Source organism: Adiantum capillus-veneris, chromosome 2 (genome assembly GCF_014529385.1).
Source record: "Adiantum capillus-veneris isolate H3 chromosome 2, ASM1452938v2, whole genome shotgun sequence".
In the NCBI taxonomy this organism is placed as follows: domain Eukaryota; kingdom Viridiplantae; phylum Streptophyta; class Polypodiopsida; order Polypodiales; family Pteridaceae; genus Adiantum; species Adiantum capillus-veneris.
In genome coordinates, this window is record NC_140932.1 from 20,273,547 (window position 1) to 20,417,725 (window position 144,179).

The window sequence follows — 144,179 nt, forward strand, 5'->3', positions numbered from 1 at the left end:
TTTTCTGCAGCCTGGTGTTGTGCTCAGCCTCAACTCTTCTCTTCTTTTGTCTCAATCTTTCTTCCTCATCCTTTCTCTCCTCTCCTCTTTTCTCTTGGGTACTCCTGGTAACCCTTTCCAGTGTGCGTCCTCCAATGGTGTTGATGGAAGGAGGCACTCTCCTTTTTGGTCTTTCATCAAGTTGTTGCCTTAGAATAAGCCAGTCATTCTGATGAGGGGCAGGCGACAACTGATCTCTTGCTCCTATTTCATGATAGATCAGCCTCGTAAGCACTTCTCCTCCTACAATGTAACTGGGGTTGTCTTCCCGTATTCTTGTCACCTCTTCAAACAAATATGGAGCATGATCTATGTAACATTCATATTTTGCTTATATAACCCAAGTCATTGTCGTCGACAGAACTCCATGTGGTGTAGTATATCTGTTTGGTCTTTTGCTATAACTCAACAGGCACTCACTATAGATCTGAGTGATTACCACCACCTTTTGGTTTGCTATGTCCTTGAAGGAAGGCAGTTTTGATTTTCTCAGATAGACCACCAGATTCTTCCTCCTTTCCCTCATGTTTAGCCCATTATCTGACACCTTCAAGGCTTCCTTGATAATCTCCTTGGTGATTTGAATCTCCATCATCTCATTGTCAAGTCTTGACACTCTGCAAGTTCCGTCTTCTTGTTTGAATTTATTGGTGCACCCTTTTGAAATCTATTCCCACCGGTGGTAGGGACACAAATTCCCATAACCCTACTTTCTTCAGCCATGATCTTTGTGGGGACCTCTTCAAGTAGTTCTCTGCTTCTTTTGGGATCATGATTGTGGCCACTACATTGCCCTTGTCATCCACATAGGATCCCTGATAGATTTGGAAAGCTGTTGCTTGTTGTTCATCTATTGGGATCCATGTGGCTACTGGCTTCAAAGAGTTGATAGATTTTGTCAGAAGTGTAAGAGTAGAGAACCTATATAACTTGATTATCTTGGAAAGGATTGTTTGTGCATATGCAAAATGCTATGTTATGATTGGATTCATGTGCTATGTTTTGTATGACAACTTTGATACAAAAGTAAGGCCACCTATATTACATACTCTATGAGACGGGTCGATGACATGGGGCTATGTTGGATCGGGGGTGCCACTTAGATCTTCTTTTTTGTTAAGCTCACCTTTACGAATATTGCATTGTGGGTTGAATTGACCTACATGGCTAGAGTGTGGAGACCTTGCCTTGGCTTAGCTTAAACACCCAACGTGGCACCAAAGAGGCATGGCACTTAAACTGATATGGGTGTGTTGATTTCCTACCACTTGTTGGTATTTGGAATGCTTTCATAGCTGAGGCTCATGGAGGGAGGCAAAACAGTCTCCTTCGCAGTGTGTCATGAGATGGAGGTGTTCTGGCTTGCTCCTAACGAAGTGAGATTCTCTTTGTCTATAGTAGGAGTGGGCGGATGGGTGGACCGGTTGATCCCACATAGGGTCTGATGCATTTACAAGCCATTTTTGGTTTAAAGGTTATCATGCACTCTTTTTTTTATAACATAAATTCAAGGAATCATTGTTTCATTTAGTTGGGGGATTGAGAGACTCTCTTATGTCCCTTTTCTCTATTTTGCCCTCCAATACTCTATTTTCACCCTCATACATTCACCCTCCACTTGTTCATTTTTCTGAGTATGATTTCACTCATAGACATTCAAAGATAGCACTAGTTACTAGGTACCTCTGGCTACAATCTGGTTCATGGTTTAAACTCCATCTAAGTCGGGTGTGAGAATTTCCTCCTCTATGCTATTGCTTTCGCACTAATGTATATTGAAACTGTCATGTTGATGAAAAGTGTAAATTATATTTTTCTTGCATAGACCCGTGGAGAGGGGAACTCTTAATGTCACCTATGCAAGTTGCTCTTGTATCGTTGTGAAGAGATCCATGTGATGCTCACAATCCCACACAAGTCCCACCAACCACACAATTACAATTTACATTATAGATTTCACCTATCACATAGAGAGTAGCCCCCCTTGAAACTGTGATGGCATAAAAATTCTCTTCTTCAATAGCACTGTCAAGTTCTCTCCATTAAGAAAAATCCACATCGGAAGGTCGACAAGGTACGAAGCACACACGCTCTCTTTGGGCTAGCATGAGATACAATTGTGTTAAGGTCTTAGTGCTTGTAGATCATGATTTTAATCCTATCCTTTGACCATTGCGTAAAGATCCTTTGTGTAAGGGTAAGGGTCCTATGGTGGCTATGAGGGAAAGGCATGCCTCATGTCATACATGTATGCTAGGTGGGGTTCTATAAGAGAGCAGAAATGGAAGGTTACTAGCATGCCTGAACCCCCGTGTTCTTACATTAGTACTAGAGCTTAGGCATGGTCACTAGTATAGCATGTTTGCATACATGCAAGGAAAAAAAATGAGGCTCTGGCCATGGTGAAGGAGCAAGGGAAGAAACCGGGGGGGACATGCGTGGGGAGCCGCCCTTACATGCACTTGGAGGCAGGGGAGCACCGACATGAGGATTACAACAAGTGAGCTTGTCGTGTTCGCAAGAGGATGAGGAGGAAAACACGCTCTTGCAATTTTTGCAGACGACCACAAACGGCACCATCATCAAATTCCTCTCTCGCTTGTCATTTGCTCTTTGCACACCATAGAGTAGAGCTTGATTTCATATTGATTCAAAGTTGTGGACGCCCAAAAATTGAGTGATTAAGAGGCTCTTCCCATGCAGAAAACCCTTGTTTGATTCTCGAGGCATACAATGCCAATGTTTGCCAGCACCAAGGCTTGTAGCCTTTGAAGCTTGGATAATCAACGTGTTTTGAAACTTGCAAGAAATCATAAATAATATGGAACTTGAAGGTTTTGCATCGGAATTGGATTTTCGTCACATAGCAGCAATTTGTAAATCAACAGTTTGCTAATAGGCGATGTTCAATTAACGGCTTGTTAGCATGCAAATTTGAGTGAAAATTGCTACCTTGTGAAGCTCAATTAACGCATTGGTGGCTTCAACTCATACCAAAGGGGGTTACATTGCCGATTCATGCAACACATGTAATCGCTTGAGCATTGAAACTCTAGAAGAGGACTTCTACGATGCTTCTGTCTCTACATACTCTATTCAAGATTTAGCTAGACTAAAGGCAAACAAGGATCTCTCAAGGAGGGTAGATGGATTAAGCAAGCAATTATGACCTGCTGGATATAAAAGGAGACCCGGAGACCACACAAGGTGGTCTCTCGTATTGGGCTGAAGGGCTCCACAATTGAGAAGATACACAAGACCAAGGCATGTTTTATGATGCTTCAACCTATGTCTAAATCAAAGAAGGTGACTTCTTTCAAATTTTTATTAGTTACTCGATGATAGTTGATGCATGCAAGCAAGATAGTCTGACATGCAAGGCATGCAATATGGGTGAATGACCTGAATCCACAAGCAAGGGCTGGATTCCAACATAATATTGTCTTCCTCCGCAACACGGTTGTTACTACATCCAAAGAAGTTGCATGTATGGCAACACATAGTTCCAAATCTCTCACAAGGAGGGGAACATGGACCGGTAGGGCAAGTCAAGTCTGACGAAACACGACACTGTATACGGTGTGTGAGGCCATACATAACCATTTGGGACAAGGCCTATTTGGAGGAATTAACTCATCACAAGATGGGTTTTATGTCCGCTTCTGCTACGACGTACGACATTCAACAAGATTTTGATTAAGATTTGCAAAGCACGCAAAAGTGACAAGGTACAAAAATAAGACAATTTAAAAATGTAGTTATGCACATTTTGGTAGTCTTTACCTATTGTTCTTTTCAACATGTGTATTACGATGTCTCGCTTATCAAGTGTTTATGCTATGAGCACCTCATATGTTTCTTCTCCTCAGTCAATATGACTAGAAGTTTACAAAGATTTTTATCAAGTGGAAGGTTGAACCTAATGAAGGTTCCACTTGCGAGAACATTAGGTGATTAAGTAATGAATTCCCACTTTTTTGTTTTCGAGGACGAAAACTATTCTCCAAAAGAAAGTAGTGTAAGGATGAGGGTCCTATAGTGGCTATGAGAGCAAGTTCTGCCACATGTCAGGCATGTATGCTAGGTGGGGCTCTATAACAGAGCAAGGTGGGGGCTTACTAGCATGCCTGAACCCCAATGTTCTTATACTTTGTTGCTTGAAAAACCAAGAAGAGTAACCTTGGGCCATTGTGCATAGGATGACCAAACTTGTGTGTGTGTGTGTGTGTGTGTGTGTGTGTGTGTGTGTGTGTGTGAGAGACAGAGAGAGAGAGAGAGAGAGAGAGAGAGAGAGAGAGAGAGAGAGAGAGAGAGAGAGATTGAATAGGCCCTTAATGTTAACTAAGTACCCATTGAACAATGAAAATTTGTGAGATTCAAGATCGCCTTAGAAATACGTTTTTGTCATGGTTTAAGGCTATGTGTCAATTTCTCATGAGAGAAAAGGATATGCAAGGATCCTCCTTATGAAATGGCTCACATACATGAAGCAAAGAGCTTGTTGTTGTGGCATCAAAAAATGATGATCCAAAAGGGAGATTCTTCTTGCAACGTCAATATCGGGTCGGTAGGATTCTCTATGTAGATAACTAGTGAAGATCCTCTATGGACACATGCTACTAATGGTACGGAGATGTGAAATGTGAACAAAAAATTAGTGGCCGATGCTTTTTCATTTTTTTGGGTCTACATCCGCAACAATTGTATCATGGCATCCCAGCTCATTGGAGAAACCTGGGTGATTGATAAGAGTTGGGTCACTCTATGTGTGACTCGAGAGTGGGGGGAGTGTAATCTTCGCATTTGACAAGACCTAAAGGGTGGATGGGATTTTAAATACCAATACTAACCCTAGGCCCTATTGCCGCTTTGAAAAGCTAAGATTATGCTGAGCTCCTCTTCTCCTAGTTTCAAGGATTTATTATCTAATAAAAAAAGTAGCGCTTCATATCTTTATTGTCTAGTCTCACAAATTTATTACAGTAATCTTGATGGTGGGTCCAAGTGCTTGAGTCCATTAACGTGACTAGAATTGGTGCAACTCAATAACTCTTAGGCTTGTGTGTCACACTAAGACACCCGCCCAATTGTTAGACTTGGAAGCTATGGTGGGTGTGGTAGCGACAAGGATCCATGGCAGCTTGGGGGATGTGCAAAGCAAAAGATAAACGAGAGAGAGAGAGAGAGAGAGAGAGAGAGAGAGAGAGAGAGAGAGAGAGAGAGAGAGAGAGCAAAACTATTGTATTGATTCAAAGCATTACATATATAAATAGCTTTTAGGCTCATATTAGCCATGCAAATTCCATGCAGAACTAGAGGTATACTATATGCTATAGAGGAGAGTTCCCACGGGTACCAACAAGCTTGGGCTTGTAAACCCAACCATCCCCCCATCAAGCCCAAACTAGGCCAACCAATCTCAAAACACTTCAAGTTTTTGGTGTACTAGTCAACCGTGAGTTTTAGGTTCTCTCACAACCAAGGGTTTTAGGTATACCCATAACTTGGTGCTATGATAACGAACCCCCCCCCCCCCCCCCCCCCCCCCCCCCCTCAAACACATAGGGTATAGGTCAAATAGCTACCAATATATAGAGTTTTTGGTTTACTTCCAAACCTCGATTTTGGTTTACCCAATAACCTCATGAGAAGTGGTTTACAAATAGTATTTTATTCAAATAGATTTTTAGAAGGTCTCACCACTTATGTGCGGCAGTGTCTATAACCTGTACAAAGTTTTGACATGGCAAAAACTGACAATTGATAAGCTAAAACAAGGGTTTTGATAGAAAATATAGATTGTCTTGACAAAGAGACAAAACTTAAACAAAACTATGACACTGATTTTTTTTGTGAAGTCTTGCACCACAATCTCGAAGCAGATCTTCATGTTCTGCATCACTTGCCTCATTGCTAGCTGTATCCGAGCCACTAAACTGATATATTTGGCATACACGTCCAAGAGAGAAAAACAAAATGTGAAACTTTGGAGAGTTTCCAAAGGTAGCAACAAGCACAATCTAATAGAAGATTTGCAAGATTGCCCTTTTCATGAAGAGAAAACTAATTAGCAAATCAAAGGAAAAATTCACCCTTTTGTCTTTGATGAATAGCGATCGAATGGCTTTAATCGACTTCAAGTCAACCTTTTAAGATGTTGCCAAAAAATGCCACAACCATGCAACACCACCATGCAATGTTTTGGAGCGATGTTGTGCAAAGCTTACCGATCGTAACCCTTTTGCTGAAACCACCTTTATCTTGAGCGTTTCAAACGCCAGGACAAAATCACCGACAAGCCTTGCTTAATAGGCATGGTTTTAGGACGTACCGTGCAAGGAGCTTACCACCTCTAGCGACATTTCAAAATGCTGTTGCACAGGTAATTGCTGCCTACAACAACTGCCCACAAGCGCTACGCTTTGTTGCATTTCGAAATGCACCCACCTAAGGGCATTTTGAGAGGCTGACTCTGCACGGGTTTGCCTGCATCAATGGAAACACCTTTTGATATGCTATAGTTTTTGCCTAGGAATACACGACCCGATTGCGCTCTGATACCACTTGTTAGACTTGGAAGCTATGGTGGGTTGTAGCGACAAGGATCTATGGCAGTTTGGGGACATGTAGAGCAAAGAGAGAGAGAGAGAGAGAGAGAGAGAGAGAGAGAGAGAGAGAGAGAGAGAGAGAGAGAGAGAGAGAGAGAGAGAGAGAGAGGTCGACACAAAGAAAGCAACGCTATTGTATTGATTCAAAGCCTTATATATATATATAGCTTTTAGGCTCATATTAGCCATGCAGAGGTGTACTGTGTGCTATAGGAGAGAGTTCCCACAGGTACCAGTAAGCTTGGGCTTGTAAACCCAACACCAATGAGATTTTAGATTGTGGCCACCCAAATGGTGCCACATTGGGTCATAAGTTAAAAGTCATCCTTCAACTTCCAACGAAGTAACGTTGGCCACATGGTAAGATCTCCAGCTCTTACGCTGGCAGTCAAATTCAAGCCCCATCCCACGGCATCTTGCAAATGGCCTCCATGCTTGAAAAGTTGACTTGGGGGCATGCGTGCGAGGTCCTGGTTTGCTTTCGGTAGAGCGAATTGCTGCCCGGAACCTCAGCATGGCCAGCCCCTGCCCGCCGTAGTGTGACACCCGCTTAAGAGTTGTCACGTGGGAAATGACGCTCGTGCGTGTGATACCAGCCTTAAGTGGAGAAAGAAGAGCTCACACATACTGGTGGTGTCACAGACAAAATGCCATGAGGTCAGGCGAATGTGTCACCGGCCACACCGGCCATAGTCGGTGAGGTGACGCGGGGGCGACTGGTTGGGCAGGTGGCGAAGAAGTCCTGACTCCTTCTTCCTTGTAAAGCAGGCTGTGGGCCGCTCTCTGTGGAGGACCCTCTCGCAATCACTAATTCAAAATTCAAAGCTCTCTCTCTCTCTCTCTCTCTCTCTCTCTCTCTCTCTCTCTCTCTGTCTGCCGTCAGAATTCAAGAAAGCTTTCTATTGTTACCTGCGATCTCCATCTCTACTGAAGAAGGTAATCAACAGCTTTCCTTTGTCGATGCTTGAGCTTCTCTTATAAAATTTTCAATTGGGATGGCTACCCGCAAGTCTTATGCTAATGCGAAGCGCAAGTTGTATTAGAGGCGATCTCCTTCTGCGGTAGGTTGAATCCGCGAAGTTTGCAGTTTGGACACGGCGAAAATCTGTAAAATCGGAGTTGAGCGATTAGTCCGGAGTTTGTCGAAGCATTTTAAGGGCCTTTAAATTTCGACTTCCGTCATTGTTTCTTTTCTGTGCTCTTGACCACCCTACTACTCGATTGTGCTTCAGAGGATGTAAGTTAGACAACTCCCTTTCGTAGGTGTCTGTGCTCTAGGAATGGGCTGCATTACTTACATATACGAGGTTTACCGCATGTTTTGTCACTTGTTGTTTCACATATGCGCTAGTGTAAGCAGAAGCAGGCATCTTAACTGGCTTTTCATTAAAATGTGCAGTTCCAATCACCTTGTCCTAAGGATTGTATGGAGGCTCTAAATCATAAGCAGGCAAGGAACTGAATGGGTACAATTGGGTTTGCCAAAGGGGCTCAGAGACTATGAAAGTATGGAGCCTAGCCTTGCCTGGAATATTCATCTTATGATAAGGGGTTCTGGGCTTGTCCTAAGTTATTGCACCATGTGTGTGTACTGCTTATTCGTGTTGAAGGGCATGACACGCTTTAAATAGCAATAAATCCATGCGCCTTGCCAACATCATTTCACAAGACACAACTTGGCTTGTGTGCCATGTGGTTGATTTTGTCCTGTGTTTTATTGTTCGGAAGCTCTTTCATACTTCTAGGCAGTACTTGATGTAGTCTTCTTGTTTTAATACAGCACCTGCAATGTTGTGATTAAACTTTGTGCAGGTTTACATCGGTGATTCTGGTCCCTAATTTCCCAAAGAAGAACAAGGAAACGGTCGAAGTACTCATAAGTTACTGGCATTGCCTTCAGGCAGAGAAAGGGCTTTGGAAAAAAGGCAAATGGCTTCAGTCAGGGTAGAACCTTGCATGACTGGTGGGATTGCAAGTAGCAGCATGTTCCATGCAGGAAGTAGTGGTGTAGATCACCTTCCAAAGGAGATGCTGGACATGAAGTTGCATGATGATAGAGCTGATGACGCTGAGGATGAGAAGGTATGAATTGTACATTTAAGAATTAAATTTTCATAAGGTGTGTAACTTCGTTTACAGCTACCTTCTTTTTGTAATATCATCGCCATTTTTTACATTTTCAGAGCTTGAGACCAACTCTTGTTGATGGGAATGGTGCTCAAACTGGCCATGTTATTGTTACAACTGTGACCGGTCCAAATGGGCAATCGAAACAGGTAATTGGTGCAGGTCATCTTTGAAATTTTCAACATTGTTGTGTCTTCGTCCTTTTCTTGGTTGCTGCATTCTCCTGTTTCCTTCACTTTGTTGACAGCAACACAATAGGCGCTAACTTCTAGGTTTTTGATGTAAGGATTGTTTGGATAGAAAAGGTGGCAATCTTTTCTCACAAACAAGAAGGAATTTGGTATTGATGTCCTGCTTGATGGAATTTTTCCAATGTGCAAGATATTTCTGGTGACGTTTGAATGATATTTGTCAAGCAAGAATTCGTTTGACAAATATGACTCAACTGCCAAAAAAATGCAGATTGGCAAAAGTTTATTGAGTTATTTGTGAAATACATTGCCACCATTGAGGGTGCATAGCTGTTAAACCTTTGCTGACTGCACAGTTGTTAGCTTTTGTTGGTAATTGGTAGGACTTTTGATATCGCTGTTGGCATATATGCATTTCAGACACTTATGTCTGCCACCAAAGAACTCCTTGCAGTCTCTTGCTTGGATTTTAGTATTGTAATTGCCCTTTGTTAATTTAGGCTGTATGTATCTAGGCATGGGTATTTATCTCCATGAAAAGTGCGTACTTGCTAAATGTGTCTTGTCTGCAGACTATTAGCTATACGGCTGAGAGGGTTGTTGGAACAGGGTCTTTTGGCGTTGTGTTCCAAGTAAGTATGTCCTTTGTCCTTTTTGTTCCTCTTGTGTCACAGCTTTTGAAATAGTGCCAGCAAAATTTCTGTATTAAATGATGGTCTTATTGACATATGTGACCCTTTTGCAGGCAAAATGTGTAGAGACGGGTGAAATTGTCGCCATCAAGAAAGTCCTACAAGACAAACGTTACAAAAACCGTGAACTGCAAATAATGCAGATGCTTGACCATCCGAATATTGTGAATCTCAGGCATTGCTTTTATTCAAATACCGATAAGGATGAGCTCTATCTCAACTTAGTCTTAGAATATGTACCTGAGACTGTGTATCGGGTTGCAAAGCATTACAGTCGGGCTAATCAACGCATGCCCCTGATATATGTCAAGCTATACACTTATCAGGTATTCAAACACTTAGACAAAGACAGACTTTGCATCCCTTTTTTTGTCGCCTTAAGTCATTTCTCTTACTGTCGACTAATGTAACTTAAGTTAGACCCACAGTTTTACTTCTATTGTTCTTAGACTTAGCTGTTCAATGGCGTGTTGGAAATTCTTTAATTCTAAGTCAGATGAAGTTAGAAAACTACATTTGTTAATTCTTGCCTAACAGATACTCTTGTAAGTTTTGTTTCTTTTAAATTCCTATGGGTCAGAGGTATTCAGGTTATCCAATCCTCTAATATGGACCTTCATTGGCCATGTTGTAGCGAAGGTTTCTGGTTGAGGGCAGTTCAACTGCTGTTTCAGATTCTGCTTGTTTGTATGCAGATATGTCGAGCTTTAGCTTACATTCATGGTGGTCATGGCATTTGCCACCGGGACATAAAACCCCAGAATCTTTTGGTGAGCTTATGGTTCAATGACTTGAGCCGGCAATAGATGCATCTCGAAATTCTATTTTTTTTGGCTAATTCGGAGCATTCTTTACACATAGGTCAATCCACATACTCATCAGCTAAAATTGTGCGACTTTGGAAGTGCCAAGAAGCTGGTAAGCTTGTATTGCCTTCGAACAAGGGAACTTCAGTATTTTAATTGATTCATGCTGCGCCTTTTTTGAGAGACATGTTATAATCACGTTCAAAATCCTTTGCTTGAGTCTGCTCAACAGAATGGATCATGCAACAATTTATTATCTGCTTTTTGATGGTTCATTCAGGGAAATACCAATTTAGATATCTATTTACAAGGACTCTCTTCCCCTAGTTGTATTCCTTTGAGCTAAGGGGTGACCTGGTTACATGGTGCTTTCTTGGCCAAATATGTGAGGAATCTTAGTAAGATTCCTAATTTTCGTACTTAATCTTATGATTAAGTCTTTGGATTATGCAGAATTAAGACTTAAGAAACTGGAGACTATTTTTATTGAAAGATGTGTTACACCATGCCTGTGTCGTGTGAAAGATGAAAATACAAATGGATGGACAAGTTCCATCGTGGAGAGATGGGTCTTTTTAGTGAATAGACATGTTTATTGGCTAATTGCTGCATCCGTTTTGTATTAAGTTGCAACCATTTTCTAGGGAGCTGCATACTTTGAGCAAAGAGACAAGTCCCATAAAAAAGGCGCATCCTTCAGCTGGTGTCTCCAGTTAGCAGGCAACTATAATTATTATTCAGTCCAAATAGTGGCAAAAGAATTTAAAGGCAAAAGGATGCATTTTTTTGATTGGTCAAGAACCTCGCACTTCGACTAGTGAGGGTGTTATAGCAAAAAATGGTAGCATTGCCGGAGCATTGTTTTTTGTAGTTCTTTTCAAGAGATTGTGGCACAATTATAATACATTTTGGTCATAAAATTTACATCCCTTTGTTCATTCTATCATTGGACTTTGTAAGACTTGGGCTTGTTTTTCCCTTCTATCATGAGCTTTGGATCATCTTATAAAGAAAGCTAATGTACCTAAAGACTCAAGTTGCATCAAGTGACTGAGGTTTTGTTTCTTTCCTGCGTACTCCTATTTGATGGGTGGTTTGGTTGCATGACAGCGGGCTGTGCGTCAAGGATGCCCCTTGGCCTTTGGTTGGCCGGTTGTATTCTTATTAATTGGCACAAGTCATTCAATTTTCTGGTTGGAGTAGAGGAAGAGTGTCCGTTGAGTGCAGGAACATTTCACTCTGTCGGGGCGAGGGCAGACATGTAGATATTTGGGTTTTCATGTTTGCATTTATGTTTTCTCGAGGAGCAGTTGGAGCCGGTCTTGTAATCTATTAGGAGAAGCTTTTGCCATTGATCCTTCATGCAATTGAGCTTTGGCTGCGAGAGCTTTGATTAGAAATCAAGTAGTGATGATCCAATGCCTCTTCGTAGTAGATGGAATTCTCCAAGGAGATTGGGGAGAGTGTCACATGCAACAGATGCAATGGTGACAAGATCTAGACTTCACACTTCCACAAATCTTTACTTCTTTTCTTGCTTATTGTGTGTTACCTAGCACGAATAATGGTTCCTTTTATCTCCTTGTAGAGAGAGAATGAGAGAGGTGGAGATGTGGATGGAGAGAGAGGGAGAGGAGGAGAATGCCACCCGATGGGGTCTCAACCAACCCTCTCAACGGCTCCCCACACCGTTGCCGATGTGGTATTTGTTTTTGATTGCGCAAATGGAATATGCACACGTGCATTACTTCAAATGCAGACTCTATTGACTCAAATGGGGAGTGTCGCCGTGGTAACTCTTCAAGATGAAGCACCTTCGGGCTGATTTGATGCACCTTTGGATCCGTCTCGATGAGGGGTTGCTGATGACCACCAAGGGGTAGATCTGGGGCTGATTTGCACCCTCGATGTGAGGGGAAACAAGGGCTGAAAGCTAGCTGCAAAAAAGCAACCGATCTATCATGTGAAGCAGGGAAAATGCAAATGATGATGAAGCCGACGATGAACATCAATGGGAGCACTCGATGCGCCGAGAGAATGGCCGAGGAGAGGCTCAATGGGTTGCCGAAGTACCGGGTTGCAACAAGGAAGGCTGGCGGTGACAAATTCGGGTCCGTTCGGGCGAGGGACATGGCTGAAATCTGAAAACGCAGGGTGATCTGCAAGATTTTGAGCAAAAACATTGGGCAATTGCTAGCGCTAGCTCAACTGATGAAAAACGCTGGCTAATGGGTTTTCTTTATAGGACTTTTGGCCAGGTCGGTAAAAATGTTACAGGCTTGGACACTCCAAGTGAGAAATCAATAGTAACACACGAACAGAAATTGCTAAATTACTGAGAGAGAACGGCACGACGGAGTTCCGCGCCCAGATGCACTGGCCCCAAAGACTTGAGCCCCTTTTGGTATTTCTTTATTATTATGTCGCAATGGTATAACTCTCGAGGGTCCTCTGGTCTCAGACTTTGTGTCGAGATGTTGTGCATAGTGAGGTCCCAAGGGTCCTTATAAATAGTACAAGGGATGCCCAAAAGCATGAAACCCCAAAAGCACTTTCTCCCAAAAGCTAGCGCTAAAATCTGCCCAAAACAACAAGCGTTTTTTGCAAAACTCCGTACAGCCTGCCACGTGGGTATAGTACTGCCACTCATCGTCCATATTGCTTGCCATGTTAGCATGTCAGCACGTTTTACGAAAATCAGTCTCAACTTCAAGCTTTTGGTTTTTAGGATCTCGGTCGGTGCTCCATAAGTTCTTTTAGTTGGTTGGCTCAGTGTCTCTTCCAGTTGGGCATGCCACATCATCACTTTGTGACATTCCCCCCTCTTGAAAGAATTGTAATCGCCCTCGGTTACACCTGAAAAAACAGCCAAAGGATAGAAACTGCCCATGGGACATATCTAAAGGCCCTTGGCCTTAGAAAGTAGTATATGAAAAGCATTTGGTCTAAAAGCACGTGGACTCTCAAAAGCTAGCGCTAGAAGGCTGTCCGTACAGCATGCTACCATGAGGCAGCTTCCAGTGCAAGATGTGGAGAGTTCGTACAGTTGCTGCCATGTCACCAACAGTCAGGGCAAAACGCGGAGAATCCGTATAGGGTGCCTCGTCCTCCTACTTTCGCGTGGACTGCTACTTTATTTTAGTGTCTTTGGGTACTTGGGCCCCATCGGACAGGGTCCCATAAGTTGGTTGTCACGTGACACAGCCAACCCTATGTGTCTGTGGACAAGCTACACCATAACAGGGTTTCTGTCAAGTCCAGTCGGTTTAGATTAGAAGTGATCTGGCACTTTTGTGAATCTATTCGTAGACCGTGCATGCCCAGTCACTTAGTGTAGATGCGTATCCTCTGGTTGCACACAGCATAAGCATAAGCATTTCCATCAGATTCCATCAGAGTCAGTTTGGGGATTTTTCAAGTGACTTTATCCTATTTTTCCCTATTTTTAACATTTTTCACTTATTTATTAAGTGACTTTTGTTGGGAACTCAGTAGGGCAAATTGGGTAAGTTAATATAAAAGCAAACCCAAGTTAGCACAATAGGGCAGATGAGCAAGGAGCACAGCAGGCTTTTCCAAGCAACAGGTACTCCCTCCCTCTCTCAACAAGACCTCCCCAAGCCATCCCTTGGTGAGCCATCCCCATCCAAGCATAGCGCCATACCTCTTCCCCCCTTGGCGTTTTCCCCACCTGTAGCCATCGCCAAGTCTGCACCATTGGCGTTTTTCCCCAGCCTTGCTTGATCGCAACCAACCCTTGCATCTAGCGTTAGCAGATCAACCTCACATGCATCAAGAACTTCAGCGATTTCATCATTGAAGCCAGCATTGAAAACGCAGCCTCAACACAGCCTTAAGCCAGCGTTTTGGTAGTGTTTCTCAGCCTATGTCGCAGCATTCCCTTAGCGTTTTCAGCCACTGATTTGCAGCAGCAAAAACGCAGCCTGAACATGTTACAAGTTAAGCGTTTTCATCATCAGCATGAGCCTCGACAAACCAGTCATTTTCAGCCCCCCAAAGTGGTACAGATTCTCAGCCATTAACCCTTTGTGGACAGCAGATAGAAGAGAAACAAATTCAGCCCTAAAGTCATCATCGTCGTCATCGATATAGTCCCCGTTTGCATCAGTCCATGAATCATCATTGTACACCTTTGTGCAATCAAAAGTAGACCACTCTCGCCGACGAGAGTGGGGCCTTCGGAGGAGGGTTTTACAACCTCTCGGGTGTCGTATCTTCTCTCTCCTTCTCTGAGTCTCATACACTTGCACGCACAATATCCACTCACTTTGTTCCTGATCATAGCACTCTCCATAAAGATGGAAGGCTCTCTCCTTCCCTAAGAACTAAAAGGAACCTTGAGCAAATTTAGATCACTAATCTTGAGAAAATACAACATTCATTCCGCTGCACCTTACATTGGTAGTAACTCTTTTATCAGTTGACCCACTCGGCGAGGATCTTTAAGTTGGTAAGACTTCTTTTGTTGTCACGTGCACATGGCTCTGTGTGCCATGTGGACATGCTTCATCGACTTCTTTTGTTGTCACGTGCACACGTCTAGAATCCTAGGAGGATTAGTACTGGCATTTTTGTGAGCCTGTTCGCATGACTTGCATTAGATAGGTTTCCAATTTTGGAAGCCTCTTGCATAAATGGTTTGTACACGCGTTTTGACAGATGTTATTACACTATGATGGGCATTTGGCATGACAAGCATGTAGTTCTAGGTTAGAGGAATCGAACAAGCCATTTCCCGCATTGATCAGATTTCGGGGTGGCGACAATTCACCTATAAACTACTCCCCCTGACGTAACTTTTTAATAAATCATTTCAATGATTTATTTGTTGGGTGTGGTGGACGGATTGCCCTACCTAAGCCTAAATAAACTCATAAGCCCAAGTCCTCACCTATAAAGGGAACATGAAGGCAAAAGTTTTCATCAGTTCAATCTAGCGCTATAGTGGAGTGCAGAGCAGAGCATGGTGTTTTGCAAGATTCAGCCCTAGCATTTTCAGCCAGCAGCAGCGTTTTGGTATTTCCTCGCCAGATCAGCGCTGCAGTTTCCCAGCAGATCAGCCAGTGTTTTCAGATTTCAGCCCATCTCTCTTGCCGGAAAGCGGCTCGGATCCGGCTTCGCGTTTTTTTCGGTTGCGGTCCGGTACTTCGGCAGCCCATCAAGCCTCCCCTCGGCCATTCCTTCGCCGGCATCGAGTTCCCCATTGATGCCTATCATCGCCGTCATCGAGATCCGTATTTTCAGCCCTCCCCTACGTTAGAGATCTGCTACGTTTTACGTCGTAGATCGGCGTTTTTTCAGCCAGCTTTCAGCCCTTCATTCCTCTTACATCAGGAGTGCAATTCAGCCCCAGATCTTCCCCTTTGTGGCCATCCGCAATCCCACATCGAGAAGGATCCAAAGTTGCATCACTTCAACCCTCAAGGTGCCTCGTCTTGAGGAGTTACCTCGGCGACAGTCATTGTTCGAGTTAGTAGAGTTTGCACTTGAGGTATTGCATGTGTGTACATTCCATTTATGCAATCTAAAGCAAATACCACATTGACAACAGTGTGGGAGGCCCTTCAGAGGGTTGGTTGGGACCCCATCGGGTCTCTCTCTCTCTCTCTCTCTCTCTGCACACACACTCAATCTTCAGGGAAAGGTAAAAGGAACAATTGTTCAAGCTAAAAGGAATCACTCACGCAAGGAAAGAAAGCAAAGGATTTTTGGAAGTGTAAAACCTAGATCTTCACCATTTCAATTCCGCTGCACTTGACTTTGGCATCAGAGCTTTGAAGATTTGCACTAATCTGCTAATTCTCAAAAGTTGTTTTCTCTCGTGTTTTTGGTTGTGTTGGGAGTCCGTTTGGTGTATACTCCTCCCACTCTTGGAACGGCAGGCCTACCATTGCGTGTAGGATTGTGTACCTTGAGCGTCGGAAAATAGCAACCAATTGTTTATCGGGTGTTGCATGTGGGGTGTGCCAACGAGGGGGTAGATAGTCTCCCGAAGATTAGTGTGCGACCTTCCTTGAACCAAGAGCAAAAATTCTTGCATTGTCAAGACTCGTAGCGCTATGGAGAGCAAGTTCCACCTACGGATCCTCCCATGAGCCTCTTTCCTACCCCTCCCTCTTTGCTAGCAAATTCCATGGATTTTGTGATGCGGATGATGATGATGTGGCAAGACGAAGCACGTTGTCAGGAGCTTGCAGACACAGAGGAGGCACGTGGCCTAGAGTGTGTGGAGGCATGTTGACTAGAGCATGCGAAAGCAGCCGATTGAGAGGAATGCCGATTGGCGGCTCAAGCCGAGGCTTGTAGGTTGGAAAGGGTAGCTATGCGTGATCTTTTCACATCTCTGGCTATCCAATCCGATACCCCACCTTTGGAGCTGGACTATGAGAAGCTTGCCAAGACCATTGCGGAGGCGACCAATGCTACACGTACGGCCCATGAACCAATTCCGGAGAAGATTACGTTTAGTAAGTAAGACAGTCGTACTGGATTTATTGAAGTCTTACATTTCTGATCAAAAGACTCAATGGGAAATTTTTTTGCCCTTGGTGGAATTTGCCTACAATAACACGATCCACTCTTCGATGGGGAAGGCGCCATTTTAGATCATTGAAGGTGCTCCGAAGGTTCCACCCTTCCTTAGCACGAAAGATAAGATTTTTGAAGCCGACCAATACATGAGGGACTTCGACACTGCTTTTGCCAAGGTCCGAGAGGCTTTAGCGAAATCTTAGGAAAGACACAAGAAAACAGCATATTGACACCGTCGCGATTTGGAAATTAAAGGAAGACGATTGGGTGCTCTTACGTTTTGAGAAGGCACGCCTACGAAAGAAAAAAAGGAAAAGAGCGGCTTTTTCCTTTCTATATAAAAGAAAAGATAAATGATGTCTCCATTAGACTGAAGTTGTCTGATACTTGGAAGATTCACAATGCATTTCATGTGAGTCTATTGAAGCCTTTTAAAGGTGATGTGCCCGATGATGGGGAGACAGATGAGCAACCCGAAGTGGAGGAAAGTGAGGAGATACTCATTCCAAAACAGATATTGGCATACCAAGACAAAAAGATAAAAGGTAAAGTCATTAGGCGGTTCTTGGTTTGTCTCAAGAACTATCTTGCATTGGATGCGAAGTGGATGGAGGAGGAGGACCTAGCAGTTACTCCTCAGATGTTGGAACTTTGATAGAACCCCGATTTCAGCATGGGTGAATCTAGTGCAGCGGGTTTGCACAAGAGGGGAGTCACTCCGCTCTTTTGTCAACGGATTACCCCGATTTTGAATAGAGTCACTGATGTCCCCCTTTGGGTTTCAGGGATAGTGATGGGTTGACAGTATTCTGCTGTATGACTTTATGAACCGGAATTCCTGAAAATGAATATGATTAATTGTACTTGACTTGTTTGAGTGCTGGAACTGAAAGACGAAATGAGTGCAACATTTTGGTCTCATAAATCTCTATAGACATGATTGCATTAAGGGTTAGTTAATGGGGCATTCGTGAGGTCCCACTGGATCTAGATGCGATTACTAAATACGTTGCCAATTAATCAAGGTTTGAGATTTAGAATGAATTTGTATGTGATTTGTCATGTGATGTCCTGTGATGTAACTGTCGATTTGTACAAGTGCTAGATGTGTTGTGTCTAGTGCGTCGGTACTAAGAGTCAGTGTCTACTAAGACATGTTATGGCCTTCGTCTGTTTTGCAGGCGTAATGGAGGGAGATTACAATTCTTTAAAGAGGGGGGTAGGTATGTCACAAACTGGTGAGGTGGTTTGCCTCCGCACACACACAACCCCTGAAACGCAGACAGGTTGACGCGGGAGCAAGCCAGCGAAAAAAGCGTTGTTAAACGTGTTGACATGTTGACGTGGCAGGCCGTACGGATCACCGCAATTTCCGTTGACATGCTAGTGTGGCAGCGTACGGCTTTCCGGAAATTACGCTGGCTGATTTTGGCAGCTTTTGGATTACAGTTTCTTTTTAGTTTGAGATTTTGGGGCTCTGCTTTTGGGCATCCCTTGTAAGAATAAATAAGTTTGTTGGGCCCTCATTACTCGGAGCATTTGGACGCAGAGTCTGAGTGTGAGTGTGCACAGACTCCTTTGTATTTTGCACACAGATTAATATAAAAAGACATACCAAAAGGGGTACCAATCTTTGGGGCCAATACCTTTGGGCATGGAACTACGCCAGGGCGTGTCGTCTTTTGTGAACTGTTTTAAAGTGAATCTCTACTGTGTCGTGGTAGAATCTAGACTTGTGGTGTCCAAGTTTGTTACAGGAGCCAAGTGCTTTTGAGTTTGGAAGCTTTTCATGTACTACTTTTCCATGGCCAAGGGCCTTTAAATAAGACCCCAAGGCCTCTCTTGGCTCACATGTGTTGACAGTAACACGGTTCACTCTTCGACGGGAAAGACGCCATTTGAAGTAATCGAAGGTGCTAACAAGGTCCCTCCATTTCTAAGCACCAAGGACAAGATTTTTGAAGCGGATCAGTACATGAGGGTTTTGGACACTGCTTTTGCCAAGGTTCACGAGGCTCTAAAGAAGTCTCAAGCACGGCCCAAGAAGTCAGGAGATAGACATAGATGCGACTTGAAGCTGAAGGAAGATGATTGGGCGCTCTTACGTTTTGAGAAGGCACGCCTAAGGAAACGGAAGGGAAAGGAGGGTCTTTTTGCAAAGCTTAGCATGAGGTATTATGGCCCTTTCCAGATTCAAGAAAAGATAAATGATGTATGCTTTAGACTCAAGTTACCAGACACTGGGAAGATTCACAATGCTTTTCATGCGAGTCTCTTGAAATCTTTTAAGGATGAGGCGCCAATTGACAGGGAGCCTAATGAGCAACCTAAAGTGGAAGAAGAGAAGATACTCGTTCCGGAACAGATTTTAGCCTATAAAGAAAGGAAAGTAAAAGGTAAAGTGATTCGGTGGTTCTTAGTGAAATTCAAGAACTATTCGGCATTGGATGTGAAGTAGATGGAGGAGGAGGACCTAGCAGATACTCTTCATATTTTGGAACTTTACGTTGAGGCTTTCGGCTTAGCTGCGTCTATTCCGAAAGATCCCGTGGATCAACAGGGTTGAATATGGTGCAGACAGGACTACACGAGAGGGGAGTCACTCCGCTCCTTTGTCATAGATTACCTGGAAGGAATAAAGTCACTGATTTCCCTTTGGATTTCAGGGATATTGTTGTGCTGACAGTATTTTGTGTATGACTTTATGAATAAGGAAATCGAAAATGGGAATTTCCAAACTGGAATCTGATTGATGTGTACTCTCTCATGTGATTTTGTTTGAGTGTAGGATTGAAATACGAAGTGATTGCAACATTTCGGTCTTGAGAATCTATAGATATGATCGCAATAAGAATTAGCTAATCTGACATCTGAGAGGTCCGATGTGGATCTAGATGCGATTGCTAAATACGTTGCCAAGAATGATGGTCTCAGATTTGGAATCAATTTTTATGTGATTGATATGATTTGAATGTGCATTGATTGAGTCGTCTTTCTGCAAGTGCTAGGTTTGTGTTGTCTAGTGTGTCGGTACTTAGAGTTAGTGTATCACAAATTGATGACGTGGCATGGCCAACTACTGTTCCAACTTTATGGGCACCCCGTCGACGGGGCCCCAAGGGACACCTAGAAGAAGGAAATATAAAAAGCAAAGGCGTTGCAGGAATCTTCGCGATTCACGTTGTTGACTGTACGGATGTAAGGTGCAGCGGAAGTGAATGCCGAACTTTGCTCAAGATGAGTGCTCCAAATTGTGCTCAAGGGATCCTTTTACTTATGGAAGGGAGAGCCTTCCGTTCCTTTAGTGAGAGAGTGCAAATGATCACAAACAAAGTGAACGACATTGTGAATGAAGGTGTTGAGAGAGAGAGAGAGAGAGAGAGAGAGAGAGAGAGAGAAGAATACGACATCGGACAGTTCTCAAATCCTCCTCCAAGGGCCCCCCTCTCTATCGCGAGAGGTCTATGCTATTGATTGCACAAATCTGGTACAATGGTCTAGATGCAATGGACTTGTTGACGATGTCGACGACAATGATGATGACGACGAGACGGGGTGAAATCTGAAAACGCTAGGGGTTGATATCTGCTAACTGCTGAATTTTGACACTGTGTCGGCGATGGTGACAATGTGACGCAGATGCTGAAATCTGCGGACAGCGGGCTGAATCTGAAAACGCTGGTTGATCTGATGGTGTGGCGAGGATCTGCTGCGGGTAGGTGAGGTCTGCGAGGTTAGGGGCTGGTTCTGCGGTGTCTAAGTGCTGAAAACTGAAATCGCTGATGCTAGGGCTGATTTGACGCCGGAATCTACAAAACGCTAGAGCAATCTGCAATCTGCAAAAAACACCAGGCTGAACCTGGTGCTGCTGAAAACGCTAGGCCTGATTTGCTGATGAAAAACGCCAGAGGGTCTTGTTGGCTGAAAACGCTAGGGTCTCTTGCCAGTCTTGCTGGAAGGTGCACTGCAAGTTGTGGGAACTTTTGTTGCCTCTTTTGCCAGATAGTGCTAGCGCTAGGTTTCTCAGTTTCCCAACAAAGTCACTTATTAATAATAAGTGAAAAATGAATAAAATAGGAAAATGGGTTTTGTGCACTGTAAAATGCTCATGATGGGTACTGACTGTCATGCTGATGATCATGCTGTGTGCAACCAGAGAGAGGTTATGCAACTACTCTAAGTGCCTGGACATGCACGGCCTGCGCACAGGCTCACAAAGGTGTCAGAACACTTCCTAAGCTGACTTGAACCTTGAACCTGAAGTAGCTTGTTGACATGCACATAGGGTTAGATGTGCACGTGACATCCCCTCCATTTCAAAGTGAGGTACTGGTACCGATTTGTATGGCGTCGAGGAAGTGCGCCAACAACTCTTGGAACCCTGCGAAGAACTCTTCGCCGGCCCACTCTGTTGCGTGGGTCGTGCGATACTTGAACTTCATGAAGGTCTGCAACGCTTGCTTCCTTGGGCCGTGCCGAAAGCGACACAAAGTGATATGTGGCTGCTTCAATGCTCCAACTTCGGCTATGGATGTAGGTCCACTTTCTTCAAGAATCTCCGAGGAGGAAAATTCTTGAAACCACTAAGCACTTCCAACACAAAATCATGAACATACCCATTCCATGTAGAGTGACTGGAAAAGTACTATGCTTCCTAAATGACCGTGCATGCAATTGAGAGGAACCAAGTGACGAAGTGCCAAACAATTCACCAAACACACAGAAAGAAGTGAGATCGAATCTTGACTTTTCAACCTAAACCTATCAACTGTGACAAATCACAATGGAAATGCTGATGTTTGATGGACAATCTTTCTTGTGCTTTTTCTGAGACCGTGTCATGCCAAGGAAGAGACATGTAAAAGCGATTGACAAAACGGACAATCGGAAAACAACGTGAATTCCTCGAGTGCAAATCGTGTTTCTTTTCGAGAGTGATCCGCATACATCTGTGCTCATTCATGAGTGAATCATGTGCATCGTACAATACGGCATGCCTGTGGAAAGGGAACACATAAAGACGGTGACGAAATACAAGAAACCGTCACAAACGAAATACTAGAACAATGCGTGCTGACTAATCATGCGAACACACAATACTTCCTGAGTGGGTTCTTTGGACCTCAACTCGAGAGGCAAGATCGGTTCCGCGTGACTGACTTACCGTCATACTTACTGAACGTCAACTTCCTAGTGACGGGGTTATTGGAGTCCGAATCTCTGCTTGTGCTACTTGATGAATTACCAACATCTTTGACCGGCTCTGGTTTCGAGGTGAGTACCTATAGGACCAACTCTTGCATGCGTTGGTCTCTCTGCGCCTCATGCTCACGCTCCAAGGCCGCTCGTCTTTCTTCGGCCGCCAAGCGCGCTTGCTCGTGCTCACGCTCCAAGGCTAACCGTTTTTCTTCGCGCTCGCGATCCAATTCTGCCTTTTTTTCCTCGACCGCCAAGCGCGCTTGATCACGCTCACAATCCAAGGTTGCCTTTCTTTCCTCGGCCGCCAAGCGCGCTTGATCACGCTCGCGATCCAAGGTGGCGCGTTGCGTCTCTTGCTGTAGGATCATGTCCATCATCGTCTTGACCAAAGCTTCCATAGGATTTGGTGCAAACCATGGCGTAGATGGGGAAGAGGGAGGTCGGAAAAACTACCTGGTGGGGAAAATTTTTCTTCACGACCTCCATGCTCATCACCTTACGCAAAATATCCATTTCGCTTCGGGTGATGACCATACGCTGAGATCTTGGGTACTTCAGTCCACGAGGAACTTGGGGTTCTTGTGGTTCTTGAGTCCTCGAGGTTCTTGAGTTCTTGAGGTTCTTGAGTTCTTGAGGTTCTGGAGTTCTTGAGGTTCTTGATGTCATGATTGTGACTATGTTGCAGTATTACATCTACTCCTAATTGCAGATTCGTGAAGTGCCATGCCAAGGAGGACCCCTGCGCTTGGATGGTCACGACCCTTCGCTCAAGAGACGTGCCTCTTAGCCAAAAGCCACACTCCTTCGACGATTGGTCACACCCCTTCGCTCTACGGGTGCGACTCTTCGCCCAATGGTTGCAGCTCTTCGCCGAAAGGATGTGTCTTTACGTCTAAAGTCATGTCTCTTCACCAGGAGGCACGTCTTTTCATTTGTGTCTCTTCGTCTTCTATACAAGTAGCCTATTGTACTCAGTTTCAAGCAGTCATTCAATCAATCAAACACAAAGTCTTCCGAGTCTTGTTTTTGAGTTCAATTCAAGTTTCTTAAGTTTTAATCATGAGAGTCTTAATCATGAGTTTAAGTACTTAATTAATTAAGGATTAGTACCTAGAATCCTTACAGTGGTATTAGAGCAAAATTTTTCCTGGGACCCAAAGGTGGTGAGCCTCTCACCCTCGCCGCTACCCTCTCCCCCCCTTCCCGGAGTTTCATGGAGGAAGCAGAAAGGCGAATCTTATAGGCGATGTGTAATTGACACATGTAATCCCTACCCGCACCCTCACCCTCACCGGACGAATCACACATCCTCGGCATATAGGAGAGCTCTTGCTTACCCGGGCTGATATGAGGTGGAAAATGATGGAATCTGTCACGTGACACATCCAACCCTATTTGTCCGTGGACAAGCTACAACATTACCAAGGTTCAGTTCCGTCAAGTCAGTCTAGAATAGGAAGTGATATGGCACTTTTGTGAGTCTGTTCGCAGACCGTGCATGCCCAGACACGTAGAGTAGATGCATATCCTCGGGTTGTACACAGCATGATCATCATCATTCCCATCAAAATCCATCAGAATCCATTAGGGAAATTTTCTAGTGCATTAAACCTATTTTCCCTATTTTTGACATTTTTCACTTATTTATTAAGTGACTTTTGTTGGGAACTAGGTAGGGCAATTTTGCTAAGATAATATATAAGCAGAAGAGGCAGCAGGAGCACCTTGCTCAACATGCAACTTCTCAGGAAGACCAACCCCCACGACAACTCTAGGAGGACGACGACGGAGAGCAACAGGCACCCAGTGCAGCAGCAGGCCCTTTGGAGCACCTTCTCAAGCAAGATTCCCCCGTAGAACCACAGCGTTTTCCAGCCTTGAAGACTCAGCGTTTTCAGCATTAGAACCCCCAACACCCTAGCGTTTTGAAGGCCATCACTTCAGCGTTGAAGCTCAGCAAAGCCAGCGTTTTCAGCCCCATAAACCTGGCGTTTTTCAAAATTTCAGGGCCAGCAAGCCAGCGTTTTCAGGACCAGCAAGCCAGCATTTTAGGACCACAAGCAAGCGTTTTCAAGATCAGCAGACCTGCGTTTTTCAGCCATATAAAACCAGCGTTTTCCATCAGCAAGCCAACGTTTTTGACAGCAATAAGAAGCAGCGTTTTCAGCATTCAAAACCACAACAATAGATAGAAGTTCGTTGTCGTCATCACCCTCGACTTCGAAGCGTTCAGTTTCAGCCATAGTCTCGTCCTCGTCGGCACCACCGTCGGCCTCGACATAGCACCACTTAGATTTGCATCAGCATCTTGTACCAGATTGTGCAATCAATAGTAGACAACTCTCGCCATCGAGAGTGGGGCACTTGGAGGAGGGTTTTACAACATCCCTGGTGTCGTATTCTCTTCTCTCTCTATCTCTCAGTCTCAGCACCTTCACTCACAGTGTCCATTCACTTTGCTTGTGTCCATTGCCTCTCTCATTAAAGAACGGAAAGCTCTCCCTTCCATAAGTAAAAGGAACCTTGAGCACAGTTCGGAGCACTCATCTTGAGCAAAATTCAACATTCACTTCCGCTGCACCTTATAGAATCCCTCGTGCATAGTTGTTGGTCGTGCGCCCTCGCCGGTTGCCCCCGCGCCCCTCTTTAAGTGCCAACGTACTTCTTGCTGAAAGGGTGTGTGACCCTTGGTGCAACTCCCTACTCTCAGGTGATCGCATCCCCTCTTCTACGCTGCTGCAATCAGCCAAACAGCACGCTAGAGTTGTTCTTTTTCACGCTGGTGCCTCTTGAGTTTGCTCGATGGTGTCTTTTACACATTTCACACAAGGGATGGCCACTTTTAAAAACTGAAGACCAAATTTTTTTAAAGGGCCACTTTGGGCACCCACTTGAACATTTTAAAAAAGCTCACAAATTCGGCCAGCGTACAAACCCATGAATCGAGCCAGCGCTTGCATAAAAAGAAGGCAGCGTAAGGAAAATTCAACACCCCTTGCTGATCCAAATTTGATCACCCTAGTACCTAGAATCCTCACACTTGAGGTCTTTCTTTAGCTTGCAATCTGTGTTAGAGAAGGCTTTTCTCTTACCGAGCTCTACTCTTCCCTGCAAGCGCACCCCTTGGCGGCCTTACGCTTGCTTTTTCCCACCTCACGTCGATTGGCCGGCTGCTAAGTGCACGGTCCGCTCTCAATGAGTGAAAAGAGGAACAATGGGAGGCCGGACAAGCCCTTCTTTCTTGGGTTACCCGTCACTCTTCAAAAACACGATTAGGAATCGACATGCCCGGGTTACGTGCGACCGCAACAAGCAAAAAAATTCTTGTGGTTCTTTCCTTGAGTGATATTGTCACGTGACATATCCAACTCTATGTGTCCGTGGACAAGCTACAGCATGACCAGGGTTCAGTTCAGTCCAGTCAGTCTAGATTTAAAAGTGATCTGGCACTTTTTGTGAGTCTATTCGTAGACCGTGCATGCCCAATCACTTAGTGTAGATGCATATCCTCTGGTTGCACACAGCATGATCATCAGTATTCCCATCAGAATCCATCAGATTCCATCAAGGGAATTTTCCAGTGCATTTAGCCTATTTTCCCTATTTTTGACATTTTTCACTTATTAATTTAAGTGACTTTCCAACAAAAGTAGGTAGGGCAATTTTGCTCAGTTTGTATAAAAGCAAACCCAAGTTAGCACTCAATGGCAGAAGAGGCAGCAGGAGCTCCACTGCTCAACAGGCACCTTATCAGCAAGAACCATCAAGAACACCCTAGCCCTGGCGATTTCTCTCTCATTGCATTGGCGTTTTTGATCCTAGCCTCATCGCCACTACTTCAGCACCTAGCGTTTTTAGCATCGCCAGCAGAGTCTCTTACCTAGCGTTTTGAGAGCAGATCAGGCTGCGTTTTTGGTACCAGATCAGGCTGCGTTTTTGGCATCAAACAGGCAGCGTTTTCAGCTTTGAAGAGCATCCGATCCGGCCGTGTTTTCAGACCTAAGCACAATAGCAAATCAGCCTTTTTCAGCACAGCAAGATCAGCGTTTTCAGCAGCCCCAAATCAGCCCGAGATTTTCAGCAATAGCGTTTGTGGACAGCAGTTAGAAAGTTGCAGATTTCAGCCCTTAGGTCGTCGTCGCCATCCCCGTCGTCGTCATCGACATAGCCTAGACTTGCATCAGTCACTTGCATTCATTTGTACCAGATTGTGCAATCATAAGTAGACCACTCTCGCCGACGAGAGTGGGGCCTTCGGAGTGTTGGGGTATAAAGCCCAATGTGGTCGCCCAGGTAAGTGGGCGGGCCGCCAGGTATGTACACATATTCTTTTGTAAAAACCTAATAAGAACTCACTATGCTCTACACATTACAAGAGAGCGAGTTCACCATATCGTCGTGCTCTTCTTCTCGCACTCTCTCTCGCGTCACACTTCCGCTCGTACTCCTTCAACTGGTATCAGAGCTCAGATCGAGGCTCGGGGCAGCATTGTAGGAAGCTAGAGTCACCTGCCCAGATTGGAGTGAGATTCGACAGGCGAAGACAAAGTTCTGCGCATGCCATTTTCAACTACGTGGTCTAGGCGGGTGCGGATCAGACTCTGCAAATTTGGAGTTTCGGCCTACGACTGCAGGTGCTGAGGATATCGGCACTCCTAGAGTGCTGATTTGTGGCTGTCCATACATCGAAGGACGGCTCACAGTCCTTGGAGGCGTGTCACATACGACACGGACGTATGTACACAGACTGTAGGCGACATCCACTAGTTCATCAGGTAGCTTGTGTTTGCTGCTTGATATTCCAGATTTCATCGTGACATTGCAGGTACTTCCACATGGGATGTATTGTCAGAGATGATGTATGTCTGTTGAGGGTTTGCTGGCTGTGAGTCACGCAGCAAACAACCGCCGCAGCGGTTACAGCATACAGTGGGAAATTTGTGGATGTATGACTTTGTGGGAAGTCTATGTATTGTCAGATTTACTGCAGCCTTTGTTGAGGGTCGAGTGAGGTTTTATTGAGCTGGGGGATTCTCGAATGTTGAGATCCTTTCGGTGATACAGGTCTTGGAGCGATCCCTCGAGCACCCTTAGATAGGCAGCTAGGATGTATTGACTGTGAGTTAGATAGTTGGGATTGCATCTTTGCTTTACTGCCGTTGAGCCATTGTCGCACGCAGTCTATGCTTACAGGACAGTGACAGGACAATGAGAGACTGTACAGGTCCAGGACAGGTTTACCCACAGCTTACAGTGTTAGAGAGAGAGTGGTTTTTTGAGCTGTTTTTTGGTCTGTTTTTTGAGTACACAAGAGCCATTTTACAAAGAAGACTCTGTCGAAATTTTTGCAGAATCCGAAGCTTTCTTGGTTCATTTGACAGGTTGATATTGGTTCAGAGGTCAGTTTATAGGGAAAACTCTGCCGTTTCCCAAGAAAGTAAACTACTGTGAAGCGTAGCTATGGCTGGATCACAGGACACTGCTCTTTACAATATCAAGAAGCTGGATGGAACCAATTTCCCATTGTGGAAGAAGCAGATTTGGCACGTGTTGGTACAAAAGAAGTAGATAAAACCTATAAAGCTCAAGGGGATAAAACCAGAAGATATGGACGAAGATGAATGGAGCAAAATGGATGAATTGGCACTTTCTACCATTATACTGATTTTGGCAGAAAGCGTTTACTTCAATGTAGCAGACGAGATGTCGGCTTATGAAGCATGGACAAAGTGAGTGATCTTTATGAGAAGTAGAGTGCAGCTTCACAGGTATACTGGCTTAAGAAGCTTGTTGACTTGAAGATGAAAGAAGGGACACCTATGTCCAATCATCTGAATGAATTCAACACCATCTACAGTCAGTTGTCAGCTCAAGGTGTCAAGTTTGATGAACCTGTTAGAGCTATGTTCCTGTTGATCACATTGCCGGAAAGTTGGGACACTTTTCGCACAGCTTTGAGTAATTCTGTACCTCCAGATGGTTTGACCATAGCAGGTGTAGAAGGCAATATGCTTACTGAAGAAACCAACAGAAAGACAATGGACAAAGGCAAAGGAACAGCCTTAGTTGTCAGGGGAAGGACCAAAGAAAAGTACAAAGGTGGAAAGAGGATTCAGTCTCGTAGCAAGTCCCGTAGTGCTAAAGGCAAGAGTGACATAGAATGCTACCATTGTGGCAAGAAGGGTCACATGAAAAGAGACATGAAAAGAGACTGCAGAGAATGGGAAGCAAAAAAAGGCAAAGAGAAAGCTGAAGACCATGGTGAGAAGAACAAGTCCTCAGTGAAGATTCAAGAAATAAATGTGACAAACACTGTTGCAGAGGATGACAGTCTAGTGTCAAGAGACATCTACTTCTTGAAGAATACAATGGACTCAGCTCTTCTTACAGCATCTGATGGACATGCACTGAGTGACTGGATTATAGACTCAGGGGCATCACTTCATGTGTCTCCAAACAAGGAGTGGTTTACCTCTTATGTGACCACTGAAGATCATGTTCGGCTAGGCAATGGGCAGACATGTGAGATCTTAGGTGTTGGAGATGTTCAATTGAAGTTTCAGAATGGCTCCTCTTTCACGCTGAAGAATGTGAGACATGTTCCTGCAATTACAAAGAGCTTGATCAACATAGGTTTACTTGATGATGCTGGCTACGTCACCACTTTTGGACAGAACATGTGGAAGATATCCAAGGGTTCTATGACAGTAGCACATGGAGTAAAGTCTGGAGGACTTTACATGATTTATGTATCAAATGTCTCTAAAAATGTAATCAATGTAACCGAGCAGCCCAACGTTTCTTTGTGGCATAGCCGGTTAGGACATATGTCCAAGAAGGGAATGGAAATCTGGTCTCGTTCTGGTTATTTGCCTGGCTTTTCATTTAATGATTTTGAATTCTGTGAACATTGTCTGTATGGTAAGCAAACACAGCAGCCACATAACCATAGAAGCAATAGAAGAGATACACAATTGGCACTTGTTCATAGTGATTTGTGTGGACCTATGCCTAACCTATCTCTAGGGGGAGCTTCTTACTTTATGACATTTATAGATGATTACTCGAGGAAAGTATGGGTTTACTTTCTCAAGCACAAGGATGAAGCGTTTAGTGTTTTCAAAACGTTTGTGACACTTGTGGAGAATCAAAGTGGCAAGAAGCTTAAATGCTTACGCAATGACAATGGTGGAGAGTATGTTTCAAAGGCCTTTCAAGACTTTTGTGAATCAAAAGGTATAAAACGTGAACTTACTGCTCCTTACAATCCTCCTCAAAATGGTGTTGCTGAGAGGATGAATAGGACCATACAAGAGAAGGTAAGAAGTATGTTGTCTAATGCACAACTGCCAAATGGGTTTTGGGTTGCAGCTGTATCAACAACTGTTCATCTTATAAATAGATCTCCTAGCAAGGTTTTGCAGAAGGATTCAGTGGCAGAGATGGTATGGTCAGGCAAGGTGTCCTCATACAAGCATCTCAGAGTCTGGGTGTGAGGCATATACTCACGTTCCAAAGGAATTTAGGAACAAACTTGAGCCAAAGAGTAGAAAGTGCATCTTTCTAGGCTATGGTAATTCTGGTGAGATGGGATACAGACTTTGGGATCCCGAATCCAGAAAGGTTATCCGCAGCAATGATGTTCACTTTAATGAAGCCAAGTATCATTGTAAACCAGAGAGGGTTGAGGAGATTAGAAGAGTTGTCTTCCAAGAAGATAGAACCTGCATGTGCAAGAGAAAATGTTAGGGCTCAAGAGGAGCAAGGACAGGATAGAGTGGAACCACAGGTTGTGGCTGAGCCTGAGCCTGAGCCACCTATTTTGCGTAAATCTGGACGTATCACGCGACCTCCTGATCTGTTTGTTCCATCTATGAACTATGTCATGTTGACTGATTGCAATGAGCCTTCATGTTACAAGGAAGGAGTGCAAATGAAGGACTCCGGGAATTGGCAATTGGTCATGCAGTCAGAGATGATAACTCTGCATAAAAACCAGACATGGAAGCTAGTTAAATTACCACAGGACAAAAAGGCTCTACCTTGTAAATGGGTTTACAGGTATAAGATCACCGCTCATGATAGTCAGCCAAAGTACAAAGCAAGGCTTGTTGCCAAGGGCTTTAAGCAAGACCAAGGCATTGACTTTGATGAAGTCTTCTCTCCGGTGGTCAAGATGACTACATTGAGATGCTTTCTTGCATTGGTTGCCGTATTAGATTTGGTGTTGCACCAAATGGATGTCAAGACAGCGTTCTTGCATGGTGATTTAGATGTGGAAATTTACATGCAGCAGCCAGAAGGGTTTGTTGAGAAAGGCAAGGAAGATTTGGTATGCCAGTTGTTAAAGAGTCTTTATGGCTTAAAACAATCACCGAGGGCATGGTACCATAAGTTCCACAAGTTTATGCTTTCTCAAGGCTACAAACGTAGTGAGTTCGATCGCTGTCTATATACAAAGAAGGCTAAGGATTGCAGTTGGCTGATCCTTATTTTGTATGTGGATGACATGTTGATTGCTGGCAAGCACTTGGAAGAAATTTCAGCTTTGAAGTCAAAGATGGCAAAATCGTTTGACATGAAAGACATGGGTGAGGCAAGTCATATACTTGGTATGCGCATTGAGAGAGACAGATCAAAGAAGTTGATTTGGTTATCTCAAACAGAGTATATTGACAAGGTTTTGCAACCTTTCAATATGGAGAAGGGAAAGACATTGAGTGTTCCATTGCCACCATATGTGAAACTTAGCAAACAAGATTGTCTTGTGTCTGAGGAAGAACAGGCTGAAATGGATAAGATTCCATATGCGTCTGTAGTGGGTAGTTTGATGTATGCAATGATTGCTACTCGCCCAAACATTGCATTTGCAGTGGGAGTAGTAAGTCGATACATGTCAAACCCAGGCAAGAAACATTGGGAGGCAGTGAAAGGAATATTGAGATACCTGAAAGCTACAAAGAGTATGCGTATATGCTATGGGAGTCAGGAGCTAAGTGTAAAGGGTTTTACACACTCAGATTATGCAGGTGACTTAGACAACCGAAGGTCTACGTCAGGGTATGTCTTTACATTGGCTGGCGGAGCAGTATCATGGCGTTCTAGATTACAAGATTGTGTTACTCAGTCTACTACAGAGGCTGAATATGTTGCAGCATCAGAGGCGTGCAAAGAATCAATTTGGCTTAATCGACTAGTAACAGATTTGGGAATCAAAGAAGAGATGCCTGTGTTATATTGTGATAGTCAGAGTGCTATACAATTGGCTCGCAATCCAGTTTATCACTCAAAGATAAAGCATGTGGATGTGAAGTATCATTTCATCAGGGAAATGCTCGAGGATAAGCAAATTCAGCTTGTCAAAGTTCACACCACAGAAAATCTTGATGATCTACTTACAAAAGGACTTCCCTCTGAGAGCTTTGCGCATTTTCGCAAGCAGTTAGGTGTAGGGTAGTACATCACTTCTCTACATCTCTTGTATATTAGCTTGTATAGTAGCTTCTCTCACACTTAAAGTACCATATTGGACTTTAATTGGGAGGTTGTTGGGGTATAAAGCCCAATGTGGTCGCTTAGGTAAGTGGGCGGGCCGCCAGGTATGTACACATATTCTTTTGTAAAAACCTAATAAGAACTCACTATGCTCTACACATTACAACAGAGCGAGTTCACCATATCGTCGTGCTCTTCTTCTCGCACTCTCTCTCGCGTCACACTTCCGCTCGTACTCCTTCACGAAGGAGGGTTTTACAACGTCTCTAGTGTCGTATCTCTCTTCTCTCTATCTCTCAATCTCATACACTTGCACGCACAGTGTCCACTCACTTTGTTTGTGATCATATCACTCTCTCATTAAGAATGGAAGGCTCTACCTTCCATAAGAACAAAAGGAACCTTGAGCACAGTTCGGAGCACTCATCTTGAGCAAAGAGCAAACATTCATTCCGCTGCACCTAACAGATATAGAACACTGCCAAAGCTTTGATACCAACGTAAGGTGCAGCGGAAGTGAATGTTGAACTTTGCTCAAGATGAGTGCTTTGAATTGTGCTCAAGGGTTCCTTTTACAAGGGTTCCTTTTACTTACGGAAGGTCTCCCTTCCGTTCCTTAAGTGAGAGAGTGCAAATGATCACAAACAAAGTGAATGACATTGTGAATGAAGGTGCTGAGAGAGAGAGAGAGAGAGAGAGAGAGAAGAATACGACACCAGACGATTCTCAAACCCTCCTCCAAGGGTCCCCCTCTCTATGGCGAGAGAGGTCTAGGCTATTGATTGCACAAATCTGGAACAATGGTCTAACGCAATCGACTTGCCGACGATGTCGACGACAAGACGGGGTGAAATCTGAAAACGCTAGGGGCTGAAATCTGCAATTGTGCTAATTGCTGAATTCTGACACTGTGGCGGTGAGGACGGCGATCGCAACGACGCGACGACGATGCACTGAAAACGCATATGCTGAAATCTGCGGACAGCGCGCTGAATCTGAAAACGCTGGTTGATCTGACGGTGCGGCGAGGATCTGTTGCGGGTAGGTGAGATCTTCGAGGTTAGGGGTTGGTTTTGCGGTGTCTAAGTGCCAAAAACTGAAAACGCTGATGCTAGGGCTGATTAGACACCGGGAATCTGCAAAACGCTAGAGCAATCTGCAATCTGCACAAACGCTAGGCTAAATCTGGTGCTGTTGAAAACGCTAGGCCCGATCTGCTGATGAAAAACGCCAGAGGGCTGGCTAAAAACGCTAGGGTCTCCTGCCGGTCTTGCTGAGAAGGTGCATTGCAAGTTGTGGGAACTTCTACTGCCTCTTCTGCCAGATAGTGCTAGCGCTAGGTTTCTTATATATTAACTTAGTAGAATTGCCCTACCCAGTTTCCCAACACAATCACTTATTAATAATAAGTGAAAAATTGATAAAATAGAGAAAATGGTTTTTGTGCACTGTAAAATGCTCATGATGGGTACTGATTGTCATGCTGCGTGCAACCAGAGGATAGCAACTACTCTAAGTGCCTGGACATGCACGGCTTGTGCACAGGCTCACAAAGGTGCCAAAACACTTCCTAAGCTGACCTGAACCTTGGACCTGAAGTAGCTTGTCCACATGCACATAGGGTTAGATGTGCACGTGACAACGGAATTTTCGGAAATGCGTTGTAGTGTTGACGTGGCTGATTGTACATAATTTCGGAATAAGCGTTGTGTTGACATGGCAATCTGTACAGATTTTCGTAAAAAGCGCTGCCAGCTTCTAGGACCTTATGCTTTTGAGTTTGAAGCTTTTGGGAAACTACTAAATAAGACCCTAGGCTCTCTCTCTGGCTCATTTCAGAGCTGTTGAGCTGGTGAGCAAAGGAGTGTTGACATGGCAATCTGTACAGATTTTCGCAAAAAGCGCTGCCAGCTTTTGGGACCTTATGCGTTTGAGTTTGAAGCTTTTGGGAAACTACTAAATAAGACCCTAGGCTCTCTCTCTGGCTCATTTCAGAGCTGTTGAGCCGGTGAGCAAAGGAGAGCCCAGGGCACCTGTACTTACTCAATTATTTTAATACAAAAAGAAATACCAAAAGGGGCGCCAGTCTTTGGGGCCAATCTCTCTAGGCATGGAACTACACCGTGCTGTGTCGACTCAAGTGAACTGTGATTGAGTTTTTGTGGAGTGTTTAAAGTAAATCTCTCTCGAGTCATGACAGATTCCAGACTTGGGGTGTCCAAGTTTGTTTACAATGGTATCAGAGTTCAATCGATTTCTCTTCTACCGGAAAATCCGATCCTTTTTCTCGCGGCACACATGGATTCGGCCAAGAATCAAACGACTCCTCCTGCCACCTCTGGAATGGAAGGCAGTACGGAGAATTCAAGTTGATTAAAAGAGCACGAGTATGTGTCATCTCGGCCCTCCTCCTGCCACCTCGGGAACGGGAGGGAGTACTGAGAATTCAAGTTGATTAAAAGAGCACGAGTATGTGCCACCTCGGCCTACGGAGTACCAGCTTATGGAGATGCAACGCCAATAGCAGGTTGATGAGCTCGCAAAGCAGATGCTCCAATTTGCAAAGGATCCACAATATGCCAAATTTTTGACCTGACACTCGATGGATAAAGTGCATACTAATTGGCATAAAGTCATTGAGTCACCCATAAAACCGGCCCTCAAGCAACCTCCTACCCCAAGGATGTTTACTGAAGAACTTAATGACGTCGTCGAAAAACGAATCAATCAACTTTTAGAAGTGAAGAAGCCGACGATGCAACAATTGAAGAAGCGCAACAAGGAGACTGGCTACCCCGGTTACATGGGCCGTCAATCTTCTTTTGCAAATGCACGAAAACAGAAGAAGCATGTATGTTTCGCAATCTTCTTTTGCAAATGCATGAAAACAGAAGAAGCATGTATGTTTCCAAGGACTATCCAGTTCTTCTTCTTCTTCTTCTGAAAGTTCGGACAACTCTTCCTCTTTCGACTCGAGCGAGGAGGACAGAAAGGGCAAGAAGCGAAGCAAGAATCAAAGTCTTGGAAAGAATAGAAAAAGGCAAAGACCTAAGCCCGATCCGAGTCCATACAACAATTGATAAGACATGCCAAGCGGGGATTCTTGATACATTCGGGTAACCTGACTTACCCATTGATGAAATTTCAACACCAAGGAACGGACATAGTTTAACCAATGACAATAAAAGAAAGAGGAAGTTTCAAAAAAAGAAGATGTACGACCTTGATTGATCTAGGAACAGAGAACTGAATATCTCAAAGAGGGGAAGTGTTTTGACTGGGGAGAACAAGGACACACCTCTTCGAGGTGCCCTAAAAAGGGATAGCGAGGACAATCTCAAGAAAGGCTAGAGAGCTCCAGAGTAGCAAAAGAACGTGGCAGAAAAGGCAAGATGAAAGCAGAACTGGTACCAGATTGTATGGGGACTGATCCGAGTCAGATGGACGAAAGCACAAAACTTTACCGCGCATGGGGCAAAGTAAAAGATCAAGAAGCCCTCATCTTCTTTGATGGAGGAGCCAAGGCCAACTTCATTTCACCTGAATTGGCGGCTCGACTTGAAATTACGATCAACAGGATGGGATCAGTTCTAGCGGCACCCAGATAGGACGTTGCCATTACACCTGTTGTTGGCAAACTCCGTTTGCATTGTTAGGAGTATTTAGGGCACGAGGACTTTTAGATCATGCCTTTGGAAGGGTGTGAAGTCCTCCTAGGAATCCCTTGGTATCACAAGAACAACGTCGTGGTTGACTATCGGGCCAAGAAAGCAACTTTGATGAATGAGAAGGGCAGGAAAATTGTACTTGATGTAAAATTAAAGGGCGAGTCCGTCCCTATTGTATTGGCTTCAGCCATTTCGAAAGTAATGAAATCAAGTCTTTTTGTTTACTCGATCTACTTGAAAGAATTAAATGATGAACAAAGAACCAATATGTCTGAATTGGATAAAGAACGACAAGAATTTTTGCACACACATGCTGATTGTTTCTACCAAGCGAGTTACCTCCCCCTCGTCCTGAGGACCATACCATTGACTTGATTCCTGGAAACACACCCTGAACCGGCCACCTTATCGAGTTAGCCGAGCCCAAAATGAAGAAATCATAAACCAAGTGAAAGAATTTTTAGAAAAGAGTCTCATACAACCTAGTACATCACCTTTGGTTCTCTGGTTTTGTTAGTACTAAAGAAAGATGGATCTTGGAGAATGTGCATTGATTACAAAGATCTCAATAAAGTCACCATCAAGAGCAGATTTCCTATCCCAAGGATCGATGATATTCTTGATAGACTTCAGGGATCCTCTTGTTTTTGTAAGATCGATTTGAAAAGCGGATATCATCAGATCAGAATCGCTTCGAGAGATGTCTACAAGACAACCTTTTAGGCCAATTTTGATTTATACGAATTTTGGGGGATGCCTTTTGGGCTCAAGAATGCTCTAGCAACTTTTAATCGAATGATGGATAGAATTTTCCGAGAGTATCGGTCTTTTGTCGGCACTTTCTTTGACGACATTATAGTTTTCTAAGAGTGAAGTAGAGCATCGACACCATTTGCTACAGGTCTTTTAGGCATTGCACAAGCATAGATTGGTTATCAATGCCAAAAAGAGCGAGTTTTTCTTACCGGAGATACATTTCTTGGGGCACGTGATTATAAAAGCAAAATGGATTCACGACCAAAATTAGTAGCACAGATCTGTGAGAGCTATTGGCAGTGTTCTATGCTCTTACATAATGGCGACACTCGATTTCACAGTTTTTACAGATCATCAAGAGTCTACACTACTTTTTGTCCTCACAGAAGCAGCTTTCGGAAAAGGACAAAGGACTAAGAGTGCATTTAAAGGAGTTTGATCCCATGATGTGAAGAATAAATTCAATGAACTTTCTTTTGGCCTACAAAGGCCATAGGAGCTGGTGGAGAAAGCGTGCATGGGCTAACATCTTGTCACAATTTCACTTACAGATTGTTTATGTTCAGGGACAAAAAAATTTTAATGGCATATGCATTATCTTGGAAGCCCTTAGTTCTGGCTATTTCCGCGATTCATCACAGAAGCTTCGAGGATATGGTTGACCAGTACGCCACAGATCCTGACTTTTCGGACTTTTTTACTCGGATACAGAATGGGGAGACAATGCGAGGGTATTCCATATGGGATGGCTACTTGATGAAGAAACTGATGTTGTGTGTTACATAGCCTTTGAGGAAAGAGGTCTTGACAGAGTGCCATTGTCCACCTTTTACGGGTCACCGCGGCATCGATACCACCTTGAAGGGTGTGGAGCGCTACTTCTATTGGTCGAGACTCAAAAAGGATGTGGACGACTTTGTCCGCAGTTGTTTAGTATGCCAAAAGGTTTAGTATGTCAAAAGGTCAAGTTTGGTAGGCATAAGGCACATGGACTACTATAGCCTTTACTCGTTCCCACCTGCCCTTGGGAAAGCATTGCTATGGATTTCATCTTTGATCTCTCGAGACTCAAAGTGGTCACGATGGCATTTGGAGTGTCATTGACAGATTTGTTACATGGCATGCCTGAGAGCATAGTTTCCGACAGAGATCCCCGATTCACGAGTTTGTTTTGGAAGACTATTTGGGAGAACATTGGCACGCGATTGCAGTTCTCGTCATCATTCCATTTGCAGACAGATGGGCAATCTGAGTAGCCAATTCATTGGTTTTGGATTTATTGAAGTCTTACATCTCAGATCAGAAGACTCAATGGGAAAAATATTTGCCTTTTGGTGGAATTTGCCTACATTAACACGGTTCATTCCTCGAGAGTCGACGGGAGGGCACCATTTGAGGTAATCGAAGGTGCTAAGAAGGTCCCTCACTTTCTAAGCTCTAAAGACAAGATTTTTGAAGCCGATCAGTATACAAGGGACTTAGACACTGCTTTTGCCAAGGTTTGCGAGGCTCTAGCGAAGTCTGAAGCACGACACAAGAAGGCAGCGGATCGGCATCGGCATCGACGTGACTTGAAGTTGAAGGAAGATGATTGGGTGCTCTTACGTTTTGGGAAGGCACGCCTAAAGAAACAAAAGGGAAAGTAGCGGCTTTTTGCAAAGCTTAGCATGAGGTATTATGGCCCTTTCGAGATTAAAGAAAGGATAAATGATGTATCCTTTAGACTCAAGTTGCTAGATACTTGGAAGATTCACAATGCATTTCATGTGAGTATGTTGAAACCCTTCAAGGGTGAGGTGCCAGTTGATGGGGAGCTTGATGAGCAACCCGAAGTGGAAGGGAACGAGGAGATACTCGTTCCGGAACTGATTTTGGCACATACGGTAAGAAAAGTGAAAGGTAAAGTAGTGACTTTTAAGAACTATCCGGCATTGGATACGAAGTGGATGGAGGAGGAGGACCTAGCAGATACTCCTCAGATTTTGGAACTTTACCTTGAGGCTTTCGGTTTAGCTACGTCTACTTGGATACGAAGTGGATGGAGGAGGAGGACCTAGCAGATACTCCTCAGATTTTGGAACTTTACCTTGAGGCCTTCAGTTTAGCTACGTCTACTCTGAAAGATCTCGTGGATCAGCAGGGTTGAATCTGGTGCAGACTGGACTGTACAAGAGGGGAGTCACTCTGCTCCTTTGTCGCAGATTACCTGGATGGAATAGAGTCACTGATTTTCCTTTGGATTTCAGGGGTACTACTGCGCTAACATATTCTGCTGTATGACTTTATGAATGATGAAAATTGGAATTCTCGAAATTGAACCTGAATGATGTGTACTCTCTTATGTGATTTGTTTGAGTGCAGGAAGTGAAAGATGAAATCACTGCAACATTTCGGTCATGAAAATCTATAAACATGATTGCAATTAGAATTAGCTAATTCGACATTAGTGAGGTTTGTGATAGACCTAGATGCGATTGCTAAATACGTTGCCAGGAGTCATGGTCTATGATTTGGAATCAATTTTTATGTGATTGATTTGATGTGATGTGATGTGACTGTCGTCTTTGTACAAGTGCTAGATGTGTCTTGTCTAGTGCGTCGGTACGTAGAGTCGGTGTCTACTAAACTGGTTTATGACCTCTGTCTGTTTTGCAGGCGTAATCGAGGGCGATACCATTCTTTCAAGATGGGGGTATGTCACAAACTGATGACGTGGCATGACCAACTACTAAAGTTGCTCCAACTTTATGGGCACCCTGCCGGTGGGGCCCCAAGAGACACCTAGAAGAAGGAAAAATAAAAAGCAAAGGCGTTGCAAGAATCTTCGCGATTCACGCTATTGATTATACGGAATTTTCAGAAAACGCTGCAGTGCTGACGTGGTTGACTGTATGGAATTCCGAAAAAAGTGTTGCTGTGCTGACGTGGCAGCTTGTATAGATTTTCGCAAAAAGCGCTGCCAGCTTTTGGGACCTTATGCTTTTGAGTTTGAAGCTTTTGGGAAACTGCTTTTCCAAGGCCAAGGGCCTTTAAATAAGACCCTAGGCTCTCTCCTCTCTGGCTCATTTCAGAGCTAACGAGCCGGGGAGCAGAGGAGAGCCCAGGGCACTTGTACTTGCTCAATTATTTTAATACAGAAAAGAACTGCCAAAAGGGGCGCCAGTCTTTGGGGCTAATCTCTCTGGGCACGGAACTACGCCGGGCTGTGTAGACTCAAGTGAACAGTGATTTAATTTTTGTTAAGTGTTCAAAGTAAATCTCTCGTGTCGCGACAGATTTCAGACTTGGGGTGTCCAAGTTTGTTACACATTGTCTATTGAACTGGTTTATGACTTTTGTTTGTTTTGCAGGCGTAATCGAGGACGATTACACTTCTTTCAAGAGAGGTGTATGTCACAAACTAATAACGTGGCATCCCTAATGGACAAACTAGTTTATAACAACTTATGGGTTCCTGTCAATAGGGCCCTAGGGACACTAGAAAAATTAACTGAAAGCTGGAGGGCTTGCTGTACAAACGTGGAAATTGCACGCAGATTGTACGAACGGCCAGATTTTACGGTGATAGTGCTGACGTGGTAGTCCGTACGGAATTCTGCAAATTACATTGACAGCTTTTGCGCTAAGTGCTTTTGGAGCCTGGTGCTTTTGAGTTGGAAGCTTTTCATGTACTGCTTTTCCATGGCCAAGGGCCTTTAGATGAGTCCCCTGGGCCTCTTTGTGGCTCACTGGTGCTGACGAGCAGGTGAGCAGAGAGGACCCATTGTACTATGCTCAAGCATTAACGCAAAAAGAAATACTGAAAGGGACGCTAATCTCTCTAGGCACGGAACTACGTCGGGCCGTCTTGACTCAATTGAACTGTGAATTAAGTGTGAAGTATTCTTAAAGTGATTCTCTCTCGTGTGTTCTTGGCTCACATGTTGTCACGATTGTGACTATGTTAACAGTATTAGATCTACTCCTAGTTGCAGATACGCGAAGTGCCATGCCAAGGAGGACCCTTGCGCTTGGATGGGCACACCCCTTTGCCCAAGAGACGTGCCTCTTCGCCAAAAACCACACTCCTTCGACAACTGGTCACACCCCTTCGTTCTACGGGTGCAACTCTTGCCCAATGGTTGCAGCTCTTCGCTGAAAGGATGTGTTTTTACGTTTAAAGTCATGTCTCTTCACCAAGAGATGTGTCTTTTTATTTGTGTCTCTTGGTCTCCTATATAAGGAGCCCTTGTATCACACATTGAATCAATCAACATAGAGTCTTCTAAGTCTTGTTTCTGAGTACAATTCAAGTTTCTTAAGTCTTAATCATGAGTTTAAGTAATCGATGAAGGATTAGCAACTAGAATCTTGACAGTGGTATCAGAGCAAATTTTTTTCGCGGGACTCGAGGTTGTGAGCCTCTCACCCTCGCCGCTACGCTCTCTCCCTCTCCCGGAGTTGAATGGAAGCAGAAGAAAGGTGGTACACACACATATGCGCGCATGAGGTAACTTGAATTTTCCTTACTTTAGTGCAAAACAATAAAGGATAGAAGAGCTGCGTATGTGCGCGCACCTACTCTTGAATGGTGATGTTGGTGGTGGCTCTGCTGTTGCCCCTTCGTGTTCGCACCCCTTTCCGACGACGTGCCCCTTTGAGTTGGGTTCAAAAAATAGATTTAAGAGAAGTTTGTAGAGCTCTAGCACAATATCTTGATCCAGTTGAAATAGCACGACTTAGAGTTCTATGCGGATATGTTCCTGAGCCTTTTTGGCAATAATGTAAACTGTTTTTTTTATAAAAAATATGTCTTTAGTCATGTGCTTTTATGTAATCTCTGTGTGTGTTTGTGTGTGTGTGTGCAAAAGGGGTTGAATGTACCAGGAGTAGTTTAAAGGGGCCAAAGATAGAAAGTGTCGATCGTGAGTGTCAATCGTGTATGTGTCATGGAGAAATATATAAAGATCCACACACACACACAAACACATATAGAGTGAGGTGGTAAGAGCGAGCGAGGCCCGCCGGTAGGCGGGGCGCGCGAGCTAGTGTTAACAGTATTAGATCTACTCCTAGTTGCAGATACGCGAAGTGCCATGCCAAGGAGGACCCCTGCGCTTGGATGGGCACACCCCTTTGCCCAAGGGACGTGTCTCTTCGCCAAAAACCACACTCCTTCGACGACTGGTCACACCCCTTCGTTCTACGGGTGCAACTCTTGCCCAATGGTTGCAGCTCTTCGCCGAAAGGATGTGTCTTTACGTCTAAAGTCATGTCTCTTCACCAAGAGACGTGTCTTTTTATTTGTGTCTCTTCGTCTCCTATATAAGGAGCCCTTGTATCACACATTGAATCAATCAACATAGAGTCTTTTGAGTCTTGTTTCTGAGTACAATTCAAGTTTCTTAAGTCTTAATCATGAGTTCAAGTAATCGATGAAGGATTAGCAACTAGAATCCTGACAGTGGTATCAGAGCAAATTTTTTTCGCGGGACTCGAGGTTGTGAGCCTCTCACCCTCGCCGCTACGCTCTCTCCCTCTCCCGGAGTTGCATGGAAGCAGAAGAAAGGTGGTACACACACATATGCGCGCATGAGGTAACTTGAATTTTCCTTACTTCAGTGCAAAACAATAAAGGATAGAAGAGCTGCGTATGTGCGCGCACCTACTCGTGAATGGTGATGTTGGTGGTGGCTCTACTGTTGCCCCTTCGTGTTCGCACCCCTTTCCGACGACGTGCCCCTTTGTGCTCGCACCCCTTGGCCTCTTCGCGATGCAATCTCGCACCCCTTGGCACATGACATGCAGGCATACGTGCCTCTTCGACCAGCCTTCACCTTGCGCTTTTTCACCAACGCTGCCTTCATGTGTGTGCTGGCTGCTCTTCTTAAGCATTTTTACGCCAGTAACTTCAACTAGCAGCGCAAGTCTTTTTTTTTATTAAAACCCCAAAGTGGGTGCCCAACCTGGCTGGCCACTCACATTAATTAAAGGACCATGCGAAAGCACCCTTTCTCATTTAACTTACTCAGTTAACTTATGTTAAAAAAACAAAACACGCTGGATAGCCAACGATTTTAGAATTCGAACGCTCTCTCTCTCTCTCTCTCTCTCTCTCTCTCTCTCTCTCTCTCTCTCCTTTGCTTTGAGCGTTGGTAGGCCTCTGTTGTGTATCTTGATTCCGGACACTCCCGAACCCAAAATTATCATTTTTCCTGATTCACCAGAGCCAGAACCAGTTTCAAAGGGCGCTTTAGTTTCCGAGGATGTTCCAGTTCCAGAGGCAATACCTACCTGTTCTAGTTCTTGTCGGAGAATTCCCCTACACAGGATTTACCAGAGCATTTTATTGGAGCTGGAATCCATTCCGAACATAGTTTCCGCTCTCGGAGCACCCGTCCCAGAACCTGCTACAACACATGTTTGAGTTCCTTTTGAGACGTAATCATGCCGAATTCTCATGACGGAGGTGGTCAATCTGAAGACGCCCTTACTCTTATCAAGGAGCAGATGGCCACACTTTCCAAAAGCCTCGCATCACTACACACTCACTTGGATGAGATGCATACGCAAAACACTTCTCGAAGTCGTCTTGCAGCTTCTTAGACTACACATGCAGCATTTTCCACACGTTCGTCTGATGCTTCAGTGGACGAACCACATGAACCAGATCCAACTGAAGAGGTAGACAATCACGAACTTCAATTACTTTATAAAATTTTTAATGCTGCACAGAAGAAGAACCTTGATGTTAAACTGCCGGAACCGTACAGTGGTCGCCGCGACAAGCGCGTGCTGGACCAATGGTTGTTGAAAATGGAGGTTTACTTATCAAACACAGATTTAGTCGAGGGTAAAAAAGTTGCACTTGCTAGTTCTTTGCTCAAAGACGCAACATTTCTTTGGTGGCAACGACGGGTTACTGATGGTAAATACACACCTTCTTGGGATAAATTCCGGCGTGCTATTTGCAAGGCGTTCGAACCTGCCAATGTGGATTTTCATACCCGGTCCTCTCTTCGCCGCTTGAGCCAGACAGGTTCCTTGGCCGCGTACATCACAGAGTTCCAAAGGCTAACTCTGGAGATAGAGACCCTTAGTCCCTTTGATAAACTTCACAGCTTTATCGACGGACTTGAACTCAACTGAAGGACGATGTGCACAAATACAACCCTACCACCTTGGATGTTGCAATTGCTTATGTGGAGCGTCTTGGCGATAATTGGCGTATAATTGGCGTCCTACACGGAATTTTCTCCCTGGTGACAGATCTTCAAACAGCGCTCGCTTTTCACAGCGCGATCGCAGAGAAAGCTTTAACCAAAGTCAACACCATCAGTCTCAGTTCGGACAGCAAGCAACGTAACCTTATTCAACTTCAAGGTTCTACTCTCAAGATCGACAATCTCAAAGGAGATCTTCTTCAAATGTTCCTCCACTTGATCGTAGTAAAGGACTTGATTTTTCTCAAGATCGGCATTCCAATACTCAGCAAGGCTCTTCGTCAAATGCGTCTTCGACTTCAAAGAAGGATGGTTTATGTACAATTTGCGGTGGTGACCATAGATGGTATCAATGTCCAAAGAAACCAAATCCGTCTAATTTGAAAAGAAATTCCCATGCTGAAACATTATTGAATTCTGAACAATCAGCTTCTACTCAAGATAAAGGAAATCTGTGGTCAACACAATTCGTGTCTCAGAGGATACGACTATTCTTATGAAGCATGCTCACTATGGTTCTTCAGTTTTGGAGCCTCTCTCAAAGCAAGTTTTGAGTCTACTTGGAACTCTCAATGGTCGTTCCATCAATGTTGTGGTGGACAATGGATGTTCGAATAATTTTGTCAGCATTCAGATAGTTCAATAGCTTGGCTTACCAACTCAGAAGACATCTCACTTATATGATGTGGAATTAGCACATGGATCAATTTTGACTTGTGATCAGACAGTTCGACAGTTGCAGTATGAGATTCTAAGTTATGCAGATCAATTGGATTTTGGAGTCATGCCTTTATCTTATACGACATGATTCTTGGTCAGCATTGGTTATTCCAATATAATCCAGCAATTAGCTTTCGAGGACATACTATCAACATGTTCAAAGATGGATGAGAACTGATTTTACACGGGCTTTATCATGCGGAACGAGTGATTCAAGCCTCTCGTGTACTAGTCAAATAGCATGGTACAATGGATTATGAAGCGAATATGATCTCCGATGTAGATGCATAAATTCATTAACTTCTCCTGAATCAATTGATGATTGATGAAGACAAAGATGATTTCAAGCAAGAAGTCTTTCCAAGTGATACTTCGTTACTAGACAAAGATAAGGATATGGTTGCGGACTCCGAGTCGGAAGATGATTATGCTTTCTTTGATTCTTTGCTGGATGATAATTTTTCGCAATTTCTAAAGATGATTCTGAAGAATTTTGGGATTCATTATTGGAAGATGATTATAGTCTCAAGCCAAAATCCTCTCCAATGGTTGAAGTTATCCTATCTGAAGAATGTCTTGAGAAGATTTCCTCTTCGCCAAATATTTCGAAGTTACTGAAAGATTTTGAACCAGAAATCTTACATCATCTCATGAAGAATTTTGAAGATCAATCTCTTGTTGCAGTCAACCTGATTAAGCCAGATTCTTCTAAAAAGTCTTTGAATAGTGCAATGACATGGGATTTAGGAGTAAAAGCAAAAAGGTTTCGCAAGAAGCAAAGGTTGAAGACAAAGGTTTCAGATAACTCAAAGACTAAAGATTTTCGGAGATTCAATGCTTTTCCAGAGTTCTATCAACATTAGAAGTCATTTTTTTGACACGGGCTCTCATTTTAAATGGGAGGGAATGTCACGATTGTGACTATGTTAACAGTATTAGATTTACTTCTAGTTGCAGATACGCGAAGTGCTGTCACAAAACGGGAGCGTACATGAGCACTTAGAAAATCTGAAAATTATAATTCTTTGAAAACATGAGAGAAGGGAGAAGATCGACACAGTATTGGGGACCAGAAGATGGGCTGGTCCCCCCCGTTAAGAGTATTCTTTTATTCAGGGAGAATTCGTATACAAGCACGAGAACCCGAGGAAACCCCTACGTTTTGTAATCTTAGACCCGAAGGTCGTGCTTTCCCGTAAAGGGCTTGGGCACAAGGCCGTTCCTTCCCGTAAGGGACTTAGGCACGAAGCCGTACTTTCCCGTAAGTGACTTAGGCGTGAAGCCGTACTTCCCGTGAAGGGCCTTCCCGTAAGACGGGAGATTCCTGCAAAACAAACCACACAAACACGCGACAACAATTCGTATGGCGAATCCACAATAGATACCTGTCGCTCTTGCACGGGAAAAAGAGTCTTCCGTGCTTCGTAGTCTCGCGATCTCTTGCGGCAGAGTCTTCTCTTACTGATGTTGGTACCCCCTCTGAGTGAGGGCATGTGGTGCTTTTATAGCTCCCTGGCCACGGCACGAATAGTTGCTCGCGTAGAGATCGCGGCCGGGTTTTTTTTTTTTTTTTTTTAGGCGCTGTTCTACCCGAAATAGGGAGAGAGAATTCGCTGGCTGGTTTTGTTGCTTTATCTTCTAAGTGGCTGCCCAGCGGTCGGCATATTTTAAAATTGGTCTGAACCTGCCCAAAAACTCAATAAAACCTTATAAGTTAAAACCAATGCATTTCACAACACTTCCCAGGCGTCCCTGGATGCAACCACATGCACGAATGCAATGCAAATATAGATTCCTCGCGGGAAAGCGTCTGCCTTCCCGCGATTGTTCCTGCTTTTCGTAAAAAGCTTCATTGAACCCATCTTTATTCTTGTGCTTGCATCTTCTGGTCCCCAATACTGTGTCGATCTTCTCCCTTCTCTCATGTGTGCAAAGTATTATATCTTTCAGATTTCTAAGTGCTCGTGTACGCTCCCGTTTTGTGACAAGTGCCATGCCAAGGAGGACCGCTGCGCTTGGATGGTCACACCCCTTCGCCCAAGAGACGTGCCTCTTCGCCAAAAGCCACACTCCTTCGACGACTGGTCACACCCCTTCGTTCTATGGGTGCGAGTCTTCGCCCAATGGTTGTAGCTCTTCGTCGAAAGGATGTGTCTTTACATCTATAGTCATGTCTCTTCACCAGGAGACGTGTCTTTTTATTTTTGTCTCTTCGTCTCCTATATAAGGAGCCCTTGTACCACACATTGAATCAATCAACATAGAGTCTTCTGAGTCTTGTTTCTGAGTACAATTCAAGTTTGTTAAGTCTTAATCATGAGTTTAAGTAATTAATGAAGGATTAGCAACTAGAATCCTTATACATGTGCTGAGGAGCCGATGAGCAGAGAGGACCCGCGGGCAATTGTACTATGCTCAAGCATTCGTAAAAAAAGAAATACCGAAAGGGGCGCCAGTCTTTTCATTGGTGCTAGTGTCCGCCCAGGGCCCTGTTGGCAGGTGCCCTATAAGTTGGAACCCCTATATAAGTTGGAACTCCAACTTATAACTCTAAGCCTCTTTCCCTTGGGCATGCCATGTCATCGGGGGGGGGGAGAGAGAGAGAGAGAGTGAGCGACTGTTTCCTTTTCCTAGACTAAAAGATGGGAGAGATGGATCAATGAGCTGTTTTTAGAGAGAGGGAGGAGTTGCTTTTCGAAAGCACCTTGATTTTTGGATTTTAATAAGTGGATGCCCACTTATAAATTGGGCAGCCCAGACACTTAAAATGGTATCAGTCTCAAAAACTCAATTTAAACCGGTTAGCTGAAAATTAGGCTCATACATACACAACCTAGGTGGTTGTGGATGCAATATCATGCACTTATGCTATGCTGACATAGACTCTATTGCACGGAAGCACCTTTTCCCCCAGAAAGCACTTGCTTTTTTGCAAAAAGTAGTTCAACCGCTTGGTCCTTAGCACGTGCTATAACAAACTTGGACACCCCAAGTCTAGATTCTATCGCGACATGGTAGAGATTAACTTTAAAACAGTTCACAAAAGACGACACGGCCCGGCGTAGTTCCATGCCAAGAGGTATTTCTTTTAATATTAATCTCTGTGCAAAGCAAGAGTCCGCGGGATCTCACACTCAGACTCTGCATCCAGATGTTCTAAGTAATGAGGCCCAAAAGACCTATTTATTGTTACAAGGGTTGCCCCAAAAGCAGAGCCCCAAAAGTTTAAACTCAAAAGCTTATTAAACTCAAAATCAACTATTCCCAAAAGCTTTGCTCAAAATCTGCCAGCCAAAAGCAGCCAGCGCAAATTACGGGCGTTCGTACACTGCCATGTCAGCATGTCAGCGGAAAAGGCGGAGATCCGTACGGCCTGCCACATCAGCATGTTGGCGCGATTTCCGAAAATCTGCCACGTCATCAGCCCAGCGCATTTTACGGGTCTGTGCCAGCAGGGGGTGTGTGTCCAGGGGCCAGCCACGTCACGAGTTTGTGACACGCCTCACTTAGTTCGGAATCCTCTTAGAGCATGAAATATTCCCGTACCATTGCTCCTTCTTCCACCTTGTAGCGCGCTAGAAATGCTCATAACTTGGTCACTTCCTTTCTAAACTTTACAAAGCAATTAACTTAGCGGTGCTCTATGTCACCTCCTATCATGTGATGCATTAGAAATGCCCATTCCGGATGGCCGAATACTTCCTCTAGATGCTTTGAGTCACCCATTCGATGTGACAAAGTTAGTACCGTACCCATTCTTGGTGGCCTATCAGATATTCCCTTTTACAGTGCTGTGGTTATTCCTTTGGAAGGACGCACTAGCCATACTTGCTCTAGGATGGCTCAAGGGATATTCCATCTACGATGTTGTATGTCTATCCCCCTATGAGGCATGCAAAATAATCCCTTCTTGTGGATCCGCTACTACTAGCAGTTCAAATGTGCACACATTAAAATACAACTTCGATTTATTCATTTACTAGAACTAGATAGAAATAGCTAGTTTAGCAACACGCAACAAACCACCATAATTGATTCCGACAATTAGAGTTGCATAGCTATTTTGTGAAACCCATATCTCGTGCCGGGACCAAGCGTATAAAGATGCAATCATCTCTTTTGTTTGAGAGAAGACCTTGGATGGTACCATTTGGCTTGTGTACCTTTTGGAGGAGATCCATAGTCGTTCGTGCAAGCTCATCTTGCTGTCCACATTCAGAGAAGGCTGTCTAAGAACTAGTTGCTGCACTCTGTTTGCTCACCTGCTCTCTTTTCGCTGTACCTCTGTCATTTTAGGCCCCCGACATATGTTTTAAAGCGAAAATGCAACTCTAGAGATAAAGTAAGTGCTTTTGAGAGAAAAGCAAGGAGCAAGCGCTTTGCAAGGAAAAGCAAAAAGCAAGTGGTTTTGATGATGAGAAGCTAGAGAGAGAGAAACAGTTTTGAAATCCTAGAGAAAAAAGATCAGCTCGATTTTAGAGAAATTCTAGCATTTCTAGAGAGAGAAAATCTGCATAAAGAGAAAACAGTTCATAATTTTTAGAGAGTAAATATTTGAGAGAGAACAGTAAAAAACAGGTTTAGAGACAAAATTTAGCACTCTCTAGAGAGAAGGAGGGCGGCATGACTGGGAGGATCCTTGCTACGGCATGACCACCTTACTTGGGGAGAAAGTCTATGGCTGGCCGGACATAGATAGTGATCAGTTGCATCTTTGGTGTACACGTGAAAACCCTAACCCTAAAACTCATCACAACCATGGAACAAACTGTATGACTAGTATCCTCTAAAATTCTCATTATAACCTCAATTGGTCATTTCCTTGACCTCGTCTTAATGAGCTTTTCAGCATTGCATTTTTTCATATGATAGCATAAATGATGTGGTTTTGAGAGCTTATAATTTGACATTTAGTGGTTTGGTTTATGAGCAAACATAAAGCTTGCTCAAAGGAAATGCCAAGGCCCAAGTGGTTGGGTTTAATCTTCAAAGAAATTATTCAACAAGCTGTAGCGTAGCATTAAAAAAAAGGGTATATTTAGGTAGAGACACGGGAAGGGTCATCCAGAGAGTAGATTGTACTAATTCTTACAATACAAGTTTCTGTATTTTCCTTTTAGGTAGATTCCACTTTATATCCCGGTATGTTTGCAGGTTAAAGGGGAACAAAACATTGCCTACATATGTTCTCGGTATTATCGTGCCCCAGAGCTGATTTTTGGAGCAGTGCATTATACGACTGCAATTGATGTCTGGTCCCTTGGTTGTGTCTTAGCTGAGCTTCTTCTTGGGCAGGTACTTGATAGTTCTACTACCATAATTGTTGGCAATGATGGGAATGGCAGATTGTTAGGATTGCTTTTCTATTGAAGCGTGCTAATGCGGAAGTTGTGGTGTGGCAGCCACTGTTTCCAGGGGAGAGTGGAGTCGATCAGCTGGTTGAGATTATCAAGGTAGGTCCATACTCCAGTGGTTATCATGCTACAGGGTCTGCTAGCCAGCTGAAGGCACTCAAGCTTTTGACATACGGGTTGGTACTCCAGGTTCTTGGTACTCCTACAAGGGAGGAAATTAAGTGCATGAATCCAAATTACAGCGAGCACAAGTTTCCACAACTCAAAGCTCACCCCTGGCACAAGGTAAGTGGTTGTTCAGTACATGTCCATTTTATGTTCCGAGTTTTTTTGGACAATTTTCTGATAGAGAATTGTTGTGTACAAGGTTTTTCCAAAGCGAACACCAGGTGAAGCTGTAGATTTGGTTTCTAGGCTATTGCAATATTCACCCAGCCTTAGATACACTGCAGTAAGTTGATTGTTTTGTTTTGGCACCACACCCGTATTGGTTTCGTAAGATTCTCATGTACGTGTGAATTTATTTTATAGCTCGAAGCTTGTGTGCACCCATTCTTTGATGAGCTTCGAGACCCTAATACGCGACTGCCAACTGGGAGGCCCCTTCCTCCTCTCTTCAATTTTGAGCCTGAAGGTGAGAAATGACACATCAATTTTCATGACTGGTCTCTTACTCGGTGTTTGAATGGGTGTCTTTGCTTTTTTGCAGAGCTGAAAGGGGCACCTTTGGAGCTACTTCAGAAACTTATACCTGATCATGCCCGGCAGCAGAACCTACGATTGTGATTTTGAACGTTGAACACGCGGCCAAAATTTTGATGAATTGCACTTCTCTCACCTGCTGGAGCTTTATATCCAAGTGAAGTGAAATTACAAAAAAAGCTGATAGAAATCACTTTCCTTTTTGAGGGTTCAGTTCTCGGCTATGTGCTAGACATGTAGTCATGCTTAGTTAGCACTACCTGCTTTTCCTGTCACTGCCATAAGATGTGACGGGGTTCTACTAACCTTCATAGCCACATTGGTGCTGTTTCAAATCTTAAAGGAGGTTTCCATTCAGTCTTGAAAGAAGTTATGGGTTCGATGATCCACTATGGAGATGCCTTTTGTTGGATATCTGCGAAACATGCGTTGGTCTCATGTTCTCTGCCTGCCTGGGCCTGGTTTTTGTACGCAGTAGTGGATTGACCAAGCAGCACATCCAAATTATTGGGCTTGTATTCTCTGCCACTGTATTCTTGACAACAGGGGTTAATGATTGTATCTATAACATTTGATCTTATGCTGTTAGTTTATGCACCTAATGATGGGTGCTGTGTATGGACATTCAGCACCATTATGCCTTCCTATGATGTCTGCAAGGAGATTTGAGCCTGAGAAGTGTGTGACATGTTAAGTTTTGCCTTGGTTGAATTTTACTTATGTAAGGAGATTTGATCCTGAGAACTAAGTGACATGTTGAGTTTTACCTATGTAACTTGGTTGGGAAATAGCTGCTTAATTGTGCCTGTCAATATTGGTAAATGATCTATTGTTGTTCGGCTTAAATGTTTACTAGGCATTTTTTGGTGGTGGTTGTTATGGTGCACGTTCTTTATTCTCAGCTCCCAAAGAGCGCAATGCGTCGATAAATGTTATAGTGAGTAGCATATTACTGTATGATGGGAACTAACTCATGGATGGGCTGCATTTGTTGGACATTGACTCCGTCTTTACAAGCATTGAACACTGCTAGCCATGGACACGTTGCTACTAGGCTGTGAGAAATGCGGAGGTGCTTTCAACACAACATCAAACTGCTAGCCATGGATGTTTGAAATCATACTAACTGTGTCAGTTCAGTTCAGCACATTGGTTCGGTTTTATTGGATGCTTAAGATCCTGCTTTGACATGACATCCGAGTTGTGTATGTGTTTTTGTGCGCTCCACAATTCAGCTATTCTCTGAAGCTAAAAAGCTTGTTAAATGATGCGATGGATGCCAAAAATGTTTTCCTCGTTTCACAAGATGATGCTCCGATCATCACTACGAAGTCACCTCTTCATGATATGAGTAGATAAGCTTTGAAGATGGAAAGGTGATGCTTGAGCTAATGACCTAGAAGGGGCCGCTTTCATTCCTCTGTTTTGAAACGTTCACAATGCCACAACCAATTGTATTCTCTTCATCGTCGAGGGCATGCATGACTATGTTGCACCTCTTGATGTTTCTCTTTCCCCATCTCTCATATTTCTTGATCACAAGAAGGCTTGGGTCTTGTGAGTATTGTGTGTTGGAATTCAACAACCTTAATGGAACTCGTGTGCATCTTCTTGGTATTGGTTAAAAACACAGGTCATAACATGCAGTTAATCACCAGTATATTGGACATGCTTTCATAAAATACAAGGCAAATGTTTCTTACCTCCATTGTCCGGTAGTGCAAAAATAGTTATTGATGGTCGGCAAAGTTTGTGAATATGCACTTTTCTTTTTATCATTCAAAAGGAGAAAACAACCACACTTGACTTTCTTTTTGGTTTCCTAAAACAAGCTTGGGTGATCCTCGTCACTAACACGGGGTCAACCAAGAGGGATGTAGGATCCAAATTTGGGGGCGAGGAGCGGCTTCGATCTCTACCGCCTGATTGTGGTGTGAACTAGGAGTGCTTTGAGTTCACCCCTAGTTCACTCGTCTCGCGAGGTGTGGTCCTAATCCAAGACCTCTTGATTGCTACACCAATGCCCTACCGTCACACTAACGCTTTGCTGCCCATGTTGGTATGGCACATGATCACACCACCCTAATTTACCCGCCCATGCCCCCCTAGTTCACCTCTAGTTCACCCCAAGTTCATTGGATGATCTGATGGTTGAGATCTCACCCCCGAAATTTGCCTAGATCCCCTTTGAGCCATATGTCTGTGCCATATAGTGATGAGGGTTAGTGATGGACATACATTCGACTTTGCATGTGATCCAGCGATCCATTTGATTATTTTGGTGTGTAGAAGAGGCCCTTTCATCTAAGAGCCTCCTGTGACCTTTTTTTTTCGGGGGGGGGGGGGGGGGGGGGGGGGGGGGTTTGGTTCAAAGCGTCATGCTATAGAGGTTTTCGAAGTAGAGAAGCTTAAAAGAGAGCCCTTTTTAATACCTATTTCCTATTTTCAATGAAGTATGTGTTGGAAGGGTATATACGTCTGGCCAATTTTAAACAATTGGTTAAAATGAGGAATCTGGAAAGGATGCCTTACAGGCGGCGGCAAGGGAAGCAAGAAAGAAGAGGGTCTCTAATGCTCTCTTTCTAGAACCTCAGCGGGTGGCTATTGCTCTGGCGTGTCGTCAGTGCTCTCTCTCTCCCCCCCCCCCCGCGCAGCAGGTAGGCGACCACTCATGGCTCTGCGCGAGGTGAAGGACTGAGGTGGGGTCGTGGCTAGAGCGTTCCACACCAAAGCCTTTTCTCTCTCTCTAGGTTGTGGGCGACTGCCTGTGGCCAGGGTTGTGTGTGCGTAGCCCAGAAGGGGAGCTGGTGAAGGCAGCAAGGGGGAGACAGAGGAGCACGATGAGGGAGGGCGACAGAGCTGTGGGTGGGCCAAGCTGAGGGAAAGGGAGCCGTCTCTGCGCAGAGAAATGAAATGAAATGAAATGTTTATTAACGTATACAAAAGGCCTAAAAGACCTATGAGACCAATACAATAAATCCTCATCCGGTGTGTCAAAAGTGTCAATACAAAATAAACTACTGAAGTAAAGACTGAACCACTAGAAAAAGAAGGGGGAGAGGGAGGTGCAGGGAAGGTGGCTGATATAAGAAACAGCTTGTTGATTCGAGGTGGCTCTTGCCCGTTGTCATCACATGAATTCTCTCATGGGTCTCTCTAGTATGATATCAATCTCTTGCTCTGCGAAGATCCTCATAGGAGTCGCTTTGTATCTACCAATGATAGCTTGGATACATTGGCGATAGATAGAAAGATGTCGTAATTTGCGAGGAGGTCGTGGGAGTCGGGATCTAGTGATCTCTCTCTCTCTCTCTCTTTCTTCGAAGTTTGGTCAGATCATGACGTGGAAAGCGGGAGGGAGAATATGCGGGGTATTGGAGAGGGTATTTGAGTTTCTTTAAGAATATGTCTGAACAATTTTTCTAGTAATGGGAATGTATTGAGATGATGCTATTTGAGGCAAGAGGGAAATTTGGCGGCGAGACAAGTGGGGGCGAACAATTGGGGCAGGTTTAGGTTGCGTGGCCTTATCCGAAACCGCCCTTCTCTGAAGCTTCTTTCAAAAGCGGTGTGTGGCACGTCTCGCAACTATTTAAGGCACGAGCAAGGAGTTGGAGCAGGCAGGAGCTTGGCTCCTCTGTCTCTCTCTGCATCTGTCTTGCACCGTCAGAGCTCTCCTTTCTCTCTCTCTCTCTCTCTCTCTCTCTTTCTCCCTCTCTCTCTCTCTGTCAGTATTGTGTCCGGGTCAACCAGGGCTCTGTCAGCTTGTGGTGAGGAAGGAGGGGCATGCGAGAGAGGAGGAACAGAGGGCAAGGAGGGGAGCGGGGGAATGTGCACCTCAGTTTCAAGCCTGGTGTACGTTCGCAGAGGGGTAGCATCATAAGCAGGTTGCGGACGTGGACTTTGGGTTGGGGGGGAGGAGGGATATTCCCACGGTATCTCATATAGAAATTGAATATTTATATTAATATGCTAGTAAGTATGAGTATGAGAGGAAGGGTATAGTAGGATGTCCATGATTTCTAAATTAGATAAATCCATTTCCTATTTTCGATGAGGTAGGATGTTCAAAATTTCTAAATTACCCAAGTGTAGTAAATTAGATAACCAATTTATCACACTTGGGTGGGAGATAGGTTATTCCAACACTGTGTGTGTGCGTGCGCGCGCGAGGGAGGGAGGGCCACCGATTGCTTGAACATGCCTGCCAAATTAATGGTGGTGGTGATGGCAAGGACGAAGATGTAGAATGGAAATTTAGTACAGAGTGCAATTATGATCCTTCTATCCATAATGCATGTATGTCAGTTGTTGCAAATGCTCATGTGTGGTACTTTGATAGTGGTGCTACAAAGCACATTACCTCTCATTGTAACTTGTTTACCTTTCTCGAGGTTGTCCCTCATGGGAATTCGGTCACTTGTGCCAACAGTGCCTCTTATTCGGTCTAGGGAGTTGAAAAGATTGTGCTGACTACTACAAATGACAGTTCTTTCACACTTGTTCATGCACTTTATGTACGTTGGATCAACAAGGACTTTTTGTCTGAATCTGCACTTGCTACACTTGGTTTTGTTGTGAAATCTGCGAATGACAAATATATAATTCATGATCTCAGTTTTGGTGATGAAATTGTTGCATCTGGTACTTTGTATCGTGGGTTGTATAAGGTCACTTTGTATACGACAAGTGTGGGAAAAAAATTTGCAAATGCAGTTGTGGATCTAAGGCTATTTTAGATTGAAAACTTTGGCATGCACGTTTTGGGCATCTGAATCTTTCTAGTTTGTTGCGTTTGCAAAAATATGATATGGTTGCTTCTTTGACGCCTCCTCTTGAAGCACCTGTTAAGCATGTTTGTGAAGGCTGTATTTTGGGGAAGACGCAACGTTCAAAGTTTCCAAAGGATGGTTCACTTAGGGCTACATGGAGTTTGCAGCTTGTGCATAGTGATGTTTGTGGGCCCATGTAAACTTCGTCTTTGGAAAATTATATTTATTTCGTGAAATTCATTAATGATTGCTTGAGGCATGCATGGGTGTATCCACTTAAAGCTAAGTCTGAAGTGTTTATGTGCTTCAAGAAATTTTTTACTATGGCTGAAAATATCTCTAAATGTACTATGGCACCCTCCGTTGTTCAGATCGAGGGGGGGAGTATATATCTCATGAGTTTGATGGCTAGTTGGGGGATAAAACACCAATGTACAATGTTATCTACATCTCAACAAAGTGGTGTTGCTAAAAGGAAAAACAGGTCGCTTACGGAGATGGCACAATGTATGGTCAAGAGTCAAGCTTTGCCACATTCGTTTTGGCTTGAGGCCATCATGTGTGCTACTTATGTACTTAGCAGGTGTCCTACAAAATTTTTGTAGTCTATGACTCCATATGAAGTATGGCATGATAGAAAGCCTTCTATTGATCACATGTGCGTTTTTGGTTGTTTGGCTTATGCTTTGGTGCCACAAATGCAGCACAATAAATTGGATGATAAGGTGGTTCAATGCATTTTTGTTAGTTATAGTATTGAGAGCAAAGATTACAGGTTATAGCATCCACAAATAAAGCGTATCTTGGTTTCATATATTCTATTTGTGGAAGATTCTGTTCAACCCTTGTTGTCCTGTAGTAGTAAAGACAATAATGTAAGCTCACATGACATTTATGACATTTTGTTTCCTCTTTTCAGTGGTGGAAGTTTGAATGTAGATTCCGATGAGGCAAATGTACATTGTAAGTGCGTTTTTGAAAATGTTACAAATCAGCCAATTTGTGATGCAGATGTACATGATGTACTTGATATGGAAAGGATTGAGAATGAGCAAGCTAGAGGTATGCCAAAATGGCCTGGTGCATACCTTGCGTGATAGTAAATTGGATGCACCTTTGTCTAGTCGTACTCGTTCAGTTTCTCACCATGCATCTTATGCATCAGATTGTTATGATTTGGCTTATTTGATGTAGAGGAACCTCTATCTTTTGATGAAGCACATAATTCAAAAAACTGGAAGGCTGCCATGCAATCAGAATATGATGCACTTATAGAAAATAACACATGGACTTTATGTGATTTGCCTCCTAGCAAAAAGGCCATTGGTGCAAAGTTGGTTTACAAGTTGAAACGTAAGTCGGATGGTGAGATTGATCGCTATAAGGCTCAACTTGTTGCAAAGGGTTATGCACAGTAGAAAGGCATAAATTATGAAGTTACTTTTTCTCCCACTTCTCATATGACTACTGTGCATTTTCTATGTGCATTGGCAGCTCATTTTGGATGGGATGTACATCAATTAGATTTTGTTACTGCTTTCTTGAATGGTGACATATTTGAGGAAGTCTATGTAATGCAGCCTCATGGTTTTTTCATTAAAGGACAAGAAGATAAAGTGTGCAAATGTAAGAAAGCTTTGTAGGGGTTGAACCAGTCTCCTCCTGCTCCTCCTGCTTGGTACGGGAAAGCTGACACTCAATTGGTTAAACAAGGATTTTGTAACAGTCCAACAGAAAGCACTTTGTATATAAAGCATGAGGGCACTGCACTTTTCATTCTGGTTCTATATGTGGATGATTTTTTAATCACTGGCCCAAATGAGACATATAGTGCTAAATTTAAGGCTGATTTGAATGCTACTTTCAAGATGAAAGTCTTGGGGCTGCTGCATCATTACTTGGGCATACAATTTAAGCAGGGTGATGGTGGTATTTCCTTGTGTCAAACAAGTTACATACAAACATTGCTATGTAGGTTTGGACTTGAGGATTGAAAACCTATAGCACTTCCATAGAAACAGGTTTGAAATTAAGTCTTCATGACACTGGTGATCTTGCCGATGTCCGACTGCTTTACAATGCGTACGTTGGCAACATTCATCTAACCTGTGTTCTTTTGAGTTACACTTTGTACACCAGGTTTTGGCCTTTCGTAATGTTGGTTTGGTTTTTGACATCTCTAAAATATACTTTGATATCACTTATATCTTCTTCATCTAGGAGCCCTTCTTCTTAGTCTTTTCATGATCCTCTGACTTAGACAAACTTGAGCAGAACTGGAACTTGACTCCTTAGTTGATGATTCACTATCACTCAAATTTCTTCTCCCCTTATGGTCCTTTTTCTTGTTATCCTACTGCTCCAGTATCAAAGCTCTTTATATCAGATCATTAAACTTCTTGGTCGGTGCCGATACCTCTTGCTCTCTAAGTTTCTTGCTTTTAAGTCCACTCAAAAACCACCCAGGTGTGCATCCTCTTCTCTGAGGGGATTTAATTTAGTTGTCTGGTGAGATTCTTGATCTTTTTTGCATATAAAGTCCCATCCATGAGCATTTATGATACATAGTAATAGTTTCTTGATTTGTGACATTGAAACCTTTAATTGAAGCTACAACCTTGGCATGTACTTGAGAGAACTTTGCAAAAGAAATCAACACTCTAAAAGATTTGATGAACCTTTCTGTGGAGAATTGTTGTTTGATACTATGTTATTACTAGTTTCATGATAAAAGCTTATTCATCAAAATTATATAACTTAAATGGGTTGACTTGTTGAAATTAGTTAGAAAGTACATTACAAATCTTGATATTAATGCTTTAGAAACATTTTTTAGAAGCTATTTTCATGGTTGAAATATTGTTGTTTGATACTATGTTATTTGCTGGCTTCATGATAAAAGCTTATTCATCAAATTTATATAACTTAAATGGGTTGATGTGTCGTAATTAGTTAGAAAGTATAATAAAAATCCAGATATTAATACTTTAGAAACGTTTTTTAGAAGCTATTTTCAAGGTTGTAATATTGGTTGTTTTCTTTTCATGGCTTTGCCTTGTCCACATGTTCTATGATCATACGATAGTGCGCCATTCTCAATCATGAGGAACATGAAAAGATGCACTAGAATCCAAGATCCAATCTTGGATAAATGAGCCATCCTTGCTCCTCAAAGAAACATGTAGGTAGAAAAGAGGAAAATAGAATATCCATGTTATCATTTGGTGACATCATTCATTGTCATCCTTATGCTTTTCCTTCTTATTTTCTCCTTTTCAATTATAGCAATTATTTTCTATGTGACCCTTCTTCCCATGAGGGCTTTTCTTCCCGATGTGTATGCACTCAAGTTGAAGACTTGACACAATTGGGGATTCATTGGCACTGTTCTTACAAGTGTACATCAAGAATTTTTTGTGCAAATGACATGCATCCTCATGGTTGAATTGTGTTGGATCATGTTTGTTTGATGCAAGATTTAAACAAAAGATGCACTTGATGCCTTTATGCACGTGTGAGCATTTTTCAATGAATATGCTTTGGTAATTTAGTTTGAGCGTTGCATGTCTATGATGCTACCATTTGGTTGATGTATGCAAATTGCACAGTCTTTGTTGATATGAAGCTAAAATTCAAAGAATCACAAGAAGTTTCTAGGTTTCAACTTTACATGTATGTGCATTCATGCTCTCTTGATGAGGTGTGATACACTATGGATTTTTTTATATTGACTACCTTAATTGCTGACACCTCTCATGTGTGATTGAGGAAGATTTATGTTGAGATGGCAATTCAAAAAAATTCAAGTTGGTTGCTTGAATGGCACTTTCTTGAGTACATTGTCTACTATGTTCGCAGATTCGGTCTATCTCTTACCTTTTTTTGTACAAAGTTTGGTTATACTACCTTATTGGGCCATTATTGGCATTTTACGGTAGTGTCTTGAGTTGTCATGGTGGGTTTTTTTTTTTTTAACAAGCACTGTAGGATGGGTTACCTAGTGTGAGGTGGATTAGGTTGATATGGCTCCCCTTAGCATAGCCTTGCCATATGACATGTATAAATGGGAGCAGGTGCTTGACAACCACTCTAAACCATTTGAAATAGTGCATGAGTGCATGCGAGAGAGAGAGAGAGAGAGAGAGAGAGAGAGAGAGAGAGAGAGAGAGAGAGAGAGAGAGAGAGAGAGAGAGAGAGCACGAGAGCACAAGAGATGGGTGGAGCTTTTGTTATAATCATGTGCACCTCCATAATTCTCTAGTGTATAGATAATGAATGGTAAAGCTAGTCAATTCAGAGTGTTTGGCTAGGCACAATGGCCCTTTAACCCCAACATAATCTCACTTATGATCTCAGTATACCATCATAAATCTTTAGTTTGGTCCCAATTTTTTGCCAATTGTAGACATGTTTGAGAAAACTAGACAATGTAATCCTAGAACCAAGCTTATGTGAGCTACAACTCACATGGTTGCAACCTTTTGCTCTTTTTTCAGTATATTTCATTATTTAGTTCAAAAAAAAGGGGTGAAATAACCAAAAGTAGAAAGTAACATAGACATGAGCGCCCTTGACCTATAGGATGGCGATAAATAATTGCTACAAGTAAAGGCAACAACACAAGAATAAGATAACCAAAAGAGAAAAGACTCATAGACATGGGCATGATTATGAGAAGAAATGGCTGAAAAGGAGAGTCTTGAGAGGAGCCATATAGATGAAATTGATTTTTTTTTTTGAGAGGAGGAGATGATTCCAAAGAACTTTTTTCAACTTTTTGCTAATGTGCCTTTTTGAGAAGTTGTTACAAACGGTCTCAGCTACCTGCTCAAATCTCAGTCCAAAATCATGAAAAAGTACATGGATCGTGATTCATGTTTGATAGCATTTTGGCATGAAATTTAGTTAAATGGCTATCTATGTTCCCTGTAGAGGCTAATTCTCCACCTTTTTGGATTTGAATCACTAAAAGTTGGAAAACTCCCAATTTTGGTCATTTTGCAGATTTTGTCCAATTTATTGGTTTTGAGTGTATTTTCTGGTGTCAATTTCACTCCACGTTTTTGAATTCTATTGCCAAGAAGCACCCTCAGTCCAAATGGTGTCTGTTTTTGGTCAAATTGCCTCAAAGGTTACAAGGATCGCGATCCATGCTTCTCCACAAAATAGGATGAAAAATCTTACTTTACTTCTTGTGAGTTTGGTGATCCCCTTTTGCACCAAAATTTTGGGTTTTGATCTGATTTTATGCTCTAACCATCAAATTTTCTAATTTTTAGAGTTATAGTCTCTTTTGCCAAAATATTGTTTGTGACAGTTTTTGCGCTGAACTTTTAGCCCAAATTTTATGGTAATAGTTGCTACTTACCGTAGTCCAAGGTACAAAAATGAATCTATGAACAAAACCAAACACAACGATGCAAACGGAAGGTGAAACAGATTGTGGAATAGTACTATCAAAGCATCAAGAAAATTGCAAAATTAAATGCCTTTTGTATCTCACTCACAACTCTCTTTGCCTATCAAGAGTAGATCTATAAATTCCTCGTCTTTTAGCCTCTACCAAGCACTAAACCCTGAGTCTAGATGCTTTGTTGCTAAGGTGCAAACAGATTGAGTAACAGAATATTTGGAAAAGAAGGCTCTGTATATGACTAGGTCACTCATCACCTAAGGATCATTTCCTCGGCCAACAGTGGCAGTGTTAGCAGGTCGTCGCGATCGGGCGTCGCAATATATTGACACTAACATAATGTCAATACACAAGGAAGTGACTTGGATGGGGCACAAAGACTCTTTGAGGCTGTCAATCTCAAGAAGTGAACCTAATGAACTAATCCATCACTCTCTAATTTGAAAAATTTGCATATGTCATGTCTCACCGCTCTAGGTCATCACACCATTTTGTTGACCAAATGAACTCTGAATGCAATGAAACTGGTTGAGGAGCTATAATAGGCCTAAGTGCACTATCCTAAAAAGTCTGAAGGTCATCAAACAAGGTACCAAAATCAATTTCCATCATGCTCCAGGTCATGAAAACTGCAATATAACAGTTTAGATAGGTCATCCTATGGTCTAAGAACACTCTTCTATGGTCAAAATGTCAAAAAACGACCTTTTTTACACTCAAAACTATGGATTTATCTCACACACAAGTAGTCATGACTCACAAAAAAACTCAGAATGATTATACTTAAATGGAAGAGAAAGACACAAGGAACACAATGCAATTCTTGGAATTGAATTCTAATTACCAGAGTAAGAGAAAAATTGATTACAATGTTCTCCTCAGTAGCCACTCGTAGTCGTACATACAAAGCTCCTCAAAAATCTTGGATAATGTTACAATGATGTATTCAAACTAGAGATTTTGAGCTTTAAACCTAGGGCTTCCCATATGGCCAGTGGCTAGCTTACAAGGCTTTTTGGGCTTAGGTTAAAAATAATCAATTTTCATTCTATACTTAGGTTAACAAAGTCATACTAGGGGCAATCGTGGCCAACCAGTGTAGCATGAATTTATAATTGGTGTTGCCTAAATCGAAAAATCAGCATGCCTGCAGAATACACAAAAGACCCTTCTACAAGCAACACAACCACAAATCAACATACCTAAATGATCATGTATGCACGGAGTCCATAGCAAGGCTGATAAGAGAGAGAGAGAGAGAGAGAGAGAGAGAGAGAGAGAGAGAGTTTCACCTATTTACCTACAAACTTCTTGAATACTCAAAATGAATACAGATTATCCGCCCGGACATAAGTTGACCATAGCTCATAAAGAGCTCCTTAGTAGGTTTGCAACCTGTCAGGTGTAATAAAAATCAAAAGCATTTCGCTTCATAGTTGGCCATTGTAGTCCATGGAATGTACAAAGCCTACTCAATTTTTTTGGAGCTAGGCAGAAGGAAGCACATGGGTACCATCTATATTGTCTATATACTCATTAAACAAGGATACCTATTTTTTAGAACAAGTCAGAATCCTTAAAATACAAGCGAACTTCTATTAGGACATACAAATGGATAGACCGCACAAAATTCAAAGGCATCCTTTAAGAGTTGCAAAGTAATTGTGGTCATGGTAAGTAGAGATATTGAAATTTCAATCCACTTTGGGACCCATTCAATGGTAAAGAGTCATGCATTGGGAAGGTCATCACTCTCCCCTATTGCATCTTCTCTTAAGGTTAGTTGTGAGAGATGGTTTCCTCATTGGTGCTTGAACCCCTCCTTTACTGCAACTTCAAAGTCAAATTGAAGTAAGATAACAACCAATGTACTATTCTACATGTGTTGGATGGCTTATTGACCAAGTAAAGGAGGGCTTGATGGTTGACAAAAAAGATGAACATATTGGCTTGTGGGGTGCACTATATAATCATCGTAATGTATAACGTGAGTTCAAAAGGAGGATTTTTTTAATGCAAAAATTTTAGGCAATTTAACAGAGATACGTTAAAATAAGGAGTTTTTATATTCAATGTTGGAAAAATTTTCTAAAATAAGGGGTCATTTAATTCATTCAAACATGTTAAAAGAGGGCTTTTTAAATACCCCACGAATGCACGTTATATAGGGGTACTGAATGGTGAACCCCCCGAGCATATTGGTAAGAAAATAGCTTCAAAATTTTTGGACAAAATAGATCATGGAGTGTCACTCCCATTTTGTGGTTGTATAGTTTTTCTTAGCTCAATTTAGCAATTGGCTAGCATAGGCAATAGGGAAATCTATGGTGCCTTTTGTTAGTTGAGTCAAAATGCATCCGATGGCATAAACATTACTCATCAATGTGCACATGGAATATTTATGTGCTTTTAGAATTGGGACACTCACTAGTATTGATTTAAGCTTTTCAAAACCAACATCTCACTCAAAGTAGACTAGTAAATGATACAAGGGTTGAGTTATGTCCACATACATATTGATAAACCTCTAATAGTAGCCAAAATGGCCCAATAAGACTTGAATATTTCATGGTCTAGAAAGCTCCAAAAAATTGATAATGAATTTTTTTAAATCAAGATCGGTGGTAATTCCATGTTTAAACACAATGTGCCTAAGAATATTATTGTGTCTTACCATAAACCTTCTCTTCTTAGGTTTTAACCAAATCCTTTAGGTAAGCCATTGGATAAATACCAATATAGAATCATGGATGTTGTCTTTTTGCTATTGTTGGGAGGATGTTGGGAGTTCACATAGAGATAATCCATGTAACACTTAATGGCCTAGTAACTTGTGTGTAGCGGAAAATAGCATGAACATAGTGAGCATTTCATTAGAATAGATTCCTAATGAGATTAACAAGAGTGCTTCGGTGGAGAAAGCAACTAAAAGCATAACACCTAGTTAGATAGCATGAACAATACTTCAAAAGAGAGAGAAATTAAGCAATTGACAACAGTTGAGGACCGGATTTGCATAGAGCCGGTCCCCCTCCAAAAGGCTTTGTATTATGGTTTCTCCCATCAAGAGAGACATTTTACAATGCAATTTCTTGTGTTCCTTCAATACTAGTTAGTGCAATGAAGATGGAAACTTCATGCACTACGCAAAACACTTATCAAACACAACATCAATTCCCTCACGGTCTCAGACCCAAGACCTCACACACCTTCGAAGATGGTGAGAGCTAGCGGGGTATGAGAGTGGATTGAGAGGAAGAAGGAGTATTCTTACGAGAAAGATGTACATCTCCTCACATAATCACTCATATTAGCATAGCTTAGCCTAGTAATTAGCATGGTAGAGGAGATGAGCATGCATTGAAGCTTGGCTCTTGGTTGGATTTGCATCACAAAGCCAAGAGTTGTTGGTGTAGGCCTTCCTTCTCACAAGCTTGGAGTAGGTGATAAGCTTTCCATTAAAGCTTGAGAAGGACAGAGACTCTTCTTACTCCACACATGAGCTAGTGTGAGTGTGTAGGTGATAATGCCTTTGAAAAATCAGACTCCTCTCTCTCTCTTGGTCGACCTCTCTTGCTATTTGCTCTTGCTAGCATCCTATTGGACCTCCCCAGGCTTAGCCAATGGTAATTAAGCAGCATAAGTGATAGACTTTTGACATGTGTCCCCCTTTCCCCTTTTGTGAGAGCTTTAGGTAATTATTTAATTCAACTAAACTCTCATTGGACCCCTTTGCCTCCTAGCCAATAGGAATCAGGCAAGCCATTGGGCTACTGAATGCTCATTGGTCCCCTTGGGAGACTATCCAATAGTCTTCTAGAGAGCTTAATTCTTATTGGTTATTTTATTAAGTGTTTTTTAATTTATTTAACTAGATTTACTCTAGATTAATTCTCATTGATCCACCTCCAAGGCCATCCAATAGGAATTGGGTACACCTTGTGGGCATCTGGGCTAGGGAGCTGACATGTGTCCCTCATTCCCTTTGTGTAAAGGGAGCTTGTGTGTGTGTGTGTGTGTGTGTGTGTGTGTGTGTGTGTGTGTGTGTGTGTGTGTGTGTGTGTGTGTGAGTTTCTCTCTCATCCCCTACTTGCAAGGCTCGTCCCATCCTATGTAGGGATTGACAAAGACTTTTTGTGACACACACTAAGCATCCAATTTCCCTAGTGTTTGGTCTTTGGACACAACCTTTGAATTTTGGAACCTTAGCATTTTGGAAGTCTTAATGGGCTGAACCTTAGGGTCTTTTAATCCCATTGTTGCACATTGCTCTTTTGCAGATGGCTCCCCTTTGGATCCCTATTTTCCCTCCTTTGGATCCCTACTGTGGCCCGGTCTGCTAGCTTAACCAATATTCTAGCTTTTTCTCCCCTGGCACTTCCCCATATTAAATGATCAGTTTAACATGAGAAAATAATTTAGGAGAATTAGATATTGACTATTATGACATTACCTCCTCTTGAAATCATAGTCGTCCTCGACTATGGGTTAGAGAAGATAAAGCATATTTATTAGTCCTTTTTCCTAGTGGGTAGAGGATCCTTATGTTACCCTACGACAACATTCCACAATGGATGACTAGTCCATTTGGCGCTTAAGAGCCTGAGGCTGCCGCAAGCATGTCTGCACATTAGTCCTATCATCTTCCATAGTAGAGTGACAAGCTCTACTTGGTGTTCAGGAGACATCGTCTCCGCAAACTTGATCTAAGCATGCATACTACTTCATTTTTGTGCACAATAAAGAAAGAGAGTCTTATAAGACAAAATTTTGTTCATTTTTAACATTTTTACATTTGCTTACTCTTGGGAAGCATTGTAAGCATTGACAAGGTTTAGTTATCCTTTAATTGTATGTCTTGCATCCATCTAGCATCTTCAAAAGGATAATTCTAAAACTTAATAAGATACTGCCTCTTAGTACCTTGTCTTCATGTCAGAGAATGGACTCGTGCTGTAGCACCTCTTCTTGGTCCTCGATCTCCGGTGGGTCTTCAATAGTTGGTTCTTGAGGTGGCTCTCCTTTGTAAGGGTTTAGTAGGCTCACATGCAAAGCATTGTGTATGAGCCAATGGTTGGGCAAATTGAGTTGATAGGCCATCTCATTGATTGGCCTAAGAATCTGGAAGGGATCATAGTACCTTTTTTCTAACTTAGCATAGTACTTTTGGTGTCCCGTAGGATTCTTGCCAGTCGTGTGCCTTAATCGAGCCTTGGGAAATTTGAGTAAGACCAAATCATTTTCTTTAAAGGCTTGGGCTCTTCTGTGCTTGTCAGCAGAAGAAACCCTTTTCCTTTCTTGTGAGATAGAGATAGCATCCTTAATCTTTTGGAAAGATTCTTGTAGGTCTCGGCTATACTCATCTACAATGAAGATCTTTTCGTGTACCTTAAGTAGCAAGGGACTTTTTGATCTTCCCTCTATTACCTCAAAAGGTGCTTTTCCCGTGGAAGTATGTACAGTGTTATTGTAAGCATACTCCACTAAGGGTAAGTACTTCTCCCATTGGGATCTTTGATCTACTTCCGTTACATAGGCTTTTAGTAGATCGAGAATTGTTAGGTTAGCTATTTCACTTTGGCCGTCCGTTTGCGGGTGATAGGACGAACAGAAGTTTAGCCTTGTTCCTAAATTCTCAAAGAGACCCTTCCAAAAATTACTGGTCATTCTAGGATCTCTATCCGACACTATGGACATTGGCGCCATGGTACTTGAAGATTTGTGAAATGAAGAGGGTTGCAAGTTTGATGTGCTTTGATAGTCTTTTTGACAGGTATAAAATGAGCTTGTTTACTGAACCTGCCTACTATCGTCCATATTCCCATATTCCCAAGGATAGACTTAGGCAATACAAAGATAAAATCCATGGATATGCTCTCCCATGGTGAATTAGGGATTGGCAAAGGTTGAAGCAATCCAAGTTGCTTCCCTCTATCAAACTTTGTCTTTTGACATACCACACATTTAGAAACATACTCTTGTATGTTTGCTTTCATGGTAGGCCAATAGAAATATGTTTCAATCCCTTTTAGGGTAGACTGAATCCCTCTATGCCCCGCATAAGGAAAATCATGAGATTCATACATTACTTTCTCATGTAGTGAGCTAGTAACGCATAGTCTATTGCCATAGAGAAGATAATCATCTTGTAAAGTAAATGGTTCCTCTTTCTTCCCTAGTGCAAGGGTTGAAATCACATCTTTGAAATCGGGATCAATAGCGTACTCATCTATCATAGAAGATAGATCATTGTGAGTTGCTATAGAAACCTCATTCACTCCCGGCTGTCTTGAGAGTGCATCGGCTACTTGATTATGCTTGCCAGCAATGTGAGCAATATGAAAATGAAATTGCAAAAGGAAATTTGCCCACCTCATTTGATTTATCGGAGGGCTTGGTCTGCGTCATGAAGTACTTGAGACTTTGGTGATCTGTTCACAGAATGAAAGGAGTCCCCAATAAATAGTGCTTCCATGACTCTAAGGCATGTAGAACTGCGAGGAGTTCCTTTTCATATATGCCAAGAGCTTTCTCAATAGGGTCGAGCCTTCGACTTTCATAGCCTATGGCGTGCCCTTCTTGAAGCAAAACAGCTCCAAGGCAATCACCACAAGCATCACATTGGACCTCAAATGACTTTGAGAGATCCGGTAGTGTGCGCACAGGTTGAGAGATAAGCTTTTCGAAAGCATTGTTCTCCTTGGCATACCATGTGTATCTAACGTTTTTCTTTGTTGGGTCATGTAATGGTCCTGCTATTAGTGACAACTTTTCTATGAAGCATCTATAGTATGCACATACCTATAAAGCTTCTGAATTCATGAAGATTCCTTGGTTTAGGCCATCCTTTTATTACATCTAACTTTGATGGATCCATTTGGATGCCATCTTGAGAGATAATGTGACCTAAATATTGAATCTCTTGTAAGAAAAATCCACTTTTCTTTCGATTGACATAAAGTTTATTCTCTCTTAGAACTTCAAATATTACCTGGAGGTGTTGCTTGTGTTCGTCTAATGAATTAGAGTAGATGATGATATCACCAAAGAACACTCCAGTAAAGGTTCGGTGAGGCGTGAATAGCTTCTCCATCAAGCGGTTGAATGTGGCTGGTGCATTGGTCAAGCCAAAAGGCATGACAATGTTTTCATAAAGACCAAACGTAGTGCAAAATGCGGTCTTTACAATGTCTTGATCAACTATCCTTATTTGATGATAGCCACCTTTTAGGTCAATCCTACTGAAGTAGGTGGACCCTTGTAGCTTATCAATAGGTCTTCTACCCGTGGAACGGGAAACCTATTCTTGATAGTGATCCTATTTAGTGCTCTATAGTCGACACACATACAATATGTGCCGTCTTTCTTTTGCACTAGTAGCACAGGAGGACAAAATGGAGATGAGCTAGGCCTAACCATGCCCTTCTCAACTAACTCATGTACTTGCCGCATAATCTCCTCTTGTTGAGCTTGAGAAACTCTATAAGGAGGTTTGTTAGGCGGTGAACTTCCTGGAAGAAGCTCAATTGCATGGTCATCATTACCTCGTTTAGGAGGTAGCTCACAAGCGATGTCGTCAATAAAGACATCTTGAAACCCCTTGAGAAAATTGGATAACTCTAATTTCTTTTGATTGTGTATATTTTCTTTTGCTAAAACATTAGGTTCATTTTGAGAATCTTTAACAAAAATCATGTACACGAAAATAGAGCTCTTTATTGACTTGTTCAAAGCTTGTGTATGTACAATGGGTATAGTGTTACCCATTTCCTTAGCATCTATATACATATCTTTTTCCTTGAACTTAAAGGAGATTCTCCTTTTAAGGAATTTAACATTGGCAGCCATGCGATCAAACCATGGTGCCCCTAGGATTACATCCTCATGCTTGAGAGGAGAGATAAAGAAGTCCTCTTTGTCCACATAGCTTTGGACGGAGCCTCAATTTCCCGATTAAGGGAGTGACTGAAGCTTCTTGCCCCTTGAAAGCACCGTCTACGGGGGTAGGACATCTCCCATCTTGTAGGCTTGTATGCCTAGCTTGGTGGCCAACTCTATAGATATAAAATTGTGAGTAGAACTAGGGTCAAAGGGAATAAAAGCATCATGTTCTCTTACCTTTCCCCAAGCATGGCATAGAGGAGATCCTTTGTGGTGAGTTTCCTCCTCTTGGATTTCGACCAAGGTAGCTCTAGGAGGATCATGGTGGTTGTTCTTTTGGGGACAAGCACGGAACGCATGCCCTTGTTCGCCGCACTTGAAACACCCGTTATCCTTGCGATAACGCTCAAGCTCTTCAGGAGAGAGTTTATTTTTGCCTTTGTAAACTCCCTTCTCCTTAGCTTTGTTGGAATTTCCCTTAGGAGACTTTTGGACATTGTCCTTCCCCTTAGGCTCATTGGAACCCTTGTTTTTAGGGGCCTTAGAATTCCTCTTAGCCCCTGTTTGGAAATTGATTCGAGAGGCCACCATAGTATGATGTATTACCGTCGATATGGTGCGTGGACTTTGGGAGTTGACATACTCCGCCATTTCTTCGGTTAAGCCAACACAAAATTGCTGCTTTTGCTCTCCAAAATCCAACTTTTTGAAGACAACGGCTTTGAGTTGTAGGTCCCAAAGATTGTCTACATATTTGTGGATGGATTCATAGGGAGAGAGCTTCAAGCTTCGCCATTCGGTGAGCACTTTGTCTTTGGCATCGGTGGCCAAAAACTGCTTCATAATGGAAGCTCTTAAAGCTTTCCATGTTCGTGGAGCTTCACCGTTGGCCCGTAGGCTAGACCACCATTGTCTGACGGACTTTTGAAAATGCATAGCTACATGGCATAGCTTAGAGGACTCCGTGAAGCCCTCATCTCCGAACGCCACATCAAATTGTTGGATAAAGGCCAATACTTTGTCCGTAGCACCAAAAGTGCCATCATAGGTAAGGAAAGAGATGCTCTTCCCTCCCTCTTTGAATTTCTTGAGCTTGGACAACCTCTTCCATGCGGCATAGAATATCTATGGCCTCTTCTTTTTGATGGTTCAAAGGTTGCACCATCACTTTCTTCAGAAGATGAAGAATTTGAGGAAGATGGAGAAGAGGGTGACCTATTTCTCGCCTTTTTCTTTCCTTGATCTTCTTTGTCTTCACCATCACTTTCATAAGAGGAAGAGGATGAAGAAGTCCTCTTTCTCGCCTTTTTCTTCTCTTGCTTTTTGTCATCCCTCTTTGAAGTATGGTGTGGAGAAGTATGCGATGGTCTTCTCCGTTTTGGAGGTGATGGAGAGCGTTTAGCCCGCTGTCTTCGTGGAGCCATCTCCGTCGAGGTGACGGGAGACACTTCTTTCTCATTTCTTCGGTGGAGGCTCTTGAATTCTCCTTTGAGAAGGAGATAAGTCATCAATGAGCAATTTTCTGAGCCATTCATAGGGATCCCCTTCATAGGGATCCTCTTCTTCTTCCCGAATCGGAGAGAGACCTCTTTTGGAAGTCTCGCAAGGAGGCTTGGAGAATCCCATGAGCACGAAGCTGCCGTTGCACTTCACTTTGGAGGGATGGATTGCCCATGGCATGTTGAAGCCTAGAAACAATATAGTTAACAAGCATCGGGGCATCATTAGTAGCTTGCTCATTAGAAAAATCAAAGTTATCAACATTAATTTCACTCTCTTTACTATTGTTAGCCATTCTAACAACTTTTAGGTGTACTTTGGCACTTCAAGCCCTAGTTGCTACTCCTCTTTACCCCTTTAGAAAAATCACTCAAGCTACTGTACCCGTGGCTCGAATACCATTAATTGCAAGGAATAGAAGAGAGGGTCATTCAATACCAAAAAAGTACCGGCTCTTGTCAAGCTTCTAATAGCTCAATAGTGGTTAAGCCGTAGGCAAGTCCTATAGGACTCCACTATTAAGGCCATAGCTCTCGACGGTGATGCCCCATTAACTGCACAAAGGCACGCACACTATAAGGCTGAAAATTCCCTATTCTACTTACTCACATGCAATTAATAGTACCAACTATTTATAGCTAGCTTGAGAACCTCCCTTCTTGAGCAATAAAAGAGAAACCTTGTGCTCTGATACCAATATAACATTTAATGGCCTAGTAACTTGTGTGTAGTGGAAAATAGCATGAACATAGTGAGCATTTCATTAGAATAGATTCCTAATGAGATTAACAAGAGTGCTTGGGTGGAGAAAGCAACTAAAAGCGTAACACCTAGTTAGATAGCATGAACAATACTTCAAAAGACAGAGAAATAAAGCAATTGACAACAGTTGAGGACGGGATTTGCATGGAGCCGGTCCCCCCTCCAAAAGGCTTTGTATTATGGTTTCTCCCATCAAGAGAGACATTTTACAATACAATTTCTTGTGTTCCTTCAATACTAGCTAGTGCAATGAAGATGGAAACTTCATGCACTACGCGAAACACTTATCAAACACAACATCAATTCCCTCACGGTCTTAGACCCAAAACCTCACACACCTTCGAAGATGGTGAGAGCTAACGGGGTATGAGAGTAGATTGAGAGGAAGAAGGAGTATTCTTACGAGAAAGATGTACATCTCCTCACATAATCATTCATATTAGCATAGCTTAGCTTAGTAATTAGCATGGTAGAGGAGATGAGCATGTATTGAAGCTTGGCTCTTGGAGTAGGTGATAAGCTTTCCATTAAAGCTTGAGAAGGAGAGAGAGTCTTCTTACTCCACACATGAGCTAGTGTGAGTGTGTAGGTGATAATGCCTTTGAAAAATCAGCCCCCTCTCTCTCTTGGTCGACCCCTCTTGCTATTTGCTCTTGTTAGCATCCTATCGGACCTCCCCAAGCTTAGCCAATGGTAATTAAGCAACATAAGAGATAGCCTTCTGACATGTGTCCCCCTTTCCCCTTTTGTGAGAGCTTTAGGTAATTATTTAATTCAACTAAACTCTCATTGGACCCCTTTGCCTCCTGGCCAATAGGAATCAGGCAAGCCATTGGGTTGTTGAATGCTCATTGGTCCCCTTGGAAGACTGTCCAATAGTCTTCTAGAGAGCTTAATTCTTATTGGTCCTTTTATTAAGTGTTTTTAAATTAATTAAACTAGATTTACTCTAGATTAATTCTCATTGGTCCACCTCCAAGGCCATCCAATAGGAATTGGGTACACCTTGTGGGCATCTGGGCTAGGGAGCTGACATGTGTCCCTCATTCCCTTTGTGTAAAGGGAGCTTGTGTGTGTGTGTGTGTGTGTGAGTTTCTCTCTCATCCCCTACTTGCAAGGCTCGTCCCATCCTATGTAGGGATTGACAAAGACTTTTTGTGACACACACTAAGCATCCAATTTCCCTAGTGTTTGGTCTTTGGACACAACCTTTGAATTTTGGAACCTTGGCATTTTGGAAGTCTTAATGGGCTGAACCTTAGGGTCTTTTAAGCCCATTGTTGCACATTGCTCTTTTGCAGATGGTCCCTCCTTTGGATCCCTATTTTCCATCCTTTGGATTCCTACTGTGGCCCGGTCTGCTAGCTTAACCAATATTATAGCTTTTTCTCCCTTGGCACTTCCCCATATTAAATGATCACTTTAACATGAGAAAATCATTTAGGAGAATTAGATATTGATTATTATGACAATACATAAACACAAAAAGGTATATTTGAAAATCATGGCATAGGAACTATGGGAAAGTGGCAACAAAATTGGTCAATCCAAAGGGCATGATCTAATAAGAAAATATTCCCCAGTGTGTGGAAAATTCCATCTTGTGTAGGTCTTGTGGTGTTATTTTCACCTAATTGTAGCATGAGAAGCCTTCCAAAAAACTATAGGCTTTCTTTCTTGCCAATCATTCAAGTACATGGTTGGTGATAGAAAAAGGATAACTATCTTCTATTGTGGTTTCTTTTACTTGCTTGAGGTTGACACAAACTCAAAGTTTTATCTAGTTCAGGGAGTTGGAAAGATTGTGCTTACTATTGCAAGTGGCGGTTCTTTCACACTTGTTGATGCGTTATATGTAATTGGGATCAAGAAGAATTTTTTGTTTATATCTACACTTGCTAGACTTGGTCTTGTAGTGAAATTTGTGGATGACAGGTGTACAATACATGATCTTAGTTTTGGTGATGAATTGTTGTAGTAGAAATATTATGCAATGGGTTGTATAAGCTCACTTTGTATGACAAGTGTGGGTAAAATTTGCAGATGATGTTGTGGATTCAAAGGCTGTTTCAGATGCAAAACTTTGGAATGCACGTTTTGGGCATCTGAATTTTACCAGTTTTTTGCATTTCTAGAAATCTAATATGGTTGCTTCTGTGCCACTTCTTGAAGCACATGTCAAACATGTTTGTGAAGGTTGTATTTTGGGTAAGATGCAACGTTCGAAGTTTCCAAAGGATGGTTCAGTTAGGGCCACATGTAGGTTGCAGCTTGTGCATAGTGATGTTTGTGGGCCCATGCAAATTCCATCCTTGGGCAATTAATTGTACTTGGTGACTTGCATTGATGATTACTCTAGGCATGCATGGGTGTATCCACTTAAATTGAAGTCCAAAGTGTTTATGGCTTCAAACAATTTTTGACTATGGCTGAAAATGTCTTGAAATGTACTATGGGCACCCTCCATTTAGATCGAGGAGGGGGAGTATATGTGTCGTGAATTTAATGTATTTCTGGCTAGTCATGGGATAAAATACCAATTTAGAGTGTCGTGTATGTCTCAACAAAATGGTGTTGCTAAAAGAAAAAATAGGTCACTTAAAAAAATGGCATGATGTATGGTCAAAAGTCAAGCTTTGTCACATTTGTTTGGTCTTGAGGCCATCATGTGTGTCACTTATGTACTTTACACATGTCCTACAAAAGCTATGCAGTCTATGACTTCATATGAAGCATGGCATGATAGAAAGCCTTCTATTGAGCACATGCATGTTTTTGGTTGTTTGGCACATGCTTTGGTGCCACAAATGCAACACAAAAAATTGGATGATAAGGCTGTCAAATGTATTTTTGTTGGTGATAGTGTTGAAAGAAAAGGTTAGGTTGTATCACCCGCAAACAAAGCGTATCTTTGTCTCACGAGATTTTGTTTTTGTGGAAGATTCTGTTCAGCCCTTGTTGTCATGTACTAGAGACAATAATGTAAGCTCACATTGACATTTATGACACTTTGTTGTCTCTTTTCAGTGGTGGAAGTTTGAATGTAAATTCCAAATGAGGCAAATGTACAACCTATAGGGGTTTCCAAAAATGTTACAGATGAGCCTATTACTAATGCACATTGTAATGGAAATGGCCCATGAAATTTGAGAATAGCAGAATTAAGAGAATCATAGTGAGAATTTTTACGAGACTACTTTGAGAACATAGAGGATGAACTTAATTAACGGTAGCAACATAACCACTATACTTAATTAACTTGGCAAGAACAATAATTTTACAAGAGAGAAAGAATTAGAGAACTTGACAATAGTTGAGGACCCGATTTATGTGGAGCCGGTCCCCCTTCCAATAGGATTTTGTATTATATGTTCTCCCATTACGAGAGACTTGGTATAATACAATCTTTGTGTTCTTTGTGACCTTGGTGATGCTATGCAGATGGAAAGCTTCATTGATCACGAGCATAACATAAACTTTGTAAAAGCATTAACCATCCCAGGCCTCAGTCCCAAGGCCTCAAACACCTTTGGATTGAGGCCTCAAACACCTTCAAAGGTGGAGAGAGTTAGCGGGGAATGTGGGTAGAGAAGAGGAAGAAGAAAAATTCGTAGAGAAAGAAATAGTTCCTTACTTATCATCACTCTTCTTTCTAGCATACATAATAGCATAGTAATGAAGATGGAGAAGATGGCAAGCTTAAGCATTGAAGCATGGCTCTTGGTTGGATTTGCATTCCATAGCCAAGAGTGTTGGTGTAGGCTCTCAACTTCTCAACAAGCTTGGAGAAGGAGATGGAGTTCTTCCACTCTCACCAAGTGAGAATGTGTGAAAAATGAGTGTGTGAGAGGGTGTATACCCCCAAGCACACCCCTTGCTTGCCTTGGTCAACCCCTCCTTGTAGATCAAGCTTGAATCTCATTGGACCCCTCTAAGCCTAGCCAATCCCATGCACAATGCATTTCAAGAAACATGGGTAGCCTTTGAAAAAATGTCCTCCTTGCCCCTTTGAGAGAGAGAGCTTGAAATATCTAGATATTTGTTGAGTTGAACTAGAAGCTCATTGGAACCCTCTTTAGCCCATCCAATAGGATTCAAGCACACCATGTGGCTAAGCATAGGGAGAGCTTGATATGTGTCCATGTGCCGCCCCTTGAGAAAGGGGGTGCCCTTTGGGTGAGTGGGAGGTTAAGTCAAGAGATTCCCCTAACTTTGGGGCTTTCCCGCTCCTTTATAGGGTTTCTTTTTGACTCAATAACCTTACCCCCCATGCATAAGAAGCTTCTCAAGCACCTTACTCATCAAGCATGACAAGCACCTTAGTCAGCAAGCACGAAAAGCACCTCAAGAACCTTAGTCAGCAATCATGACAAGCACCTCAAGCACCTTACTCATCAAGCACGACAAGCACCTCAATCACCTCAGTTAGCAAGTATGACAAGCACCTCAAGCTTGGATCGGGTTCCCACCTCAAGCTTAGCCCTAGCTTGCCTAAGGTCCTAGGTCAAGGACTTTTAACACTAACCTTTGGAGGTCTTTAATGAAGCTAACCTAAGGTCGTTTAAGCTCCATTAGATGCAAGTTTCTCTTTGATAGACTATCTCCTTTTGGACCCCTATTGAGATTAACCATCTCTCCTCTTAGTCCCATGCTGAGATAAGTCTTGAAGCATTTATTACACAGTGCTCTTTGGTAGACAATCTCCTTTTGGACCCCTATTGAGATGTAACCATCTCTCCTCTTGGTCCCCTATTGAAATAAGTCTAGAAGCACTTATTACACATTGCTCTTTTGTAGACAATCCCCTTTTGGACCCCTATTGAGATGCAACCATCTCTCCTTTTGGTCCCCTGCTGAGATGGGTCTAGAAGCACATGTCTCTATTCTAACTCTTGTTCCTGTTTATTCTCCCACATTAAATTATCAATTTAATATGAGAAAATCATTTGGGTTAGCTAGATATTAGATTTTATGACATTACCTCTCTCTTGAAATCATAGTCGTCCTCGACTATGAGGGAGAGAAGATAAAGCCTAGTCATTAGTCCATGTTTCTTAGCGGGTAGAGGATCCTTATTTACCCTACAACATCATTCCAGAATGGATGACTAATCCATTTGGTGCTCGGGAGACTTAGCTGCCGCAAGCATGTCTGCTCTTTAGTTCATATCATACTTCCAAAGTAGAGTGACAAGTTCTACTTGGTGTTTGGGATACGTCGTCACCATAAACATGATCCTAAGCATGCATACTTTTTAACTTTTTTGCACAATAAAAGAAAGAGAATGAGTCTTATAAGACAAACATTGTTCATTTAAAATGCATTTTCATTTGCTTACTCAAGTGTAGCATTGTAAGCATTGGGACAAGGTTCATATTATCCTTAAGCTAGGTTCCTTGCATCCATCTAGCATCTTTAAAAGGATAATCCTTAAATTGAATAAGATATCGTCAAATAATCTTACCGTTTCTTAATACCTTGTCTTCATGTCATAGGATGGACTCAGATTGAAGTACTTCTTGATCTTCGATTTTTGGAGGGTCTACAACTATTGCTTCTTTTGGCATTAGAAAATTTTGGAGATCATTTGGAGGGCTTTGTAAGAAATTGTATTTCTCTCTCTAGAAACTTTTTTTAAAATGCACTTGCACCTTGTGAGTACGTCCAAAAGGACAACCAGACACTCTAAAAAGAGGTTTATATTCCCAATCGTCCATGAAAATGGTCACTTTTTTATTTAATGCGAGCGTCTTTTTCAGGAGGCAGGTGCGGTGCATTCAATGCAGCTTACGTCATCACTGGAACTTGAAAAGTCACAAACTATTAAATAATGATAGATTTTGAGGCTTTTGACACCACCAATGCGTCCGAAATGCCAAAATACCCTATAAAACGAATGTCTACTTGTCTCGTTCCGACATCCGAAGAGGCAAAAAATGTCAAAAACCCCAAAAAATGGGCTTTTTTCTTACGGCACACGAGGAGGCATTCTAAAATTCTAGAATGCCCCCCTGCGCGCCGTTAGTACAAAGCTTCTTTTAGTGGTTTTTGGACATTTATCTTTCAAGAAAACCCCTTTTTAGAGGTTTTTTGACATTTTCCTCTCAAAAAGCTTCCTAAAAAGAGGAAAAAAGGGGCTTTTTACTAACGGCGCGCGTGGAGGCATTCCAAAATTTTGGAATGCCCCCTTGCGCGCCATTAGTAAAATGTTCTTTTAGGGGTTTTTGATATTTTTTGCCTCTTTGGATGTCGGAGCGAGGCATATGATACATTCATTTCTAGAATATTTGGGCGTTCCGGACGCATTGACAGTATCAAAAGTTTCAAAATCTTCCACCACGTGATAGTTTTGTGGCTTTTTGAGTTCGAGTGATGACGTAAGCCGTATTAAATGCACCGCATCTACCTTCTGAAAAAGGTGCTCGCATTAAATGAAAGAGAGTGATCGTCTTCAAGGACCACTAGATTATTAAATGAGGAGAGGGACACCTTTTATATTTTTGTTAATATCAATCTATTTTTCTACGTAACGTAGGCTCTTCTCTCATTGGAGGAGCTTATTTTCCTCTCTCTTCCAAAAGGCCCTCCAAAAGACCTCCGAAATCTCCTAATGTGGCACTCCTTTGTAAGGCTTACATAGGCTCTCATGGAAAACATTGTGCATGAGCCAATGATTGGGAAACTTTAATTGATAATCCATCATTGGCTTACGAATTTAAAAAGGACCATAGTATCTTTTTGCTCGTTTAGCATAATACTCTTGGTGGCCGGTAGGATTCTTGCCTATAGTATGCCTTATATGAGCCTTGAGAAACTTTAGCAAGGACCAATCATTTTCCTTAAAGGCTAAGGCTCTTTGTTCTTATTAGCAGCAATCCTTTTTGCCTTTTCTGCAGATGGATATAACTTCTTTAATCTTTGGAAAATATTCCTGTGAGTCTCGGCTATATTCATTAGCAGTGAAGATCTTCCCATGTACTTTAAGTAGTCAAGGAAGTTTTAGATCTTTCCTCTTTAACCTCAAAAGGTGCTTTTCCCATAGAAGTATGTACAATGTCATTGTACGCATACTCTATAAGAGGTAGGTACTTCTCGCATTGAGAACGTTTATCTACGTCCTAGATTCTCAAAGAGACCCTTCCAAAAATTACTGGTTATTCTAAGATCTAGAGAGGGTTGCTGTTTGATTGCCTTAATAGTCTTTTTGATAGGCATAGAGTGTGTTTTCTTGTTAAGAATTTCGACTGAAACAATCCAAGTTGCTTCCCTCGGTCAAATTTTGACTTTTGGCATACCACACATTTTGAAACATACTCTTCATGGTATGTTTACTTTTTAGGGTAGGCCAACATAAATACATTTCTACTCCTCAAAGAGTAGATTATGGAATCCTTCTTTGCCCTACATAATGAGAAGCATGGGATTCATACATGACTTTCTTATTGTATGGGTGAGTAACACATAGCCTATTGCCATTTGTAAAACCATCCTTCAAGGTGAATGGTTCTTTTTTCTTCCCTGATGCAAAGGCTGTAATTACGTACTTAAAGTCTTGGTTAGTCGCATACTCATCTATTATAAAAGATAGATCATTGTGAGTTGCTATAGACACCACATTTACCCCTTGGCCTTCGTGAAAGTACATCGACCGCTTGATTGTGCTTGCCAGCAATGTGAGCAATATAAAATTTAAATTGCAAAAGAAAAATTTCCCACCTCATTTGTTTGTCGGAGGGCTTGGTTTGCATCATGAAGTTCATGAGGCTTTGTGATCCATTTGTAGGATGAATAGAGTCCCCAAGAGACAGCGTTTCCACATCTCTAGGGCATATAGAACAGCTAGTAGCTCTTTTTCGTATTTGCCCAATACTCGCTTATTGGAGTTGAGTCTTTGACTCTCATATGCTATGGAATGCCCTTCTTGAAGCAAAATAGCTCCAAGGCAATCACCACAAGCATCGCATTGGACTTCAAATGGCTTTGAGAGATCTAGTAGTGTGAGCACACGTTGAGAGATAAGCTTCTCAAAAGCTTCTTGCACTTTTGTAGTCCATGAATACTTAATGTTCTTTTCTGTTAAGTCATGTAATGGGCCTGCTATTAACGAGAATTTTTTGACGAAGCATCTATAGGATACACACATACCTATAAAGCTTGATAGCTCTTGTAGATTCCTTGGATTAGGCCATCCTTTTATTACCTCTAAATTTGTTGGATCCATATGGGTGCCAGCTTTTTAGAGATAATGTGACCTAAATATTGAATCTCTTGTAGGAAAAAAATCACAGATTTCTTTTGATTATTAAAAAGCTTATTCTCTCACACAACTTGAAAGATTACCTGGAGGTGTCGCTTGTACTCCTCAAGAGAATTTGAGTGGCCTGAAGATTTTTTTCCATCATGAGTTTGAATGCGGCTGGAGAATTTGTCAAGCCAAAACTTATAACTTATCAAATAGATAGCTCCTCGGGAGAAAGTAGATTCTTGCCTTTGTAGACTCCTTTCTCCTTAGCTTTATTGTTGTTGACAGAGTTGTCTTGAGAAGAATTTTGAACATTGTTCTTCCCCTTTGCTTCATTTTAATCTTTTTTTTTCCATGGGCTAATCAACCATAAAGTGGTGGATTACTTCTATGATACAACCAGGCTGTTGGGAATTGACATACTTGGCCATTTCTTCAGGTAATCCTGCACATAATTGTTGCTTTTGCTCAGCGAAGTCTATTTTTTGAAAGATAGTAGCCTTGAGATGTAAATCCCAAAACTTGTCCATATATTTGTGGATAGACTCATGGGGGAGAATCTTCAAACTCCACCATTCGGTAAGCACTTTGTCCTTTGCATCGCTTGCAAGGAATTGCTTCATGATGGAAACTTGTAGAGTTTTCCATGTCTTTGGGGCTTTGCCGTTGCCACGAAGGCTAGCCCACCATTGACGAGTAGATTTTTGGAAGTGCATAGCTACATGAAGTAGCTTGGAGAACTCCGTGAAGCCCTCGTCTCCAAAGGCCGCATCAAATTGTTGGATGAAGGCCAATACTTTGTCGGTAGCACCAAAGGTGCCATCATAGGTAAGAAAAGAGATACTCTTTCCTCTCTCTTTGAATTTCTTGAGCTTTTAAGACCTTCGCCATGCAGGGTAAGATTTGCGATGTCCTCCCCTCTCTTCTTAAGCAAGAAAAGAAAAACCAATAGCTCTGATACCAATGTAATGGAAATGGCCCATGAAATTTGAGAATAGCGGAATTGAGAGAATTAGAGTGAGCATTTTTATGAGACTACTTTGAGAACATAGAGGGTCAACTTAATTAGCGGTAGCAACATAACCTTTATACTTAACTAACTTGGCATGAACAATACTTTTTCAAGAGAGAGAGAATTAGAGAACTTGAAAAAAGTTGAGGACCAGATTTATGCGGAGCTCGTCTCTCCTCCAATAGGCTTTTGTATTATAGATTCTCCCATTATGATAGACTTGGCATAATACAATCTTTGTGTTCTTTGTGACCTTGGTGATGCTATGAAGATGGAAAGCCTCATGCATGACGAGCATAACATAAACTTTGTAAAAGCATTAACCATCCCCGGCCTCAGCCCCAAGGCCTCAAACACCTTCAAAGGTGGAGAGAGCTAGCGGGGAATGAGGGTAGGGAAGAGGAAGAAGAAACATTCATAGGAGAAAGAAATAGTTCCTCACTTATCATCACTCTTCTTGCTAGCATACATAATAGCATAGTAATGAAGATAGAGAAGATGGCAAGCTTAAGCATTGAAGCATGGCCCTTGGTTGGATTTTCATTCCATAGCCAAGAGTGTTGGTGTAGGCTCTCAACTTCTCAACACGCTTGGAGAATAAGATGGAGTTCTTCCACTTTCACCAAGTGAGAATGTGTGAAAAATGAGTGTGTGAGAGGGTGTATACCCCCAAGCACATCCTTGAACTCCATATTAGAGAGTTTGATACTTTAAAGCCAATTTGGAATCACCAATTTTTTTGAATATTTGGCATAGAGACGAATCTCAAATTGGATTTTAAGGCCAAAGCCTTCCACAAGGTAGTACTTGAAAAGCTCTTCTAAACCATGCTCTAAAAATTTGGCTATGATTTGGCCATGTGGTCAAATCTTAAGCTTGTTTTCAAAGTAAAAATTGGGAAATTCCCACATTCACTAATATGGTGTTCTTGCTTGCCTTGGTCGCCCCCTCCTTGTAGCTCAAGCTTGAAGCTCATTGGACCCCTCTAAGCCTAGCTAATCACATGCACAATGCATTTCAAGTAACATGGGTAGCCTTTGGACAAGTGTCCTCCTTACCCCTTTGAGAGAGAGAGAGCTTGAAAATATCTAGATATTTGTTGAATTGAACTAGAATCTCATTGGACCCCTCTTTAGCCCAGCTAATAGGATTCAAGCACACCATGTGGCTAAGCATAGGGAGAGCTTGACATGTGTCCATGTGCCCCTTGAAAAAAGGGGTGCCCTTTGGGTGAGTGGGAGGTTAAGTCAAAGATTCCCCTAACTTTGGGGCTTTCCGTCTCCTTTATAGGGTCTCTTTTCTTGGGGTATAAAGCCCAATGTGGTCGCCCAGGTAAGTGGGCGGGCCGCCAGGTATGTACACAAATTCTTTTGTAAAAACCTAATAAGAACTCACTATGCTCTACACATTACAGTAGAGCGAGTTCACCATATCGTCGTGCTCTTCTTCTCGCACTCTCTCTCGCGTCGTACTTCTGCTCGTACTCCTTCAACTGGTATCAGAGCTCAGATCGAGGCTCGGGGCAGCACTGCAGGAGGCTAGAGTCACCAACTCAGATTGGAGTGAAATTCGACAGGCAAAGACACGGCCCCAAATCTCGTGGGAGATCCCAAAGGGCTTAGTGTTGTCAGAATTTCATTCTGAGGTCATCTCGACCACCGTTCGGCTTCGACAAAGGTCTGCGCAGGCCATTTTCGACTACGTGGTCTCGACGGGTGCAGATCCGACTCTGCAAATTTGGGTTTTTTTTGGCCTACGACTGCAGGTGCTGAGGATATCGACACTCCCAGAGTGTTGATTTGTGGCTGTCTACACATCGAAGGACGGCTCACAGTTCTTGGAGGCGTGTCACATACGACACGGGCACATCTACACACAGACTGTAGGCGACATCCACTAGTTCATCAGGTAGCTTGTGTTTGCTGCTTGATATTCCAGATTTCATCCTGACATTGCAGGTACTTCCACATGGGATGTATTGTCAGAGATGATGTATGTCTGTTGAGGGTTTGCTGGCTGTGAGCCACGCAGCAAACAACCGCCGCAGCGGTTACAACATACAGTGGGAAATTTGTGGATGTATGACTTTGTTGAAAGTCTATGTACTGTCAGATTTACTGCAGCCTTTGTTGAGGGTCGAGTGAGGTTTTATTGATCTGGGGGATTCTCGAATGTTGAGATCCTTTCGGTGATACAGGTCTTGGAGCAATCCCTCGAGCACCCTTAGATAGGCAGCTAGGATGTATTGACTGTGAGTCAGATAGCTGGGATTGCATCTTTGCTTTACTGCCATTGAGGCATTGCGCAGTCTATGCTTATAGGACAGTGACAGGACAATGAGAGACAATACAGGTGCAGGACAGGTTTACCCGCAGCTTACCCGCAGCTTACAGTGTCAGAGGGACAGTTTTTTTTGAGCTGTTTTTTGGTTTGTTTTTGAGTACACCAGAGCCATTTTACAAAGGAGACTCTGCCGAAATTTATGTAGAATCTGAAGCTTTCTTGGTTCATTTGACAGGTTGATATTGGTTCAGAGGTCAGTTTACAGAGGAAACTCTGCCGAATTTTTCCCAGAAAAGTAAACTACTGTGAAGCGTAGCTATGGCTGGATCACAGAACACTGCTCTTTACAATATCAAGAAGCTGGATGGAACCAATTTCCCATTGTGGAAGAAGCAGATTTGACACGTGTTGGTACAAAAGAAGCAGATAAAACCTATAAAGCTCAAGGGGATAAAACCAGAAGATATGGACGAAGATGAATGGAGCGAAATGGATGAATTGGCACTTTCTACCATTATGCTGACTTTGGCAGAAAGCGTTTACTTCAATGTAGCAGACGAGATGTCGGCTTATCAAGCATGGTTAAAGCTGAGTGATCTTTATGAGAAGCAGAGTGCAGCTTCACAGGTATACTGGCTTAAGAAGCTTGTTGACTTAAAGATGAAAGAAGGGACACCTATGTCCAATCATATGAATGAATTCAACACAATCTATAGCCAGTTGTCAGCTCAAGGTGTCAAGTTTGATGAACCTGTTAGAGCTATGTTCCTGTTGATCACATTGCCGGAAAGTTGGGACACTTTTCGCACAGCTTTGAGTAATTCTGCACCTCCAGATGGTTTGAACATAGCAGGTGTAGAAGGAAGTCTGCTTACTGAAGAAACCTATAGAAAGACAATGGACAAAGGCAAAGGAACAGCCTTAGTTGTCAGGGGAAGGACCAAAGAAAAGTACAAAGGTGGAAAGAGGAACCAGTCTCGTAGCAAGTCCCGCAGTGCTAAAGGCAAGAGTGACATAGAATGCTACCATTGTGGCAAGAAGGGTCACATGAAAAGAGACTGCAGAGAATGGAAAGCAGAAAAAGGCAAAGAGAAAGCTGAAGACCATGGTGAGAAGAACAAGTCCTCAGTGAAGATTCAAGAAATAAATGTGACAAACACTGTTGCAGAGGATGACAGTCTAGTGTCAGGAGACATCTACTTCTTGAAGAATACAATGGACTCAACTCTTCTTACAGCATCTGATGGAAATGCACTGAGTGACTGGATTATAGACTCAGGGGCATCACTTCATGTGTCTCCAAACAAGGAGTGGTTTACCTCTTATGTGACCACTAAAGATCATGTTCGGCTAGGCAATGGGCAGACATGTGAGATCTTAGGTGTTGGAGATGTTCAATTGAAGTTTCAGAATGGCTCTTCTTTCACGCTGAAGAATGTGAGACATGTTCCCGCAATTACAAAGAGCTTGATCAGCACAGGTTTATTTGATGATGCTGGCTACGTCACCATTTTTGGACAGAACATGTGGAAGATATCCAAGGGTTCTATGACAGTAGCACATGGAGTAAAGTCTGGAGGACTTTACATGATTTATGTATCAAATGTCTCTAAAAATGTAATCAATGTAACCGAGCAGCCGAACGTTTCTTTGTGGCATAGCCGGTTAGGACATATGTCCAAGAAGGGAATGGAAATCTTGTCTCGTTCTGGTTATTTGCCTGGATTTTCATTTAATGATTTTGAATTCTGTGAACATTGTCTGTATGGTAAGCAAACACAGCAGCCACATAAGCATAGAAGCAGTAGAAGAGATACACAGTTGGCACTTGTTCATAGTGATTTGTGTGGACCTATGCCTAACCTATCTCTAGGGGGAGCTTCTTACTTTATGACATTTATAGATGACTACTCGAGGAAAGTATGGGTTTACTTTCTCAAGCACAAGGATGAAGCGTTTAGTGTTTTCAAAATGTTTGTGACACTTGTGGAGAATCAGAGTGGCAAGAAGCTTAAATGCTTATGCACTGACAATGGTGGAGAGTATGTTTCAAAGGCCTTTCAAGAGTGTTGTGAGTCAAAAGGTATAAAACGTGAACTTACTGCTCCTTACAATCCTCCTCAAAATGGTGTTGCTGAGAGGATGAATAGGACCATACAAGAGAAGGTCAGAAGTATGTTGTCTAATGCACAGTTGCCAAATGGGTTTTGGGATGAAGCTGTATCAACAGCTGTTCGTCTTGTAAATAGATCTCCTAGCAAGGTTTTGCAGAAGGATTCAGTGGCAGAGATGGTATGGTCAGGCAAAATGCCCTCATACAAGCATCTCAGAGTCATTGGTTGTGAGGCATATACTCACGTTCCAAAGGAATTTAGGAACAAACTTGAGCCAAAGAGTAGAAAGTGCATCTTTCTAGGCTATGGTAATTCTGGTGAGATGGGGTACAGACTTTGGGATCCCGAATCCAGAAAGGTTGTCCGTAGCAATGATGTTCACTTTAATGAATCCAAATATCATTCTAAACCAAAGAGGGTTGAGGAGATTATAAGAGTTGTCTTCCAAGAAGATGGACCTGCACGTGCAAGACAAAATGTCAGGGCTCAACAGGAGCAAGGACAGGATAGAGTGGAACCACAGGTTGTGGCTGAGCCTGAGCCACCTATTGTGCGTAGATCTGGACGTGTCACGCGACCTCCTGATAGGTTTGTTCCATCTATGAACTATGTCATGTTGACTGATTGCAATGAGCCTTCATGTTACAAGGAAGCAGTGCAAATGAAGGACTCCGGGAATTGGCAATTGGCCATGCAGTCAGAGATGACACCTCTGCATAAAAACAAGACATGGAAGCTAGTTAAATTACCACAGGGCAAAAAGGCTCTACCTTGTAAATGGGTTTACAGGTATAAGATCACCGCTCATGATAGTCAGCCAAAGTACAAAGCAAGGCTTGTTGCCAAGGGCTTTAAGCAAGAACAAGGTATTGACTTTGATGAAGTCTTCTCTCCGGTGGTCAAGATGACTACATTGAGATGCTTTCTTGCATTGGTTGCCGTATTAGATTTGGTGTTGCACCAAATGGATGTCAAGACAGCGTTCTTACATGGTGATTTAGATGTGGAAATTTACATGCAGCAGCCAGAAGGGTTTGTTGAGAAAGGCAAGGAAGATTGGGTATGCCAGTTGTTAAAGAGTCTTTATGGCTTAAAACAATCACCGAGGGCATGGTACCATAAATTCCACAAGTTTATGCTTTCTCAAGGCTACAAACGTAGTGAGTTCGATCACTGTCTATATACAAAGAAGGCTAAGGATGGTAGTTGGTTGATCCTTATTTTGTATGTGGATGACATGTTGATTGCTGGCAAGCACTTGGAAGAAATTTCAGCTTTGAAGTCAAAGATGGCAAAATCGTTTGACATGAAAGACATGGGTGAGGCAAGTCATATACTTGGTATGCGCATTGAGAGAGACATATCAAAGAAGTTGATTTGGTTATCTCAAACAGACTATATTGACAAGGTTTTGCAACGTTTCAATATGGAGAAGGGAAAGGCACTGAGTGTTCCATTGCCACCATATGTGAAACTTAGCAAACAAGATTGTCCTGTGTCTGAGGAAGAACAGGCTGAAATGGATAAGATTCCATATGTGTCTACAGTGGGTAGTTTGATGTATGCAATGATTGCTACTCGCCCAGACATTGCATTTGCAGTGGGAGTAGTAAGTCGATACATGTCAAACCCATGCAAGAAACATTGGGAGGCAGTGAAAGGAAAATTGAGATACTTGAAAGCTACAAAGAGTATGCGTATATGCTATGGGAGTCAGGAGCTAAGTGTAAAGGGTTTTACAGACTTAGATTATGCAGGTGACTTAGACAACCGAAGGTCTACGTCAGGGTATGTCTTTACATTGGCTGGTGGAGCAGTATCATGGCGTTCTAGATTACAAGATTGTGTTACTCAGTCTACTATAGAGGCTGAATATGTTGCAGCATCAGAGGCATGCAAAGAATCAATTTGGCTTAATCGACTAGTAACAGATTTGGGAATCAAAGAAGAGATGCCTGTGTTATATTGTGATAGTCAAAGTGCTATACAATTGGCTCGCAATCCAATTTATCACTCAAAGACAAAGCATGTGGATGTGAAGTATCATTTCATCAGGGAAATGCTCGAGGATAAGCAACTTCAGCTTGTCAAAGTTCACACCACAGAAAATCTTGATGATCTACTTACAAAAGGACTTCCCTCAGAGAGCTTTGCGCATTTTCGCAAGCAGTTAGGTGTAGGGTAGTACATCACTTCTCTACATCTCTTGTATATTAGCTTGTATAGTAGCTTCTCTCACACTTAAAGTACCACATTGGACTTTAAGTGGGAGGTTGTTGGGGTATAAAGCCCAATGTGGTCGCCCAGGTAAGTGGGCGGTCCGCCAGGTATGTACACATATTCTTTTGTAAAAACCTAATAAGAACTCACTATGCTCTACACATTATAGTAGAGCGAGTTCACCATATCGTCGTGCTCTTCTTCTCGCACTCTCTCTCGCGTCGCACTTCCGCTCGTACTCCTTCATCTTTTTGACTCAAGAACCTTACCCCCCAAGCATGGGAAGTTTCTCAAGCACCTTACTCATTAAGCATGACAAGCACCTTAGTTAGCAAGCACGACAAGCACCTCAAGCCTGGGTCGGGTTCCCACCTCAAGCTCAACCCTAGCTTGCCTAAGGTCCTAGGTCTAAGGACTTTTAACACTAAGCTTTGGAGGTCTTTAATGAAGCTAACCCTAAGGTCATTTAAGATCCATTAGATGCACGTTTCTCTTTGATAGGCTATCTCCTTTTGGATCCCTATTGAGATGTAACCATCTCTCCTCTTAGTCCCCTGTTGAGATAAGTCTAGAAGCACTTATTACACATTGCTCTTTGGTATACAATCTCCTTTTGGACCCCTATTGAGATGTAACCATATCTTCTCTTGGTCCCCTGCTGAGATAAGTCTAGAAGCACTTATTACACATTGCTCTTTGGTAGACAATCTCCTTTTGGACCCTTATTGAGATGCAACCATCTCTCCTTTTGGTCCCCTGATGAGATAGGTCTATAAGCACATGTCTCTATTCTAACTCTTGTTCCCATTCATTCTCCCACATTAAATGATCAATTTAATATGAGAAAATCATTTGGGTTATTTAGATATTAGATTTTATGACACAAATGTACATGATGTACTTGATGAGGAAACGACTAAGAAGGAGTAGGCTAGAGGTGTGTCAATGGCTGGTAAATACTTTGCGTGACAGTAAATTGGATGGACTTTTGTCTAGTCGTACTCGTTCAAGTTCTCGCCATGCATCTTATGCAATTAGATTGTTATGATTTGGCTGTGTCTAGCTTATGTGATTTTTAGGATCCTCTGTCTTTTAATGAAGCACAAAATTCAAAAAATTGGATGGCTACCATGCAATCAAAATATGACGCACTTATAGAAAATGACACATGGACTTTATGTGATTTGACTCTTGGCAAAAAGGCCATTGGTACGAAATGGATTTACAAGTCGAAACGTAAGCCGGATAATGAGATTGATTGCTATAAGGCTCGACTTGTTGCAAAGGGTTATGCACAACAAAAAGGCATAGTTTATGAAGAGACTTTTTCTCCCACTTGTCGTATGACTACTGTGCATTTCCTATGTGCATTGGTAGCTCATTTTGGTTGGGATGTACATCAATCAGACATTGTTATTGCTTTCTTGAATGGTGACATATTTGAGGAAGTTTATGTAACGTAACCTCATGGTTTTTGTCATTAAAGGGCAGGAGGATAAAGTGTGCAACTATAAGAAATCTTTGTATGGGTTAAAGCAATGTCCTCGTGCTTGGTATGAGAATGCTCACACTCATTTGGTCAAACGAGGCTTTCGTAACAATCCAAAAAATACCACATTGTATGTAAAGTGTGAGGGTGATGTTCTTCTCATTGTCATTCTCTATGTGGATGATTTGTTGATCACTGGACCAAATGAGAGACATATTTCTGAATTTAAGGCTAATTTAGATACTACTTTCAAGATGAAATATTTGGGGTTGTTGCATCATTATTGGGGTGTACAATTTTAGCAGTTTGATGGTGGTATTGCTTTGTGTCAAACAAGTTACACAGAGACATTGTTATATAAGTTTGGAATTGAGGATTGCAAACCTATTACCACTCCCATGGAAATAGGTTTGAACTTGAGTCTTCATCATGATGGTGATCCTACCGATGTCACTCTTTATCCCCGGGGGATTCACTTACAATTATGCGGGGACGTCACCTGCGTGCAACCATATAGGAAAAACCCCCCATCTACGGACCCTATAACAATAGTCCCAACCCCTATCTATAAATGCTAAAGTGGTTATATACCCCCCTTTCTACGGTGTTTGTATATTCAACTTAACCCCCTCTATAATATATATACGGATTGTAGATATTGTCATCTGTTAAAAAAATTCTAGAGTTTCATTTGTACATTGCCACTAGTTTCAAAATCTCATCATAAGTATGTCTCCTATTGAGGAGGATTGCTACAAGGGTTGTAAGGCTTCAAACATGGAAATAAAACTAAAACCTCCATATGGATAAATTCTCTAGATATCAATTACAATAATGGCATGGTCTCCAATAAAAGCATCACCAAATCTTGAGAAATGTGTCGTATAGATCTTCAAAGCCCTCCAAAGCTTGTTTTAACCTGCAAGAAAGCATCGAGTCAAACTATTAAGCTTCTTTCTAGTATTTTTTTCTGAAAAAAATTGAAGTAAAAGTATTTTAGATCATTGATTTCTTTTATGTTTATCAGTATACATTTAAATATATGTTAGACTAAATTACTGATGTAGAACATGATACCTTTCACGTAGTCATTGAAGATCTTACAATCATCAGCATCAAGTTGATATTTCCTTGTCTCCAAATCATATGATAAATTAGCAATGGAAATCACTGATTCCAAGGGGACACATTGATTGTCGATAAGGTCATAAGTGTAGCTCCTTGTTCCCTTTGCTTTTTGATAACATGCTAAATGTATCTCCACATTAGGAGGACGATCAAGAAGATCAATTGGACCTCTTACCTCTTTCATAGCATAGCCCATCTTTCTTCTCATTGCCATAATCCTGCCCAAGTACCAGGTACCTTTTGTCACACCATGACTCGTACTCGCAAGTTTTCCTTTCCTTCGACACTTAGAATTCTCCTTTGAAGAGGTGCTTTCAAACAAAACAGCACAGTCTGATCCTACTACAAGGCATCTGCCTATCTGAAACTTTTGTTTCATATCAATTGAGAAGAAAATCCCACTTTTCACCCTGGTAAGTCTATCCTTGGACAATGTAGGGTTTCCATTCAACTGACTGACAAGAGTACTCTTGCAGATTTTCTTTCCATCAATTTCCACAAAAGGGGATATATCACTTGCAATGTTTTCCTCTTCATTGATTATAGAGTCCATAACATGACGCAATTCAGACTCAGCCACACAAACTTCATCTTCGACACATACACTCATTTCAAATCTTTCCTCGGTGACCTCGAGGGAAATATCATCTACGTTATCTGCTTCTAAGAGCTCAAGTAGGACACCTGTATCGAATAGATATGAAAGATCTCTTTCTTCCCACCCTTCATGCAACCAAGATTCATGTTGCATACCTAACAAGACACAAATAACCTTCGCTTCTTGTAAACCCTCTTTTAAAGCATATACTATATGCCCATCTGTAGCCACAGAGGTAAAATCTCCAAGATCAGCCATGGCAACACCATGTGCATGGTTCATACTAGACCATATGCTTTCTTGTTTGGAGTGGGCAGCTGGAAAAACAAGTGTCTCTCTTGATTTCATCTTGGAAATTCTATTTAGTGCTCCTGCACTACTTAATAAGTCATATACATCATAACATCTTTCATTCCTGACCATGCCACCAACTTTGCTAAAGAAATTCTCGTAAGCATCAGAACCAGTTGAAGAGAATGGAACTTTTAGCTTAGGATGCTTCTCTCTGAATACTTTAACCAAGAGAACCACAAAGTGACATGATAACTGGATATCCAAAAAGGTCTCTCTGTTCATGATCCATGTCCGCCAAATCCTAGAGACATATATAGAGACATTAAAGATTACATTGGAAGAAGATTTTTACATAGTTCACTTAGAATGTAAAAAGTGTGTTTTCATACCATTTAGTGCAAAATGATTGTCTTGCATACCTGAGAAAGAATAAAACTTTTCCAGCGGCTTTGACTCTCTCATACAAAGTGAGAGTTGTAGATAAGAATATATCAATATATGTTGCCACTATTGAAAGATACATCTCTGTTGCCAAAGTTCTTTCTTGATGGATACCTCCTTCATCCCTCATAGCTTTCAAACATGCTTGCACTTTTCTTCTTGCAAGTCTTTGTGCTGACCTCCAATTTTGTCGATCCTTCCTCTCAACGTCTCCTTCTTGCAATCTGTGCTTATCAACCTTCAAACGTTGGTAAACAAAAGCCACATGGTTCAAGGTAGCAAGATCCCTACCAAGAACAAGTCTTTTGGATGCATTGTCCAATGGATTAATTAACTTCTTTCCATTGTGAATACAGTCAGAGTCATGCAGATCCAAGATGTTACCATCAACATCCATGTTAGTTGTTAATGGCCAACCTTTCCAAGGGATTGAGAACCTCTTGCTTGCAAGGGAAGTGTAGTCCTCAATCATGATCTTCCTCCGTCGAGCATCCCCATCGGAGGCATGACCAATTAAAGGGCCAATTGCATTCTTCAAATATACATTCCAATATGATAATACTCCATCCCATTGTTCTCTTACGAAAAAGGAGTCAAACCTATTGCAGGTGAGCTGAACTAAAAGAACAAGCTTTGGTAGACAATCAATGAGAGGATTTGGAATCAAAACTCTAGCATAATGTGAAATCTCATTCTCTTGGAAAGAATCAACAATTTTGTTGTATCCATCCTCCCCCTCCCCAACTCGCACAAGAAAATTTGGTGTGCATATGTGTCCCTATTTTTTCCCACAAAATCCAACAAGCTCATCATTTTTTGCTATCCATGTAACCATTATTTTGATGACAGTTTCATCTTCATCAACAATGACAGGCACAGATCCCAAGGAGAGATTGTTTCTTATCATGTGATTCCTATATACTTCTGCCACATGCTCAAAGACATTCTCTCTCAGACCTATCCTATACCAGATGGCCTTTCTTGTGGATCTCATTGTGGTGGACATGTGTGGACCACCTAGATTCAATGAGAGAAAATTGTGCAATCTTGTTCCACCCCATATTTTTATAGCTTCAAACAAATCCTTTGTTGACTCCGAGTACCGCTTGCCTTGGGGATCTCTACCAATGTTCTGAGAGACATCCATAAGGAACCTCCATAATGCCTTTTTCCCTCAAACAAGCCGAGATCATGTGAATTAATGATGTCAGTGCAAAACTTTTTGACATCTCCACGACCCAAAGCTTCAGACACACTCTCTTGGAGGCTTCTTACCCTAACGCTTAAAGCTGCAACTTTTGTCCGTGTAAACCAGATGTCTTTCTTTAGTTTGCGAACAAAGAAACTCTTGGTTCAAGCAATGTTTAGTATCTCTGAGTTAGTCATGTAATCCAACCTTCAACCTCTCTAGCGTCTCTGGAGCTTTGTGCTTCAATTCCTAAAGAACGAGATTTTCTCATGCACAATGCTTAACTAGTTACCTAAGATTGGTTTGAAAAATCCAATAAGATTTTTTTGCTTCTCATCTAGTACATTACTCTTTCTTGGACGACCAATCTTCTTAGGCACCGCTTGCACATTGGGATAACCTTCTTGAACATGGTTCTTTGACTTCACGTGCTCAAGCATGCAATTTTGGAGAGACCCTGTCTTCGGAACAAAGGACGCCATTTTCCATCTATGTTGCATGCTATGAAGGCTTTAGACAAAGTCTTGTAGTCACCAATAGTTTCAGGGACCAAATTGAACACCACATTCTTTTCAACCCCAAAAGATTGAACCTCTAGCATTGCTTGTTGCACCTTGTCCTTGTTACAAGCAATGATCTCTTCCTCTGAGATTTTGCTAGCTTGCCTTTTTTTATCAAACAATCCCATAGCTCGCATATGGCTTGCTGTCTTGATGTGGGAGTTCAAAAAGTTGTATATAGTATCTGGGCCCCCTTGTCCATAGGAACTCTCACACTCTGCGCACCAAATTTGAAACAAGGGCTTCCCTTCCTTGTCTGTTGACATCAGCTCAAACCTGTCATATCGACCTTTTAATTGCAACCTCTCTCTAGCATTTTGGATATCTCTCTTCCACTTTCTCACTTCAGATGAAGTAGCATTTGAGCTCTTCAAAAGGACCTTTGTGGCTTGCCTAGATATCTCCAAGTCATCGCTACACACAACATTAGGAGTTTCAACCTCCTTCTCTAATCCCAAGGTACTCATTGTGGTCACTTCGTTGCTGGCATCACTTGGATCTAGTCGTGGACGCTTTGAGGGCATCACACTTTCAATTACATACTCGATTGTGGCTTCATCGTCATTGACCAACCACATCTCCTCTTGCTTCGTTGATATCGGAAGCATTCTAGAACCACCTAAGAAACGAAACTCATCAATGGTAACTCCCCCATCTTGAATCTCGTGCCTTAAGTCTTTGTATGTTCCACCCTCTTTCAAAAGGACAAATCCCAAAACTAAATTTTCTCGTTCTTCATTGTGCAACATAACTACAACCTCCTTGCTTGCCATGTTGTAAACCCGCTCTAATAAAAGATGACAACCACACAAGAAAAAATGTAAGGAAGTGGCAAAATAACACTAAAGAGAAATATTTAACCATCTCTCTCTCTCTCTCTCTCTCTCTCTCTCTCTCACACACACACACACACACACACACACACACACACACACACACACACAGAGTAGAGTTTGAATGTGGTGGTATTAACACTATTATTGGCGAGCCAAAAAAGAGTAATCATTGCAATCAAAAGACATTCTAGAATAATACATTGACGATACAAATTTTTAAACAATCCATAGTTTATTACCAGGAATGAGGCTTTTTATGACTTCTAGCCTTTCAAGGACAATTGTCGAAGATGTGTTAGCTCTATCAAAATATGTAACTTTATAGTAGTCAATTAAATGCAAGCTGAACTTCAAGAACAACAATCTCATATTCTCCTTCCACCACTCATTGTCATCAACAAAGATAAGCAATACACGGGTTGGCGGTCTCTCCCTTCCACATAAGAAAAACATTTTTATAGGCCACACCACCATTCCCTCCATATTAAGGCCTACATTTTCAATTAGTTGGTTGACTACTGTCTCCCTTGCCATTACCTACACATGCATACATACAAAAATCTCATAAGAGTGTGGGAACATATTTCCTACAAGTGTGAATGCAAATGACAAACCAATTAGTTTAGCACTCCATATGACATATATATATCCATAAGATTGACATTGTAATAACACTAGGTTGGGACCCTAACAGTTAAGTCTATGCTGAGTGACATCCTATGCCTGTAGACATGTGAATCAGCTTTTGTGCTTTAGGGTTACTCAATAACACATGCATTCAAAAACTGGAGGTTAAGTATTGTTTAGTGTAATCCCCCCCTACAATTTTTGAGATTAACCTCAAATTTAAAATTTGAAGGTGAAAATCTACACGATTTAGAGATGTACTGTAATTTAGTATAAAACCCCTCAAATTTAATCAATTTGCCTACACTATTTTTCATATGTAGGTTTACCAAGCTTTTGAAAAAACGTTTTCTTGAGCACTGCTTATACGTGGCGTGCAAAGTCATGGCTTGCCAATGGTCAAGAAAAATGTGTCTCAGCTCAATATCACACCGTTTTCAATTCTAAAATGTCGATTGGGAGTCCCCGAGTGAAGGCCCTCTAAAGGCTTGGTTTAAAATTTCCTCTTGGCAAATTCAAGAAACTGTACTTCCAACTCATCGTCATGTCTCTGAATTCGGCTCCGCTCCTAGCCTCGCACTCACCACCTACCCATGTCTCTGCACTTCTCAGCTATCACATCCTCGACGCCCATTCTGCTTTCACTCGCATCTTCCAGGATTCGCCTTTATGACCCTTTTTCAAAATGTGTTCAACATACTGGCTATGATCTTTCTTGTATACTGGCTCCACCTTTCTCTTACTCTCAACAAATCCCCCTTTCTCTTACTCTCACAAAATGGAAATTGAAGAATTGAACCATCTACCTCATGGAATCACGATGACACTTCCATGCTGGAGTAAGCCATGCAGACAAATGCCTACGCCGTCTGTAGAAGTGCCCTTTACAATTCTATAAAGAGAAAACCAACCCCCTTCTCTCTCTCTCTCTCTCTCTCTCTCTCTCTCTCTCTCTCTCTGTGTGTGTGTGTGTGTGTGTGTGTCATGGGCCTAGGAAAATCTGCGCCAACATGGGAAAATCTACGCCAACACTCATTGATGGATTGTTGACAAGCCTTGTTGCCCTGTGCATGCATGGCGAAGCAACGTATGCCGCTTTTTCTGCTAATGCTTCCCCGTCAGTATCATCGAAGGTTCGTTTTAAATTTTCTTTGTTGAAATTTGTAGCACATACTACTACTACTGATGCTACTACTGGCTCTACAAAAATAAAAACCCATTCGATATTTAGATTCCCTGATTATTCCCCTCTGCTACTTTCCTTTGCAAATTCCAGTGCGAGTGCCCCCCCCCGCCCCCAAACCAAAAGCTCTGCCACTTGCACATTCTTTCTCACTGCTCCTCTCCTCCCTGAGCAGCGGGGTTAATCTCTCCTTGTAGCTTCAACTCAAAGCAATTGCCACATCACCCGCACACACCAACATCAGTAATTTGTAGCCACACCCTCGTCCCGCCTCTGCCTTGCGTAGAGAGAGAGAGAGAGAGAGAGAGAGAGAGAGAGAGAGAGAGAGAGAGAGAGAGAGAGAGAGAGAGAGAGAGAGAGAGAGAGAGAGAGAGAGAGAGAGAGAGAGAGAGAGAGAGAGAGAGAGAGAGAGAGAGAGAGAGAGCCTTGCTGCATGCAGGCAGACAAACGACAAGAGGGGAAAGACCCTTGCCTCGCAAAAGAGAGCTGAGAGAGAGAGAGATAAAAAGGGCAACAGAGTCCGCGTTTCGAAAAGTACAGATGAGGGGCCATGTGGAAATAGAAGTGCTCCTTCCCTTTTTCATTTCAAACTAATGCCAACATTTTTTTATTTTTTCCAGCCCCCTACTGTCTCAGTGAGATAAGCGCAGCAAATGCCAGCGAGCCCTGTCTCAGCAGCCTACTAATCAGCGAGCTTTGTCCAGTGCCTATTGAGATAAGCGCAGCAAATAGAAGCAAAGGCATGCATTGCAATTAGAGGGAGAAGAAGCAAGCAATATGGGAGCATGCAAAGTAGCAACTAGTTTGCATCCGGGGCGGGTGCATCAGGAGGGAGTTGCATTCCAGACACTTGCAGCTATGCCTATGGTGAGAAGCCAGAACGGGGAGGGTCATTGTTTCTTGAAACAGGGGAGTCAAGTGCTACAGAGAAAGGGGAGGGTCTTTGTTTTCTATGCAAGACACAGAAAGGGAAATGTGATGCACTATGACATTAGGGGCTCTTGAGAAAAGATGCTAAGCTTTGCAATGAGTAGACATGTATGCAAAACGTGATGTACTTCTAAAAACACAAGGTCTCTTGGACTGCTTTGATCGCAAGCCATATGTGGCAGGGTATAAGAGCAAGAAAGAGGCTCTTTTTGATGAATGTGCAATGAAGATTTCCTACTATGCCATGCAACAGGTGCATAGCAAAGAAACCCTTGGGCTGTTTTCGGTGAATATGCAGCGAAAGGTTTCTCCTCGGATGTCGACATGTCTTGGACTGCATGCTGCACTTCTATGATTATATGCTCAGCAAGGGGTGGTGATCGTAAGAAAAGCTTTGAGATGTCTTCAAAGGATGCAATAGGCGGCCGTCTTTTGAGGCAAGGCTTTCTAGCAAATCTGTGCACACAACTCTGAGTATCCGGCTTCATGGTCACCAATGTCAAACATGAAGATTTGAGCTCATGTTCCCTGATTGAAGCTCCGTTTTCGAGGGATGAGTGGGGAAGGCTGCACTCAGGCACTTGCACACATCTGTTTTAACCTCTCTCTCTCTCTCTCTCTCTCTCTCTCTCTCTCTCTCTCTCTCTCTCTCTCTCTCTCTTTCTCTCTCTCTCTCTCTCTCTCTCTCTGTGCATTGCTGCTTTAGCCAGTAAACTTACCAAAAAACTCTGAAGCTGCCAGTAATACCTACAAGGGATGATGGATTTGGTAAGCAGCAACGCCAAGAGGCCCCCAAAATCTGCCCGATATCTGCTTAGATGATGCTGCGGTATTGGGAGGGGCAAAGGAACAGGTGCAGACAGTGGCAGCGGTATTGGGGAGGGGCAAAGGAACAGGTGCAGATAGTGGCAGCGGTAATGGCACAAAGTACACGTGCATTCTAAAGAGAGTTGTGTGTGTGTGTGTGTGTGTGTGTGCACTACTTGGGCATGCGCATCATAGGAGATGGAAGCTTGAAGGTGGCCACTGGGCACTGGGATAGTATGGAAGCCTGAAGGTGGCCAGTGGGCACTGGGATAGTGGAGGGAATCCGAGGGATTGAGAATATGGAGCTTAGAAAAGGAAACTTGGAGTCATTTTTCTCTGACACCATTAATGCCCAGTGCTAATTTCCAAGCGCTTCCAACTTCCAAAGTGGCAAGTCAAGCAAGGTACATTTCAAGCAAGGGCCTGCTGCTGCTGTTGCTAGGCTAGTCACTGCTACACACACACACACACACACACACACACACACACACACACTCACACACGTGTCGGCAGCAATGTTAAAGAAAAATCAATTTCACAAATATACAAAATTCCCTTTAAAGTTTAGGGTAGATTCAAAGAGGAATTTTAATCATCAATAATTTTTTGGAATTCTACTCTATTTTCTCAAATTTTCCAAGCCATTTTCTCCTTCTTCTCCTCCCTTCCAATCGACTATTTTAATTCTTCAATCGGCTCAAGGTTAAGTTGAGGCACACTTTTTCCGAGCATCCGGTCGATTGTCTCTTCAACCATCCATTCTTTTCTTCAATGTTGCCCACAATCTGTGCTACCTCACCTTCCATTTCAATTTCCCATAATCCCTCCTTGAATAGTTATAGTATTCTCTTTAGAAGGTCCATTAAGACCTAGGTCGCACTTGTTTCACTGTTTTGCTATCTAACAGAAGTTATTGGTTACGTGAAGGTTATGTTGGGGCTCCAAGGTTCGTAAAAATTGGGGTTGAGTGTATTTGTGCTAGCTTTAATTGCAAAAATGTTGGCTAGACTTTGGCCTTGCCTTGTAGAGAACCGAAAAAATTTAACAAGTTTTAGTGTAATTATCAACAAATACTTCAAAAATTGGCCGAAAAACTAGAAGAATTTTGAGTGTGCTCTTATTTTTTCAGTTTACTAAAAATGTTTTTGGCAAGCCCAATGTTGGGCTCTTTTAATGTGGTCAACCACTGAAGAGCGCTTTTAGTAACGTGAGGAATAGTCTGCACCTTCAATAGTCGGGTGATTGCCCAAGCAAGCCACAAGCGAGATCTAAGTGCACAACTTTTTACACAATGAAGGTGATCGAGCAAACCCTGAGTAGAGAGTTGAGTCGCCTACCTCCACGACCTAGCCTTATAAAATATGCCTATGAACAAATGCATATAAAATAACTGGAGGATGCCACAAACTTCCCTCACTTGAGTTACGACTCGACATTGAATTATTGGGTTGAGATGGGGTTTTTAATCCAAGTGAGTAGCATGCATCGAACATGCGTTTGTTGATGAAAATAGAGCAGTAGCTTATAACCATATGCATATTGTACATGTGTGCTCTCGCAACCACATCTTTTGACAGTTTAGAGCTTTCCAAAGTGCCTCCGTCATTGTTCCCTCAAATGTTGTTCGGTCCCTCAAAGTCATTGCAGAAGCTTTTTGTACGTGTTTGAATGTGGGGGAGAGATGTAGAAGCTCTATAGATTGTGCATGGCAAAATCTGCTTATGCATCCTCTAGTTATATGTAGGTTGCGTGCTTCTTTGTCATTAGGTTGTTTATGCACTATCTTTTATTTAGAGCACCCACATGGGACCTTCTCTATTCCATTTTCCTTTTTGCGCTTTGTCCACAATGTCCAAACTATGTCAAAGGTTTCTCTTAAAACCTAGAGAGGCTAGGTGGAGCTGAAACGCTCGTCCTTTTGTGTTCTACACTTCTCATGCTATTATACTTTTGAGAGGTTCTTGATAAATTTTTGCGGATTTCTTGCTCCCCTTCCATTACCCCCCCCCCCCCCCCCCCCCCCCCCGCCCGGCCCCTCTCTACCTACGGTAGAAACCAAGAAATAAGAGGGGGGTACCTCTATTGTATACGCTTATGGCCCCCCTATTTAAAACCCCTCTTCCTTACACTCACGTGATACCATACGGAACTACATAGTGAATCCCCCGGGTCTTTACCAAACTATTTTTGGCTGCCTTATTTATGTATGCAACACGAGGCCGGATATGCAATTTGCAGTCTTAGAGGTCAATAGATCTATGCCTAGCCCAGGGTCTAAGTATTGGCTGGAAGTTAAGAGGATTTTTTGCTACTTGAGTGGCACTTTACCTCTTGGCTTGTTTTACCCCAAGGGGAGATCATTACCGCCAGATTTACATGCTTTTTTGGACTCAGATTGGGTTGGTTGTTTTGAACACACGAGTGTCCACAAGTGGTTTTTGTTTCATGCTCGGCATCTCATGTATCTCATGGTTGAGCAAGAAGCAACCTACTGTGGCCACTTCTAGTTGTGAGGTTGAGTACATGACAGTCTTCACAGCTACGGCTCAGAGCCTGGCTGATTGGGTGTTGGGTAGGACACTGCCAACACTATCTACACTGATAGTTAGAGCGCATTGTTAGTTGCAAGGAACCCAATTTTTCATGCTCGCACAAAGCACATTGAGGTGCTTTACCACTATGTTAGGGAGAGGCTCTCAGTAGGAGAGATTAGCTTGGTTTATGTGCCAACGCAAGACAAGCTTGCAGATCTTTTCACAAAGGCATTGTGTCGTGAGAAGTTCAAACCTTTTCGCAAAGCTTTGGGCTTACTCCCCTTTGTGGACTGATCATGTCCTCGGGCATGGTACTTCTATGTACCCTATGTGCCATCTCTCGTTCATCGTATCACTCCCAAGGGGGATTTGTTACCATATACATGTGGTAGTGATGTGTGTGAACACACTTAGGACCGCCATGGCATTTTTTTCCTCACTAGAAGTTGTTTTCCCCCGTGCATTGTATATACACCCATCACTTTTCTAGGGCTATCTTATCTTTCCATTGCACACTAAGTAACACACTCTCTATTGTGTGCCTTGAGCTTCCTTCGTCTTCTCCAAGCTATGTTTGTTTTCATGCAACCCTAGTTCTAACAAATAGTCTTTAGACTTTTCTTCTTTAAAACCTTCGCTTAAGTCATGTCTAGCCAAAAAGACACTATTATAGAAAATAGTAGACCTTACTCAAATATGGAAATAAAACCATAAACACTGAGCTCAAAGAGAGCTTTGTCGAGTCCTTGGTTACACAATTCTAGCAACATGGTGGACGGTCGTTTATTTGAAGGTTTGTCTTGCACATGGGGAAGACGACTCTCTGATGTTGGGAGCTTTCACTTTCTTGAGCTTTCATCTTGTTTTAATACCCTCCACTTATCTTCTTTTACCAAAATGTAGCTTTCATAATATAATTTGCTAAAAGACATGTAAGATACTCAATCTTAAAAAGTAAGGCCGTAATTTTCTTAAATCTCACATACAAGGATAGATTCTTGATCATGGAATCATCCTTTTCAAAATTTCTCAAAGAGCACAATTGTTGTTTGAAAAAAATAAAAATGAAAAATAATTTTTATAAATTTTTGTATTACGATTCTCATGAGAAGCACTCAAAATCATGAAAAGTGTATTATAATCCTATGTGAATAACAACAAAACATGCCAGATTGTACATTGAAATTATATTTAAAGACAATACTTTCAACCATATTTACAACACAAAACTTTGTATGTGGCTCTTTATGTACTAGGATATAACATCTTAATAGTCCTTAATGATCCATAACTCTATTTGCAGATCATAGCCTATTCTTTGAGTGATGATCTTGATTTGCATGAATGAGTTTCTCATGTTGAAGTGTTGACCACATATGTCCTTGTATTTTTATTTTTTTTAAGGCATGCATAACTAAAGGGTGAGAGCGCTATCGACACGTGGAAAGGATGAGAGGATAATGAGACTGTGTGTAGGTGAGCTCCCTAGAGCAAACCCGTACACATAGTCATGAGAGCTCCTTATTGCATTTCAACTCATGTAATCCATGCTTAGTACCATACATGCCATGTTGAGTAGCATAGACTCTGTGCTTAGTAGCATATACACGATGCTTAGTAGCATACATACCATGCTAACTAGCATATGGCCATGCTTAGTACCATACACTTCATGCTTAGTATCTGTCATACACGCAGTGGTAACTAGCATATAGGCCATGCTTATTAGCATGCATGCCATGCTTAGTAGCATACGTGCCATGCTGAGTAGACACTCCATGCTTAGTAGCATACTCGTACTACCTTGCTAACTAGCATATGGGCCATGCTTAGTAGCATGCAAGCCATGCTTGGTAGCATATAGCCCATTCTTAGTAGCATACATGACATGCTTAGCAGCATGTGATTTGTGTTGAGTTCATTATCTACAAGTTGATCCTTTATGTCAGGACAAGGGTCCTACGAGGGCAAGGCCCGGTTAGGAGCCAATGGCTAAGAGCCACCTGTACGGCATGCATGGCAACATGTCCCAATAGTTGGACCTAGGCGGCTTTATTTAAGGGAGTATGATGGGTGGAGATCAACATGTCAATACCCCTAGCTTTTCATCGGTATCAGAACCCAAAGCTCTCTCTCTCTCTCTCTCTCTCTCTCTCTCTCTCTCTTTAAGGAAGAAGGAAGGAGATGGAGGAGCAAGGAGAGGGAGGAGCGGCATAGGTAAGATGCATGAAGCATGCACGGTGAAGAGGCACACATGATAGTACCTTTATACTTGGAGCTATCATTGAAGAGGGTTAAGCACATTGACAATGTATAGAGAATTTTTTGTAAAGCTAGAGGTTTGCTTGTGAAGCTAGGCAAGACCAACGTGATGATATTTAACACAGCATGTGGATGCAGTTGAATATGTGAAATCGTGAGTCATTTATACAAGCTCCCTCTTTCTCTATGAGGGAGGTAGCAACCCCCACAGTAAGCTATGCTTATTAGATCGGGGGGAGAGAGAGAGAGAGAGAGAGAGAGAGAGAGAGAGAGAGTTTACGTGGTGATGCTACTTTACAATAGGCTAGAGCCCACTGAGAGCAAGCTTTGAGAGATACGCTACCGCCTGGCTCTTTCTTTTACTTTCCATTTTCTATGCTGGATATTTGGATCACATGATGAGGTCTCGTAAGCCTTTCAGGTCTCTCTCTCTCTCTCTCTCTCTCTCTCTCTCTCTCACACACAGTATTCAAAAGGCAAAAGAAAATAAAATAAACATGACAAAAACTTTCGTCAAACTGTTAAAGCATTTACAACAAATTGTAGCATATAAACCACTCTTTGGGATCAAAACTACCGTGCAATCATAACAAACAAGGCCGTCACTAACGCGCAGACGGCGGCACTGCCTTCTATGAGAATGAGAGAGAGAGAGAGAGAGAGAGAGAGAGAGAGAGAGAGAGAGAGAGAGCGAGAGCTTTGAACAACAGCGCAGATGAGAGAGAACAATCGGCAAATCCTTTTTTACGCAAGCTATTTTTATTACGAAGCCAGTCTCAAAGTGTACAAGATTTGATAGGCACCACGCCTATATCACTACCTACAAGCAAGTAGTGCCAACAACTGGTTGACCTAGTCACATTCAAAATAATGGGAGTACAAAAACTTTTGCTTACGCTTTACCAATCTCCAAACAAAAGCAATGTCACATTTTTTTAGAAACTCTGCATACAGTTTTAGAAACAAAACACTCTTTTGATGAAAGGTAATTTAATACAAGACAAAACATTCTTTTGATGAAGGGCACTTTAATACAAGATGCTTACTAAGGCAAGAAAAATTGTTCCTTCAAAACCTTGTACAGGTATATGAAAGACTCTTCGGTAATGACCAGTTTTGAATAGACAAACCAGTAAATTGGATATCATGAAAAGACTAGATTAGCATCCTTTAAGGAGCTTATGAAGCAAGCAATAGACCTCAATTATCTACCAAACTCTCAAAATCCATTGAAGGATTCCGATGGAGATTCAAAAAACAATAGCTGGCTTAGACTTCTTCACACAAAGCTTATTACTGAATACTGTGGGTCCTTAAGGATGCTTAGGTCAACTTGTCCTCAAGGAGCTGTACAAATCAAAACCATATGTACAAATACTCCTAGCTGATGGTGGCATGGAGGAGTCATACAAAATGAACCACAACAGTGGAGAATCATGCCAAGTAATCCGACCATAGTAATGTGCAACCGAAGTGATTTAAGGTGATAACTCAAAATGAGTGCTCAGTGCTTACTCATATGAGAGATATGTGCAATAGAGTAGATAGAGAAGAGAGAGATATTGTGAGTGAAGGTTTTGTGAGTGATATAGAGAAAAAAGACTGACACCGGATGGGGTCCCAAATCACCCTCCAAGGGCCCCCCTTGCTACCGCTAGAAAGGCATTTGCTTTAAGATTGCACAAATGCTGATATAAAAGTCCTAGATGTTGAGATGCTGATCCTGCTATTGATGCTTGGATCTGCGAGGCTACCAGCTGGAAATGCGAAATGTTAACGTTCTTGACTAGGATCTGCAAACTAACAAGGCTATGGGCTAATCTGCTATAGCCAACGTTGAGGTGCTGATGATGACCATGGGAATGGGCTGAAATCTAAATACACTGGCTGGCCTGGGCTGAATCTTCAAATGAAGGAAATGCTGGCTGATTTAGTAACTGAGGGTTGTAAACTGCTAACACCAGGGCTGATTTGATACTGCAGATCTGATTTGCTAATGTAGGCTAATCTGTGATTGTTGGAGGTGATGGCAAAATATGCCAAAGATGCTGATGGCAGAAAAAACTAGGTGATGGCTCTGCTGCAAAGGGTTCCGACTCCCTTATTCAAGGGTTGACCCTCGAGTCACCTACATAGGCAAGACAAGGCTGGGTCAGGCAGACCTCATAAAATACCCCCACGACTCTAATAGGCTGATCACTTATTAATAATTAAACATCATTAATAACAGGTGCTTCGTATGCGGTACTACATAGGCTGGGTACTATTACTACATGGGAACACTTTCCAATGCTTACACCTAGCAGATACTGGCTGCCCTCAAGCCCTTTAATACCCACCTTTTCCAACTCTAGTAGTGGTTAGTTATGTACCCCTCAGGCCCTTACACCTTTTACAACTCTAGTAGTGTTTCTATTTAGTTAGTTTCTTTCTTTTTATCCAGACCTTGAATCAAATTCACCATGATGTAACTCTTTGGTCTCATAGGTCATTGACCTTATAAGACGTTAATATAACATTCCATCTCTCTCTCTCTCTCTCTCTCATCAAGTACTATACATAACTCTTTCTACCAACAGATTTTGTGCCCTACTCCACAAGTTCGATACAAGCTGGGAAGACCCTGCCTGATTCTCAAGGATTCTGTACTAAGTACTTGTAGGGGATAGTGCATTTGCTCCCTTATAGGACGCTACAACTCTCCCAAATTCCTTCTTATCGTTCACCAGCAGCTTCGGATGCAGGGGAGGTTGGGGAGGGGCAAGAAGAACCAGGCAAGCCTGAGGTGTTGCATAATGAAATTGCGTTTCAACTGTTTTGGGTCTCCTTAGAGCTGTTGCAGAGCAAACTTGCATCAAACATCCCATTCTGCTTGAGTTGATGTCCTGAAATTCAAGTGATTCAGGACTGCAGTATTGTGGCTGACCCATGACAAAGCATGAATGGCCCTAGTCTCTCCTGAGCACTGTATACCACGGGATCTTGAAAGAACCCCAAGCAGTGGGATCAAACATCACTGAACTGAGGCACAATTCACGCGATGCACGAGAGCCGTCGCATTTTTCCAAGTTACTTTTCACATCCGAGTTTACTTTTGCCTGGAACAGTTCACTTTATAAGGAAGTGGTGTGACATTGGGAGTAAGGAAACCCACTGATAGGGCACCAGGCTGCCAACGAGGAGGTCAGGGGTTCAAAACACAGGTTGTGAGGGGGGCAGGTCAACATGGACGACTTTTTTCGGGCCCTTCGTCTGCCTCAAGATTCGCAGAAACTGCTGCCCACCGTCAAAACCACCGCCCGGGATTTATTTAAGAACCTGGGGCATATGGCCAACCATCCAACGGCCCCCTGACCAGTCTAAAGGACCTTCCCAATACCACTCTCTCCCTCAAGGGCTTCAGCTATGCTGCTGTCTGATAGAACGATGAACTCAAGAGACAGAAAACACCGAAACCGTGGATGCTAGAAAGAACAAATACAATAAGGTGTGACTGCCGCACCTCCAAGAACTAGCTCAGACACCACCAGACACATTGGAAAAAGAAATCGGATGATGTCTAGATAGTGGGAATCAAATCAAAGTGAAACTTGCCCTAGAGTCCAGCGTGCGTGCATACAAGGCCACTCAATATCACTGAAACCTGATGCCTGCAACTGGAACATATCTTGCATCTTCTCTATAAGAACTCTCTCCTCAGTAGCATAAAAGAAAGTTGTTACAATTGTGTGAGTCTCATATCAAAAGCGACCTCAGGTTAAAGGGGGTAAACTGCAGGTCAAGAACGGCATCAAGCTATCTTAGCAAGTGTGTGAAGGCACAGAATGAATAGGATGGCCCTTATCATTGCGCATCATTATTTTTCTAGCTAAAGAGACCTGCTTCCCGACTACAAAGACGAAGGCCTTGCCAGCACCACCAGCTCTCGCAGTTCTGCCAACCCTTCGCACGTACTCACTAGGATCTCTGGGGAAATCAAACAGCACCACATGCTCTACATCCACTAGGTCCAAGCCTCGAGAAGCTCTGCACAAGCAAGTCAAAGCACTTCAATACCGAACAAGTTCCCTCCTGCCCTCTCCCTCCTCCCAAAAGAGGACACGGAAAAGATAAAAAGTGCAAACTTGCAGTTCATTTTGATACCTGTCTGTACAAACCAGAAACACCGATTTCTCAGGGTCGGATTCCATAAACCTCTGCATGTTCTCAAGCCGCACTTCAGACGCTAACGCAGCATGATAGGGTAGAACACCAACCGTGGCACCTTTTCTGTCAAATCGCTTCAAGGAATTTTCTACCTTCCTGCAGGTCTCAATCTGCACATTCACAGAAGGATTTAGAATAAGATCAAAAGAAGCTGATGGAGGCGACTTGATACCTGCCTTGTTACAAAATATTATAGTCTTGGATACAGGCTGTTGTTCAACAAGCTGTAGAAGCGCCTTTTTCTTGTTCTCATAAGCTGTTTCTGGAGTCTTTTCTCCTTCACCACTACAATCTACAAGCACCTGAACAGTGGAGTTTTCAAGCATTGTTATAGCAAGTCCCCACCTAGAATGCCCTTTTAGTTAGGATGAAGAAAAAAGGAGATCACCTCTTGGAGACCAGCAGCTGTACAGTGAAGACCCGGACCCATAAGTGGCAGAGAAGCTGGATGCTTCTCCAATATACTGTCGCATACATCAACTGGGAGAGTTGCTGTTACATGGATGTACTGAGTCTTGATAGGTACCAAGCTCTCAATCTTTTCTAATGTCTCGGAAAATTCAGGGTCATCAAACAGAATATCCACTTCATCAAAAACAACACTACATTACAATCGACAGCAAACGGGGCCTTCAGTCAGAAACGACTACACAGCGCACACCAGGTACAAGGAAAAAACCAGCACAAAGCACCTCTTCATATTGTCAAGTACTAAGGTTCCTGCATTCAAAAGCTGCAGAAATCGCCCAGGGGTAGCAATCACAATATCGGCACTACTTTCTAACGCCTCAACCTGCGTCTTCAACCTGAATCCACCTGTTGCAACCATAGACCTAAGAAGGGCACCTCCTTTTGAGATTAACCTACAGACATTAAGCACCTGAAAGTGGTACACGTAATTTGTGAGAAACTAAAGATGAGGGACAGAACTTTGCAACCGTGTGTGGATGTGGGTTTGCGCGCTTGTATGTGTCAAAAGCGGTGAACGACAAAAATACCTGTGAAGCAAGTTCACTGGTTGGGACCAATACTAGACCTCGGGGCCTGTTTGGAAAGGATTTACTCAACCCCTCCTCCTCTTCCTTCAGAAAGAGCTGAAAGAGAGGAGCTAAGTAAGCAAGCGTCTTCCCAGAACCAGTTTGATCTGCAACTATGCAACTGCGACCATTGAGGATGTGTTCGTAAGCTAATGCCTGCATTATGACCCCGATTATTAAGTGAATTTTCACACAGTAATTGCACACACTTATTAAAATTTAATATGAAGCATCTTAGGTCGTTGGTGGTAAAACACACAAACGCACTACCTCTAGTCATGCCACCCAAGAACGTCATAAAGTCGCCTGCAATGGCACAAAACAGTCCTCACATCCCCTCAAGAAACCACAAAGCCAAACAAAACTATTCCCTCTGGAATCAAGGTTGCATAAATTCCATGAATTTAACGTTCAAGACCTTACATTCCGTTCGGTACGTATTGTTCATCCAATTCCAACCTTTTAGTTGCTTTTACTTTTTTGCTTGACTACTAAATTTTTGCAAGAAAATTGTTACTTCTAAATTCAAATTTTTCACACTATCAAAGTGTGACAATTGTATCTTGTTCTTTGATTGGAACACATGCATTACACACATACAAAGTCACACAGATACACGCACACACATCATACATATATACGGATCAATACTTAGCATAATTTATGGTTGACAGATGACGTCCAGTTCCGTCCAACGGTTTGTTTCATATTTTACGTATTGTATTTCACGTATCTATCCACCTGGTCTGAAACTTACCACCATATAGAACTGTCAAGCAGACCCAAGACAACTAAAAGGACCTGCCTGTTTACAGCACAATGCTGAGCCTGATCCAAACGCTACCTGTTTCCTTCAATCAGTTGCCATCATGTGCATTTGTGCATCTACAAAGCGCATCATCTGAGAACGCAGAGTCTTCTTCCTTGTACATGTTATCAAAAGAAGCTCCTGCTATGGTAGAGATATTGCAAACCTCTTCATGTCTCCAGGACACCAACAAGATCGAGCAAAGTGGGTGCGGTCTCAGGTGCCTTCCAGAAGATGCCAATATCATCAGAGCCGGGAGGGTAGGACGAGGAAGAGGGTAGGGGCTAGGTAACGGGGAGGAGGAGATGGAGAGAGAGGGGGTGGGTAGGGGTGAGGGGGAGGGTTGTGGGTAGGAGCGAGGGGGAAGGGGGGGTAATGGGCGAGGGGGGGTGAGAGGGTGGGTAGAGGCCAAGGGGATGAGGGAATTGGGTAGGGGTGAGGGGGTGTGTAGGTGATACATAAGATATTTGACTATCTTAGGTGTTAGAATTTTGATGGTAGCCGGGCATCTTGCAACTCTTCTGTTGGCTCGCAAGGTAAATTCACAGACAACATCTGGGGGATGCAGCATGAGCTGACCTGTTCCATGATTAGAAAGAAACATGCCCTTTGCCTCCTATGCAGATTCAGACACTAGGATCTGCTAGCCGTACAATCACTGGTCTTGCCAGAAGGTTTACAAGCCAATCTTGTGCAAAATCAATAGTGATGGACTCTTTTATCAAGTCACAGGAAGCGAATCTTCTCTTCATGACTGACTGCTCAACATCTGTCAGGAAGCGGTCGGAGAGTCAGACACAGATGAGGCTGAGAGGAGGGTTGAGGTGTAGGTGAACTCCTGTAAAGGGGATTTCTTTCCCCTTCTATGATTCTTTTCTAGGCTCACCAAGTCCAAAGGTTTCCACCAAGGGAGCAGCTGATTTATGAGCCTCTGTGACCTCACCTCCACACTTGTTGCTGGCTCAGGTGGCACATTGGGCTCGGTTACTATAGAAACATTGGAAGAGGGTGTATCCTCAGGCAAAGATTGAATAGAGACCCCACAACAAGGCACCTGTAGCGGAGAAGTGTGTCGTGCTCTCTACAGTGGGTGTTCCTAAGTGCAATGTGCATGAAACCTCACTCCAGCAAAAAAGAAAACATCACACAGCAATCAAACAACTCAAAGCACAACACAAGGGAAATCGACAAACTCATAGAACCATACAGAGTCTCTCGTTGGCAGCACACTTAGCTCCAAACCTAGCGTTTTCAGTTTTTAGCCTTAGCCTCGCGAGAACGCGCTCCCACCCGGTTGCAGATCCTCGCCAAATTTTCCATCGAGTCCCAGATCAGCCTAGCGTTTTCAGAATTCAGCCTGATCAGCCAGTGTTTTTGCTTTTCAGCATTAGTGCGACTCAGAGGTTGCACATCCAAGCCGCAGTGCCGCCACAGTAGGAGATCCATAGCAGAACATCTAACGTTTTCTGTTTTCAGCATTGACGCCGCCGTCGTCGACATCATCATCGCAGTCCCTATCTTGACGACGACACCTTTGTCATCGTCATCGCAGATCCCTATCTTGACAACAACACCTTCGTCGCCATCGTCGCAGATCCCAGACTTGACGACGACACCATCGTCGTCATCATCATAGTCTCCATCATCGTCATCGACATCGTCATCGACATCAAGAACCACAGCATCTAGACCATTGTACCACATTTGTGCAATCTATAGCATAGACCTCTCTCGCCATAGAGAGGGGGGCCATAGGAGGAGGGTTTGAGAACCACTTGGTGTCGTATTCTTCTCTCTCTTTCTCTCAGTCTAAGCACTTTCATTCACAGTAGCATTCACTTTGTTTGTGATCGTTGCACTTGCACTCTCTCTCTCTAAGAGTAACGGAAGGCTCTCCCTTCCGTAAGTAAAAGGAACCCTTGAGCACAATTCGAAGCACTCATCCTGAGCACTATCAACATACTTCCGCTGCACCTTACAATTGTGGTGGTGGTGATCTTGCCATGGTGTCCACTAGACCACCACCCGTATCACTACCACATGTCACGGCCTAGGTGAGAGTCCGAGTGTGAACTCCAGACCAATTGAGACTAACTGCATGTCTTGTGCCAGTGACCATGTAACCCTACTACAAGGAGACGGGGACGTGTGGGGGGGGACAAGCAAATATATAGGGCAATGCCATTGCCCTCCTATGGTGTAGGAGGAGCCAACGATGCACACAAAACAAGCCCAAGACAATTGATAAATGGGTGCGCATGAAAATGGAGGATAGGTACCCCTCTCATAAATGAAGGTGCATGTAGTGAGTGGCTAGCTCTAAAGTCTATAACTAAGGAGCTTTTTACAGACGCGCACGCTTGCAAGCAATGACTCCACCAAGGTCCAACACCCCCTCTGAGACCTTGGAAGTGGAGCAACTCAAGCAAGTCAAAGTGTAACCATGTCGTCTATTTAGAGCTTTAACAATGTCCCTTTTTCTTGTCTTCCCTACATGTTTGCCTTTCTCCCAAGTTGTACTGTCACAAATAGGTGACGTGGCATGGCAACAAACCCCGGGATGACACCTGGCAGGCTGACGTGGCCACAGTACGGATGTCCACATTTTCTGGTGCAAAACGCACTAACTGGTTGACGTGGCACAGTGTACGGAAATCCCGCTTTTTGCTCTGACTTGCTGACGTGGCAGAGCGTACAAATTCCGGAAAATACGCTCGCTGAATTGACAGCTTTTGGGCTCAGTTGCTTTATTTTTTAAAAGTTTTTGGATTACTGCTTTTGGGCATCCCTTGTACCAATAAATAAGTGGGTTAGGCCCTCACTTCTCAAAGCATCTGGACGCAGAGTCTAAGAGTGAGCACCTACTCACTCTCTTGTACTTTGAACACAGAAAGGGGCGCCAGTCTTTGGGGCCACCTCTTGGCAGGGAACTACGCCGGGCCGGGCCGGGCCGGGCCGTGTCGACCTAATTGTGAATTGTGAACTATTTTGAAGTGAATCTCTGTTGTGTCGTAGTAGAATCTTAACTTGGGGTGTCCAAGTTGGTTACATGTACATAGGAGGTTCCTTCTTGGTTATGGACTCGAGATGTAGCAGTTTTCAGTGTTTTCTTTCACAGAGACGGTGAGTGGTCTTTTGGCAGAGGCAACCTGTAGCAAGGCTGCAGTCACCAGTGTCACTGGCACAGGACAAGCAGTTAGTTACAGTTGATCTGGAGTTCACACTAGACGGACTCTCGTCTAGGCAGACACGTGGCAGTGATACGGGTGATGGTCTAGTGGACACGTGGCCAGATCACCACCACCACAATTTGGAGGTAGACTTAGCTGGACTTGGATATTTTGCTAGCCATTGGTGGCTCTTATGATTGTATATATGTGTAGTTGGTTTTAGTCGTCAGATATCATTATCTTTTTTCTATGGTCTAATGCGAGTCTTGGGTCCAGCATCGCATATTTGCACCCTTCTTGCACATTGGAGCCTTGACACCCCCACTCTACCTCTGAGTCTTGGGCTTGGAGCTGAGTGTGTTGCCAACCAGAGAGCCTATATAGTTCTAAGAGTTTGTCGAGTTCCATTAAGTTCTAGGTCTGTTGTTGTGCTTTGAGGAGTTGTTCCATTACTGTGTGATGTTTTTTTCTGTTGAGATTTCACACATTGCACTAAGGAGCACCCACTGTAGAGAGCACCACACACTTTTCCTGCTACACTCCTCTACTTTTTGTTTCTTTGGGGTAGAATAGGTTAAAAGTGCGCACACACTAAAACCTCTTTCCCTCCATCCTCTTGCACTCTCTAACTTTCACCCCTTTTGGCATGCAACTTTGCTAGTCTTGCGTTGCACATGTGAGAACATTCCAGGCAAATAATGTAGACATCTTCTATTCTTTGCTATACATATATGCATGCTTAATCTATTATGTACCTGAATTTGTGAAGGACGCCTCATTTCCATGAATTGCAATGCTTGGAGGACCTTATCATTGGCTCCGACGCTCTTGAAAGATTTTATACTAAAGAAGTCTTTAGCAACAACTTCTTTAGAGCTCTTCTGCACACGTGAGGCTCTCGTCCTCCTATTTCCTACCTTTTCTAAGGGAGCTTCTTCCAAATTTTCTGCTGCTCTACTCAATCCAACTTTTGTGACACCACCCCTATTGTTCCTTTCATCTGATTTTCTCCAAGGAGCTTCTTCTCTGCCATGCCCCTCATCTTTTTTGCTCCAAGAAGCAGAAACTTCTGCAACTCTCTGTCTTTGACGAGAAGAAATTGAAGAGGGTTCCCAATCATCCTTCCGCAGAGAAATTTCTTTCTGTACTTCCAGATCCTCTTGTGCCACTCTGCTACTCCGAGGTCTGTCTGAATCTGTTTTATTCCTTAAGGATTGGACCTTCAACCTGCTAAAAAGACCCCTGCTTTTCACGGCCTTTGTCTCAGGATATAACTTCTTAGGAGGTGCCTCCTTGGTCTTACTCATTGAGCCACTGCTCATGCTATCTGTTGCAGAATACGCTGTTCCACCTGCAACCTTGTGCATAAATCACAAGGTATGTTAATACAATTGGATGTTTGATAGGTTGCTTAAAAATAAATTTGAAGACAGGCAGTCTTCACCTTTCACTTCTTAAAGCTCTACTTTTCTGTAGCACTTGCATGTAAGATTAAACTTCAACGTACCTGCCCGCTCACCTTAAGCGAATCTTAAACACAAGGGAGTGACACACCCTTATGTAACATGCTCAATCTTGCAAAACATACGGTGCACTAGCCATAGAATATGTCGCGGTTGCAAAACATGTATATCAGAGAAGTACCAAGCTGTGCATGTTAAGCTCAGAACATATCACAAGCACATTTTCTGTTAATATGAATATCCCTTGCAAACAAGTGGCACACGACAACTATGTAATGCCACTAGTCACCCCAACTTGTCCAACTACGTTGCCTAACCCTATTTGAAAACCTTATGGAGGCACCCAATTTTGTATTAAAAGACCACCCCCTACAACGCTCCCTCATTGTCTCTGTAGGATTTTGTTGAGTATCCAGAGGGAGTTATCAAGAAAACTTGTCCTCTCAAAGCTCTAGTAGAAGCATGGTAGTAGCAATAAAGAAATTGCCGCAAGCAATGAAACTCCATCTCACCTATTGGCAAATTTTCCTGCAGTAGTCTGAGCCAAGCTTTCTCAGAGATATCACCACGCTTAAGGTTTTTGACAGGCTCCCACTTGAGCTGGTCCTCGGAGGGGATCTTGTCTTCTTCACCTTCGATGCCAAACACAAGTACACGGTCACCAGTTTCTTCATCTACCATCTCGTATGCTCCGGAAGGAAGGTCTTTAGAACGCTTCTGTTTGTAAGCGGAGACAAGCAAGCGCTCTCGGTTGCATACCGCACCTAGATGGCCCTGCGTGTTTTGAAACATAGGCGGACATGCATGAACCTGCGCATTTTGAAGGCCCAGAGAACAGACGGCTTTCGAGGAGGAAGTTCTGCTATCCAAGCACATTGAAGACAACCCGGCAGAGCTCAGCACAGAAGCCATGGTTTAATTAGCTCAGCTGAAGTTGCGAGCATACGTTATATAATAGGGAAAATAACCAAAATACCCTTCTAATTTGTGGAAATTCCCAAAATACCCCTTAAATTTCAAAATTCCCAAAATACTCTTGTATCTATTTTGGTCGGATTGTTCAAGATGTTCTGATCTTCATTCTTCTTTGAAAAATGAGATCCCTTTTTGAGTGCTTAGCATGTGATTTGTCACAAATTACCTCACAAAAAAAGTCGCTTATGTCTAAAAATAATAAGCAATTCATCTCTACAGCCTACATAACCAACTCAAATTCTTATTTTAGCATCCTGTATTGATACACAATTAGTCTTCTTATGAAAAGCTACAAATTATTTTATCTTTGGAGAAATTTAATGTCACAACCAGGGGTATTTTGGAAATTTTGGAGAATTTGAAGGGCATTTTGGGAATTTATCACAAATTATTCGTGGGGGGGGGGGGGGGGGGGGGGGGGGGGAATTTCCACAAATTAGAGGGGTATTTTGGTAATATTCCGTATATAATAATATGTGTTAGCTCAACGAAAAAGATTTCAGTGCCCTTGAAATTTGTAGAAATTCCCAAAATAACCTTGGATCAATTTTAAATGAATTGGTCTTAGTTTTTTTTTTGGGACAATAGATATCTACCTTTTTTAAGTGTGTTACAGGGATTTTCGTTTTGTTCCTCTCCCAAGGATGACACACTTGGCCCACATTGCTCAACGACCTTGAGGGATTGATTGTTCAATGACCTTGGGTAAGCAATCCCTCTTGAAAAGTGGAGTGGTACTTAAGTCACGTTGGTGGCCCAGATTGCTAAAAAAGCAAGGTCATTGAAGGGCGTTTTGCCTCCCTCCATGCGCCCAAGTTTTGAAAGGATTTCAAGTACTTGCCGGTAGCAGGATATCAACAACAAGCGAACAAGTTTAGGTGTCACGCCTCTTTCAATGAACCTCGCCGGATGTCAGGTTAGACGCCCCAAACATAAACTGAGCCGTACACACTTGAAACAAATCATTATGGCCTACTTATGAATGTAAGTCCCCAAAGAAATCATGCCTTTGTCAACCCCTCTTAAATGGACACAATGGAGCCGACCCCATAACTCTTTATCGTCGTGCAATGCGATTTGCTAAGTGGTCATCCAATAAAGCTGCATCTCAACATAAACATGAATCCTCTTTATGCAACCACATATCCATCAAACAGTTCCTTCCAAGATAGTCAATCATGTTGAGCATCTACTGTTAGCATGAACCATAAACCATACATATGGCTCTCACAGCACGTACGATCACACTTTGGCTACGACCACTTGGCTACGACCAAGAGATAAATCATAAACTATAAGCTATCACATGAGTAAGCACTCCATCCCACTTTAAGTGATGCACAACCATCCTACAAAACCACTTTAGTACATCACATTACGATAGAAATTTTGACAACATTTTGGCAGCATAGTTGTATCAAGAAACAAATAATCCAAGAGCCACATCGGCTATCACAACCAAAAACCATAATCGTGACCATAAGGAAAATTTCACCCCTTGACCATAAACCATCATTGAAAGCAATGTTACCATATACATGTGGTAGTGATGTGTGTGAACACACTTAGGACGGTCAGGGCATTTTTTCCCTCACTAGGAGGTTTTTCCCCCCATGCATTGTATATACGCCCATTATTCTGTGGCTATCTATCTTCCCATTGCACACTAAGTAACACACTCTCTGTTGTGTGCCTTGAGATTCCTTCGTCTTCTCCAAGCTGTGTGTGTTTTCTTGTAACCCTAATTCCAACAATTGGTATCAAAGGAGGTTGCGTCCTCCCGGGCTTAGTCGCCAGTAGCTCCAGCACACGCCTCCTCACTTTCTTCGATTTCTATGACCTTTGGCGAGCGTTCGCAAGTTGACAAAAATTTTGGGAAATCTTAAAGGGCTTTGTCAGCTCAGATTTTTTATTCGGGCTCATTTCAGCCTCCGTTTCCACTACAGACAGTACTGTGCAGGCTATTTTGTCATTTTGTGTAAAAATTCTAACAATGTTGTTTTTTGCATAATAGGTCCCTTACAGTCTTCTACGGTTTGTGCTATATAGCACGTGTTGTTCCCACTTTCCTTCTCCTCTTTTTGGGTAGTTTACACATCAGGTGTAGCATTTACCATGGCTGACAACAACACATATGTGTTCAAGATGTTTTTCGTTGAGGATAGATTGGATGGGGGCAATTACCCTATGTGGGCTTATATGACACAACATGTTCTTGTTTCGAAGGGTGTTTCGAACATTGTGCAAGGCATTGATGTACGTCCTGGTTCTGAGGATACAGGGGATGTTGAAGATGTTGTAGGTCTTGCTGCAAGGATTGTTGTTGTTGCTGCAAGGCATTTTTTCCCTCACTAGGAGGTTTTTCCCCCCATGCCTTTTCTTCCTCAGACACAGGACAATCTTGTTTGCTAAGTTTCACATATGGTGGCAATGGAACACTCAATGCCTTTCCCTTCTCCATATTGAAACGTTGCAAAACCTTGTCAATATACTCTGTTTGAGATAACCAAATCAACTTCTTTGATCTGTCTCTCTCAATGCGCATACCAAGTATATGACTTGCCTCACCCATGTCTTTCATGTCAAACGATTTTGCCATCTTTGACTTCAAAGCTGAAATTTCTTCCAAGTGCTTGCCAGCAATCAACATGTCATCCACATACAAAATAAGGATCAACCAACTACCATCCTTAGCCTTCTTTGTATATAGACAGTGATCGAACTCACTACGTTTGTAGCCTTGAGAAAGCATAAACTTGTGGAATTTATGGTACCATGCCCTCGGTGATTGTTTTAAGCCATAAAGACTCTTTAACAACTGGCATACCCAATCTTCCTTGCCTTTCTCAACAAACCCTTCTGGCTGCTGCATGTAAATTTCCACATCTAAATCACCATGCAAGAACGCTGTCTTGACATCCATTTGGTGCAACACCAAATCTAATATGGCAACCAATGCAAGAAAGCATCTCAATGTGGTCATCTTGACCACCGGAGAGAAGACTTCATCAAAGTCAATGCCTTGTTTTTGCTTAAAGCCCTTGGCAACAAGCCTTGCTTTGTACTTTGGCTGACTATCATGAGCGGTGATCTTATACCTGTAAACCCATTTACAGGGTAGAGCCTTTTTGCCCCGTGGTAATTTAACTAGCTTCCATGTCTGGTTTTTATGCAGAGCTGTCATCTCTGACTGCATGGCCAACTGCCATTTTTTCGAGTCAACCACTTGTAATGCTTCCTTGTAACAAGATGGTTCTCCGCAATCTGTGAGCATGACATAATTTAGAGATGGTACATAACGATCAGGTGGTTTGGAGACACGCTCAGAACGTCTCACCACAACTGATTCTGCCTCTCTAGCCACTATAGGCTGTTCCTGAGCCTGACTATGCTGTCTTGATGTGCTAGCACTAGGTCCATCTTCCCTGAAGACAACTCTTCTGATCTCCTCTGTCTTCTCTGGCTTAGCGTGAAACTTGGCTTCATTGAAATGCACATCATTGCTACGAATAAGATTTCTGGACTCAGGATCCCAAATCCGGTAACCCATCTCGCCCGATTCTCCGTAGCCAAGAAATATACACTTCTTGCTCTTTGGTTCTAACTTATTTTTGAACTCCTTAGGAATATGGCTATAAGCTTCACAACCAAAGACTCTGAGATGCTTATACGAAGGTGCCTTGCCTGTCCATAGCATCTCGGCCACTGCACTCTTATCCAGAACCCTACTAGGAGACCTATTGATCAAATGGACTGCTGTAGCCACTGCTTCCGCCCAAAATCCATTAGGCAACTCAGCATTTGACAACATGCTTCTGACCTTCTCTTGTATGGTCCTATTCATACGTTCTGCAACCCCATTCTGTGAAGGATTATATGGTGCAGTAAGTTCCCGCTTAATCCCTTTTGCTTTCACAAAAGTCTTGAAAAGCTTTGGAAACGTACTCTCCACCATTGTCAGTTCTCAAGCACTTCAGCTTCTGACCACTCTGATTCTCCACCAGCTGCAAGAATGTCTTAAAGACCTTGAGCACCTCATCCTTGTGCTTCAAGAAGTAAACCCATACTTTGCGAGAATAGTCATCTATGAATGTACAAAAGTACGTTGCTCCCCCTAGTGACAAACTAGGCATTGGTCCGCATAGATCACTGTGTACAAGAGCTAACCGTTCGTCCCTACGATTCCTCTTTGATCTGTGCGGTTCTTGTGTTTGCTTACCATAAACACAATGCTCACAAAACTCGAAATCTTGAAATGAAAAGCCAGGCAAATAACCATAATGAGAAAGTATTTCCATTCCTCTTTTTGACATATGTCCCAACCTACGATGCGACAGTGACACACTTGGCTGCTCAATCACATTAATTACATGGTTTTTAACCTCTGAAACATGTAAAGTGTACAGAGTTCCTGACTTGCTACCATGTGCTACAGTCATCGAACCTTTGGAGATCTTCCAAGCGCTGTTCCCAAAAACTGTCACATAACCCGCATCATCCAACTTCCCTGTACTAATCAAGCTCTTTCGGATTGCTGGAACATGTCTGACATTCTTAAGCCATAAAGAAGAGCCATTCTGAAACTTCAACTGCACATCTCCCACTCCAAGTATGTCACAAACCTGCTCATTGCCAAGTCTGACATAATCTTTAGTAGCCACATATGATGTAAACCACTCTTTGTGCGGAAAAACATGTAAAGATGCCCCTGAGTCGATAATCCAATCACTCATAGCATGTCCATCCTCTGCAGTCAAGAAAACAGAATCAAGATTGCTTGTAAGGAAGATGTCACCAGCTGCTATACCAGAATCACTGTCTGAACCAGATCCTGTGACATTCACCTCTTCAATCTTCACTGAACTCTTCTTTTCATCTTGCTCAGAACTCTTTGTTTTGCCTTTTTCTTGTTTCCACTTCGTACAGTCTCGCTTCATGTGACCCTTCTTGCCACAATGGTAGCATTCTATGTCATCCTTTGACTTCGAATCACGAGACTTACTTCGGTTTTGTGCCTTCTTACCCTTCTTCTCTTTAAACTGTTGTCTCCCTCGAACGACCAAAGCACTATTGCCTTTGCCTTTGTCAATGTTCTTCCTGTTCACTTCCTCTGTGAGAAAGCTGCCTTCTACATTGGCACTTGTAAGACCTTCTGGCGCGACAGAATTACTTAACGCTGTACGAAAAGTATCCCAACTGTCTGGCAAAGTGATTAAGAGAAACATAGCCTTCACTGAATCTGGAAAGACTATCTCCTGTGCTGTTAACTGGCTGAAAATTGAGTGAAATTCATTCAGATGATTTGACATGGCTGTCCCTTCCTTCATCTTCAAATCCACCAATTTCTTGAGCCAGTAAATCTGAGAAGCAGCACTTTGTTTCTCGTACATATCACATAGCTTTTGCCATACGCCATACGCTGTAGTCTCTTCTGCTACATTGAAGTAAACATTTTCTGCCAGTGTCAGCATGATTGTGGAACAAGCTAACTCGTCAAGCTCTTCCCACTCATCTTCAGCCATAAATTCTGGTCTCTCCCCTTTGAGCTTCAGTGGCTTCACTTGTTTTTTCTGCACCAAAACCTGCCAAATCTGCTTCTTCCAGAATGGAAAGTTTGTGCCATCCAGCTTCTTTATGTTGTAAAGAGTCTCACTTTGAGAAGATGCCATATCTGCCAAACTGCTTACTCCTGAGAAAAATCCGACAGAGTTTCCCCTGTAAACTGGCCTCTGTACACAGTAAACAAGCTGTAATCAACAAGCTGAACACCTCTCCTCAGGAACTGTCAGTATTTTGAAAATTTTTGATAGAGTCTCCCCTGTAAAGTGAGCTCTGGGAACCAAAAGATAGCTCAAAAAACAATCATAAATAGCTGACCAGTGACAAATCCTGTAAGCATACACTGTCTCCTCTCTGGGCGATGACAGAACCTGTATCTGTCTCAAGACTGAACCCTGAACAATGCCTCAACGGCCTGACGCATAAGATGCAATCCAGTGTCTACACAAAGTCATACATCCTAAGGGATAAAAGTCGCCGAAGAAGATGCGTGTAGAGGGGAACTCCAGCAACCTAATCCACCTCACACTGGGTAACCCAGCCCCCAGTGCTTGGCTTCAAAAAACCTCACACACGACCCTCTCAGATGGCTCAGCAAACTGCCCAGAACTAGCATACATCCTATAATAGACCAATCACTGTCCTATGACCGCTGCGGCGGTCTGTCTGCTAGCGTGACTCACAACTAGCAGACCCACAATCACAGTACATTAATCTGCAATACATGCCAATGGTGTCAAGCCGTCGTATGGCCACACCTCCCCTGGAACCTGGCAAGCACAAGAAGTAGCAATGCAGACTGCAATATATATATCTGATGATATATATGTGTACCTGGTCTATAGATGATGCTCTGAAGACGAATAGGTGATGTATGTCGATGTCGATATTGATGTCGACCACCTCCTGCTTGTCAATCTACACAAGACGGATTTCTTTGCGGCTGAAATCTATCTTCTGCTGTAGTGCTCAGAACGAAATTCTGAGGGCATAAACGGCTTCGAAAGGGGGGTAAACCCCCAGGTCGCCTGATGGAAACGCTCCCGGAACGCCGGGTGTGAATTTTCGAACTCCGGATCCAGAATCTGCCGAAAAAGTGCGCGCGCGCGTGATTGCGCAAATCCGCACTGAACCAAGGCTCTGATACCAATTGAAGTCGCGGAGCGGAGCGTGGATCGACTCTCTCTCTCACACACACACACACACACACACACACACACACACAGTGAGCTTACACAGTACAGTACGCAGAGAACTGTTAGAAGGGTTATCTCCCAATTCCTTAGTATTCACAAAGTATAAGTTAGTATATACAAAGAGTCAGAGGAAGTGAGTTAGGCGGGCGGGCGGCCATATCCGCATAAGAGGCCACTTGGGCTTTAATCCCAACAGTTTAGCCTACGACTGAGCAAGCTCGTTGGGATGTAAAAGATGCACAAGCTCATGCATTGATTGGGTTGTTTGTGAAGCTCACTATTACTCGCCACATTCGCTCAATAAAACTTGCAAAACAGGCTTGGGATATTCTAGCTGGTCTTTATGCAAGAAGTTGCAACAATGAGGCTAAAATTGCATTGTTGCGTAAAGAGCTGGAGTTGAAGATTATGCAATGAGGAAGCTGATATGGACACTTTCCCTGATGGTATCAAGGATATTAATGAGCAACTTATTTCTGCAGGTTAAGTCATTTCAGACAGTTCCCTTGTGCAGACTGTTGCCAGATTCTTACCAGAATTTTGCTAGTACTTGGAGACTTATGACCCAAGGAAATCCCGAAGTTGTCAAGTTTGATGCATTGTGCACATTGTTGTTGCAAGAGTCACTTTCCAGGAAAAACAGGACTAAACAGCGTGTAGTTGAATAGGCTTTTGTTGCTGCTAAGAAAAGGTGGTAACAACAATGTAGCTACTTCTCATGGTTCTTCCGCGAGTGGTAGATCACCTGTTCCTAATGCTTCTACTGGCAGCAGTTTGTTTGGTAATTCTGGTGATAAGGGTAAAAAGAAGATGTGTTGCCATTATTATAAAGCTAATGATCACTTAATCAAACAGTGTCCTAAGTTGAAGGCCAGAGAGGCTAAGAAGAAAGAGGGTGGTTCCACTACAAATGCAACTACTGTTGAGTCTTCTGTGAAAGGAGATGTGTTGTTGATGTTGATGCAGGATGGGATTTTAGTGCAGAGTGTACCTATAATCCTACTATCCATGATACATGCATGTCAATTGCTACAGATTCACATGTGTGGTATTTTGACAGTGGTTCTACAAAGCACATTACCTCACATCGTGATTTGTTCGCCTCTATTGAGTCTATCCCCCATGGGAATTCATTTACTTGTGCCAACAATGCCTCTTATCCGATTTAGGGAGTTGGAAAGATTGTGCCTACTGCTGCAAATGGTAGTTCTTTCACACTTGTTGATGCACTTTCTGTACCTGGGAGCAAGAAGAATATTTTGTCTGTATCTGCACTTGCTAGACTTGGTCTTGTAGTCAAATTTGTGGATGATAGATGTACTGTACATGATCTCAGTTTTGGTAATGAAATTGTTGCATCATGCATTTTATGCCGTGGCCTGTATAAGCTCACTTTGTATGGCAAGTGTGGGCAGAATTTTGCAAGTGCAGTTGTGAATTCTAAGGCTATTTCAGATGCAAAACTTTGGCATGCACGTTTTAGACATCTCAATTTTGCCAATTTGCTACGTTTGTAAAAATCTGATATGGTTGCTTCTTTGCCGCCTCTTGAAGCACATGTCAAACATGTTTGTGAAGATTGTATTTTGGGTAAGATACAACGTTTGAAGTTCCCAAAGGATGGTTCAGTTAAGGCCACATGCAGGTTGCAACTTGTGCGTAGTGATGTTTGTGGGCCCATGCAAACTCCGTCCTTGGGCAATTACCTTTATTTTGTGACTTTCATTGATGAATACTCCAGGCATGCATGGGTATTTCCACTTAAAGCGAAGTCCAAAGTGTTTATGTTATTCAAACAAGTTCTGGCTATGGTTGAAAATGTCTCGAAATGTACTATGGACACCCTCCATTCCGATCGAGGGGGAGTATATGTCTCATGAATTTAATGCATTTCTGGCTAGTCATGGGATAAATCACCAATGTACAGTGTCTTATATGTCTCAACAAAATGGTGTTGCTGAGAGGAAAAATAGGTCACTTACGGAAATGGCACGATGTATGGTCAAGAGTCAAGCTCTGCCGCGTTCGTTTTGGCTTGAGGCCATCATGTGTGCCACTTATGTACTTAACAGGTGTCCTACGATAGCTTTGCAGTCTATGACTCCATATGAAGCATGGCATGATTGAAAGCCTTCTATTGAGCACATGCGTGTTTTTGGTTGTTTGGCATATGCTTTGGTGTCACAAACACAGCGCAAAAAATCGGAGGATAAGGCTGTCAAATGTATTTTTGTTGGTTATAGTGTTGAAAGCAAAGGTCATAGGTTGTATCATCCGCAAACAAAGCGTATCTTGCTCTCATGGGATGTTGTGTTTGTGGAAGATTCTATTTAGCCCTTGCTGTCATTTACTAGAGACAGTAATGTCAGCTCACAGGACATTTATGACACTTTGTTGGCTCTTTTCAATGGTGGAAGTTCAAATGTAAATTCCAATGAGGCAAATGTACAGAACAGTAAATTGGATGCACCTTTGTCTAATTGTACTCGTTCAGGTTCCCGCCATGCATCTTTTGCATCAAATTGTTATGTTTTGGTTGTGTCTAACTTACATGATGTTGAGGAACCTCTATCTTTTGATGAAGCACAGAATTCAAAAAATTGGATGGTTTCCATGCAATCAAAATATGATGCACTTATAGAAAATGACACATGGACTTTATGTTATTTGCCTCTCCTGACAAAAAGGCCATTGGTACAATGTGGGTTTACAAGTTGAAACGCAAGCCGGATGGTGAGATTGATCACCATAAGGCTCAACTTGTTGCAAAAGGTTATGCACTACAAAAAGGCATGGATTATAAAGAGAGTTTTTCTCCCACTTTGTCGTATGACTACTGTGCATTTTCTATGTCATTGGCAACTCATTTTGGTTGGGATGTACATCAATGCGACATTGTTACTGCTTTCTTGAATGGTGACATATTTGAGGAAGTTTATGTAACGCAGCCTCATGGTTTTGTCATTAAAGGACAAGAGGATAAAGTGTGCAGATGTAAGAAAGCTTTATATGGGTTGAAGTAATCTCCTTGTGCTTGGTACAAGAAAGCTGACACTTATTTGGTCAAACGAGGCTTTTGTAACAGCCCAACAGAAATCACATTGCATGTAAAGAATGAGGGTGATGTACTTCTCATTGTGGTTCTTTATGTGGATGATTTGCTGATCATTCGGCCAAATAAGAGACAGATTGCTGAATTGAAGGCTGATTAGAATGCTACTTTCAAGATGAAATATTAGGGGCTGTTGCATCATTACTTGGGTATACATTTTAAGCAGTGTGATGGTGGTATTGCCTTGTGTCAGAAAAGTTACATAGAGACATTGTTGTGTAAGTTTGTAATTGAGGATTGCAAACCTATTGCCACTACCATGGAAACAGGTTTGAAATTGAGTCTTCATGATGCTGATGATCCTGCAGATGTCACTCTTTACCAAACTGTTGTTGGATGCCTCATTTATGTATGCAACACGGGACCGCATATTCAGTTTGCAGTTTCACAGGTCAGTAGATTTATGCATAGCTCAGGGCCTAAGCATTGGCAGGCTGTCAAGAGGATTTTCCGCTACTTGAGTGGCTCTTTACATCTTGGCTTGTTTTATCCCAAGGGGGAATCATTGACGGCAAACTTACATGCTTTTTCGGACTGAGATTGGGCTAGTTGTTTTGACATGCAAGTGTCCACATGTGGTTTTGTTTCATGCTTGGTAGTTCATGTATATCATGGTTGAGCAAGAAGCAACCTATTGTGGCCACTTCTAGTTGTGAGGCTGAGTACAAGGCAGTCTTCATAGCTACGGTTGAGTGTGTATGGCTCAAACGTCTTATGGTTGATTTGGGTGTTGGATAGGACAATGCCAACACTATATACACTGACAATCAGAGCGCATTGGTAGTTGTGAGGAACCCAATTTTTCATGCTCGCACAAAGCACATTGAGGTGCATTACCACTATGTCAGAAAGAGGCTCTCAGCAGGAGAGATCAGCTTGGCTTATGTGCCAACACAGGACAACCTTGCAAATATTTTCATAAAGGCATTGTCTCATAAGTTCGAAGCTTTCCGCAAAGCTTTGGGCTTACTCCCCTTTGTGGACTGATCATGTCCTCAGGGCATGGCACTTCTCTCTACTCTATGTGCCAACTTTCATCCATCGCATCACTCCCAGGGGGGTTTGTTAACATATACATGTGGTAGTGATGTGTGTGAACACACTCAGGACTGCCAGGGGCATTTTCTCCCTCACTAGGAGGTCCCCCCCCCCCCCCCGTGCATTGTATATACACCCATTATTCTAGGGCTATCTATCTTTCCATTGCACACTAAATAACACACTCTCTCTTGTGTGCCTTGAGATTCCTTCATCTTCTCCAAAATGTGTGTGTTTTCCTGCAACCCTAATTCCAACAAGTAACTCCCACAGTTAGAGTTTAAGTACACCCACTGTCGATAGACTCACTCTATACATTGAATGCTTCAGACTCAATATTTTTTGCAAAAAAAAAAAAGCTTCCAAGTAGTGAGTAAACATCTCCTCAAATCACTAATTTGGAAACTTTAAATCACATGCAAGTGACATACCATTATTGCACCTCATCCTCCTTCCACATAGAGCATGTTTTGACTTAGAAGTATGGAAAGCAGTACACACATACACTTGAAACACTCACATATGTTCTTTGACAATCCATGCACAACACACCATCATCACATAACTGTAACCATGATACAAAACAATCCCATCACTTTGGTTAAGTATATACCATAACTTCCTATGTGCAAAATACTTTTTCCATTTTTTTGAATTCATGCAAAATACACTAGAGAGAGTGTTTGACCTCATACCAATGCATCAAACTCAGCCCTATAACATAGGCTATCACCTCATCACATCACTTTGCACATATGCAACCCATGTCAACAATTATGATGCAAAAAGAGAGTCGTGTTATGCAACACTGAGCATAAAACTTGGTGTAGGTAGATATACATCCACACATATCTTTATGTACATCAACAAAGTAGAATCAACTTACCAAAACTAGCCATGAAACCCACAATTCCATATGGTATACATCCACACATATCTTTATGGACATTAACAAAGTAGAATCAACTTACCAAAACAAGCCATAAAACCCACAATTCCATATGGTACCCCTCATTGGTAGCTCTCATATACATGTAGGCGATCCCATACCCAAAGCAATTACTAATTCACACTCTTGACGTGATAACGATGATCCAAATACACTTTTTAGCATGTTTAATCAAGGTCTTTACTTGGTTAAGTGGGCTCCCCCATTCAACGAGTATATATGATAGCACTTCGATGCACAAAAAAAAGTGGGTTGTATATTGACCATAACTCTTCACACATGTGGAATTTTGGCATGATCCATATAAGAGAAAACACTATAAACAATTTATACTATACATAAGCAAGAAGGGATTCTCATAAGCCGCTCCCCACATGTATCATTGTATCCTCCTTCAAGATAGTGTGCACTGGGTAGCTCGAAGAGAGAGAGAGAGAGAGAGAGAGAGAGACAGAGAGAGAGAGAGAGAGAGAGAGAGAGAGAGAGAGAGAGAGAGAGAGAGAGAGAGAGGTGCAGCAATTGAAAGTGGAATCTGTAGACTAGTGTGATTAATGATAATAATCAATTTGAAGGGTTTGACCTTATTTATAGCGGTTAGGGAGATATGATCAAAACAATGTCCCTACCTGAAGAGTGTGCAGTGTGATGCGTGAGTGGAGAGGGAGACAAAGAGCAGACACGAGCACTGTGTGGGTGGAGCTCTCAGTGAGGGTTCGAAATTGCCTCACTATTTATTATTGTTCTATATGATCAAAAGAATAGGTAAGGTTAGTACGGTTAGTGTGATGGGTGTCCGGCCAGCTGGCCTGAACCCTAGCAATCTCCCACTTGAAGGCCAATGTGGCCTATGTATGTACATTGACAACGCAAAGAAATCCTATGGATTCACCCTACACCCATCATCTCCGTGCAATGTGAAAACTAGGTAGCCCTTCGTGAGAGCATCTATAGGGTTGGACCTTGAATATCTCACTCCACTTGCTAGCCAATATGTCTCGTTTCACATGATAACAGACTTCTATGTGTTTTGACTTGGAGTGAAACTTACGATTCTTTGCTAACACAATCACACTCTGACTGTCACAATGCAACACTCAATTTTGAGTAATTCCAAGATCTCCCATAGACATGATCTCCATGACACAGTTGATCCAAAAAATAGGAAAAATAGCTAGATGTGGATCTTCGACTATCCGCACAAACTACATAATCCGCAGCTGTGTAATCCACAGTGGATGCATCACTATTCCCAAAGCGTAAGCACTTGTCTGTCGTACCTTTCAAGTATCTCAAGATGTGCTTGATTGCTTCCCAGTGCTTCCTACCAGGATTTGCTATAAATATCACTCCCACTGCAAAATCAATGTTCAATCTCATGGCTACCATGTGAAGGAGTACGAGCGGAAGTGCGATGCGAGAGAGAGTGCGAGAAGAAGAGCACGACGATATGGTGAACTCGCTCTACTGTAATGTGTAGAGCATAGTGAGTTCTTATTAGGTTTTTACAAAAGAATATGTGTACATACCTGGCGGCCCGCCCACTTACCTGGGCGACCACATTGGGCTTTATACCCCAACAACCTCCCACTTAAAGTCCAATGTGGTACTTTAAGTGTGAGAGAAGCTACTATACAAGCTAATATACAAGAGATGTAGAGAAGTGATGTACTACCCTACACCTAACTGCTTGCAAAAATGCGCAAAGCTCTCTGAGGGAAGTCCTTTTGTAAGTAGATCAGCAGGATTTTCTGTGGTGTGAACTTTGACAAGCTGAAGTTGCTTATCCTCGAGCATTTCCCTGATGAAATGATACTTCACATCCACATGCTTTGTCTTTGAATGATAAACTGGATTGCGAGCCAATTGTATAGCACTTTGACTATCACAATATAACACAGGCATCTCTTCTTTGATTCCCAAATCTGTTACTAGTCAATTAAGCCAAATTGATTCTTTGTATGCCTCTGATGCTGCAACATATTCAGCCTCTGTAGTAGACTGAGTAACACAATCTTGTAATCTAGAACGCCATGATACTGCTCCACCAGCCAATGTAAAGACATACCCTGACGTAGACCTTCGGTTGTCTAAGTCACCTGCATAATCTGAGTCTGTAAAACCCTTTACACTTAGCTCCTGACTCCCATAGCATATACGCATACTCTTTGTAGCTTTCAGGTATCTCAATATTCCTTTCACTGCCTCCCAATGTTTCTTACCTGGGTTTGACATGTATCGACTTACTACTCCCACTGCAAATGCAATGTCTGGGCGAGTAGCAATCATTGCATACATCAAACTACCCACTACAGACACATATGGAATCTTATCCATTTCAGCCTGTTCTTCCTCAGACACAGGACTATCTTGTTTGCTAAGTTTCACATATGGTGGCAATGGAACACTCAATGCCTTTCCCTTCTCCATATTGAAACGTTGCAAAACCTTGTCAATATACTCTGTTTGAGATAACCAAATCAACTTCTTTGATCTGTCTCTCTCAATGTGCATACCAAGTATATGACTTGCCTCACCCATGTCTTTCATGTCAAATGATTTTGCCATCTTTGACTTCAAAGCTGAAATTTCTTCCAAGTGCTTGCCAGCAATCAACATGTCATCCACATACAAAATAAGGATCAGCCAACTGCCATCCTTAGCCTTCTTTGTATATAGACAGTGATCGAACTCACTACGTTTGTAGCCTTGAGAAAGCATAAACTTGTGGAATTTATGGTACCATGCCCTCGGTGATTGTTTTAAGCCATAAAGACTCTTTAACAACTGGCATACCCAATCTTCCTTGCCTTTCTCAACAAACCCTTCTGGCTGCTGCATGTAAATTTCCACATCTAAATCACCATGCAAGAACGCTGTCTTGACATCCATTTGGTGCAACACCAAATCTAATATGGCAACCAATGCAAGAAAGCATCTCAATGTGGTCATCTTGACCACCGGAGAGAAGACTTCATCAAAGTCAATGCCTTGTTTTTGCTTAAAGCCCTTGGCAACAAGCCTTGCTTTGTACTTTGGCTGACTATCATGAGCGGTGATCTTATACCTGTAAACCCATTTACAGGGTAGAGCCTTATTGCCCCGTGGTAATTTAACTAGCTTCCATGTCTGGTTTTTATGCAGAGCTGTCATCTCTGACTGCATGGCCAATTGCCAATTCCCGGAGTCCTTCATTTGCACTGCTTCCTTGTAACATGAAGGCTCATTGCAATCAGTCAACATGACATAATTCATAGATGGAACAAACCTATCAGGAGGTCGCGTGACACGTCCAGATCTACGCACAATAGGTGGCTCAGGCTCAGCTACAACCTGTGGTTCCACTCTATCCTATCCTTGAGCCCTGACATTTTGTCTTGCACGTGCAGGTCCATGTTCTTGGAAGACAACTCTTCTAATCTCCTCAACCCTCTCTGGTTTAGAATGATATTTGGATTCATTAAAGTGAACATCATTGCTGCGGACAACCTTTCTGGATTCGGGATCCCAAAGTCTGTACCCCATCTCACCATAATTACCATAGCCTAGAAAGATGCACTTTCTACTCTTTGGCTTAGGTTTGTTCCTAAATTACTTTGGAAGGTGAGTATATGCCTCACAGCCAAAGACTCTGAGATGTTTGTATGAGGGCATTTTGCCTGACCATACCATCTCTGGCACTGAATCCTTCTGCAAAACCTTGCTAGGAGATCTATTTACAAGATGAACAACTGTTGATACAGCTTCAACCCAAAACCCATTTGGCAGCTGTGCATTAGACAACATACTTCTGACCTTCTCTTGTATGGTCCTATTCATCCTCTCAGCAACACCATTTTGAGGAGGATTGTAAGGAGCAGTAAGTTCACGTTTTATACCTTTTGACTCACAAAAGTCCTGAAAGGCCTTTGAAACATACTCTCCACCATTGTCAGTGCGTAAGCATTTAAGCTTCTTGCCACTCTGGTTCTCCACAAGTGTCACAAACGTTTTGAAAACACTAAACGCTTCATCCTTGTGCTTGAGAAAGTAAACCCATACTTTCCTCGAGTAATCATCTATAAATGTCATAAAGTAAGAAGCTCCCCCTAGAGATAGGTTAGGCATAGGTCCACACAAATCACTATGAACAAGTGCCAACTGTGTATCTCTTCTACTGCTTCTATGCTTATGTGGCTGCTGTGTTTGCTTACCATACAGACAATGTTCACAGAATCCAAAATCATTAAATGAAAAGCCAGGCAAATAACCAGAACGAGACAAGATTTCCATTCCCTTCTTGGACATATGTCCTAACCGGCTATGCCACAAAGAAACGTTCGGCTGCTCGGTTACATTGATTACATTTTTAGAGACATTTGATACATAAATCATGTAAAGTCCTCCAGACTTTACTCCATGTGCTACTGTCATAGAACCCTTGGATATCTTCCACATGTTCTGTCCAAAAATGGTGACGTAGCCAGCATCATCAAGTAAACCTGTGCTGATCAAGCTCTTTGTAATTGCGGAAACATGTCTCACATTCTTCAGTGTGAAAGAAGAGCCATTCTGAAACTTCAATTGAACATCTCCAACACCTAAGATCTCACATGTCTGCCCATTGCCTAGCCGAACATGATCTTTAGTGGTCACATAAGACGTAAATCACTCCTTGTTTGGAGACACATGAAGTGATGCCCCTGAGTCTATAATCCAGTCACTCAGTGCATTTCCATCAGATGCTGTAAGAAGAGATGAGTCCATTGTATTCTTCAAGAAGTAGATGTCTCCTGACACTAGACTGTCATCCTCTGCAACAGTGTTTGTCACATTTATTTCTTGCATCTTCACTGAGGACTTGTTTTTCTCACCATGGTCTTCAGCTTTCTCTTTGCCTTTTTCTGCTTTCCATTCTCTGCAGTCTCTTTTCATGTGACCCTTCTTGTCACAATGGTAGCATTCTATGTCACTCTTGCCTTTAGCACTGCGGGACTTGCTACGAGACTGATTCCTCTTTCCACCTTTGTACTTTTCTTTGGTCCTTCCCCTGACAACTAAGGCTGTTCCTTTGCCTTTGTCCATTGTCTTTCTATTGGTTTCTTCAGTAAGCAGACTTCCTTCTACACCTGCTATGTTCAAACCATCTGGAGGTGCAGAATTACTCAAAGCTGTGCGAAAAGTGTCCCAACTTTCCGGCAATGTGATCAACAGGAACATAGCTCTAACAGGTTCATCAAACTTGACACCTTGAGCTGACAACTGACTATAGATTGTGTTGAATTCGTTCAGATGATTGGACATAGGTGTCCCTTCTTTCATCTTCAAGTCAACAAGCTTCTTAAGCCAGTATACCTGTGAAGCTGCACTCTGCTTCTCATAAAGATCACTCAGATTTAACCATGCTTGATAAGCCGACATCTCGTCTGCTACATTGAAGTAAACGCTTTCTGCCAAAGTCAGCATAATGGTAGAAAGTGCCAATTCATCCATTTCGCTCCATTCATCTTCGTCCATATCTTCTGGTTTTATCCCCTTGAGCTTTATAGGTTTTATCTGCTTCTTTTGTACCAACACGTGCCAAATTTGCTTCTTCCACAATGGGAAATTGGTTCCATCCAGCTTCTTGATATTGTAAAGAGCAGTGTCCTGTGATCCAGCCATAGCTACACTTCACAGTAGTTTACTTTTCTGGGAAAAATTCGGCAGAGTTTCCCCTGTAAACTGACCTCTGAACCAATATCAACCTGTCAAATGAACCAAGAAAGCTTCAGATTCTGCAGAAATTTTGGCAGAGTCTCCTTTGTAAAATGGCTATGGTGTACTAAAAACAGACCAAAAAACACTGTCTCTCTGACACTGTAAGCTGCGGGTAAACCTGTCCTGCACCTGTACTGTCTCTCACTGTCCTGTCACTGTCCTATAAGCATAGACTGCGACAATGCCTCAACGGCAATAAAGCAAAGATGCAATCCCAACTGTCTAGCTCACAGTCAATACATCCTAGCTGCCTATGTAAGGGTGCTCGAGGGATCGCTCCAAGACATGTATCACCGAAAGGATCTGAACATTCGAGAATCCCCCAGCTCAATAAAACCTCACTCGACCCTCAACAAAGGCTGCAGTAAATCTGACAGTACATAGACTTCCCACAAAGTCATACATCCACAAATTTCCCACTGTATGCTGTAACCGCTGCGGCGGTTGTTTGCTGCGTGACTCACAGCCAACAAACCCTCAACAGACATACATCATCTCTGACAATACATCCCATGTGGAAGTACCTGCAATGTCAGGATGAAATCTGGAATATCAAGCAGCAAACACAAGCTACCTGATGAACTAGTGGATGTCGCCTACAGTTTGTGTGTAGATGCGCCCGTGTCGTATGTGACACGCCTCCAAGAACTGTGAGCCGTCCTTCGATGTGTAGACAGCCACAAATCAACACTCTGGGAGTGTCGATATCCTCAGCACCTGCAGTCGTAGGCCGAAAACCCCAAATTTGCAGAGTCGGATCTGCACCCGCCGAGACCACATAGTCGAAAATGGCTTGCGCAGACCTTTGTCGAAGCCGAACGGTGGCCGAGATGACCTCAGAATGAAATTCTGAGAACACCAAGCCCTTCGAGCTTATCCACAGGATTTGGGGCCGTGTCTTCGCCTGTCGAATTTCTCTCCAATTTGAGCTGGTGACTCTAGCCTCTTGCAGTGCTGCCCCGAGCCTCGATCTGAGCTCTGATACCAGTTGAAGGAGTACGAGCGGAAGTGCGACGCGAGAGAGAGTGCGAGAAGAAGAGCACGACGATATGGTGAACTCGCTCTACTGTAATGTGTAGAGCACAGTGAGTTCTTATTAGGTTTTTACAAAAGAATATGTGTACATACCTGGCGGCCCGCCCACTTACCTGGGCGACCACATTGGGCTTTATACCCCAACACCATGGCATACATAAGACTACCAACTACTAAAGAATATGGCACCATGGCATACATAAAACTAGCAACTGCTAAAGAATATGGCACCTTGTCCATTTTTGCTTTCTTAGCATTAGACTTGGGAGCATGATTCTTGCTAAGTTTTTCATATGCCTACATTGGGCTACTCAATGCTTCCCCCCCCCCCCCCCCTTACATATTAAAGCATTGCAAGACCTTGTGGATATACATTTCTTATGACAACTCCAATAGTCAACGTTTTCTATCCCTCTTGATACGCATATCAAAAAAATGGATTGCATCTCCCAAATCCTTCATAACAAATTGCGTGCTAAGTGACTTCTTGAAGATGGCAATCCCATCTTTAGATTTTCTAGCAATGAGCATATCATCAACATAAAGTATAAGGATGATGAGGGAACCATCGTTCAAGGTGGACTCTACTCTCTCTGGAGCATGAGTGGCTCTCTCTGGAGCACTGCTAGTGGTAGGTACATCGGTAGTAGAATGAGCTATTTGCATAATTGGACTTGATGCTATGTCCTTGAATCTCACTTTGAAATAATCAATCTCTTTTACATGCTGTCTATGCATCTTTGACTCTTTGAAATCACTTGTGAACTGCAAATAACTATTTGAGATTTTGGGTGCCATAGACGATAACCCATCTCTCCATCTTCACCATAGCCAATGAAGATGCATTTTGTGTGACTTGGGATCCACCTTGTTTCTAATCTCTTTAGGAACATGTGAAAAGCACTCACACCCAAACACGCATAATTTTTCATAATTAGGCTTCTTGCCTGTCCGCATCTCCTACAGAATCTTGTAGTGCAATAGTGTACTAGGCAACCCATTGATTATATGCATCATTTTCATAACATCCTTTTCCCAAAACTCTTGAGGTAAATTTTCCATGGATAGCATGGAAGTGACCCTTTCTTGAATGTTCATATTCATGCGCTCAGCAACTCCATTCTGACCAGTGGTGTATGGTGTAGTAAATTGCCTCCAAATTCCTCGTTTGCTATAGAAGTTCTTAAACTCGGTGGAGACATACTCCCCATTGTCAATGTGCAAAGCCTTCAAATTTTTGCCTGATTGGTTCTCGACCTTAGATAGGAACTTTTGGAACGTAGGAAAAACCTCCTCTTTCCTCTTCACGAGGTAGACCCACACCGAATAGAGTCATCTATGAACATGTCACAAAATATAATGCCCCCCCTAGAGACTTATGTGAAATATGCCCACATAGATTACTATGAAACAAATTTAGGGGATTCCCTAAATTTATATCCAATGGAAAAGTGGTAAGCCCAGTCTGTTTCCCGTATATGCAATGCTCACACAAGCTAAAATTGAAATAGTTTGATACAGCTATATAGCCAAAATGTTGCAAATGTTTCATTCCTTTTTGACTCATATGACCAAGCCGGCTATGCCACAACTCAGTAGAAGGTAGCTCGGCTACAGATATAGAATTCTCTTTCACACTACAGACATACAAAGAGTACAACGAGCCAGACTTTTGGCCTTTGAGCATGACCAAGTTACCCTTTGTGATTATTTAGGAATCCTTGCCAAAAATTTTAGTATAGTAGAATAATCATCATGCTGTCCTGCTAAAACCAAACACTTAGTTAGCTTTGGCACATTTCTGGCACCTTGAAGCATGAACTTGGTACCATTATGCATACACAATTTCACATCTCCAATGCCGCATATCTCAAGCTAATGAGAATCACCTAGCTTAACCAAACCATGTGTAGAAGCATAACTGGAGAACCACTCTTTGTGAGGAGTAACATCAAAACTAGCACTTGAGTCAATAATATAATTCCACTCATAACATTCATTAAGAGCTAATAATTCCTCTTAACTCAAATCAAAAGTGAAGACTAGTACATCTGACGGTTGTGGCACATTAGGAGCAACATCAACACGTGAAGACTCAACAACATTGAGCTCCTCTATCTTCACACTGCTCTTAGGAGGTGCATGACTTACAACAACGACTTTACCCTTTTCTCTTTTCAATAAACGACAATCCTTTTTCATGGGTCCTTTCTTGTGACAATGGGAGCACTCTATGTTCCTCGTGTCACGTCCATATGTGCATTCTTGCGATCTTGAGAATGATCACGATTATGACTATGACCTCTTTGCCATTGATGGTTTTTTGACTAGTTCCACTAGCCATATATGCATCACCATGCCCACTAGTGTCAAGAGACTGATGTTGAATCTCTTTTGTGAGCAAACTAGTAACATCATTGAAAACAAGCTTGCCTTGAGGGACATAGTTACTAATTGCCGAGTTAAACATATCCCATGATGCAGGCAAAGAGCATAGCAAGAAAATGGCTTTCATTTCATCATCAAAAGTCATCCCTTTGATGTAAGTTGCATAAACAAGCTATTGAACTCATCTAAATGCAAACTGACATTGCTACCTTCTTTCATGTTCAAACGCATAAGGTTCTTTATGAGAAAAAATTTATTCAATGAACTCTTAACATCCCAAGCTGAGCATAAAGACTCCTATAACTCCTTTGCAGTAGTCTTGTCCATAATCGTGAAGAAAATGGACTCACCAAGGTCTAGGCGAATGATTGCCATAACATGAGCATCAAACTCCTCCCACTCATCATCAGTGTAAACACCCTTCTTACACTCTTTCAAATGTGTTGCAAGGACCTCATTGACCAAGACATCAAGCATACGATGCTTCCATATCGTGAAGTTTGTGCCATCAAACTTCTTGATATAATATTCTTTCTCAGAAGTTCCAACCATGATTAACAAGAGAAAATGCAAGAGAGTGAGACTAGGAATTTCTGGCAAAAATTTTGTAGAAATAATTGCAGAGTCTCCTCTGTTCAGAGATCAAAATCTCAACCAGAAACTCACTGCAATGTCAATGCAAAAGAGTGTGATAGGAAAACTAGAGGACTCGGCGAAAAAATCCGACAGTGTCCTTTGTACGTAGATTAAAATCTCATGCAAAAGTCAAGACAAAATCAACGCATAAAACATCAAGAGTGTTCTTTGGACATAAAGTGGCATATACTCCTCAAAGAAACTATCGGACGACTGCCAACTTGGTGTCAAAACACCTGTACCCGTCTATACATATTTTATGGAGGCCACGAATGGGGATCTCCAGCAATCTAATCCACCCCAGTCACTAGTGCTCGGCTTCAAAAAACCTCATGTAACTATCCTCACAAAAGGTTATGCAAACATGACTAGACATAGGCTCAAAAAGGGCTCTTCTAGATTGAGTCTCATAAACGGTTGGGATTGCCAAAACAAGCCAAAATCGGCTCTACAAAGACGTACAATTGCAGTATCCGCAACACACACATCTATCACTGCAAATAGGCACCAATGAGAATGCAAGCAAAAGCACAAAACCATATCCTTGTAGGGAGTAAAATACCCTCAACAAGCACAAGTGCTAGTCATGCATAAACCACATGCATCCAAAACTCCCACTGGAACTTTAATGGTTGTCACTGCCAAAGATGCTTGTAGATCTGATATGTCTGGATGTAGCAACAAATAAGCTCCAAAAACACTTTAAATCACCACAATATGTCTGCATATCTATCTGCAACTTCTCAAATACCCTACAACCGGTCAGCCAATATCTCTCAAATCATTTAGAATTTGCAAAAGCTTCCTTCTGCAAAGTTGTAGATCTCAAAAAAAACGTCAAGAATCTTTGGAATGGGCATGAAATGGCGTCGGGGGATATGTGTTCGATACGTGAGCCGGGCCGGCGCCGGGCCTCTGGCTGTGGGAGGTGTAAAAGAGAGAGAACAAGAACAATTGATAACTCTGGCAATCACCGCAATCATCAATTAATCGATTAATTCGTTTAAGTATAACTTAATCTTTAGCCAAGGCGGGCTGTTAACAGCACCGTCACTTGGATCATCTGCTAACTAGGAGTTTAAGCTCCCGTTTTACAGAATTAATCGGGCCGTTAACGACACCGGACTTACCAAAATGATTATTCAAACATTTGCTGATGACAGTGATGGAAATTTTCTCCTGTCGCTTAATCTGCCTCAACTGACCTTAGGTTCTGTAAACTTTATCTTTCTATGTTGGTCTTTCCCTGCTTAGATAACACTCAAGAGCTTTTTGTACTGCTCCTTTTCCTCGCTTAACCTCGTTTTCTCCTTGTCTTCTTGATCATGGCCGCTCATCTTACGCTCAATGAGAGAGAGACTTCATTTTTGCTTTGCCCCTCGATCTGTCTTTCTTGCCTTGGCTTGCTCCGATCTTGGTTGCTTGTTTTATCGACTTTGCTTGGAATGCCCTTTTTCCTTGGCTTGCTCAAGCTCTATTGCTTCCCACTGGCTTTGAGAACTAGCGAGAGAGATTTCCTATAGAAGGAGCTTGCCCCTTCCTTTCCTTTGCTTTCCTTGCTCGGAGAGAGCACGCCTTGTTTTGGTTGGATTGGAGATCGAGAGACAGAGAGATAGCCTTGCTCGGTCATTAGAGCTCTACTTCAAGAGGCTTCCTTCGAGTCTTTCTTTGAGCCTTGCTTCGGTCCTCGCCAAGCTCGAGCTTACCTCCTCCTTGGCTTTGTGCCCTCGAGGTCTTCGCCTCCTTTTCTTCGCCCTTCAATACGAGAGAGAGAACGAGAGGCATGGCAAGCCCCCCCCTTGAGTTTGAGAGCCTTCCCCTCTCTTGCTTTGTTTCTTTTACGCTACCGGGCCTTCCTTTGTTCTCGTTGGCTTTCAATACCCTCATGCAAAAGAATCCAAGCTATCAATAGCTTGCCCCTCCCTTAACAGTAGCGCCGCCGCTACGTCACGCTACTGACGTGGCACATGAACCGGGTCCATGACGTGGCAGTTGCGGAGATTTGAGTGGCGCAGAATTTGCCGGGACTAGGGCCGAAATTGTGCGCTAGGTTCATCTGAGCCTTTCTCGTAACTGTCGCGAGCTTGTCCGAGCTCGCCTGCGACTGTTGTGAGCCTTTCCTTCCCTGCCTGCGCCGCTGCCCGTTTTCTCCACACCATGGCCTCCTCTTTTCTTCTTGTTTTTACACTCATTAAACCCTTTTTTGTTTGTTTTTGGGTGGCCACCCCATGGGCGGCCATTCGGCTTTTAATGAATGGGCGGCCTAGCCCCTTGGCTTCTTTTTTACCCTTAAAGGGAACCCCATTGGCATACATATCGACTTTAGAAAGCATCACGAGGCTCAACAACTTCTTAAGTAGCCCCGTCCAACAATCTCATCATGGATTCTCTCACCTTGGGATAAATCCCGCAGTCAATGCATTCCAAGTGGTCACATTCCGAACACAAAGCTCTTCAAGCACTTTTTTTTTTCTTTCCGAGAAGTACACCACATTTGGCGTACATACCAACTAAAGCATCGGCAAGCACAACATTTTTCTTCAGCAGTCCTTGACTAACAATATCATCGTGAATTTTTATTGTCCATACCGACATCTCAAATAATGCCAAAATAACCCAGCTCAGCATTGTCGACAACTGACACCGGACTCTGCCTGCCAAGCCGTAGACTTCTCAACTGCATAGAACGCATACTAACCATGATGAGGAGGCCAAAATTCCCAGATGGCACCCCGACCGAGCCGACCGGACTGGAACGGAGCCGGCCCCCAGTGAATCTTTAACGGCTAATATCTTGGCCGACCGGAACTCCGATCACTTATTTGAAAAGACCGACGCGCTCCACGAAGTGAGCACTTCAGGTCTGTGCATTCACTTCATTTCTATCCCCTCAGTTGCAGTTGCCCAATCTGGTACAGATCTGCAATTGACTTAATCTTCAAACTGCCATAACTTCTTCACCGTAGCTCCAATCGACGAGCCGTAAAGACAGGATGGTAGAGCACTTCAAGCACTGCAGTTCTAGATCATAATCTTCCATCTATGCTCACTTCAAGCATACTCATTTTTGGCATCATTGAGGCATCTGTTGGCCCTTTTAAGCCGCATCTGGCATACATTAATCATTAAGCTTGGCCTGTTATCAAGCCCTGATCACTGCTCACTTAATGTGTAGGCTTCAAAGAAGCTTAGCTTGCATTTCTCTGCTCTTTTTCTCATCATGGCAGCGGTGCTGCACGAAAACGAGCTATTTCTGTAGGTCAACAAAGATCTGTAAAAAGTCAACACCTATATGTCCTCAACGTGCAAGCAGTTTGCCAAACGTACAACAACATCAGTGTGGAATTTGGCAAAAATTTCAACTGCAAAGTTGTAGACCACGACTTTTCCAATGGGCTCAACAAGAATCAAGCTGAAAATTGACCTTTTACTTACTCAAAATTTTGCTGCAAAACAGTGCTGGAAATTTTGCAACTTCACTGTAATCTCCACCGCAACGATGCAAAGATGTAAGACCTTCACTCCAGCTCTGATACCACTTGAAGAATATGTGGTGCAGTGCGTGTGCAGAGAGGGATAAGAAGATGTGGGTGGAGTTGGTTCAGAATTGCTTCACTACTCCCTATTGTTCTATATGATCAAAAGAATATGTAAGGTTAGTATAGTCAATGTGATGGGTGTTCGGCCAGTTGGCCTGAACCATAACACTACCACATATATTATGTAAGAGAAGAGCATGCCTTTTACATGTCTACATGAATGTGTGGAGGTAATACACATACATCAACATGTTAAACATGATTAGAGAAGCATGAATCAACATTATACACTTTTGACAAGACCATACATGCTTATGTACACACAAAGCACCAACCGAGAGCATAGTTTCCTTACATGGAAAGAAAACAGAAGTAGAGAGAAAAAGAGATGGTGGATATGGAGTTAGAGCTCCTTACAATAATCAAGAGCTCTATGGAGCTAGAGCTCCTTATAGTAATCAAGAGTAGTTTTTGGTAATTGAGAGGCTTCTTGCATTGTCACAAGAGAGCAATGATGAGAGCTACATAAAGGTTTTTGCCACAAATCTAGTTAAGAGCACGTTCATCGTAAAAGGAGAAGAGAAGTAGTAGAAAGAGTAGAGAGAAGAGTGCTTCTTCTTCTCATGTATAACGAGTGTGAGTTTGCACATAGATTATGAAGATGGTGATGGACTTGCTCCTTATATAGGTTTTCAGCTTGAAGAGTGGAGGCCAGACAGTAAATAGGGTGCCCAATCTTGGATCTAAAAGCATTCCAAACAATACAAAAATCAATTTTTCTTTTTGTTAACACATGGCTTACTTTTAATGGTCAAATCTTATCCCTATGACCATCCATTCTTAGGGCCAATTTACTCAGTAAAAGGGAATCTTGGCTGCTAATACAATTGTAGGTGATCTAAATCTTAGCACTATACACTGGCATACAATTTCGCTTTTTATAAGGATTATTTATTTCTCAGTGGAATGCCCATCCTAGACATGCTCATTGGTAAAAAATAATGTTTCTAGAGTTAAATGGTATTAAAAAGCATATTGTTTTTCAACAACAACAAAAAGGGAAAAAAAAAGAAAAAAGTAGGAAAAATAATTTTTTCTCAAATTGAACCATGGCTTCGCTTGGCCTAACAATGAAAGTAGGAAATGGCCATGCTTTTTGCACACAAAAAAAACCATTGACAAGAATGAAAAACGTAGCATCATTGGACTTAGTAATAATAGGATCCGGCCTTGGTTTTCACTAAAAGCATGGAAAAACAAAAAGAAAAATCTTCCAAAACTGAATTAAATGTCTGTGTGACCTAGAAGAGCTTGTGGAAATGGCCTTGCTTTCCACCTTAGAATGTTATGATATTGCACAATAAGCATTCTATATAAAAATCAAGAAATTTATAAGCACCTATAAAACCATTTATATTATTGAAGAGTGTGAGGTGTATGCAAAGTGCGAGAGAGAAGAAGAGCACACAGAGTGATGGTGCAACTCTCAATGAGGATTATACCTCATTACTCTTTATTGTTCTATATGATCAAAAGAATAGATAAGGTTAGTACAGTTAATGTGGTGGGTCTCCAACCAGTTGGCATGAACCCTAACAAGCTCCCACTTGAAGGCCAACATGGCCCAAGTGGCCTATGTATGTTCAACCTATACAATTGTGAAGCAATCCAAGTGGCTTCACCCTACACCCATCATCTCCACGTAGTGTGCAGGGTAGGCTCTTGGTGAGAGCATCTGCAGAGTTGTCATATGTATGAACCTTGACTAGTGCAATGTGCTTGCCAGCCAATATGTATTGTATCACATGATAATGGACTGCTATGTGTTTTGACTTGGAGTGAAACATAGGGTTCTTCTCCAATGCAATCACACTCTGACTATCATAATGCAACACTGGAGTCTGAGTAATGCCAATATCTCACACTAGGAAAGATAACCATATAGCTTCCTTGCTAGCATAAAAAACTACCACATACTTTGCCTCTGTGATGAAAAATGATGCACACTTTTGGAGACACGATCTCCATGACACTACTGCTCCAGCAAATCGAAAAACATGGTCGAATGTGGATATTCAACTATCCACACAATCCGCATTCGTGTAACCCACAATGGATGCATCACTATTCCCAAAGCATAAGCACTTGTTTGCTATACCTTTCAAATATCTCAAAATGTGTTTCACCGCTTCCCAGTGCTTCCTGCCAGGATTTGCCATAAATTTGCTAACCACTCCCACTGCAAAATAAATGTTTGATCTTGTTGATACCATAGCATACATAAGACTGTCGACTGCTGTTGAAGAATATGGCACCTTGGCCATTTCTACTTTCTCAGCATCATACTTGAGAGCATTATTCTTGCTAAGCATTGGGGTACTTAATGTAGCCTTTCTCCCCTACATATCAAAATGTTGCAAGAGCTTGTGGATATACATTTCCTGAGACAACTTTAGTATTCCATGTTTTCTATCCCTCTTGATATTTTGTATGGCCTTGGTTTCATATATATGCAACCTGAAAACATCCATGCCATCTCTAAAAGACTTTGATCAAAACTTTCTTCTTTGTTGTAGGTAGAAGAAGCACTCAAATATTTATTGTGCATGTCATGCATGGGTAAAGTAGGCAACTCTGTTTCTTCCTCTTCCTCTCCAATCTCCATTACTTTGCATTTCTTCATGTCATAGCGAATTCTTCACTCTCTTGGCCAATCCACAAAAAGCTCAATATAGCCTCTGTAACAATCTTACCTCCATATGATGGCCATCAACCATGTCCTCCCAAAATGAGTGGATAAGCTCCTAACCTTGCTAGCATTACATGCATATCCATAATATCTTTCTAACCCAAAACATTCATCTCAAATTGTGAATGGCATCCAAGCATTTAATGCACACACTATTCTCCATTCTCACGTCGAAAATTGATTTGCAAGTGATGTAAATCAAGTTGATGCATTATTTCTTTAGTCATGATGCATACCTGGGTTCTTCCATCCATATAGACTTAGCTCACTTGGAATGACCTAGTCACTTGACACCTATTCTAGGTTGAATATTCAAAGTCAAATGTTAGATCATATATAATGGAACAACAAATTCAAACTTCAGATGAACATAAGGAAATCAGATTATGAACTACAAGAGACTGGAAATTGATGCATTTAGATAATGGATAAGTAAAACTGCATTGAATGCTTGATTACAATAGAGCTTAATTACAATGAGAGTAGTAGCTCAACAACTACAAAGGACTAAAAGACAACCCGACATAGTGATAGCCCTAAAATGAATGTAGTGGGTCCTATTTATAGTTGCCTCTACTAGGTTTTGCATGACTATGTCTTGTTACAATTACTGGCTTCCTCTACTGGTAAAGTTCTGCCAACCCGACTATGTATAATTGCCAATTCCCAAAACCTACATCCTCCTCCCATTTCTTGGAATTTTGGTATATTTCAAAATTTTTAAATGCTACGCCAATGTTAGATTTTGCACTTGTGTTTATCTAGAGCCTTCTTTAGAGTGGCCTTCTTGAATGTCCGGGGTGGAATCTTAAGTGCTCCAGGTTGGCCACTACCTTGAGCACTACAATTGGTGTTCTCCTTCTAGATAATATGATAGATAGCTTCTTGCTTTAGCTACTCTTGCCATTCAATCATCATTCCATGTCATAGGGTGTTAGTGCACTCCATATTTTCGTGTTAGGTTATACAAGGTCTTCTCTCCTCTGGTAGGCCTTGCCCTAGCCAGTTTGTGACATATTGATGTAGTATGGATCCAACCAACTAGACCAAGTTGGTTGGCTTTGATCTGAGCTTCAAAGAGAATGTAGGCCATCTCTTTGTCTTTTTTGGCCAAGTTCTTAGGGATTTTGGAACCTTCTATTGAGAGTTGTAACAATTCATTTGTATACTTGATCAACATATTGATTTGGCTTTGCCACTGCAGCATCATCCCTTTAAATTTGATAAATTTATCTTTTAGCTTTGAGATGATGACCCTTTTCTTTGTCTCATTCAAAATGTTCTCCCAAGAGACCCAGAGCGCCAATCTTTGATGTGATCTATGATTGTAATGTATCTATTTTGATGAGCTAGTTCATTATACTACATGGATTGCAATCCATGTTCCACCTCCTTTTGACATGAAACTTTGTCAGGCTGTAGTCTCTACTATTTGAAACCTATTCCCAAAATCTTTTTGAATTTGGATAAAAACCCCCCAAATTTTGGTCAAATGGGCTAGAAGTGATTTTTCACAATTTCCCTCTTTTGAGTCTGTTTTTAATCTCAATTTGACCCCAAACTTTGGTTTAAGTTAATTGAAGTTAATCTCTATCAATTTATATCATTTTTGCTTCAGTGTGTCTCTAGGGGACATGGATCGCAATCCATGTTCCACGATAGATGTTGTTGAAACTTCTCAATTTGCTTCTGATGAGTTTTTTGAGGCTCTTTAGCACCCTTTCTTTGGTTTTAGATCATCTTTTAGGTCTCTACCATCAAATTTCCAAACTTTCAAATTTATGGTCTTCTCATCCCAAATATCGTTTTCAGTCCCTTTTGCCTTGATCTTTTTGACCCAATTTGATGGTGATGGTTTCTACTTACCGTACTCCCTATCTGGTACAAAGAAACTTGAAACAAAAGGAACAAAACAATGCAAATAAAACTCATAATGGAAAACAAAACAACACTCTCAAAGTATATACATAATACAAAAAATGAAATTCTTTTGGTATCTCACTCACAGCTTTCAAGGTTAGATGTAGCTAGTCCCTTGACTCTAAACTCTATCAAGCAATAAACCCATGTCTAGTTGCTTTACTACTAATGTGTATGAAATGGATGATGATTCTTTGGAAAATGAAGACTCTAGATATGCACTAGGTCACTCACCACCTGAGGATCATTCCCCATCAATGGTGCCAATGTTAGTGGGTCCCCATAGTGGACATCAAGGAAGTGCCTCGTATGGGGCACGAAGACTCTTTGAGGGTGTCAATCCTTAAGATGTGAAGCTACATATCAATTCAACAAGCAAATGGCCAACTCCCAAATAAAAAAATCTACATATGTCCTATCTTATTAATCTCAATCATCACGCCATTTCACTGACTAAACAGACTTGGATAGCCACGAAAATTTAAGGTAATCTATATTAGATCCAAGGGGACAAGTCTACAAAGTCCGGCATCAATCGGACTAGGTACCAAAATCATGATCCATTATTTACCTGGTCATACAAACTACAAATAGAACTACACAAACAAGTCACCTTAAGGTCTAATAACACTCTCTTATGGTCAAAATGTCAAAAAATAATAAATTAAGCACTCAAAATTGAAGATAAGACTTGCACAAACCCATAACAAAACTTAAGATGCTTACACTTGAAAGAAAGAGCAAGAGACAAGGAACACAATGCAATTTTTGGAATTGAATTTGGATTATCCAATCATGAGAAAAGATGATTACAAATTAAGCATAGTAGTCGCTTTACAATATGTATAGCAAAAGCTCTTCTTTTCCAAAAGAATGATGATGTGTTTAATATAATATTGTTACCTACGGCTCTCAAAAATGGCCATTGGTTGGCTATTATTGGCCTTGAATACATAATTATTCATTAGATCTCAAAAGCTTACAACTTTTGGATTAAATTACATAAGCTCAATTACATGGTCCGCGAGAAAAATAAAGTACAATACATCAAGATTTTGGCTCTAAAAGGTGTGGCCGACTAGGAGTGTGCCCGTAAGCTGTTGTCCAAAGAATTTCATTTATAGTATGCTCCACTCTCCCTACAAGCTAACAATTTACCCATATTTTTAATACAAAAATGGCTTAATATTAATACATAGTTTTTTCTCACCCTCTTATAATGTTCTTCTTAGTAATGGTAAGCTATTCACTGTCACATCCGGTATGGTAGAGCACTGAGTGACATTTGTATCCTACACACACACACACACACACACACACACACACACATAGATAAAGAGGCAACTTTGACATCAATCTAAGTAAGAGAGAAGCATGTTGAGGGATACTCAATTGAAGTATACAATTCATATGTACATATCTGTGATAGTAGAATGTCCAACAACACAACCTTAGTTGTGTTCTGGCCCATAGCT

General features: G+C 42.4%; 2 protein-coding genes across 5 annotated transcripts; one reads left to right on the forward strand and one right to left on the reverse strand.

Annotated features, from left to right (window-relative positions):
• Positions 1–7,321: 7,321 nt before the first annotated feature.
• Positions 7,322–50,783, forward strand: LOC147462471 (shaggy-related protein kinase epsilon-like). 4 transcript variants are annotated; one of them, XM_086484079.1, is made up of 14 exons: positions 7,609–7,884; positions 8,047–8,153; positions 8,460–8,729; positions 8,831–8,923; positions 9,538–9,597; positions 9,711–9,983; positions 10,353–10,427; positions 10,519–10,575; positions 49,210–49,350; positions 49,458–49,508; positions 49,599–49,694; positions 49,777–49,860; positions 49,941–50,043; positions 50,119–50,783. In XM_086484079.1, the coding sequence occupies exons 3-14, from the start codon at positions 8,577–8,579 to the stop codon at positions 50,193–50,195; spliced, it is 1,263 nt and encodes a 420-aa protein (XP_086340205.1). In that variant the 5' UTR covers positions 7,609–7,884; positions 8,047–8,153; positions 8,460–8,576; the 3' UTR covers positions 50,196–50,783. The 4 variants fall into 4 exon arrangements, with proteins under 4 accessions (XP_086340210.1, XP_086340198.1, XP_086340205.1 ...); XM_086484072.1 differs by lacking the exons at positions 7,609–7,884; positions 8,047–8,153 and adding an exon at positions 7,324–7,583; XM_086484077.1 differs by lacking the exon at positions 8,047–8,153.
• Positions 50,784–104,626: 53,843 nt separating this feature from the next.
• On the reverse strand, positions 104,627–112,799 carry LOC147462472 (DEA(D/H)-box RNA helicase family protein). Its single transcript, XM_086484090.1, has 8 exons — positions 112,385–112,799; positions 111,165–111,760; positions 106,393–106,587; positions 106,087–106,274; positions 105,783–105,996; positions 105,571–105,696; positions 105,332–105,504; positions 104,627–105,214 (listed from the first exon to the last, which is right to left on the reverse strand). The coding sequence occupies exons 1-8, from the start codon at positions 112,782–112,784 to the stop codon at positions 104,989–104,991; spliced, it is 2,118 nt and encodes a 705-aa protein (XP_086340216.1). The 5' UTR covers positions 112,785–112,799; the 3' UTR covers positions 104,627–104,988.
• Between the last annotated feature and the right edge of the window lie 31,380 nt (positions 112,800–144,179).

Excerpts from the sequence above, each read along its gene's own strand:
- LOC147462472 (XM_086484090.1), bottom strand. The coding sequence starts at position 112,784 with ATGGCTTCTGTGCTGAGCTCTGCCGGGTTGTCTTCAATGTGCTTGGAT. Across the intron at positions 106,588-111,164 it reads GGCGTCCTTCACAAATTCAG|GCATTAGCTTACGAACACAT; the intron begins GTACATAATAGA and ends GTCATAATGCAG. Across the intron at positions 105,997-106,086 it reads GTACTTGACAATATGAAGAG|TGTTGTTTTTGATGAAGTGG; the intron begins GTGCTTTGTGCT and ends ATTGTAATGTAG.
- LOC147462471 (XM_086484072.1), top strand. The coding sequence starts at position 8,577 with ATGGCTTCAGTCAGGGTAGAACCTTGCATGACTGGTGGGATTGCAAGT. Across the intron at positions 9,598-9,710 it reads CTTTTGGCGTTGTGTTCCAA|GCAAAATGTGTAGAGACGGG; the intron begins GTAAGTATGTCC and ends ACCCTTTTGCAG. Across the intron at positions 50,044-50,118 it reads CTTCAATTTTGAGCCTGAAG|AGCTGAAAGGGGCACCTTTG; the intron begins GTGAGAAATGAC and ends GCTTTTTTGCAG.